Source organism: Cherax quadricarinatus, chromosome 53, assembly GCF_038502225.1.
Source record: "Cherax quadricarinatus isolate ZL_2023a chromosome 53, ASM3850222v1, whole genome shotgun sequence".
Taxonomy (NCBI): domain Eukaryota; kingdom Metazoa; phylum Arthropoda; class Malacostraca; order Decapoda; family Parastacidae; genus Cherax; species Cherax quadricarinatus.
The window spans coordinates 24,812,379-24,917,709 of NC_091344.1; the positions used below are offsets into that span (position 1 = coordinate 24,812,379).

Below are 105,331 nucleotides of genomic sequence, written 5' to 3' on the forward strand. Positions count from 1 at the left end.
CTTTATTGTTAATGTTGTCTTTATTGTTATTGTTGTCTTTATTGTTATTGTTGTCTTTATTGTTAATGTTGTCTTTATTGTTATTGTTGTCTTTATTGTTATTGTTGTCTTTATTGTTAATGTTGTCTTTATTGTTATTGTTAATGTTGTCTTAATTGTTATTGTTGTCTTTATTGTTAATGTTGTCTTTATTGTTATTGTTGTCTTTATTGTTAATGTTGTCTTTATTGTTATTGTTAATGTTGTCTTAATTGTTATTGTTGTCTTTATTGTTAATGTTGTCTTAATTGTTATTGTTGTCTTTATTGTTAATGTTGTCTTAATTGTTATTGTTGTCTTTATTGTTAATGTTGTCTTTATTGTTATTGTTGTCTTTATTGTTATTGTTGTCTTTATTGTTAATGTTGTCTTTATTGTTATTGTTGTCTTTATTGTTATTGTTGTCTTTATTGTTATTGTTGTCTTTATTGCTAATGTTGTCTTTATTGTTAATGTTGTCTTTATTGTTAATGTTGTCTTTATTGTTATTGTTGTCTTTATTGTTATTGTTGTCTTTATTGTTAATGTTGTCTTTATTGTTATTGTTGTCTTTATTGTTAATGTTGTCTTAATTGTTATTGTTATTGTTGTCTTTATTGTTAATGTTGTCTTTATTGTTAATGTTGTCTTTATTGTTATTGTTGTCTTTATTGTTATTGTTGTCTTTATTGTTAATGTTGTCTTTATTGTTATTGTTAATGTTGTCTTAATTGTTATTGTTGTCTTTATTGTTAATGTTGTCTTTATTGTTATTGTTGTCTTTATTGTTATTGTTGTCTTTATTGTTAATGTTGTCTTTATTGTTATTGTTAATGTTGTCTTAATTGTTATTGTTGTCTTTATTGTTATTGTTGTCTTTATTGTTAATGTTGTCTTTATTGTTATTGTTAATGTTGTCTTAATTGTTATTGTTGTCTTTATTGTTAATGTTGTCTTTATTGTTATTGTTAATGTTGTCTTAATTGTTATTGTTGTCTTTATTGTTAATGTTGTCTTTATTGTTAATGTTGTCTTTATTGTTATTGTTGTCTTTATTGTTATTGTTGTCTTTATTGTTAATGTTGTCTTTATTGTTATTGTTAATGTTGTCTTAATTGTTATTGTTGTCTTTATTGTTAATGTTGTCTTAATTGTTAATGTTGTCTTTATTGTTAATGTTGTCTTTATTGTTAATGTTGTCTTTATTGTTATTGTTGTCTTTATTGTTAATGTTGTCTTTATTGTTATTGTTAATGTTGTCTTAATTGTTATTGTTGTCTTTATTGTTAATGTTGTCTTTATTGTTAATGTTGTCTTTACTGTTAATGTTGTCTTTATTGTTAATGTTGTCTTTATTGTTAATGTTGTCTTTATTGTTATTGTTAATATTGTCTTTATTGTTAATGTTAATGTTCTCTTTATTGTTAATGTTGTCTTTATTGTTAATGTTGTGTTTATTGTTAATGTTGTCTTTATTGTTATTGTTAATATCGTCTTTATTGTTATTGTTAATGTTGTCTTTATTGTTAATGTTGTCTTTATTGTTAATGTTGTGTTTATTGTTAATGTTGTCTTTATTGTTAATGTTGTCTTTATTGTTAATGTTGTGTTTATTGTTAATGTTGTCTTTATTGTTAATGTTGTCTTTATTGTTAATGTTGTCTTTATTGTTAATGTTGTGTTTATTGTTAATGTTGTCTTTATTGTTAATGTTGTCTTTATTGTTAATGTTGTCTTTATTGTTAATGTTGTGTTTATTGTTAATGTTGTGTTTATTGTTAATGTTGTCTTTATTGTTAATGTTGTCTTAATTGTTAATGTTGTCTTTATTGTTAATGTTGTCTTTATTGTTAATGTTGTGTTTATTGTTAATGTTGTCTTTATTGTTAATGTTGTCTTTATTGTTAATGTTGTCTTTATTGTTAATGTTGTCTTTATTGTTAATGTTGTCTTTATTGTTAATGTTGTGTTTATTGTTAATGTTGTCTTTATTGTTAATGTTGTCTTTATTGTTAATGTTGTCTTTATTGTTAATGTTGTCTTTATTGTTAATGTTGTCTTTATTGTTAATGTTGTCTTTATTGTTAATGTTGTCTTTATTGTTATTGTTAATGTTGTCTTTATTGTTAATGTTGTCTTTATTGTTATTGTTAATGTTGTCTTTATTGTTAATGTTGTCTTTATTGTTAATGTTGTCTTTATTGTTAATGTTGTCTTTATTGTTAATGTTGTCTTTATTGTTAATGTTGTCTTTATTGTTATTGTTAATGTTGTCTTTATTGTTATTGTTAATGTTGTCTTTATTGTTATTGTTAATGTTGTCTTTATTGTTATTGTTAATGTTGTCTTTATTGTTATTGTTAATGTTGTCTTTATTGTTATTGTTAATGTTGTCTTTATTGTTATTGTTAATGTTGTCTTTATTGTTAATGTTGTCTTTATTGTTAATGTTGTCTTTATTGTTAATGTTGTCTTTATTGTTAATGTTGTCTTTATTGTTAATGTTGTCTTTATTGTTATTGTTAATGTTGTCTTTATTGTTATTGTTAATGTGGTCTTTATTGTTAATGTTGTCTTTATTGTTATTGTTAATGTTGTCTTTATTGTTATTGTTAATGTTGTCTTTATTGTTATTGTTAATGTTGTCTTTATTGTTAATGTTGTCTTTATTGTTAATGTTGTCTTTATTGTTAATGTTGTCTTTATTGTTATTGTTAATGTTGTCTTTATTGTTAATGTTGTCTTTATTGTTAATGTTGTCTTTATTGTTAATGTTGTCTTTATTGTTAATGTTGTCTTTATTGTTAATGTTGTCTTTATTGTTAATGTTGTCTTTATTGTTATTGTTAATGTTGTCTTTATTGTTATTGTTAATGTTGTGTTTATTGTTGATGTTTTATTGTTGATGTTTTATTGTTGATGTTTTATTGTTGATGTTTTATTGTTGATGTTTTATTGTTGATGTTTTATTGTAGATGTTTTATTGTTGATGTTTTATTGTTGATGTTTTATTGTTGATGTTTTATTGTTCATGTTTTATTGTTGATGTTTTATTGTTGATGTTTTATTGTTGATGTTTTATTGTTGATGTTTTATTGTAGATGTTTTATTGTTGATGTTTTATTGTTGATGTTTTATTGTAGATGTTTTATTGTTCATGTTTTATTGTTGATGTTTTATTGTTGATGTTTTATTGTTGATGTTTTATTGTTGATGTTTTATTGTAGATGTTTTATTGTTGATGTTTTATTGTTGATGTTTTATTGTAGATGTTTTATTGTTCATGTTTTATTGTTGATGTTTTATTGTTGATGTTTTATTGTTGATGTTTTATTGTTGATGTTTTATTGTAGATGTTTTATTGTTGATGTTTTACTGTTGATGTTTTATTGTTGATGTTTTATTGTAGATGTTTTATTGTTGATGTTTTATTGTTGATGTTTTATTGTTGATGTTTTATTGTAGATATTTTATTGTTCATGTTTTATTGTTGATGTTTTATTGTTGATGTTTTATTGTTGATGTTTTATTGTTGATGTTTTATTGTAGATGTTTTATTGTTGATGTTTTATTGTTGATGTTTTATTGTTGATGTTTTATTGTAGATGTTTTATTGTTGATGTTTTATTGTTGATGTTTTATTGTTGATGTTTTATTGTTGATGTTTTATTGTTGATGTTTTATTGTAGATGTTTTATTGTTGATGTTTTATTGTTGATGTTTTATTGTAGATGTTTTATTGTTGATGTTTTATTGTTGATGTTTTATTGTTGATGTTTTATTGTTGATGTTTTATTGTAGATGTTTTATTGTTGATGTTTTATTGTTGATGTTTTATTGTTGATGTTTTATTGTAGATGTTTTATTGTTGATGTTTTATTGTTGATGTTTTATTGTTGATGTTTTATTGTTGATGTTTTATTGTAGATATTTTATTGTTGATGTTTTATTGTTGATGTTTTATTGTTGATGTTTTATTGTTGATGTTTTATTGTTGATGTTTTATTGTAGATGTTTTATTGTTGATGTTTTATTGTTGATGTTTTATTGTAGATGTTTTATTGTTGATGTTTTATTGATGTTTTATTGTTGATGTTTTATTGTAGATGTTTTATTGTTGATGTTTTATTGTTGATGTTTTATTGTTGATGTTTTATTGTTGATGTTTTATTGTTGATGTTTTATTGTAGATGTTTTATTGTTGATGTTTTATTGTTGATGTTTTATTGTTGATGTTTTATTGTTGATGTTTTATTGTAGATGTTTTATTGTTGATGTTTTATTGTTGATGTTTTATTGTTGATGTTTTATAGTTGATGTTTTATTGTTGATGTTTTATTGTTGATGTTTTATTGTTGATGTTTTATTGTTGATGTTTTATTGTTGATGTTTTATTGTAGATGTTTTATTGTTGATGTTTTATTGTTGATGTTTTATTGTTGATGTTTTATTGTAGATGTTTTATTGTTGATGTTTTCTTTATTGTTAAGTGTGTTAATGTGGTCTTTATTGTTAAGTGTGTTAATGTGGTCTCTATTGTTAATGTGGTCTTTATTGTTAATGTGGTCTTTATTGTTAAGTGTGTTAATGTGGTCTCTATTGTTAATGTGGTCTTTATTGTTGATGTGGTCTTTATTGTTAAGTGTGTTAATGTGGTCTTTATTGTTAATGTGGTCTTTATTGTTAATGTGGTCTTTATTGTTAAGTGTGTTAATGTGGTCTTTATTGTTAATGTGGTCTTTATTGTTAATGTGGTCTTTATTGTTAATGTGGTCTTTATTGTTAATGTGGTCTTTATTGTTAAGTGTGTTAATGTGGTCTTTATTGTTAAGTGTGTTAATGTGGTCTTTATTGTTAATGTGGTCTTTATTGTTAAGTGTGTTAATGTGGTCTTTATTGTTAATGTGGTCTTTATTATTAATGTGGTCTTTATTGTTAAGTGTGTTAATGTGATCTTTATTGTTAATGTGGTCTTTATTGTTAATGTGGTCTTTATTGTTAAGTGTGTTAATGTGATCTTTATTGTTAATGTGGTCTTTATTGTTAAGTGTGTTAATGTGGTCTTTATTGTTAAGTGTATTAATATGGTCTTTATTGTTAAGTGTGTTAATGTGGTCTTTATTGTTAAGTGTATTAATGTGGTCTTTATTTTTAAGTGTATTAATGTGGTCTTTATTGTTAAGTGTATTAATGTGGTCTTTATTGTTAAGTGTGTTAATGTGGTCTTTATTGCTAAGTGTATTAATGTGGTCTTTATTGTTAAGTGTATTAATGTGGTCTTTATTGTTAATGTGGTCTTTATTGTTAAGTGTATTAATGTGGTCTTTATTGTTAAGTGTATTAATGTGGTCTTTATTGTTAATGTGGTCTTTATTGTTAAGTGTATTAATGTGGTCTTTATTGTTAAGTGTATTAATGTGGTCTTTATTGTTAAGTTTGTTAATGTGGTCTTTATTGATAAGTGTGCTAATGTGGTCTTTATTGTTAAGTGTGTTAATGTGGTCTTTATTGTTAAGTGTATTAATGTGGTCTTTATTGTTAAGTGTATTAATGTGGTCTTTATTGTTAAGTTTGTTAATGTGGTCTTTATTGATAAGTGTGCTAATGTGGTCTTTATTGTTAAGTGTGTTAATGTGGTCTTTATTGTTAAGTGTATTAATGTGGTCTTTATTGTTAATGTGGTCTTTATTGTTAAGTGTATTAATGTGGTCTTTATTGTTAATGTGGTCTTTATTGTTAAGTGTATTAATGTGGTCTTTATTGTTAAGTGTATTAATGTGGTCTTTATTGTTAAGTGTGTTAATGTGGTCTTTATTGTTAATGTGGTCTTTATTGTTAAGTGTGTTAATGTGGTCTTTATTGTTAAGTGTGTTAATGTGGTCTTTATTGTTAAGTGTATTAATGTGGTCTTTATTGTTAATGTGGTCTTTATTGTTAAGTGTATTAATGTGGTCTTTATTGTTAATGTGGTCTTTATTGTTAAGTGTGTTTATGTGGTCTTTATTGTTAATGTGGTCTTTATTGTTAAGTGTGTTTATGTGGTCTTTATTGTTAATGTGGTCTTTATTGTTAAGTGTGTTAATGTGGTCTTCACTGTTGTGTTGAAGTGGTCTTTAGCAACAAGGCAGAGTAGGGCGTGTTGCAGGATGTTTCATGCAACACTGAGCAACATTAATGATGTAATTCTCAACTGCAACCTTCCAGGGAGGAGGAACCTCCGCGCTGGTGAGAAGCTCTTGATTCAAGGAATTGGAGCTGACCTCTCCTCCATTCACTCACATTAGAGAACGTAGTATTCCCCAGCCTTTGTTGCTTGAATAATAATAATAATAATAATAATAATAATAATAATAATAATAATAATAATAATAATAATAATAATAATAATAATAATAATAATAATAATAATAATAATAATAACAATAATAATAATAGCAAGAAGGAAGAAAAGAAAATTAAATTTCGCCAGTCTCATTAAGAATTTTAAATGTTCAGAAGAGAACCAGAGAATATGTGAGACAGAGAACCAGAGAATATGTGAGACAGAGAGAACCAGAGAATATGTGAGACAGAGAGAACCACAGAATATGTGAGACAGAGAGAACCAGAGAATATGTGAGACAGAGAGAACCACAGAATATGTGAGACAGAGAGAACCAGAGAATATGTGAGACAGAGAGAACCACAGAATATGTGAGACAGAGAGAACCAGAGAATATGTGAGACAGAGAGAACCAGAGAATATGTGAGACAGAGAGAACCAGAGAATATGTGAGACAGAGAGAACCACAGAATATGTGAGACAGAGAGAACCACAGAATATGTGAGACAGAGAGAACCAGAGAATATGTGAGACAGAGAACCAGAGAATATGTGAGACAGAGAGAACCACAGAATATGTGAGACAGAGAGAACCAGAGAATATGTGAGACAGAGAGAACCACAGAATATGTGAGACAGAGAGAACCAGAGAATATGTGAGACAGAGAGAACCAGAGAATATGTGAGACAGAGAGAACCACAGAATATGTGAGACAGAGAGAACCAGAGAATATGTGAGACAGAGAAAACCAGAGAATATGTGAGACAGAGAACCAGAGAATATGTGAGACAGAGAGAACCAGAGAATATGTGAGACAGAGAGAACCAGAGAATATGTGAGACAGAGAGAACCAGAGAATATGTGAGACAGAGAGAACCAGAGAATATGTGAGACAGAGAGAGCCAGAGAATATGTGAGACAGAGAGAACCAGAGAATATGTGAGACAGAGAGAACCAGAGAATATGTGAGGCAGATAGAACCACAGAATATGTGAGACAGAGAGAACCAGAGAATATGTGAGACAGAGAGAACCAGAGAATATGTGAGACAGAGAGAACCAGAGAATATGTGAGACAGAGAGAACCAGAGAATATGTGAGACAGAGAGAACCAGAGAATATGTGAGACAGAGAGAACCACAGAATATGTGAGGCAGATAGAACCACAGAATATATGAGACAGAGAGAACCAGAGAATATGTGAGACAGAGAGAACCAGAGAATATGTGAGGCAGATAGAACCACAGAATATATGAGACAGAGAGAACCAGACAATATGTGAGGCAGATAGAACCACAGAATATGTGAGACAGAGAGAACCAGAAGGCAGGGAAAAAATGGGTTATAAAAGCTGATAAATGAAGGGAGGAAGAGCGATAAAAACTGTGAAGGAGGAGGAGAAGAAGGTCATAAAGAAGAGTGTAAGTAAGAGAAGAATTATGTCAGGTGTGAATGAGGAATAATGGGAGAGAGAAAAGCTAGATAAAAGGAAAAGCACATAAAGGAGGAGTGCACACTGAACTACGACACAACAATGAACCATACCTTCCTAACACAGCCTCAATAACAACAAAAATAAAACATGGGGAATATCATGATAATAAAGAAATATATGATAACAGTATCTGCAGTATCTTTGACATATAATGTGGTGTGCTTAATGAAGAAGTACACACATAGGAGCTGTGAATCGACCCCTGCAACCACAAATAGGTGATTACACTTCTAATTTCATTCACTATGTTACCAGAGTCACGACTCGTCATAAAAATATTAAAGAAAGCAAGCATAGAATTCCCTGTGGCGGATGAGACAGCGTATACGTTGGCGAGACTGGGAAGTCTTCACACAACCGACAAGTTGCAAGCACTACGACATCTCCCTGGAAATATCTCACTCCTGGGACTTTGGTCACCCCAGATGTACCTTTGTTTGTGGGTAACGTCAGGTTACGTTGTGCGAAAGTGCCCTGAGTGATAATGAGGTTTAGAGTCAGTGGTGAGTCACCTGACAGCTGTTATGTGGTGGTGAGTGATGCGATACTTGATCGTGTGAGCTGCCATTAAGGCTGTGTTGTAGCTTTCTGCTTTTTGAATGACTGCACGTGTTCACGTATTTGTGTTCCTGTGAACCATGCACGTGTTGTTCACGTGCTTCCTTTTGCACACACATTTGTGTTCACTGATCCTAGTGAACAAATTTCTACCTGCTTTTCCTGGGTTCTTTTCGCAGTGGCTACACACGATAGTAGAGACCATGGCGATAGTAACTGATAACTAGCGGGACGAGTCCTAGTGAGTTCCTTGACGAACGTGGCAGCCTCAGCAGCCACCTGTGTGTTGCACCTAGCTAGTTCACGTGTCGTACTAGTGCTGCACCTAGCTAATGCAAGTACTAGCTACACTGCCACCTAGGAGGGCGCACCTAGCTATCAGTGGTTTATTCCCTGGGTGTCAAGTGTAAAGAAGGTAGGAAAAGGAAGTCCCAGAATCGCCTGGAAAATGTTGCGGCGTTCCCAGTGGAAAACAGGACTGAGGAATGCGGAAACCTCTCGCAAAGAAATCTATAACAACTTACAACAATTCTCTTTGTCTGAGTGTCGAGGCAAGAGAATAAATATATTATATCTTCCTTGCTGCTGAGTTTTCTGTACATTTTGATAAAGAGTCGAACTCCTGGAGCCTGCAGAGAAGGGACGTGTTAGCAGGGAAGTTGTCCATCGAGATAGAGAGAGAGAGCTCTCAAGCTCTCTTTCGAGCTCTCTCTCGAGCTCTAGGGTAATTTAATAGTACAAGGTTGTGTTAAGTACCTCTGTAATCTTCTGACTACCGCCCACGGGATGGGTCTGGGGTACATAATGAAGATATTATTAAACTAAACTGTTTAGAGTCCTCTAGTGTAGCACCATATACGTCTGCCACGTACGACCGCCACGTACGTCTGCCACGTACGTCTGCCACGTACGTCTGACACGTACCTTAACCATATCCCGGTACAACGAATTATGGACCGGAAATAAGAAGCCAGCTACTACTCCAGTAAGCCAACTGCCCGCTCCTCAGGCAGGCCAACTACCCGCTCCTCAGGCAGGCCAACTACCCGCTCCTCAGGCAGGCCAACTACCCGCTCCTCTGGTAAGCCAACTACCCGCTCCTCAGGCAAGCCAACTTCCCGCTCCTCTGGTAAGCCAACTACCCGCTCCTCAGGCAAGCCAACTACCCGCTCCTCAGGCAAGCCAACTACCCGCTCCTCAGGCAAGCCAACTACCCGCTCCTCAGGTAAGACAACTACCAGCTCCTCAGGCAAGCTAACTACCCGCTCCTCTGGTAAGCCAACTACCCGCTCCTCAGGTAAGCCAACTACCCGCTCCTCAGGCAAGCCAGCTACCTGCTCCTCAGGCAAGCCAACTACCCGCTCCTCTGGTAAGCCAACTACCCGCTCCTCAGGCAAGCCAACTACCCGCTCCTCTGGTAAGCCAACTACCCGCTCCTCAGGCAAGCCAACTACCTGCTCCTCAGGCAAGCCAACTACCCGCTTCTCTGGTAAGCCAACTACCCGCTCCTCAGGTAAGCCAACTACCCGCTCCTAAGGCAAGCCAACTACTCGCTCCTCAGGCAAGCCAACTACCTGCTCCTCAGGCAAGCCAACTACCCGCTCCTCAGGCAAGCCAACTACCCGCTCTTCTGGTAAGCCAACTACCCGCTCCTCTGGTAAGCCAACTACCCGCTCCTCAGGCAAGCCAACTACCCGCTCCTCAGGTAAGCCAACTACCCGCTCCTCAGGTAAGCCAACTACCTGCTCCTCAGACAAGCCAACTACCCGCTCCTCAGGCAAGCCAACTACCCGCTCCTCAGGCAAGCCAACTACCCGCTCCTCTTGTAAGCCAACTACCCGCTCCTCAGGCAAGCCAACTACCCGCTCCTCAGGTAAGCCAACTACCCGCTCCTCAGGCAAGCCAACTACCCGCTCCTCTGGTAAGCCAACTACCCGCTCCTCAGGTAAGCCAACTACCCGCTCCTCAGGCAAGCCAGCTACCTGCTCATCAGGCAAGCCAACTACCCGCTCCTCTGGTAAGCCAACTACCCACTCCTCTGGTAAGCCAACTACCCGCTCCTCAGGTAAGCCAGCTACCTGCTCCTCAGGCAAGCCAACTACCCGCTCCTCTGGTAAGCCAACTACCCGCTCCTCTGGTAAGCCAACTACCCGCTCCTCAGGCAAGCCAGCTACCCGCTCCTCTGGTAAGCCAACTACCCGCTCCTCTGGTAAGCCAACTTCCCGCTCCTCTGGTAAGCCAACTACCCGCTCCTCAGGCAAGCCAACTACCCGCTCCTCTGGTAAGCCAACTACCCGCTCCTCTGGTAAGCCAACTACCCGCTCCTCAGGCAAGCCAGCTACCTGCTCCTCAGGCAAGCCAACTACCCGCTCCTCTGGTAAGCCAACTACCCGCTCCTCTGGTAAGCCAACTACCCGCTCCTCTTGTAAGCCAACTACCCGCTCCTCAGGCAAGCCAACTACCCGCTCCTCTGGTAAGCCAACTACCCGCTCCACTGGTAAGCCAACTACCCGCTCCTCAGGCAAGCCAACTACCCGCTCCTCTGGTAAGCCAACTACCCTCTCCTCAGGTAAGCCAACTACCCGCTCCTCAGGCAAGCCAACTACCCGCTCCTCAGGTAAGCCAACTACCCGCTCCTCAGGTAAGCCAACTACCCGCTCCTCAGGTAAGCCAACTACCCGCTCCTCAAGTAAGCCAAGTACCCGCTCCTCAGGTAAGCCAACTACCCGCTCCTCTGGTAAGCCAACTACCCGCTCCTCTTGTAAGCCAACTACCCGCTCCTCAGGCAAGCCAACTACCCGCTCCTCTGGTAAGCCAACTACCCGCTCCACTGGTAAGCCAACTACCCGCTCCTCAGGCAAGCCAACTACCCGCTCCTCAGGTAAGCCAACTACCCGCTCCTCATGTAAGCCAACTACCCGCTCCTCAGGTAAGCCAACTACCCGCTCCTCATGTAAGCCAACTACCCGCTCCTCAGGTAAGCCAACTACCCGCTCCTCATGTAAGCCAACTACCCGCTCCTCTTGTAAGCCAACTACCCGCTCCTCAGGCAAGCCAACTACCCGCTCCTCTGGTACCCGCTCCTCTTGTAAGCCAACTACCCGCTCCTCAGGCAAGCCAACTACCCGCTCCTCTGGTAAGCCAACTACCCGCTCCAACTACCCGCTCCTCAGGCAAGCCAACTACCCGCTCCACTGGTAAGCCAACTACCCGCTCCTCAGGAAAGCCAACTACCCGCTCCTCAGGTAAGCCAACTACCCGCTCCTCATGTAAGCCAACTACCCGCTCCTCATGTAAGCCAACTACCCGCTCCTCAGGTAAGCCAACTACCCGCTCCTCATGTAAGCCAACTACCCTTCATGTAAGCCAACTACCCGCTCCTCAGGTAAGCCAGCTTCTCAAAATCCACAAACTCACAAGTTTTACCAGCGGGCAACCTCCACAAGTCACGTGCTTGATGCGGTCCAGGATAAAACTACACCAAAACAAACAGCTCAGAAGTTCAGTATAACTTGCTTCCAGCCGCCACAGGGATATTATTCTCACTGTGGCTTAAAAGTCCTCGATAAACACCAGAGTTTGGGTGGCTAACACGAGGTCCTGGCTAGTCTTAGTGTCTCTCTCTTGTGAGTTAGGTTGAGCCTGGAGGCTGTTCTTGCTTCAAGATTGTTGGGTCGTGTTCTTGGGCGCTGATGTGTTAAGATCAGTACTGTGCTTCTGTCAAGTAGATTTCCAGTGTTGTGTCAAGACCACTACCATTGTTGTGTCAAGATCACAGCCTTCATCGTGTCATGAACTAGACCAAGTTAGTGTAAGAGGTGAGGTGCCATGAGAAAGGTTGATGCATCTACATTCTCTGTTGACCATCTAGTAAAGATCCACGGTGCAGCGTTGTGGTTGACACTAATAACTTCTTTCCATTGATCACTAAAAACATCGTGATTGGCAATATTTCTCCTTGTTATGATTCCTCTGCTGGCCAGCTACGTAGATCTGATGGTAGTGTAGAGCCTCCGCTGGCCAGCTACGTAGATCTGATGGTAGTGTAGAGCCTCTGCTGGCCAGCTACGTAGATCTGATGGTAGTGTAGAGCCTCTGCTGGCCAGCTACGTAGATCTGATGGTAGTGTAGAGCCTCCGCTGGCCAGCTACGTAGATCTGATGATAGCGTAGAGCCTCTGCTGGCCAGCTACGTAGATCTGATGGTAGTGTAGAGCCTCCGCTGGCCAGCTACGTAGATCTGATGGTAGTGTAGAGCCTCTGCTGGCCAGCTACGTAGATAGTGTAGAGCCTCCGCTGGCCAGCTACGTAGATCTGATGGTAGTGTAGAGCCTCTGGTCAGCTACGTAGATCTGATGGTACAGAACTCTGCTGGCCAGCTACGTAGATCTGATGGTAGTGTAGAGCCTCTGCTGGCCAGCTACGTAGATCTGATGGTAGTGTAGAGCCTCCGCTGGCCAGCTACGTAGATCTGATGGTAGTGTAGAGCCTCCGCTGGCCAGCTACGTAGATCTGATGGTAGTGTAGAGCCTCTGCTGGCCAGCTACGTAGATCTGATGGTAGTGTAGAGCCTCTGCTGGCCAGCTACGTAGATCTGATGGTAGTGTAGAGCCTCTGCTGGCCAGCTACGTAGATCTGATGGTAGTGTAGAGCCTCTGCTGGCCAGCTACGTAGATCTGATGGTAGTGTAGAGCCTCTGCTGGCCAGCTACGTAGATCTGATGGTAGTGTAGAGCCTCTGCTGGCCAGCTACGTAGATCTGATGGTAGTGTAGAGCCTCTGCTGGCCAGCTACGTAGATCTGATGGTAGTGTAGAGCCTCTGCTGACCAGCTACGTAGATCTGATGGAAGTGTAGAGCCTCTGCTGGCCAGCTACGTAGATCTGATGGTAGTGTAGAGCCTCTGCTGGCCAGCTACGTAGATCTGATGGTAGTGTAGAGCCTCTGCTGGCCAGCTACGTAGATCTGATGGTAGTGTAGAGCCTCTGCTGGCCAGCTACGTAGATCTGATGGTAGTATAGAGCCTCTGCTGGCCAGCTACGTAGATCTGATGGTAGTATAGAGCCTCTGCTGGCCAGCTGCGTAGATCTGATGGTAGTATAGAGCCTGGATGCTGCATACAACATACTTCGGCCAACTGCAGAGCGGTCAGTGGTCAATGTTTCGACCAGGACGTTTCAGTCATGGAGAAACACTACCGAAGGAGGGGGGGGCGAAATGTAGCCCATGTTTGTTAGCAGATAACTGCTGGACGATAACAAGAGAGTCCATAAGTGAAATACTGGAGACAAGCAGAGAAGCGACGACTTAAATTAGTATAAGCAAATTTATTAGGCAAGTATGTTACTAATGTACTGTATACATATACTGTATACATGTACTGTATACATGCACTGTATACATGTACTGTATACATGTATTGTATACATGTATTGTATACATGTATACATGTACTGTATACATGTACTGTATACATGTACTGTATACATGTATTGTATACATGTATTGTATACATGTATACATGTACTGTATACATGTACTGTATACATGTATTGTATACATGTATTGTATACATGTATACATGTACTGTATACATGTACTGTATACATGTACTGTATGCATGTATTGTATACATGTATACATGCACTGTATACATGTACTGTATGAATGTACTGTATGCATGTACTGTATGCATGTACTGTATGCATGTACTGTATGCATGTATTGTATACATGTATACATGTACTGTATACATGTACTGTATGCATGTATTGTATACATGTATACATGTACTGTATGAATGTACTGTATGCATGTACTGTATGCATGTACTGTATGCATGTATTGTATACATGTATACATGTACTGTATACATGTACTGTATGCATGTACTGTATGCATGTACTGTATGCATGTATTGTATACATGTATACATGTACTGTATACATGTACTGTATGCATGTATTGTATACATGTATACATGTACTGTATACATGTACTGTATACATGCACTGTATACAAGTACTGCATACATGTACTGTATACATGTACTGTATACATGTACTGTATACATGTACTGTATACATGTACTGTATACATGTATACATGTACTGTATACATGTACTGTATACATGTACTGTATACATGTACTGTATACATGTACTGTATACATGTACTGTATACATGTACTGTATACATGTACTGTATACATGTACTGTATACATGTATACATGTACTGTATACATGTACTGTATACATGTACTGTATACATGTACTGTATACATGTACTGTATACATGTACTGTATACATGTACTGTATACATGTACTGTATACATGTACTGTATACATGTACTGTATACATGTACTGTATACATGTACTGTATACATGTACTGTATATATGTACTGTATACATGTACTGTATACATGTACTGTATACATGTACTGTATACATGTACTGTATACATGTACTGTATACATGTACTGTATACATGTATACATGTACTGTATACATGTACTGTATACATGTACTGTATACATGTACTGTATACATGTACTGTATACATGTACTGTATACATGTACTGTATACATGTACTGTATACATGTACTGTATACATGTACTGTATACATGTACTGTATACATGTACTGTATACATGTACTGTATACATGTACTGTATACATGTACTGTATATATGTACATGTATACATGTACTGTATACATGTACTGTATATATGTACTGTATACATGTACTGTATACATGTACTGTATACATGTACTGTATACATGTACTGTATATATGTACATGTACACATGTACTGTATACATGTACTGTATACATGTACTGTGTACATGTACTGTATACATGTACTGAATACATGTACTGTATACATGTACTGTATACATGTACTGTATACATGTACTGTATATATGTACATGTATACATGTACTGTATACATGTACTGTATACATGCACTGTATACATGTACTGTATACATGTACTGTATATATGTACTGTATACATGTACTGTATACATGTACTGTATACATGTATACATGTACTGTATACATGTATACATGTACTGTATACATGTACTGTATACATGCACTGTATACATGTACTGTATACATGTACTGTATATATGTACTGTATACATGTACTGTATACATGTACTGTATACATGTACTGTATACATGCACTGTATACATGTACTGTATACATGTACTGTATACATGTACTGTATACATGTACTGTATACATGTACTGTATACATGTACTGTATACATGTACTGTATACATGTACTGTATACATGTACTGTATACATGTACTGTATACATGTACTGTATACATGTACTGTATACATGTACTGTATACATGCACTGTATACATGTACTGTATACATGTACTGTATACATGTACTATATACATGTACTATATACATGTACTGTATACATGTACTATATACATGTACTATATACATGTACTGTATACATGTACTGTATACATGTACTATATACATGTACTATATACATGTACTATATACATGTACTATATACATGTACTATATACATGTACTGTATACATGTACTGTATACATGTACTGTATACATGTACTGTATACATGTACTATATACATGTACTATATACATGTACTATATACATGTACTGTATACATGTACTGTATACATGTACTGTATACATGTACTGTATACATGTACTGTATACATGTACTGTATACATGCACTGTATACATGTACTGTATACATGTACTGTATACATGTACTGTATACATGTACTGTATACATGTACTATATACATGTACTATATACATGTACTATATACATGTATGTATACATGTACTGTATGTATACTGTATACATGTACTATATACATGTATATATACATGTACTATATACATGTACTATATACATGTATGTATACATGTACTGTATACATGTACTGTATACATGTACTGTATACATGTACTATATACTGTATACATGTACTATATGTACTACATGTACTATATACATGTACTGTATACATGTACTATATACATGTACTATATACATGTACTATATACATGTACTACATGTACTATACATGTACTGTATACATGTACTGTATACATGTACTGTATACATGTACTGTATGTATACATGTACTATATACATGTACTACATGTACTGTACTATATACATGTACTGTATACATGTACTACATGTACTGTATACATGTACTGTATACATGTACTATATGTACATGTACTATATACATGTGCTATATACATGTACCGCATGTGCTATATACATGTACTATATACATGTACTATATACATGTACTGTATACATGTACTATATACATGTACTATATACATGTACTATATACATGTACTATATACATGTACTGTATACATGTACTATATACATGTACTATATACATGTACTATATACATGTACTGTATACATGTACTGTACTACATGTACTGTATACATGTACTATATACATGTATATACATGTACTATATACATGTACTATATACATGTACTGTACTATATACATGTACTATATACATGTACTATATACATGTACTATATACATGTACTGTATACATGTACTATATACATGTACTGTATACATGTACTGTATACATGTACTGTATACATGTACTACTATATACATGTACATGTACTGTATACATGTACTGTATGTACATGTACTGTACTATATACATGTACTATATACATGTACTATATGTACATGTACTATATACATGTACTGTATACATGTACTGTATACATGTACTATACATGTACTATACATGTACTATATACATGTACTATATACATGTACTATATACATGTACTATATACATGTACTATATACATGTACTATATACATGTATGTACTATACATGTACATGTACTGTATGTACTATATACATGTACTATATACATGTACTACTATGTACTATATACATGTATGTACTATATACATGTACTGTATACATGTACTGTACTGTATACATGTACTGTATGTACTGTACTGTATACATGTACTATATACATGTACTATATACATGTACTATATACATGTACTGTATACATGTACTGTATACATGTACTATATACATGTACTATATACATGTACTATATACATGTACTATATACATGTACTATATACATGTACTGTATACATGTACTATATACATGTACTATATACATGTACTATATACATGTACTATATACATGTACTATATACATGTACTATATACATGTACTATATACATGTACTATATACATGTACTATATACATGTACTATATACATGTACTGTATACATGTACTGTATACATGTACTGTATACATGTACTGTATACAGTTCATGACTATTATTATTAAAATATTCGTTTCAACCACCAAAAGTAACAAAATAATTTAATATCTCTTATTTTTACGAAGTATTTCTTTTGTAAATTATAGAGCCGTGTAATGACATAATTATGACATATATAATAACAAGAAAATAATTACATGAAAGTGTTTTTTTTATGCCTGACTTAACGTAATATTGGACGATATCGGTTTGAAAATAATTAAAAAAGTTACGTTTTAAATTACAGATCTAAGATGGTGATAAACGGGATTTTAACTTTTTTTATTTTACACAGGATCTACGAGGTTATTAAGGGGCACGTACGTCCCCCAGTCTTCTGATAATATGTTCAGTTTTAGCCTATAATCTACCTTGTCCATAGTTATTATCACATTTGTTTTGTCTGTTTCGGAAGGTGAAGTCCAGGATCTTTACTTAATTCATGGTATAACTTAACAAATCTTTGATGACAATTATGTTGTAGAAGTGTGAGCACAGCTCAGACCTCTACAACAACAGGAGTCAATTGATAATCCCCTTTATGTATGCTGAGAGGCAGTTGAACAGTCTTGGGCCCCTGACACTTAATGTGTTGTCTCTAAGAGTACTCATAGATAAGTTTTCCCAGACGTCGTTCACGGTGACCTACATGATCTCCTGCACTCAGGGCCAAGCTGAATCTCTCCATCTTATTGTAAGGGACATAGAGGTGAGCACAAATGGGAAGCTCGTCTGTCTGGTGCTCAGCAGACGGAGGATCGAACCTCCACCACGTCTTGCGCTGAATAAATTAAATTAGTTTAGCACTTACCATGAATTATATAAACAAACAATCCATCTAATTTCTGGAGAATCTGTATTCTGTATCTCAGTTTTTCTAGTGAAGAGAGAGAGAGAGAGAGAGAGAGAGAGAGAGAGAGACCTACCCACCACAACAAACCTAAATTAGCACAGGATGAGCACAGGATGCACAGCAAACTAACCGCTCAGGCGCCACTACTAAACTAAGTAACTTACGTGATGAGTTGATAAATCTAAGATAATGCAATAAAGACAAACACTATGGCATATTTCCGTCAGATTTTTGTGGGATTCAAACGCCCTTAATTAAACCCGTTCCAGACCTTTTCCACTTGCTATTTAACATGTTTCTCTCTTCACTCGTGTAATGCATTCATTGCAAACAAATTTGTTTGCAACATGCAAAATAGGTTGTGGTTCCGAATTTACGATGATTGGAGTAGTTATAAGTAGGTATAAGTTATTTTATTATTGCCCGAAATGCTCTACACAACCAGGGGCTTTTTATGAACTATGTCAGTAATATCACATTTATTTAACCAGATGTAAACTATTGTTTATTAAAGCTTGATGAGGTGGTGAGGCCGTGACAGCGTCTCCATGACGGCCACAATGTACCGTGAACTTTCAACCTTAACTTGGTGGAGTTGTCAACATCTAACTCTGTTCTGCCCTCACAACTGATGAGTAATTTTTACCAACTTTCTTACAGTGACGTTTGTTCTTATTACAAACACAGGTGTAGTGTTGTGGCCTGCACACCTGGTTAGTGTTGTGGCCTGCACACCTGGTTAGTGTTGTGGCCTGCACACCTGGTTAGTGTTGTGGCCTGCACACCTGGTTAGTGTTGTGGCCTGCACACCTGGTTAGTGTTGTGGCCTGCACACCTGGTTAGTGTTGTGGCCTGCACACCTGGTTAGTGTTGTGGCCTGCACACCTGGTTAGCGTTGTGGCCTGCACACCTGGTTAGTGTTGTGGCCTGTACACTTGGTTAGTGTTGTGGCCTGCACACCTGGTTAGTGTTGTGGCCTGTACACCTGGTTAGTGTTGTGGCCTGCACACCTGGTTAGTGTTGTGGCCTGCACACCTGGTTAGTGTTGTGGCCTGCACACCTGGTTAGTGTTGTGGCCTGCACACCTGGTTAGTGTTGTAGCCTGCACACCTGGTTAGTGTTGTGGCCTGCACACCTGGTTATTGTTGTGGCCTGCACACCTGGTTAGTGTTGTAGCCTGCACACCTGGTTAGTGTTGTGGCCTGCACACCTGGTTGTAACATCATAGCCAAGGTAGAAACCAGGAACCAGCAAGAGGCAGTAAACAGTAAATACTCGCATATTTCCTTCACTAAACAACAAGCGATAATATGTACAATATTTACAGAGGATACCTGGAGAGTTGTTTCGTGGCTCACCGCCCCCGCAGCCCGGTCCATGACCAGGCTTTGCGGTGGATCAGGGCCTGATCAACCAGGCTGTTACCGCTGGCCGCACATAAACCGACGTAGGAACCATAACTCAACTGATCAGGTATTGACTTTAGGTGCCTGTCCAGCGACCCCTTGAAGAGAGCCAGGGGTCTTGAAGAGAGCCAGGGGTCTTGAAGAGAGCCAGGGGTCTTGTAGAGAGCCAGGGGTCTTGAAGAGAGCCAGAGGTCTTGAAGAGAGCCAGGGGTTTTGAAGAGAGCCAGGGGTCTTGAAGAGAGCCAGGGGTCTTGAAGAGAGCCAGGGGCTTTAAAGAGAGCCAGGGGTCTTGAAGAGAGCCAGAGGTCTTGAAGAGAGCCAGGGGTTTTGAAGAGAGCCAGGGGTCTTGAAGAGAGCCAGGGGTCTTGAAGAGAGCCAGGGGCTTTAAAGAGAGCCAGGGGTCTTGAAGAGAGCCAGGGGTCTTGAAGAGAGCCAGGGGTCTTGAAGAGAGCCAGGGGTCTTGAAGAGAGCCAGGGGTCTTGTAGAGAGCCAGGGGTCTTGAAGAGAGCCAGAGGTCTTGAAGAGAGCCAGGGGTTTTGAAGAGAGCCAGGGGTCTTGAAGAGAGCCAGGGGTCTTGAAGAGAGCCAGGGGCTTTAAAGAGAGCCAGGGGTCTTGAAGAGAGCCAGGGGTCTTGAAGAGAGCCAGGGGTCTTGTAGAGAGCCAGGGGTCTTGAAGAGAGCCAGAGGTCTTGAAGAGAGCCAGGGGTTTTGAAGAGAGCCAGGGGTCTTGAAGAGAGCCAGGGGTCTTGAAGAGAGCCAGGGGTCTTGAAGAGAGCCAGGGGTCTTGTAGAGAGCCAGGGGTCTTGTAGAGAGCCAGGGGTCTTGAAGAGAGCCAGGGGTCTTGAAAAGAGCCAGGGGTTTTGAAGAGAGCCAGGGGTCTTGGAGAGAGCCAGGGGCTTTAAAGAGAGCCTGGGGTCTTGAAGAGAGCCAGGGATCTTGAAGAGAGCCAGGGGTCTTGGAGAGAGCCAGGGGTTTTGAAGAGAGCCAGGGGTCTTGAAGAGAGCAAGGGGCTTTAAAGAGAGCCTGGGGTCTTGAAGACAGCCAGGGATCTTGAAGAGAGCCAGGGGTCTTGTAGACAGTCAGGGGTCTTGAAGAGAGCCAGGGGTCTTGAAGAGAGCCAGGGGTTTTGAAGAGAGCCAGGGGTCTTGAAGAGAACCAGGGGTCTTGAAGAGAGCCAGGGGTCTTGTAGAGAGCCAGGGGTCTTGAAGAGAGCCAGGGGTCTTGTAGAGAGCCATGGGTCTTGTAGAGAGCCAGGGGTCTTGAAGAGAGCCAGGGGTCTTGAAGAGAGCCAGGGGTTTTAAAGACAGCCAGGGATCTTGAAGAGAGCCAGGGGTCTTGTAGAGAGCCAGGGGTCTTGAAGAGAGCCAGGGGTTTTGAAGAGAGCCAGGGGTCTTGAAGAGAGCCTGGGGCTTTAAAGAGAGCCTGGGGTCTTGAATAGAGCCAGGGATCTTGAAGAGAGTCAGGGGTCTTGTAGACAGTCAGGGGTCTTGAAGAGAGCCAGGGGTCTTGAAGAGAACCAGGGGTTTTGAAGAGACCCAGGGGTCTTGAAGAGAGCCAGGGGTCTTGAAGAGAGCCAGGGGTCTTGTAGAGAGCCAGGGGTCTTGAAGAGTGCCAGGGGTCTTGTAGAGAGCCAGGGGTCTTGTAGAGAGCCAGGGGTCTTGAAGATAGCCAGGGGTCTTGAAGAGAGCCAGGAGTTTTAAAGAGAGCCAGGGATCTTGAAGAGAGCCAGGGGCCTTAAAGAGAGCCAGGGGTCTTGAAGAGAGCCAGGGGTCTTGAAGAGAGCCAGGAGTTTTAAAGAGAGCCAGGGATCTTGAAGAGAGCCAGGGGCCTTAAAGAGAGCCAGGGGTCTTAAAGAGAGCCAGGGGTCTTGAAGAGAACCAGCGGTCTTGAAGAGAGCCAGGGGCTTTAAAGAGAGCCAGGGGTCTTGAAGAGAGCCAGGGATCTTGAAGAGAGCCAGGGGTCTTGTAGAGAGCCAGGGGTCTTGAAGAGAGCCAGGGGTCTTGAATAGAGCCAGGGGTTTTGAAGAGAGCCAGGGGTCTTGAAGAGAGCTATGAGTCTTGAAGAGAGCCAGGGGTTTTAAAGAGAGCCAGGGGTCTTGAAGAGAGCCAGGGGTCTTAAAGAGAGCTAAGGGTCTTGAAGAGAGCCAGGGGCCTTGAAGAGAGCCAAGGGTCTTGAAGAGAGCCAGGGGTCTTGAAGAGAGCCAGGGGTCTTGTAGAGAGCCAGGGGTCTTGAAGAGAGCCAGGGGTCTTGTAGAGAGCCAGGGGTCTTGTAGAGAGCCATGGGTCTTGAAGAGAGCCAGGGGTCTTGAAGAGAGCCAGGGGTCTTGAAGAGAGCCAGGGGTCTTGAAGAGAGCCAGGGGTCTTGAAGAGAGCCAGGGGTCTTGCAGAGAGCCTGGGGTCTTGTAGAGAGCCAGGGGTCTTGAAGAGAGCCAGGGGTCTTGAAGAGAGCCAGGGGTTTTAAAGACAGCCAGGGATCTTGAAGAGAGCCAGGGGTCTTGTAGAGAGCCAGGGGTCTTGAAGAGAGCCAGGGGTCTTGAAGAGAGCCAGGGGTTTTGAAAAGAGCCAGGGGTCTTGAAGAGAGCCAGGGGTCTTCAAGAGAGCCAGGGGTCTCGTAGAGAGCCAGGGGTCTGGAAGAGAGTCAGGGGTCTTGAAAAGAGCCAGGGGTTCTGAAGAGAGCCAGGGTTCTTGAAGAGAGCCAGGGGCTTTAAAGAGAGCCTGGGGTCTTGAAGAGAGCCAGGGATCTTGAAGAGAGCTAGGAGTCTAGTAGACAGTCAGGGGTCTTGAAGAGAGCCAGGGGTCTTGAAGAGAGCCAGGGGTTTTGAAGAGAGCCAGGGGTCTTGAAGAGAGCCAGGGGTCTTGAAGAGAGCCAGGGGTCTTGTAGAGAGCCAGGGGTCTTCAAGAGAGCCAGGGGTCTTGTAGAGAGCCATGGGTCTTGTAGAGAGCCAGGGGTCTTGAAGAGAGCCAGGGGTCTTGAAGAGAGCCAGAGGTTTTAAAGACAGCCAGGGATCTTGAAGAGAGCCAGGGGTCTTGTAGAGAGCCAGGGGTCTTGAAGAGAGCCAGGGGTTTTGAAGAGAGCCACGGGTCTTGAAGAGAGCCTGGGGCTTTAAAGAGAGCCTGGGGTCTTGAAGAGAGCCAGGGATCTTGAAGAGAGCCAGGGGTCTTGTAGACAGTCAGGGGTCTTGAAGAGAGCCAGGGGTCTTGAAGAGAGCCAGGGGTTTTGAAGAGAGCCAGGGGTCTTGAAGAGAGCCAGGGATCTTGAAGAGAGCCAGGGGTATTGTAGAGAGCCAGGGGTCTTGAAGAGTGCCAGGGGTCTTGTAGAGAGCCAGGGGTCTTGCAGAGAGCCAGGGGTCTTGAAGATAGCCAGGGGTCTTGAAGAGAGCCAGGAGTTTTAAAGAGAGCCAGGGATCTTGAAGAGAGCCAGGGGCCTTAAAGAGAGCCAGGGGTCTTGAAGAGAGCCAGGGGTCTTGAAGAGAGCCAGGAGTTTTGAAGAGAGCCAGGGATCTTGAAGAGAGCCAGGGGCCTTAAAGAGAGCCAGGGGTCTTAAAGAGAGCCAGGGGTCTTGAAGAGAACCAGCGGTCTTGAAGAGAGCCAGGGGCTTTAAAGAGAGCCAGGGGTCTTGAAGAGAGCCAGGGATCTTGAAGAGAGCCAGGGGGGTTGTAGAGAGCCAGGGGTCTTGAAGAGAGCCAGGGGTCTTGAAGAGAGCCAGGGGTTTTGAAGAGAGCCAGGGGTCTTGAAGAGAGCCAGGGGTCTTGAAGAGAGCCAGGGGTCTTGAAGAGAGCCAGGGGCCTTGAAGAGAACCATGGGTTTTGAAGAGACCCAGGGGTCTTGAAGAGAGCCAGGGGTCTTGAAGAGAACCAGGGGTTTTGAAGAGACCCAGGGGTCTTGAAGAGAGCCAGGGGTTTTAAAGAGAGCCAGGGGTCTTGAAGAGAGCCAGGGGTCTTGAAGAGAGCCAAGGGTCTTGAAGAGAGCCAGGGGCCTTGAAGAGAGCCAGGGGTCTTGAAGAGAGCCAGGGGTCTTGAAGAGAGCCAGGGGTCTTGTAGAGAGCCAGGGGTATTGAAGAGAGCCAGGGGTCTTGTAGAGAGCCAGGGGTCTTGTAGAGAGCCAGGGGTCTTGAAGAGAGCCAGGGGTCTTGAAGAGAGCCAGGGATCTTGAAGAGAGCCAGGGGTCTTGAAGAGAGCCAGAAGTCTTGCAGAGAGCCTGGGGTCTTGTAGAGAGCCAGGGGTCTTGAAGAGAGTCGGGGGACTTGAAGAGAGCCAGGGGTTTTAAAGACAGCCAGGGATCTTGAAGAGAGCCAGGGGTCTTGTAGAGAGCCAGGGGTCTTGAAGAGAGCCAGGGGTTTTGAAGAGATCCAGGGGTCTTGTAGAGAGCCAGGGGTCTTGAAGAGAGCCAGGGGTCTTGTAGAGAGCCATGGGTCTTGTAGAGAGCCAGGGGTCTTGAAGAGAGCCAGGGGTCTTGAAGAGAGCCAGGGGTTTTAAAGACAGCCAGGGATCTTGAAGAGAGCCAGGGGTCTTGTAGAGAGCCAGGGGTCTTGAAGAGAGCCAGGGGTTTTGAAGAGAGCCAGGGGTCTTGAAGAGAGCCTGGGGCTTTAAAGAGAGCCTGGGGTCTTGAAGAGAGCCAGGGATCTTGAAGAGAGCCAGGGGACTTGTAGACAGTCAGGGGTCTTGAAGAAAGCCAGGGGTCTTGAAGAGAGCCAGGGGTTTTGAAGAGAGCCAGGGGTCTTGAAGAGAGCCAGGGGTCTTGAAGAGAGCCAGGGGTCTTGTAGAGAGCCAGGGGTCTTGAAGAGTGCCAGGAGTCTTGTAGAGAGCCAGGGGTCTTGTAGAGAGCCAGGGGTCTTGAAGATAGCCAGGGGTCTTGAAGAGAGCCAGGAGTTTTAAAGAGAGCCAGGGATCTTGAAGAGAGCCAGGGGCCTTAAAGAGAGCCAGGGGTCTTGAAGAGAGCCAGGGGTCTTGAAGAGAGCCAGGAGTTTTAAAGAGAGCCAGGGATCTTAAATAGAGCCAGGGGCCTTAAAGAGAGCCATGGGTCTTAAAGAGAGCCAGGGGTCTTGAAGAGAACCAGCGGTCTTGAAGAGAGCCAGGGGCTTTAAAGAGAGCCAGGGGTCTTGAAGAGAGCCAGGGATCTTGAAGAGAGCCAGGGGTCTTGTAGAGAGCCAGGGGTCTTGAAGAGAGCCAGGGGTCTTGAAGAGAGCCAGGGGTTTTGAAGAGAGCCAGGGGTCTTGAAGAGAGCCAGGGGTCTTGAAGAGAGCCAAGGGTCTTGAAGAGAGCCAGGGGCCTTGAAGAGAGCCAGGGGTCTTGAAGAGAGCCAGGGGTCTTGAAGAGAGTCAGGGGTCTTGTAGAGAGCCAGGGGTCTTGAAGAGAGCCAGGGGTCTTGTAGAGAGCCAGGGGTCTTGTAGAGAGCCAGGGGTCTTGAAGAGAGCCAGGGGTCTTGAAGAGAGCCAGCTGTCTTGAAGAGACCCAGGGGTCTTGAAGAGAGCCAGGGGTCTTGCAGAGAGCCTGGGGTCTTGTAGAGAGCCAGGGGTCTTGAAGAAAGCCAGGGGTCTTGAAGAGAGCCAGGGGCTTTAAAGAGAGCCAGGGGTCTTGAAGAGAGCCAGGGGTCTTGAAGAGAGCCAGGGGTTTTAAAGAGAGCCAGGGGTCTTGAAGAGAGCCAGGGGTCTTGAAGAGAGCCAAGGGTCTTGAAGAGAGCCAGGGGCCTTGAAGAGAGCCAGGGGTCTTGAAGAGAGCCAGGGGTCTTGAAGAGAGCCAGGGGACTTGTAGAGAGCCAGGGGTCTTGAAGAGAGCCAGGGGTCTTGTAGAGAGCCAGGGGTCTTGTAGAGAGCCAGGGGTCTTGAAGAGAGCCAGGGGTCTTGAAGAGAGCCAGGGGTCTTGAAGAGAGCCAGGGGTCTTGAAGAGAGCCAGGGGTCTTGCAGAGAGCCTGGGGTCTTGTAGAGAGCCAGGGGTCTTGAAGAGAGCCAGGGGTCTTGAAGAGAGCCAGGGGTTTTAAAGACAGCCAGGGATCTTGAAGAGAGCCAGGGGTCTTGTAGAGAGCCAGGGGTCTTGAAGAGAGCCAGGGGTTTTGAAGAGAGCCAGGGGTCTTGTAGAGAGCCAGGGGTCTTGAAGGGAGCCAGGGGTCTTGTAGAGAGCCATGGGTCTTGTAGAGAGCCAGGGGTCTTGAAAAGAGCCAGGGGTCTTGAAGAGAGCCAGGAGTTTTAAAGAGAGCCAGGGATCTTGAAGAGAGCCAGGGGTCTTGTAGAGAGCCAGGAGTCTTGAAGAGAGCCAGGGGTTTTGAAGAGAGCCAGGGGTCTTGAAGAGAGCCTGGGGCTTTAAAGAGAGCCTGGGGTCTTGAAGAGAGCCAGGGATCTTGAAGAGAGCCAGGGGACATGTAGACAGCCAGGGGTCTTGAAGAGAGCCAGGGGTCTTGAAGAGAGCCAGGGGTCTTGTAGAGAGCCAGGGGTCTTGAAGAGTGCCAGGGGTCTTGTAGAGAGCCAGGGGTCTTGTAGAGAGCCTGGGGTCTTGAAGATAGCCAGGGGTCTTGAAGAGAGCCATGAGTTTTAAAGAGAGCCAGGGATCTTGAAGAGAGCCAGGGGCCTTAAAGAGAGCCAGGGGTCTTGAAGAGAGCCAGGGGTCTTGAAGAGAGCCAGGAGTTTTAAAGAGAGCCAGGGATCTTAAAGAGAGCCAGGGGCCTTAAAGAGAGCCAGGGGTCTTAAAGAGAGCCAGGGGTCTTGAAGAGAACCAGCGGTCTTGAAGAGAGCCAGGGGCTTTAAAGAGAGCCAGGGGTCTTGAAGAGAGCCAGGGATCTTGAAGAGAGCCAGGGGTCTTGTAGAGAGCCAGGGGTCTTGAAGAGAGCCAGGGGTCTTGAAGAGAGCCAGGGGTTTTGAAGAGAGCCAGGGGTCTTGAAGAGAGCCAGGGGTCTTGAAGAGAGCCAGGGGTTCTAAAGAGAGCCAGGGGTCTTGAAGAGAGCCAGAGGTCTTGAAGAGAGCCAAGGGTCTTGAAGAGAGCCAGGGGCCTTGAAGAGAGCCAGGGGTCTTTAAGAGAGCCAGGGGTCTTGAAGAGAGCCAGGGGTCTTGTAGAGAGCCAGGGGTCTTGAAGAGAGCCAGGGGTCTTGTGGAGAGCCAGGGGTCTTGTAGAGAGCCATGGGTCTTGAAGAGAGCCAGGGGTCTTGAAGAGAGCCAGGGGTCTTGAAGAGAGCCAGGGGTCTTGAAGAGAGCCAGGGGTCTTGAAGAGAGCCAGGGGTCTTGCAGAGAGCCTGGGGTCTTCTAGAGAGCCAGGGGTCTTGAAGAGAGCCAAGGGTCTTGAAGAGAGCCAGAGGTCTTGAAGAGAGCCAGGGATCTTGAAGAGAGCCAGGGGTCTTGAAGAGAGCCAGGGGTCTTGAAGAGAGCCAGGGGTCTTGAAGAGAGCCAGGGGACTTGAAGAGAGCCAGGGGTCTTGAAGAGAGCCAGGGGTCTTGAAGAGAGCCAGGGGTCTTGATGAGAGACGGGGGTCTTGAAGAGAGCCAGGGTCTTGAAGAGAGCCAGGGGTCTTGAATAGAGCCAGGGGTCTTGAAGAGAGCCTGGGGTCTTGAAGATAGCCAGGGGTCTTGAAGAGAGCCAGGGGTCTTGAAGAGAGCCAGGGGTCTTGAAGAGAGCCAGGGGTCTTGAAGAGAGCCAGGGGTCTTGAAGAGAGCCAGGGGTCTTGAAGAGAGCCAGGGGTCTTGAAGAGAGCCAGGGTCTTGAAGAGAGCCAGGGGTCTTGAAGAGAGCCAGGGGTCTTGAAGAGAGCCAGGGGTCTTGAAGAGAGCCAGGGGTCTTGTAGAGAGCCAGGGTCTTGAAGAGAGCCAGGGTCTTGAAGAGAGCCAGGGGTCTTGAAGAGAGCCAGGGGTCTTGAAGAGAGCCAGGGGTCTTGAAGATAGCCAGGGGTCTTGAAGAGAGCCAGGGGTCTTGAAGATAGCCAGGGGTCTTCAAGATAGCCAGGGGTCTTGAAGAGAGCCAGGGTTCTATTGGTAATCCACCTCATGTACGCTGGGAGACAGGTCTACCTGCATCAGTTAAGGAACTTTTTGTTCCCAGTTGCTGTTGCTGATTGTAATGTCTCTTATCTTCCCAACTTTACTTGTACCGCATGAGCTAGTAGTTTACTGTACACCCACAGCTACATGTACCGCCAATGCTAGTAGTTTACTGTACACCCACAGCTACATGTACCGCCAATGCTAGTAGTTTACTGTACACCCACAGCTACATGTACCGCCAATGCTAGTAGTTTACTGTACACCCACAGCTACATGTACCGCCTGAGCTAGTAGTTTACTGTACACCCACAGTTACATGTACAGCCTGAGCTAGTAGTTTACTGTACACCCACAGTTACATGTACAGCCTGAGCTAGTAGTTTACTGTACACCCACAGTTACATGTACAGCCTGAGCTAGTAGTTTACTGTACACCCACAGTTACATGTACAGCCTGAGCTAGTAGTTTACTGTACACCCACAGTTACATGTACAGCCTGAGCTAGTAGTTTACTGTACACCCACAGCTACATGTGCAGCCTGAGCTAGTAGTTTACTGTACACCAACAGTTACATGTACAGCCTGAGCTAGTAGTTTACTGTACACCCACAGTTACATGTACAGCCTGAGCTAGTAGTTTACTGTACACCCACAGTTACATGTACAGCCTGAGCTAGTAGTTTACTGTACACCCACAGTTACATGTACAGCCTGAGCTAGTAGTTTACTGTACACCCACAGTTACATGTACAGCCTGAGCTAGTAGTTTACTGTACACCCACAGTTACATGTACAGCCTGAGCTAGTAGTTTACTGTACACCCACAGTTACATGTACAGCCTGAGCTAGTAGTTTACTGTACACCCACAGTTACATGTACAGCCTGAGCTAGTAGTTTACTGTACACCCACAGTTACATGTACAGCCTGAGCTAGTAGTTTACTGTACACCCACAGTTACATGTACAGCCTGAGCTAGTAGTTTACTGTACACCCACAGTTACATGTACAGCCTGAGCTAGTAGTTTACTGTACACCCACAGTTACATGTACAGCCTGAGCTAGTAGTTTACTGAACACCCACAGTTACATGTACAGCCTGAGCTAGTAGTTTACTGTACACCCACAGTTACATGTACAGCCTGAGCTAGTAGTTTACTGTACACCCACAGTTACATGTACAGCCTGAGCTAGTAGTTTACTGTACACCCACAGTTACATGTACAGCCTGAGCTAGTAGTTTACTGTACACCCACAGTTACATGTACAGCCTGAGCTAGTAGTTTACTGTACACCCACAGTTACATGTACAGCCTGAGCTAGTAGTTTACTGTACACCCACAGCTACATGTACAGCCTGAGCTAGTAGTTTACTGTACACCCACAGTTACATGTACAGCCTGAGCTAGTAGTTTACTGTACACCCACAGTTACATGTACAGCCTGAGCTAGTAGTTTACTGTACACCCACAGCTACATGTACCGCCTGAGCTAGTAGTTTACTGTACACCCACAGCTACATGTACCGCCTGAGCTAGTAGTTTACTGTACACCCACAGCTACATGTACCGCCAATGCTAGTAGTTTACTGTACACCCACAGCTACATGTACCGCCAATGCTAGTAGTTTACTGTACACCCACAGCTACATGTACCGCCTGAGCTAGTAGTTTACTGTACACCCACAGCTACATGTACCGCCAATGCTAGTAGTTTACTGTACACCCACAGCTACATGTACCGCCAATGCTAGTAGTTTACTGTACACCCACAGCTACATGTACCGCCAATGCTAGTAGTTTACTGTACACCCACAGCTACATGTACCGCCTGTGCTAGTAGTTTACTGTACACCCACAGGTACATGTACCGCCTGTGCTAGTAGTTTACTGTACACCCACAGGTACATGTACCGCCTGTGCTAGTAGTTTACTGTACACCCACAGGTACATGTACCGCCTGTGCTAGTAGTTTACTGTACACCCACAGGTACATGTACCGCCAATGCTAGTAGTTTACTGTACACCCACAGCTACATGTACCGCCAATGCTAGTAGTTTACTGTACACCCACAGCTACATGTACCGCCTGTGCTAGTAGTTTACTGTACACCCACAGGTACATGTACCGCCTGTGCTAGTAGTTTACTGTACACCCACAGGTACATGTACCGCCTGTGCTAGTAGTTTACTGTACACCCACAGCTACATGTACCGCCAATGCTAGTAGTTTACTGTACACCCACAGCTACATGTACCACCTGAGCTAGTAGTTTACTGTACACCCACAGGTACATGTACCGCCTGTGCTAGTAGTTTACTGTACACCCACAGCTACATGTACCGCCTGTGCTAGTAGTTTACTGTACACCCACAGGTACATGTACCACCTGTGCTAGTAGTTTACTGTACACCCACAGCTACATGTACCGCCAATGCTAGTAGTTTACTGTACACCTGCAGCTACATGTACCACCTGAGCTAGTAATTTACTGTACACCCACAGCTACATGTACCGCCTGTGCTAGTAGTTTACTGTACACTCACAGGTACATGTACCGCCTGTGCTAGTAGTTTACTGTACACCCACAGCTACATGTACCGCCTGTGCTAGTAGTTTACTGTACACCCGCAGCTACATGTACCGCCAATGCTAGTAGTTTACTGTACACCCACAGCTACATGTACCACCAATGCTAGTAGTTTACTGTACACCCACAGCTACATGTACCGCCTGAGCTAGTAGTTTACTGTACACCCACAGCTACATGTACCGCCTGAGCTAGTAGTTTACTGTACACCCACAGCTACATGTACCGCCTGAGCTAGTAGTTTACTGTACACCTGCAGCTACATGTACCACCTGAGCTAGTAATTTACTGTACACCCACAGGTACATGTACCGCCTGAGCTAGTAGTTTACTGTACACCCACAGCTACATGTACTGCCTGTGCTAGTGGTTTACTGTACACCCACAGCTACATGTACAGCCTGAGCTAGTAGTTTACTGTACACCCGCAGCTACATGTACCGCCAATGCTAGTAGTTTACTGTACACCCACAGCTACATGTACCACCAATGCTAGTAGTTTACTGTACACCCACAGCTACATGTACCGCCAATGCTAGTAGTTTACTGTACACCCGCATCTACATGTACCGCCAATGCTAGTAGTTTACTGTACACCTGCAGCTACATGTACCGCCAATGCTAGTAGTTTACTGTACACCCACAGCTACATGTACCACCTGAGCTAGTAGTTTACTGTACACCCACAGCTACATGTACCGCCAATGCTAGTAGTTTACTGTACACCCACAGCTACATGTACCGCCAATGCTAGTAGTTTACTGTACACCCACAGCTACATGTACCGCCAATGCTAGTAGTTTACTGTACACCCACAGCTACATGTACCACCTGAGCTAGTAGTTTACTGTACACCCACAGCTACATGTACCACCTGAGCTAGTAGTTTACTGTACACCCACAGCTACATGTACTGCCAATGCTAGTAGTTTACTGTACACCCACAGCTACATGTACTGCCAATGCTAGTAGTTTACTGTACACCCACAGCTACATGTACTGCCAATGCTAGTAGTTTACTGTACACCCACAGCTACATGTACTGCCAATGCTAGTAGTTTACTGTACACCCACAGTTACATGTACCGCCTGAGCTAGTAGTTTACTGTACACCCGCAGCTACATGTACCGCCTGAGCTAGTAGTTTACTGTCCACCTGCAGCTACATGTACCGCCTGAGCTAGTAGTTTACTGTACACCCACAGCTACATGTACCGCCTGAGCCGGTAGTTTACTGTACACCCACAGCTACATGTACTGCCAGTTCTAGTAGTTTACTGTACACCCGCAGCTACCTGTACCGCCAATGCTAGTGGTTTACTGTACACCCACATCTACATGTACCACCTGAGCTAGTAGTTTACTGTACACCCGCAGCTACATGTACCGCCTGTGCTAGTAGTTTACTGTACACTCACAGCTACATGTACCGCCTGAGCTAGTAGTTTACTGTACACCCACAGCTACATGTACCGCCAGTGCTAGTAGTTTACTGTACACCCGCATCTACATGTACCGCCAGTGCTAGTAGTTTACTGTACACCCACAGCTACATGTACCGCCTGAGCTAGTAGTTTACTGTACACCAACAGCTACATGTACCGCCTGAGCTAGTAGTTTACTGTACACCCACAGCTACATGTACCACCTGAGCTAGTAGTTTACTGTACACCCACAGCTACATGTACCGCCTGAGCTAGTAGTTTACTGTACACCAGCAGCTACATGTACCACCTGAGCTAGTAGTTTACTGTACACCAGCAGCTACATGTACCGCCTGAGCTAGTAGTTTACTGTACACCAGCAGCTACATGTACCGCCTGAGCTAGTAGTTTACTGTACACCAGCAGCTACATGTACCGCCTGAGCTAGTAGTTTACTGTACACCAGCAGCTACATGTACCGCCTGAGCTAGTAGTTTACTGTACACCAGCAGCTACATGTACCGCCTGAGCTAGTAGTTTACTGTACACCAGCAGCTACATGTACCGCCTGAGCTAGTAGTTTACTGTACACCAGCAGCTACATGTACCGCCTGAGCTAGTAGTTTACTGTACACCAGCAGCTACATGTACCGCCTGAGCTAGTAGTTTACTGTACACCCACAGCTACATGTACCGCCTGAGCTAGTAGTTTACTGTACACCAGCAGCTACATGTACCGCCTGAGCTAGTAGTTTACTGTACACCAGCAGCTACATGTACCACCTGAGCTAGTAGTTTACTGTACACCAGCAGCTACATGTACCGCCTGAGCTAGTAGTTTACTGTACACCAGCAGCTACATGTACCGCCTGAGCTAGTAGTTTACTGTACACCAGCAGCTACATGTACCGCCTGAGCTAGTAGTTTACTGTACACCAGCAGCTACATGTACCGCCTGAGCTAATAGTTTACTGTACACCAGCAGCTACATGTACCGCCTGAGCTAGTAGTTTACTGTACACCAGCAGCTACATGTACCGCCTGAGCTAGTAGTTTACTGTACACCAGCAGCTACATGTACCGCCTGAGCTAGTAGTTTACTGTACACCAGCAGCTACATGTACCGCCTGAGCTAGTAGTTTACTGTACACCAGCAGCTACATGTACCACCAATGCTAGTAGTTTACTGTACATTGTGGACATATAATAAACAGAGTTATTAATCAACTTCCTTCCATTATAGTCGAAGTGGCCTGGTGGCTAAAGTTCCCGCTTCACACACTTCTGTGTGTGAAGCGGGAATCGAACCCGACCCTCCGGCCCGGGTCCGTTTCCCGGCGGGTGGAAACATTTCAACGCGCTTCCTTACACCTGTTGTCCTGTTCACCTAGCAGCAAATAGGTACCTGGGTGTTAGTCGACTGGTGTGGGTGGCATCCTGGGGGACAAAATTGAGGACCACAATGGAAATAAGTTAGACAGGCCTCGATGACGCACTGACTTTCTTGGGTTATCCTGGGTGGCTAACCCTCCTGGGTTAAAAATCCCAACGAAATCTTATCTTATCCTAGGTTTCTTCTCCGGACACTGGAAGGCGGGGTTCGATACGGCGCCAGCTGTCAGTGGCCCTATAAACCCAACGACAACAACAACAACAACAATTTTCACTCAGCAGAGACTTATAACTACGTTTGTGTCACTCCTGGACTATTGTCAGCAACAATAATTGTGAAAATATGGATGATAAGCTCGTTGAGAAGAAAATTATATACCAGGGGAAGGGCAATGCTGACTACACTGATGGAACGAAGGTAAAAATAGTTCACGGAAATAAGTCACTTTGACTTTTTTGGTTTTATTCTGGGTAATTTACACTGTGTGATAATTGTATTTATGGACACCTGTAACAAAACAAACCCACATACTTATTTATGACTTAAAAAATGTAAATTAAAAATTTGATAAAAAAATTAAATTCAAATTAACTTTTATTTTCATGGCTGACGAGCCTTGTGAAGTTTACAGTAAATATAAATAATTGGATACAAAACTAGGCATAAAAATATTATGCAATGTATTTCGGTCAAAGTAATGACATGACTAATCATACTTCTTAAAACTAGACGTATTAATACAACTTATGTAATTCACTACAGTCACAGTATCACTGTTGTCAATGACACTTGGTAAATTAAAAAGGAATTATATAATATTGATGTTCATCAAGGACCCCAGTCGAAATAAATCACTTTGACTTTTTTTGTGTTATCCTGGTGGGTAATTTATCCAAAGCAACTACGGAGGGTAAGTGAATTACAGCTCTAGGCCTTTCGTGTTGCAGTCATCATATCATCAGGAGCTTGCAGTGTTGCAGAAAAGAGGAGGAAGTCCCAGCAAATATGGTCAGAGGGAGCATTTTTGCTCTGACCTTGTTTGTTGAGACTTTATCCTCTTTTCTGCAACATTGCAAACACTTGATGATGTGTTGATTGCAATACAAAAGACCTAGAGCTATCATTCAACTTCCCAATGATTATTTTGCATCTTGTATCACTTGTTCACAATTTCTGCATGGTATGTTACTATAATGTTACCATATGATACGTCAACCACATTGTAAACTTGCAAGGAAATAAAGGAATCTTGAATCTTGAATGATCTATAACTTCCTGACAAATAGAACACAAAGAGTAATGGTAAACAGAGTAAAGTCTGAGGCGGCTACGGTGAAAAGCTCTGTTCCACAAGGCACAGTACTTTGCTCCCATTATATTCCTCATCCTCATATCAGACATAAACAGAGATTTAAGCCATAGCTCCATGTCTTCCTTTGTGAATGAAACCTGAATCGCCATGACAGTGACCTCCATCGAAAACACCACAAGACTCCAAGCGGACATCAACCAAATCTTGAAATAGGCCACTCAAAACAATATGAAGTTCAATGAAGAGAAATTTCAACTACTCAGATATGGAAAACTTGAAGAAACTAAAACTGTGTCAAGGTATACAACAAATTCTAACCATACAACAGAGCAAAAAAGTAATGTGAAGGACCTGGGAGTGATAATATCGAGGATCTCGCCTTCGAAGACCACAACAATGTATCTACCACATCTAGGAAAATGATAGGATTCATAATGAGAACCTTCAAAACTAGGGATTTTCGTGTGCAAGTTCGGTACTAGTCCCTCTAGGATTTTCCAGGTGTATATAATCATGTATCTCTCCTGCCTGCATTTAGGGTAGTACAGGTTCAGGAACTTCAAGCGCTCCCAGTAATTGAGGTGTTTTATCTCCGTTATGCGCGCTGTGAAGGTTCTCTGTACATTTTCTAGGTCAGCAATTTCACCTGCCTTGAAAGGTGCTGTTAGTGTGCAGCAATATTCCAGCCTAGATAGAACAAGTGACCTGAAGAGTGTCATCATGGGTTTGGCACCCCTAGTTTTGAAGGTTCTCATTATCCATCCTGTCAGTTTTCTAGCAGATGCGATTGATACAATGTTATGGTCCTTGAAGGTGAGATCCTCCGACATGATCACTCCCATGTCTTTGACATTGGTTTTTCGCTCTATTTTGTGGAAGGAATTTGTTTTGTACCCTGATAAAGTTTTAATTTCCTCATGTTTACCATAACGGAGTAATTGAAAATTTCTCATCGTTGAACTTCATATTGTTTTCTGCAGCCCACTGAAAGATTTGATTGATGTCTGCCTGGAGCCTTGCAGTGTCTGCAATGGAAGACACTGTCATGCAGATTCGGGTGTCATCTGCAAAGGAAGACACGGTGCTGTGGCTGACATCCTTGTCTATGTCAGATATGAGGATGAGAAACAAGATGGGAGTGAGTACTGTGCCTTGTGGAACAGAGTTTTTCACAAGACTTTTGATCAAATGGATTTAAATTATCTTTAGAGTAAAATTCAGATTCTTTATTTCTAATCACTGTAGTACAAATTACTATACAGTAATCAGAAAGCCTACAAGATCCACAGCATTTCAGGTAAAACTTGAACAAAATCTGATTACCTCTCATTCGTCTAGTGCTGTATGATCCATACAGGTTTGTTGCTTCCAAATGAATGTACAGTAATCATTAGGTTATAAACAGTAACTTGCTTTCAAATTTAATAAAAACTTTTGTAGTTTTGCTTTATTAATACTTATTTTTTGTCACCAATATTTTTTGTCACCAAAGCATAGTCAATAGACAATAATCTCCACATTTTCTCTGGTGTACATTACAAAGATATTGTCCTTTACTCAATGGATTGCCTGTCTATCTTAACTCTTCAGCACCATGACTTTATCAGATTAAGGAATCCTGCTAATGTTGGCCTAATAGTCATATGTTGAGAGACTTCACATAACCATAAATTAGATAGCTCACAAAACTTAGTTGAAAATTACGTAAAGACATCTCTGTGGCATGCATAGAGGTTGATCTGGAACGCAATATGTTTCACTAAATCCATACTGAAGACTTGAACAAAGTACTCGTAAGGTAACAAAATGTGAGCATGTTCTTTGTTTGGTGATAAATTATGTCTTTGCCTTGTGTCCTGCATACCACTGTCATTCCCTCAGCATCAACTCTTCTCCCTACCTCCAACCATCTCTCTCACCTCAGAATGGCTCTTACATGTTTTGCATTTCTATAATAATAAAAATAATATTTTATTTACTATTATTTAATTTTACAAATACGTATAGACCATGAACATTTGTTAATTAGAAAAATCTTCTGTATGCCCATATGTGTATTGTTCCTTTTACATGTATATGAACTGTTAAAACAAAGTTCTGGATAGGAAATTGTATTCATAGTGTGAATGACTAATATTGCATTTTTCTAACCCAGGTTATATTCCACATCAGAACGGAAACCTGTGAAGAAGAGCCACATGTTATTGATGACAGTCATAAATGGACCAAACCCGTGGAACTTCTCTTTGGAAAGAAATTCAAGTTAGAAGTGTTGGAAGCATGCATTCGCACAATGTTACCAGGAGAAGTGTCTTCATTTATAATTGATAAATCAGTGAGTTTCATATTTTTTGCTAACTATTTATGTAGTGTAGGCGTGCCTCTGGCAAGACAGTGGAGCGAATGATGATGAAAGTGTTTCTTCTTTTTCGGGTCACCTTGCCTTGGTGAGAAATGGCTGATGTGTTAGTAAAAAAAAAAAAGTGTTTCCCAATCATTCACACTTGCTCATAAGTAGGAATAATGACTGTCTGGGCTCACTTTCAAAAATTCATAAAAAAACTGTCAAAGATGCAACAAAAGTCACAAGAGTAAAATGATCCTAGAACAGGTCATTCCATAACATAGTAGAAGTACATTCATATCCTTTCAATATCCTGATGACCGAACACTAAAAGGAAAAAGACTAAGAGTGTCTTGCTACAGTTACATTATTGTTTTAAGGTCAGACTCAGGTGTTTTCCCTACCAAAAGCAGTTTTTCTACTCAGAGGTTTTTTCAAGGGTTCTTAAGGAATGCAAAATGGAACTCTGTGAACCATTAACTAATATTTTTAATTTATCTCTTCAAACAGGTGTAGTGTCTGATATGTGGAAGATGGCTAATGTAATTCCTATTTTTAAAACAGGGGACAAGTCGTTACCGTCAAATTACCGCCCAATAAGCCTGACCTCAATTGTAGGCAAATTACTAGAGTCAATTATAGCTGAGATTATAAGAAGCCATCTCGATAAGCATAGCTTGATTAATGATACTCAGCATGGATTCACAAGAGGCCGGTCTTGTCTAACTAATTTATTAACTTTCTTCAGTAAAGCTTTTGAGGCTGTTGACCACAATAAAGAATTTGATATTATTTACTTAGATTTTAGTAAGGCTTTTGATAGAGTTCCGCACCATAGACTGTTAAAGAAAGTGGCAGCTCATGGCATTGGGGGAAAAGTGCTCTCGTGGATCAAGTCATGGCTCACTGACAGGAAGCAGAGAGTGTCCATAAATGGGGTTAAGTCCGAGTGGGGATCTGTGACAAGTGGCGTTCCACAGGGATCAGTCTTGGGCCCGTTGTTGTTTATAATATATATCAATGATCTTGATGAGGGAATTACTAGTGATATGAGCAAATTCGCCAATGACACAAAGATAGGTAGGATAATTGATTCAAACGTAGATGTTATGGAACTTCAGGAGGATTTAAACAAACTCTATTCTTGGTCAGAAAAGTGGCAGATGCAGTTCAATGTAGATAAATGCAAGGTTCTGAAGCTTGCGAGTGCCCATAACCCTAGTACTTATAAGTTAAATGATGTAGAACTTAGCCATACAGATTGCGAAAAGGACTTGGGGGTTATGGTGAGCAGCAACCTTAAACCAAGACAGCAATGCCTAAGCGTACGTAATAAGGCAAATAGATTACTGGGATTTATATCAAGAAGTGTAAGCAACAGAAGTCCAGAGGTCATACTGCAGCTTTATACATCATTAGTAAGGCCTCACCTAGATTATGCAGCTCAGTTCTGGTCTCCGTATTACAAAATGGACATAAATTCGTTAGAAAACATTCAGCGTAGGATGACTAAATTAATGCATAGCATTAGAAATCTTCCTTATGAAGAAAGATTGAAGACTCTTAAGTTACATTCACTTGTTAGACGAAGAATGAGGGGAGACCTGATCGAAGTGTATAAGTGGAAGCTAGGTATTAATAAAGGGGATATTAATAAGGTCTTGAGGATGTCTCTCCAAGAGAGAACCCGCAGTAATGGATTTAAATTAGATAAGTTTAGATTTAGAAAGGACATAGGAAAGTATTGGTTTGGAAATAGGGTAGTTGATGAGTGGAACAGTCTACCTAGTTGGGTTATTGAGGCTGGGACTTTGGGTAGTTTCAAATCTAGGTTGGATAAGTACATGAGTGGGAGGGGTTGGATTTGAGTGGGACTTTCACATCAGAGCTTATTTCTTGGGTGGCATTGAAAATTGGGTTGGGCAAATGTTTTGTTAGTGGGATGAATTGTAAAGGACCTGCCTAGTATGGGCCAGCAGGCCTCCTGCAGCGTTCCTCCTTTCTTATGTTCTTATGTTCTTATGTGGAGGACCTACAACAGACTGTTAATAAAGCTGTTTGTGAGTCTCAGCTTACTATTAGTACATTGTAGGAACTGAAAGATGGAAGCTACATCTCCCTCATTATTCAGCATTTGTACTGGAATATAGTTCAGTATTTCCATAAGTCTTATGCTTAACCATTTACCATTTATAATTATGATTATATTGTGTGTTGTTCCAGTCATGGTATTATGCCTTTTTATTATTTACAGCCTTGAGCATTTGAATTAAAAATAAATTGTGACTCATAAAAACTACTTGGAAATCAAATGTAATTATTTGAAATAATTCGTATTAAAATTATTTTGTAAATTTTAGTTACTGGCACCATATCCATTAGTATCCAAGACCTTACGGGAAGCATATGGGAAGACCAAAGTTGATAAAGAAAAGAAGCCTCATCACTGTTGTGGGATGGGATTTAAAGAGGGACTTGGTTACCAAGATTTGGATGAACTAGTTAAGACACCTAAGGATTTGAAATTCACAATTGGTAAGTAAATCTTAATACAGTGCAATATAATACCATAGACATGCTTGTAAAATATGCGTATAGATGAATAAGTAGATCAATTTTATGTGCTAGTACTGTCACTCACAGTAATACAATATTTTATTTAAATGTGTATAGCATGCACAAATTTGTTGTGCTTTAAATTTTCCTCATCATACTTACTGGTATATAGATTTTTAAAAACTGTTTTTACTTATTTGTGGAAAGAGTAAACTAAATTATGTATGAGATGAACTGAGTATTGTATCAAATACCATAATTAACATTCAATACTCTTTAAGTAAACCTACAGAGCACAATGTTAGATAGTCAGTCATATGTACACTTCCTTAACATTATTATCATGAATTTTATAATGTACAGTACTTGGATATTATTTTGTTTATATTTTTCATTCTGGTTTCTTTTTCTGTCTCATAAACACGCTAAGATAACAGGGATATCTTGCTACTCCTACTTACACTTTGGTCACACTTCACAGACACGCACATGCATATATATATATACATACATCTAGGTTTTTCTCCTTTTTCTAAATAGCTCTTGTTCTTTTTTATTTCTTCTATTGTCCATGGGGAAGTGGAAAAGAATCTTTCCTCCGTAAGCCATGCGTGTCGTATGAGGCGACTAAAATGCCGGGAGCAATGGGCTAGTAACCCCTTCTCCTGTATACAATTACTAAAAAAGAGAAGAAGAAAAACTTTATAAAACTGGGTTGCTTAAATGTGCGTGGATGTAGTGCGGATGACAAGAAACAGATGATTGCTGATGTTATGAATGAAAAGAAGTTGGATGTCCTGGCCCTAAGCGAAACAAAGCTGAAGGGGGTAGGAGAGTTTCAGTGGGGGGAAATAAATGGGATTAAATCTGGAGTATCTGAGAGAGTTAGAGCAAAGGAAGGGGTAGCAGTAATGTTAAATGATCAGTTATGGAAGGAGAAAAGAGAATATGAATGTGTAAATTCAAGAATTATGTGGATTAAAGTAAAGGTTGGATGCGAGAAGTGGGTCATAATAAGCGTGTATGCACCTGGAGAAGAGAGGAATGCAGAGGAGAGAGAGAGATTTTGGGAGATGTTAAGTGAATGTATAGGAGCCTTTGAACCAAGTGAGAGAGTAATTGTGGTAGGGGACTTGAATGCTAAAGTAGGAGAAACTTTTAGAGAGGGTGTGGTAGGTAAGTTTGGGGTGCCAGGTGTAAATGATAATGGGAGCCCTTTGATTGAACTTTGTATAGAAAGGGGTTTAGTTATAGGTAATACATATTTTAAGAAAAAGAGGATAAATAAGTATACACGATATGATGTAGGGCGAAATGACAGTAGTTTGTTGGATTATGTATTGGTAGATAAAAGACTGTTGAGTAGACTTCAGGATGTACATGTTTATAGAGGGGCCACAGATATATCAGATCACTTTCTAGTTGTAGCTACACTGAGAGTAAAAGGTAGATGGGATACAAGGAGAATAGAAGCATCAGGGAAGAGAGAGGTGAAGGTTTATAAACTAAAAGAGGAGGCAGTTAGGGTAAGATATAAACAGCTATTGGAGGATAGATGGGCTAATGAGAGCATAGGCAATGGGGTCGAAGAGGTATGGGGTAGGTTTAAAAATGTAGTGTTAGAGTGTTCAGCAGAAGTTTGTGGTTACAGGAAAGTGAGTGCAGGAGGGAAGAGGAGCGATTGGTGGAATGATGATGTAAAGAGAGTAGTAAGGGAGAAAAAGTTAGCATATGAGAAGTTTTTACAAAGTAGAAGTGATGCAAGGAGGGAAGAGTATATGGAGAAAAAGAGAGAAGTTAAGAGAGTGGTGAAGCAATGTAAAAAGAGAGCAAATGAGAGAGTGGGTGAGATGTTATCAACAAATTTTGTTGAAAATAAGAAAAAGTTTTGGAGTGAGATTAACAAGTTAAGAAAGCCTAGAGAACAAATGGATTTGTCAGTTAAAAATAGGAGAGGAGAGTTATTAAATGGAGAGTTAGAGGTATTGGGAAGATGGAAGGAATATTTTGAGGAATTGTTAAATGTTGATGAAGATAGGGAAGCTGTGATTTCGTGTATAGGGCAAGGAGGAATAACATCTTGTAGGAGTGAGGAAGAGCCAGTTGTGAGCGTGGGGGAAGTTCGTGAGGCAGTAGGTAAAATGAAAGGGGGTAAGGCAGCCGGGATTGATGGGATAAAGATAGAAATGTTAAAAGCAGGTGGGGATATAGTTTTGGAGTGGTTGGTGCAATTATTTAATAAATGTATGGAAGAGGGTAAGGTACCTAGGGATTGGCAGAGAGCATGCATAGTTCCTTTGTATAAAGGCAAAGGGGATAAAAGAGAGTGCAAAAATTATAGGGGGATAAGTCTGTTGAGTGTACCTGGTAAAGTGTATGGTAGAGTTATAATTGAAAGAATTAAGAGTAAGACGGAGAATAGGATAGCAGATGAACAAGGAGGCTTTAGGAAAGGTAGGGGGTGTGTGGACCAGGTGTTTACAGTGAAACATATAAGTGAACAGTATTTAGATAAGGCTAAAGAGGTCTTTGTGGCATTTATGGATTTGGAAAAGGCGTATGACAGAGTGGATAGGGGGGCAATGTGGCAGATGTTGCAAGTGTATGGTGTAGGAGGTAGGTTACTGAAAGCAGTGAAGAGTTTTTACGAGGATAGTGAGGCTCAAGTTAGAGTATGTAGGAAAGAGGGAAATTTTTTCCCAGTAAAAGTAGGCCTTAGACAAGGATGTGTGATGTCACCGTGGTTGTTTAATATATTTATAGATGGGGTTGTAAGAGAAGTAAATGCGAGGGTCTTGGCAAGAGGCGTGGAGTTAAAAGATAAAGAATCACACACAAAGTGGGAGTTGTCACAGCTGCTCTTTGCTGATGACACTGTGCTCTTGGGAGATTCTGAAGAGAAGTTGCAGAGATTGGTGGATGAATTTGGTAGGGTGTGCAAAAGAAGAAAATTAAAGGTGAATACAGGAAAGAGTAAGGTTATGAGGATAACAAAAAGATTAGGTGATGAAAGATTGAATATCAGATTGGAGGGAGAGAGTATGGAGGAGGTGAACGTATTCAGATATTTGGGAGTGGACGTGTCAGCGGATGGGTCTATGAAAGATGAGGTGAATCATAGAATTGATGAGGGAAAAAGAGTGAGTGGTGCACTTAGGAGTCTGTGGAGACAAAGAACTTTGTCCTTGGAGGCAAAGAGGGGAATGTATGAGAGTATAGTTTTACCAACGCTCTTATATGGGTGTGAAGCGTGGGTGATGAATGTTGCAGCGAGGAGAAGGCTGGAGGCAGTGGAGATGTCATGTCTGAGGGCAATGTGTGGTGTGAATATAATGCAGAGAATTCGTAGTTTGGAAGTTAGGAGGAGGTGCGGGATTACCAAAACTGTTGTCCAGAGGGCTGAGGAAGGGTTGTTGAGGTGGTTCGGACATGTAGAGAGAATGGAGCGAAACAGAATGACTTCAAGAGTGTATCAGTCTGTAGTGGAAGGAAGGCGGGGTAGGGGTCGGCCTAGGAAGGGTTGGAGGGAGGGGGTAAAGGAGGTTTTGTGTGCGAAGGGCTTGGACTTCCAGCAGGCATGCGTGAGCGTGTTTAATAGGAGTGAATGGAGACAAATGGTTTTTAATACTTGACGTGCTGTTGGAGTGTGAGCAAAGTAACATTTATGAAGGGATTCAGGGAAACCGGCAGGCCGGACTTGAGTCCTGGAGATGGGAAGTACAGTGCCTGCACTCTGAAGGAGGGGTGTTAATGTTGCAGTTTAAAAACTGTAGTGTAAAGCACCCTTCTGGCAAGACAGTGATGGAGTGAATGATGGTGAAAGTTTTTCTTTTTCGGGCCACCCTGCCTTGGTGGGAATCGGCCGGTGTGATAATAAAAAAAAAAAAAAAAAAAAAAAAAAAAAAAAATAAAAATAAATTTTCATTCTTTTATACAGTATTTTATTTTGCTATTTTATTGCATTTATCACTTGTCTCTTCAGAATTAATAAAGGTGGCAGGAGCAGGATCATATGAAAAGGAGTTTTGGGCGATGACTGAGAGTGAGCGGCTGGAGAGCATCCCAGTTCTCAAGGAGCAAGGCAATGTTTTCTATAAGGAGGGGAACCATGAAGTTGCCGGTAAAGCATATTCCGAGGCTCTTGGCAGACTTGAACAACTCATGTTAAGGTATGGTAGTTGTCATGGCAACAAAGAACATAAGTGTGACTGCACTGATTATGAATACTGAATTTAACACAAAATCATCTTATCGATAACTTAAAATGCTTCGTTTTGTTTGTCAGTGCCTGTTTATTTGTCTGTTACTATAAATTTACTTTGATCTTTGAGTTACTTTGGCTTCACTGGACTATAGTAGACCTGACGGTGATGTACATAGGTGGCTATACTTGTCTGTGAATGAAATCAGAGAAAGTTGCTAAAGCATTTTCTTCATTAATAGTTAAAAAATGGCCACTGTTCTTGATAGCTTTAGCAATCATTTGGTGTCATGTGCTGGACAAAATAAAATAGGTTTTGGTGTTAAAATATGTATGTGTAAATAGTAAGGTACCACAAAAACACAGTAAATATATACATTCCAGGAATGTAAAATTGTGTGGAGAAGCTTGTTCATGAAACCACATTCTGCAGAGACATCAGTGTTTAGATAGTTTATATAAATACACCAATTGCTTTTTTTTTATTATTATTATCACACCGGCCGATTCCCACCAAGGCAGGGTGGCCCGAAAAAGAAAAACTTTCACCATCATTCACTCCATCACTGTCTTGCCAGAAGTGTGCTTTACACTACAGTTTTTAAACTGCAACATTAACACCCCTCCTTCAGAGTGCAGGCACTGTACTTCCCATCTCCAGGACTCAAGTCCGGCCTGCCGGTTTCCCTGAATCCCTTCATAAATGTTACTTTGCTCACACTCCAACAGCACGTCAAGTATTAAAAACCATTTGTCTCCATTCACTCCTATCAAACACGCTCACGCATGCCTGCTGGAAGTCCAAGCCCCTCGCACACAAAACCTCCTTTACCCCCTCCCTCCAACCCTTCCTAGGCCGACCCCTACCCCGCCTTCCTTCCACTACAGACTGATACACTCTTGAAGTCATTCTGTTTCGCTCCATTCTCTCTACATGTCCGAACCACCTCAACAACCCTTCCTCAGCCCTCTGGACAACAGTTTTGGTAATCCCGCACCTCCTCCTAACTTCCAAACTACGAATTCTCTGCATTATATTCACACCACACATTGCCCTCAGACATGACATCTCCACTGCCTCCAGCCTTCTCCTCGCTGCAACATTCATCACCCACGCTTCACACCCATATAAGAGCGTTGGTAAAACTATACTCTCATACATTCCCCTCTTTGCCTCCAAGGACAAAGTTCTTTGTCTCCACAGACTCCTAAGTGCACCACTCACTCTTTTTCCCTCATCAATTCTATGATTCACCTCATCTTTCATAGACCCATCCGCTGACACGTCCACTCCCAAATATCTGAATACGTTCACCTCCTCCATACTCTCTCCCTCCAATCTGATATTCAATCTTTCATCACCTAATCTTTTTGTTATCCTCATAACCTTACTCTTTCCTGTATTCACCTTTAATTTTCTTCTTTTGCACACCCTACCAAATTCATCCACCAATCTCTGCAACTTCTCTTCAGAATCTCCCAAGAGCACAGTGTCATCAGCAAAGAGCAGCTGTGACAACTCCCACTTTGTGTGTGATTCTTTATCTTTTAACTCCACGCCTCTTGCCAAGACCCTCGCATTTACTTCTCTTACAACCCCATCTATAAATATATTAAACAACCACGGTGACATCACACATCCTTGTCTAAGGCCTACTTTTACTGGGAAAAAATTTCCCTCTTTCCTACATACTCTAACTTGAGCCTCACTATCCTCGTAAAAACTCTTCACTGCTTTCAGTAACCTACCTCCTACACCATACACTTGCAACATCTGCCACATTGCCCCCCTATCCACCCTGTCATACGCCTTTTCCAAATCCATAAATGCCACAAAGACCTCTTTAGCCTTATCTAAATACTGTTCACTTATATGTTTCACTGTAAACACCTGGTCCACACACCCCCTACCTTTCCTAAAGCCTCCTTGTTCATCTGCTATCCTATTCTCCGTCTTACTCTTAATTCTTTCAATTATAACTCTACCATACACTTTACCAGGTACACTCAACAGACTTATCCCCCTATAATTTTTGCACTCTCTTTTATCCCCTTTGCCTTTATACAAAGGAACTATGCATGCTCTCTGCCAATCCCTAGGTACCTTACCCTCTTCCATACATTTATTAAATAATTGCACCAACCACTCCAAAACTATATCCCCACCTGCTTTTAACATTTCTATCTTTATCCCATCAATCCCGGCTGCCTTACCCCCTTTCATTTTACCTACTGCCTCACGAACTTCCCCCACACTCACAACTGGCTCTTCCTCACTCCTACAAGATGTTATTCCTCCTTGCCCTATACACGAAATCACAGCTTCCCTATCTTCATCAACATTTAACAATTCCTCAAAATATTCCTTCCATCTTCCCAATACCACTAACTCTCCATTTAATAACTCTCCTCTCCTATTTTTAACTGACAAATCCATTTGTTCTCTAGGCTTTCTTAACTTGTTAATCTCACTCCAAAACTTTTTCTTATTTTCAACAAAATTTGTTGATAACATCTCACCCACTCTCTCATTTGCTCTCTTTTTACATTGCTTCACCACTCTCTTAACTTCTCTCTTTTTCTCCATATACTCTTCCCTCCTTGCATCACTTCTACTTTGTAAAAACTTCTCATATGCTAACTTTTTCTCCCTTACTACTCTCTTTACATCATCATTCCACCAATCGCTCCTCTTCCCTCCTGCACCCACTTTCCTGTAACCACAAACTTCTGCTGAACACTCTAACACTACATTTTTAAACCTACCCCATACCTCTTCGACCCCATTGCCTATGCTCTCATTAGCCCATCTATCCTCCAATAGCTGTTTATATCTTACCCTAACTGCCTCCTCTTTTAGTTTATAAACCTTCACCTCTCTCTTCCCTGATGCTTCTATTCTCCTTGTATCCCATCTACCTTTTACTCTCAGTGTAGCTACAACTAGAAAGTGATCTGATATATCTGTGGCCCCTCTATAAACATGTACATCCTGAAGTCTACTCAACAGTCTTTTATCTACCAATACATAATCCAACAAACTACTGTCATTTCGCCCTACATCATATCGTGTATACTTATTTATCCTCTTTTTCTTAAAATATGTATTACCTATAACTAAACCCCTTTCTATACAAAGTTCAATCAAAGGGCTCCCATTATCATTTACACCTGGCACCCCAAACTTACCTACCACACTCTCTCTAAAAGTTTCTCCTACTTTAGCATTCAAGTCCCCTACCACAATTACTCTCTCACTTGGTTCAAAGGCTCCTATACATTCACTTAACATCTCCCAAAATCTCTCTCTCTCCTCTGCATTCCTCTCTTCTCCAGGTGCATACACGCTTATTATGACCCACTTCTCGCATCCAACCTTTACTTTAATCCACATAATTCTTGAATTTACACATTCATATTCTCTTTTCTCCTTCCATAACTGATCATTTAACATTACTGCTACCCCTTCCTTTGCTCTAACTCTCTCAGATACTCCAGATTTAATCCCATTTATTTCCCCCCACTGAAACTCTCCTACCCCCTTCAGCTTTGTTTCGCTTAGGGCCAGGACATCCAACTTCTTTTCATTCATAACATCAGCAATCATCTGTTTCTTGTCATCCGCACTACATCCACGCACATTTAAGCAACCCAGTTTTATAAAGTTTTTCTTCTTCTCTTTTTTAGTAATTGTATACAGGAGAAGGGGTTACTAGCCCATTGCTCCCGGCATTTTAGTCGCCTCATACGACACGCATGGCTTACGGAGGAAAGATTCTTTTCCACTTCCCCATGGACAATAGAAGAAATAAAAAAGAACAAGAGCTATTTAGAAAAAGGAGAAAAACCTAGATGTATGTATATATATATATGCATGTGCGTGTCTGTGAAGTGTGACCAAAGTGTAAGTAGGAGTAGCAAGATATCCCTGTTATCTTAGCGTGTTTATGAGACAGAAAAAGAAACCAGCAATCCTACCATCATGCAAAACAGTTACAGGTTTTTGTTTCACAGTCATCTGGCAGGACGGTAGTACTTCCCTGGGTGGTTGCTGTCTACCAACCTACTACCTACCTGGTATCGGCATTACATGTGTTAAAATAAATGCTGCCTTACACATGAGTCATTTTTACTGATAGATTAAGAATATCTACAGAGAGAAACCTGGTGATGAAGAATGGCTGAAGCTTAATGAGATGAAGATGCCTCTACTTCTGAACTACTCACAGTGTCAGCTCCTACAAGGAGAATACTACTCAGTTATAGAACACTGTACCACTGTCTTAGAAAAAGATCCAGGTAAGTATTGATGAATATTTCTCGAGTTTTATGGTAATCATTTATGACTGAAAAGAGCATAGCTTATCTTCAGTGGAAATTAACTTAGTGTCTCTGGACATGAAATTTTGATCTGCTTATGTAAGTATTTGTCCAAAATAAAGGAATGGGTCCAATTAACACCCAGTCACACCCACTAATATACTTGTGTAACCTATACAGCATTTTAAGCTTCCCAAATTCTCACTTCAGTAATGCTATCTGGTAGTTGCTTCCTCCTATACAAAATTCTGTTGCCAAAAAGAATTGTAGATGAGAAAGTATTGCCTAAATCTAAATTTGTCCAACTTCAATCCTTTGTTGCAAGTCCTTTCTTGGTTAGATAGTTCCAGTGTGTTATTTACGTCCCTTTTATTTATTTCTATTTTATATTTGCACATTTCAGCCATATCTTCTCTGATTGCACATCTTTCTAGAGAATGCATATTCAGTCCCTTTGGCCTATCTTAGTAGGAAAGGTTTTGTAATACATGGGATCAACTTCTTCATCCTTCTCTGTAAATTTTCCAGAGCATTTATGTTCATTCTGTAATATGAAGACCAGAACTGAGCAGCATAATATTAATGAGGCATTTCCAAAGAAAAACTGTGATCACTTATACACTGTTGTTTTGGCTATAAATTTCTGCTAGCCAGAGCTCCTAATTCTATTTTTTTTTCTTTTGCATTCATTTTAACTAAGATCCACATTGTTTACCTTAGAGGTACCATACTTATTTTCTTTTCCTAGGATTAGAGCCTTACACATTTCCTCACTGAAATGCATCTGCCACTTCTCTGACAGCAACACACTCTCCTGATCAGCTGGGCTGTGGCTCATACGTTGGTTTACGTGCAGCCAGCAGTAACAGCTTGGTTGATCAGGCCCTGATCCACCACAAGGCCTGGTCTCAGACCAGGCTACTGGGGCATTGACCCCTGAAACCTTCTCCAGGTATCCACATCAACCTTTAGCTTACTAATGTCCTCATCATAAATTATTTGATGGACATTTTTACTGTTGCAAACTTATGTCGCTCTTATTTTCCCCTCATCTGTATCATTAATGTAGATTGTGAATAACAACGGTCCAATTACTGATTCCCATGGCATGTCACTTGTAGCAGATTCCCATTCTCATTTCTTCCACCCTATGGAAACTCTCTGTTGCCTATTTGTCATTCATGCCTCAACCCAAGAAATAATTTCCCCTGTATAACGTATAACGAGAATATGAATGTGTAAATTCAAGAATTATGTGGATTAAAGTAAAGGTTGGATGCGAGAAGTGGGTCATAATAAGCGTGTATGCACCTGGAGAAGAGAGGAATGCAGAGGAGAGAGAGAGATTTTGGGAGATGTTAAGTGAATGTATAGGAGCCTTTGAACCAAGTGAGAGAGTAATTGTGGTAGGGGACTTGAATGCTAAAGTAGGAGAAACTTTTAGAGAGGGTGTGGTAGGTAAGTTTGGGGTGCCAGGTGTAAATGATAATGGGAGCCCTTTGATTGAACTTTGTATAGAAAGGGGTTTAGTTATAGGTAATACATATTTTAAGAAAAAGAGGATAAATAAGTATACACGATATGATGTAGGGCGAAATGACAGTAGTTTGTTGGATTATGTATTGGTAGATAAAAGACTGTTGAGTAGACTTCAGGATGTACATGTTTATAGAGGGGCCACAGATATATCAGATCACTTTCTAGTTGTAGCTACACTGAGAGTAAAAGGTAGATGGGATACAAGGAGAATAGAAGCATCAGGGAAGAGAGAGGTAAAGGTTTATAAACTAAAAGAGGAGGCAGTTAGGGTAAGATATAAACAGCTATTGGAGGATAGATGGGCTAATGAGAGCATAGGCAATGGGGTCGAAGAGGTATGGGGTAGGTTTAAAAATGTAGTGTTAGAGTGTTCAGCAGAAGTTTGTGGTTACAGGAAAGTGGGTGCAGGAGGGAAGAGGAGCGATTGGTGGAATGATGATGTAAAGAGAGTAGTAAGGGAGAAAAAGTTAGCATATGAGAAGTTTTTACAAAGTAGAAGTGATGCAAGGAGGGAAGAGTATATGGAGAAAAAGAGAGAAGTTAAGAGAGTGGTGAAGCAATGTAAAAAGAGAGCAAATGAGAGAGTGGGTGAGATGTTATCAACAAATTTTGTTGAAAATAAGAAAAAGTTTTGGAGTGAGATTAACAAGTTAAGAAAGCCTAGAGAACAAATGGATTTGTCAGTTAAAAATAGGAGAGGAGAGTTATTAAATGGAGAGTTAGAGGTATTGGGAAGATGGAAGGAATATTTTGAGGAATTGTTAAATGTTGATGAAGATAGGGAAGCTGTGATTTCGTGTATAGGGCAAGGAGGAATAACATCTTGTAGGAGTGAGGAAGAGTCAGTTGTGAGTGTGGGGGAAGTTCGTGAGGCAGTAGGTAAAATGAAAGGGGGTAAGGCAGCCGGGATTGATGGGATAAAGATAGAAATGTTAAAAGCAGGTGGGGATATAGTTTTGGAGTGGTTGGTGCAATTATTTAATAAATGTATGGAAGAGGGTAAGGTACCTAGGGATTGGCAGAGAGCATGCATAGTTCCTTTGTATAAAGGCAAAGGGGATAAAAGAGAGTGCAAAAATTATAGGGGGATAAGTCTGTTGAGTGTACCTGGTAAAGTGTATGGTAGAGTTATAATTGAAAGAATTAAGAGTAAGACGGAGAATAGGATAGCAGATGAACAAGGAGGCTTTAGGAAAGGTAGGGGGTGTGTGGACCAGGTGTTTACAGTGAAACATATAAGTGAACAGTATTTAGATAAGGCTAAAGAGGTCTTTGTGGCATTTATGGATTTGGAAAAGGCGTATGACAGGGTGGATAGGGGGGCAATGTGGCAGATGTTGCAAGTGTATGGTGTAGGAGGTAGGTTACTGAAAGCAGTGAAGAGTTTTTACGAGGATAGTGAGGCTCAAGTTAGAGTATGTAGGAAAGAGGGGAATTTTTTCCCAGTAAAAGTAGGCCTTAGACAAGGATGTGTGATGTCACCGTGGTTGTTTAATATATTTATAGATGGGGTTGTAAGAGAAGTAAATGCGAGGGTCTTGGCAAGAGGCGTGGAGTTAAAAGATAAAGAATCACACACAAAGTGGGAGTTGTCACAGCTGCTCTTTGCTGATGACACTGTGCTCTTGGGAGATTCTGAAGAGAAGTTGCAGAGATTGGTGGATGAATTTGGTAGGGTGTGCAAAAGAAGAAAATTAAAGGTGAATACAGGAAAGAGTAAGGTTATGAGGATAAACAAAAAGATTAGGTGATGAAAGATTGAATATCAGATTGGAGGGAGAGAGTATGGAGGAGGTGAACGTATTCAGATATTTGGGAGTGGACGTGTCAGCGGATGGGTCTATGAAAGATGAGGTGAATCATAGAATTGATGAGGGAAAAAGAGTGAGTGGTGCACTTAGGAGTCTGTGGAGACAAAGAACTTTGTCCTTGGAGGCAAAGAGGGGAATGTATGAGAGTATAGTTTTACCAACGCTCTTATATGGGTGTGAAGCGTGGGTGATGAATGTTGCAGCGAGGAGAAGGCTGGAGGCAGTGGAGATGTCATGTCTGAGGGCAATGTGTGGTGTGAATATAATGCAGAGAATTCGTAGTTTGGAAGTTAGGAGGAGGTGCGGGATTACCAAAACTGTTGTCCAGAGGGCTGAGGAAGGGTTGTTGAGGTGGTTCGGACATGTAGAGAGAATGGAGCGAAACAGAATGACTTCAAGAGTGTATCAGTCTGTAGTGGAAGGAAGGCGGGGTAGGGGTCGGCCTAGGAAGGGTTGGAGGGAGGGGGTAAAGGAGGTTTTGTGTGCGAGGGGCTTGGACTTCCAGCAGGCATGCGTGAGCGTGTTTGATAGGAGTGAATGGAGACAAATGGTTTTTAATACTTGACGTGCTGTTGGAGTGTGAGCAAAGTAACATTTATGAAGGGATTCAGGGAAACCGGCAGGCCGGACTTGAGTCCTGGAGATGGGAAGTACAGTGCCTGCACTCTGAAGGAGGGGTGTTAATGTTGCAGTTTAAAAACTGTAGTGTAAAGCACCCTTCTGGCAAGACAGTGATGGAGTGAATGATGGTGAAAGTTTTTCTTTTTCGGGCCACCCTGCCTTGGTGGGAATCGGCCGGTGTGATAATAAAAAAAATAATAATACTATCCTTATCAGTTTCCACTATTGAACTTTGTTCAGGGTGATGAATTTGACACACACGCAACATCTGGGTATCTTTATTTGTAGACATTTTGATATCCAGTGGCTTTATCAATACAATTCAAGGACATGATGTGAAGACTGTTGGTGTTGTTGAACTCCATGTACACTATATTGTATTCTGTATTGTACTCTAACCTCTCGAATACCTTAGTGATAAACGTTAGTAAATTCATGAGGCAAAAACATGTGTAAATTCCAGATTCTTGAAAAAAATTTTTTTTTTTTTTTTTTTGCTCATAGGATTGTAGAGATTTGAAATACTGTAGCCCTGTACTTTTAGGGCATTTGAAAGTTTCAAAAGTTTAGTAAGCCTTTAAATATCATATTTTCATACAGTGCTCTTTTGTTTCTCCAAGGTTTTCATTTATAACCTGAGAATGCCTCTTCTGATCACCTTCAAACTTTCAATACTGGTGAGCCATAACTAGGGCATGGCTCATGGAACTACTGGGATGGTCAGGTGCTCTGTTGTCAGTTTTATGAAGCCATTCCTCAACAGCTTTACTCTTTAATGGCTAATGTATACAGAAAGGATGATTCCTTTTAGGTTTAGTCTGTTTTAGGTGCAATTTTGCTACTTTATTAACATAGCTAATAAATTGTATTATGATTTTGTCATAGTTAATAAACTTGGAATTATTAGATTTTGTTTAATAGTTAGCTTCAAACTTTTAGCACTGATGTATTTCCTTAATTAAAGGAATCTTCACATTGATTATGGATTGTGTAAGTTTAGGTGATTATGGATTGTGTAAGTTTAGGTTTGCTTTTTTTATTAAACAAGTTTTTTTATGCGTAATAACTGAAGAATGCGTCTTCTGATCGGCTTCAAACCTTGAATGCTGGTGTATCTTAGAGAAAGGTTTGGATTGGTTGAGGACTCTATGGTACCAGTTTGGAAAAGTTGAAATATTAGTTTTTTTTTTTTTTTTTTTTTTTTTTTTTCAACAAGTCGGTCGTCTCCCACCGAGGCAGGGTGACCCACAAAAAAGAAAGAAAATCCCCAAAAAGAAAATACTTTCATCATCATTCAACACTTTCACCACACTCACACATTATCACTGCTTTTGCAGAGGTGCTCAGAATATAACAGTTTAGAAGTATATACGTATAGAGATACACAACATATCCCTCCAAACTGCCAATATCCCAAACCCCTCCTTTAAAGTGCAGGCATTGTACTTCCCATTTCCAGGACTCAAGTCCGACTATATGAAAATAACCGGTTTCCCTGAATCCCTTCACTAAATATTACCCTGCTCACACTCCAACAGATCGTCAGGTCCCAAGTATCATTCGTCTCCATTCACTCCTATCTAACACGCTCATGCACGGTAGTAGGTTGGTAGACAGCAACCACCCAGGGAGGTACTACCGTCCTGCCAAGTGAGTGTAAAACGAAAGCCTGTAATTGTTTTACATGATGGTAGGATTGCTGGTGTCTTTTGTCTGTCTCATAAATATGCAAGATTACAGGTACGTCTTGCTACTTCTACTTACACTTAGGTCACACTACACATACATGTACACGTTTATTTATACACACTCATCTGAGTTTTCTTTGATTTTATCTTAATAGTTCTTGGTCTTATTACTTTTCCTTTTATATCCATGGGGAAGTGGAATAAGAATCTTTCCTCCGTAAGCCATGCGTGTTGTAAAAGTCAACTAAAATGCCGGGAACAATGGGCTAGTAACCCCTTTTCCTGTAAAGATTACTAAAAAGAATAAGAAGAAGAAAATATTAGTTATAGTGCCATGTTTTGTGAATGCATCATTTGACCAGCTTCAAATCTTCAGCATCAGTAACTGCAGAATGAAACTTGTGAGTAACTTTATACTTAAAATGCTGGTGTATTTTGAAATATTGGGCTTCCTGCAATAAGTAGAGAAAACTTTTTTTGATTGCTTTAAACTTTTAAAGCTGACGCATCTGGTGGTGGGCAGTGTAGGTGCCAATTTGCTGTTTAGGAGAAATTGGGATTTTAGTTTCCTTGGGCTGTCTTTTGAATGCCTCTTCCAATTGGCTTCAGATTTTCAGTGATTTGTAACTATATTAGAAACTTATACCACCCTCTGTACTTCTCCTTTTACATACATTGAGGTAGAGGGAGCTGGGCTTATGGAACACAGGGGTACTTTTTAGGGTTGCTCAGTGACCACAACTCCTCTAGTTTCTTTTTAGATTTGGTGTACATATGTATCTATATCCATCAGGAGGCACTAAACCCATAAGGATTAAATAGCACTTTGGGAATGAAAGGTGAGGGATGACCAGGTTTGATCTGAGAAAGGGGAGGATAGCTCCTGTTTCTTATATCAAGTATCCATCACCATCATTATTGTGCCCTCTCCCTCTTACCTCTAGAAGAATGATGTAACACAGTATGCTTTGTTTCCAATTCATTGTAAGGTGAGAGTTAAAGCTTTCAGTTGATATCTTAATGACAGATTTACAAATATTATCAAGCACAGTATAGTACTTTCAAACTGGAGCACATTGACATTATGAACCTACAGGAGACTCTGAATAATATTTTTCTTTTATGTAATATACTAAAATTATCTTAAGAGACATACAATGGTAAATTATCATTATCTAATTTTTGGGGTTATGATCAAGAGCATAACCTAAAAAATTAGTAGATTCAAAGAAAGAATAACAGACTAGAACTCAGTATTAAAATAAAATTTGTAATATACTGTAGTTCTTGATTTATTCTTGCTGCTCAGATAATGTGAAAGCGCTGTATCGGCGTGGGCGAGCTTATGTCGAGGTCTTCAGTCCAGCCGAAGCTCAGAAAGACTTGGAGAAGGCTGCCAAGCTGGATGCCAGTGTAACACCTGGTTGTCGGAAGTTACTTTCTCGATTAGCAAAAATGGAATCAGAGAAAACTTTGCATGACAAAAATGTTTATAGTAAACTGTTCAGTTCCTCATAATTTTAATTTATAGAATAGATAGGGGAGAAATGGTGCAAATGTGTGGAATAGGTGGTATGTTTTTGAAAGCAGCAGAGAATTTCTAGGAGGATAGCAAGGCTCAGGTTAATGTATGTAGAAAAGAAGGGATCCATTTTCTAGTGAAAGCTGGCCTTAGGCAGGGATGAATGATGTCACCTTGACTGTTAATCATATTTATAGATGGCATTGTAAAAGAAGTGAATGCTAGGGTGTTGGAAGTTGTGTGGGACTAAAAGATAATGAGTCTGATACAAAGTGAGAGTTATCACAGTTGCTCCTTGCTGATGACAGTTATCTTGAGAGTCTGAAGAGAAATTGTGAAGGTTGATGAATGAGTCTGGGAGGGTACATAAAAGAAGGAAATTAAAAGTGAACTTGGGAAAGATCAAAATGACAAGAATAAAATATGTTTGGGTAATGAAAAACCGAATACTATTAGATTGCAAGGAGGGAGTATGGAGTGTATTTACCATTGAGTCCTGGAGGTGGTAAGTACAATGCCTACACTTTAAAGGAGGGGTTTGGGGTATTGGCTGTTTGGAGGGACATCTAAACTGTTGTATCTGAGTACCTCTACAAAGACAGTGATTGTGTGTGAATGATGGTGAAAGTGTGTCTCTTTTGCGTCACCTGCCTCGGTGGAGATAGCCGATGTGTTGAAAAAAAAATTTGTGAGTGAAAACCGAAGTGAACCATTAAATAAATGAAGAAAAACAAGATATATTGAGTATTGAGACATATATGGAGAGAAAGAAGTTTAGGGAGATAAAAAAAAATAAAGAAAAGGAATGTACTGGAGCATAGTAATATCAGTTCATTTATATGGGTGTGAGGCATGGGTTTTGAGCACTTTGGTGAGAAGTAGGTTGGAAGCAGCAGAGATATCATCTCTGAGAGTAATATGTGGTGCAAATATTTTGTAGAGAATTTAGAGCTTAGAAATCAGAAGACAGTGTGGGGTTATAACATTTACAGTGGGATTCAAGGAAACTAGTCAGCCTTACTTGTGGCATGGAGGTGGGACATACAGTGCCTGTACTCTGGCGAAGGGGTGAGGATGTTCCAGTTCGAAGGATCATTTGAATTGTGATATCTGTGCAATCTGGCAAGACTACTATTGAATGAATGGTGGTGAATGTTACCTTTTTATAGGTCATTCTACCCTGGAGACAGCCATTGTGTAAAAAAAAAAAAGAAATATGTAAATCTACATGGAAGATATGCTGAGCTACATATCACACTTGCAAACAAACAAGAACAGATTAAGTCTAAATTGGTTCTCATTTATATTGTTAAGCCTCACAGCCTTTATCTGTAAAATTGTACATCATTTCCAGTATTCTTAGCATCTCTTTTAGTATTCTTAGCATCTCTTCCAGTATTCTTAGCATCTCTTCCAGTATTCTTTGCACTGTTGCTTGAGAATGTGACTGAAAGATCACAAAAGCTCTTAGAATTTATTTCCCTTTCAAAGTAGTTTAATTGCAGTCAATATTTTTGTTACTTTTTTTAATGTACAGGTTCTTCGTATCTAGCTCACATTGTAGAGATTTTTATAAACATATACTAACATATTCATACATATTTTCATCATTTTCATAGTACAATCAGTAAATATCCCAAAACACTTTATGTAATGATGTGTCTTACAAGTGAGCTTGAAGCTCTTATAAAAAAAAAACTTTAAATTATTTTTGATGCCTTGAAATTTAAAAATTGAACTTCAGTATGGCACAACTATTAAAAAGAGATATTATAATGCAGTGTCCCTTCTTTCTTATGTTCTTATAATAGTTTCAATACTTTTCGGTGCAGCAGTGAATGACCTCGTATGGGTTTAGCATTTTATTGTGATGATAATTCCAAGTCAGTGTAAAAAGAAGATAAACTTTATATTTTTCTTCTTTTTTGGGGTCACCTGCCTCGGTAGGAGACAGCCAGTGTGTTAAAAATTATAGGGCAAAGTATGTGGAGAGAAATAGAAAAAAGAGAGAGGTTGAGTAGGTGGCAAGGGAATGCAAAAGTAGAGTTGATTAGAGGATGGTTAAGTCTATAAGTTTTCCTAAAACACTTTTGGAGAGAGAGAGAGATTAATGAGTTGAGAAAGCCTGGGAAAGCAAATGGACTAATCACCTGGAGTTACCATACTTAAAAGATGGACAGAATATTTTGAGGAGTGTTGAAATGTTGATACTGTAAGGGAAGCAGTGTTTTCATGCATTGGGCAAGAGTAAGGAAGAGCCAGAGGTGAATGTAAGGAAAGTGCATGGGGATATAGGTAGAATGAACATGAGTAGAGCAGCTGGGACAGATGGGATTAACCCTTTCAGGGTTTCTGACGTACTAGTACGTCTTACGCACCAGGGTTGACGTACTAGTACGCGTAAATTCTAGCACCTTCAAATCTAGTGAGAGAAAGCTGGTAGGCCTACATATGAAAGAATGGGTCTATGTGGTCAGTGTGTACAGTATAAAAAAAAATCCTGCAGCACACAGTGCATAATGAGAAAAAAAAACTTTCACTATGTTTTTGGTTTAAAACAGCGACTTTGCACTGTATTTTTGTATGGTATTTATGGTTATATTCTAGTTTTCCTGGTCTCATTTTATAGAATGGAAGACATATTACAAAAATTGAGATGATTTGGTTTCACAATGAAAAGTACCTTGAAATTGAGCTCAAAGTAGCAGAAATGTTCGATTTTTGCCAAAATTCAAAAGTAAACAAATCATGCCACGTGTCCAATACACGTCAACTGGTGAATCTAATATTCTTTCACAAGTGTGCTGATATTATTTATACCATCTCTATGCTAATGCAGTAGTCTGCATAACAGTAAATCTTCTATTTTTTGTGAGAATAAAAATTCAAAGTGGAAAGCAAAAGAAATGTAAGAGGGGCCTGGGGACGTGACTAATGAACAGAGGAAATGTTATTTTAGTGCCAGGAATGTCTGCCTTGTTTATTCTGGACCCTATTTGGAAATTGGCATCTTTTGAAATTTGTGTGAAATTGGCAAAATTGCCAATTTCTGACCACTTTATGTATTGGATAGTTGAAATTGGTAAATGGGTGGTTTCTTGTACTCATTTGATAGAAAAATGGAGCTCTAGCAAAATAGTTATGATTTTTGTTGACTAGTACACTAGAATTGGCTGAAAATAGGGCTCAAAGTGGGCGAAATTGCCGATGCGTAAACATTGTCGAGACCCCTAACTTCGCGAGAGCATAATTCCGCAAGTTTCTATCAAATTTCATACTTTTGGTGTCATTATGATCGGGAAAAGATTCTCTATCATTTCATAAGGAAAAATAATTTTTTTTTCTAAAAAAAATTTCGACCCTGAGAACAAGTTTAGGAGAGGGCCTTTTGACCCTGAAAGGATTAAAAGACTGAGATGGTAAAAGCAGGTGGGAATATAGTTTTGGAGTGATTTGTGTATTTGTTCAATACATGCATGAAATGGTAGGAGATACCTAAGGATTGGCATAGAGCATTCATAGTTCCTTTGTATAAGGAGAAAGAGAGCAAGAGAATGTATAAAAATTATAGGGGGAATAAGTTTTTTGAGTATACTGGGTAAAGTGGAGTGTAATTATTATCAAAAAGATGAAAAAGGAGGATTTAGAAAGGGAAGGGTATGCCTAGATCAAGTGTTTTCATTTAGGCATATAAATAAATAATCCTTAAATGTAAAGAAGTTTTTTTTTTTTTTTTTTTTTTATTATCACACCGGCCGATTCCCACCAAGGCAGGGTGGCCCGAAAAAGAAAAACTTTCACCATCATTCACTCCATCACTGTCTTGCCAGAAGGGTGCTTTACACTACAGTTTTTAAACTGCAACATTAACACCCCTCCTTCAGAGTGCAGGCACTGTACTTCCCATCTCCAGGACTCAAGTCCGGCCTGCCGGTTTCCCTGAACCCCTTCATAAATGTTACTTTGCTCACACTCCAACAGCACGTCAAGTATTAAAAACCATTTGTCTCCATTCACTCCTATCAAACACGCTCACGCATGCCTGCTGGAAGTCCAAGCCCCTCGCACACAAAACCTCCTTTACCCCCTCCCTCCAACCCTTCCTAGGCCGACCCCTACCCCGCCTTCCTTCCACTACAGACTGATACACTCTTGAAGTCATTCTGTTTCGCTCCATTCTCTCTACATGTCCGAACCACCTCAACAACCCTTCCTCAGCCCTCTGGACAACAGTTTTGGTAATCCCGCACCTCCTCCTAACTTCCAAACTACGAATTCTCTGCATTATATTCACACCACACATTGCCCTCAGACATGACATCTCCACTGCCTCCAGCCTTCTCCTCGCTGCAACATTCATCACCCACGCTTCACACCCATATAAGAGCGTTGGTAAAACTATACTCTCATACATTCCCCTCTTTGCCTCCAAGGACAAAGTTCTTTGTCTCCACAGACTCCTAAGTGCACCACTCACTCTTTTTCCCTCATCAATTCTATGATTCACCTCATCTTTCATAGACCCATCTGCTGACACGTCCACTCCCAAATATCTGAATACGTTCACCTCCTCCATACTCTCTCCCTCCAATCTGATATTCAATCTTTCATCACCTAATCTTTTTGTTATCCTCATAACCTTACTCTTTCCTGTATTCACCTTTAATTTTCTTCTTTTGCACACCCTACCAAATTCATCCACCAATCTCTGCAACTTCTCTTCAGAATCTCCCAAGAGCACAGTGTCATCAGCAAAGAGCAGCTGTGACAACTCCCACTTTGTGTGTGATTCTTTATCTTTTAACTCCACGCCTCTTGCCAAGACCCTCGCATTTACTTCTCTTACAACCCCATCTATAAATATATTAAACAACCACGGTGACATCACACATCCTTGTCTAAGGCCTACTTTTACTGGGAAAAAATTTCCCTCTTTCCTACATACTCTAACTTGAGCCTCACTATCCTCGTAAAAACTCTTCACTGCTTTCAGTAACCTACCTCCTACACCATACACCTGCAACATCTGCCACATTGCCCCCCTATCCACCCTGTCATACGCCTTTTCCAAATCCATAAATGCCACAAAGACCTCTTTAGCCTTATCTAAATACTGTTCACTTATATGTTTCACTGTAAACACCTGGTCCACACACCCCCTACCTTTCCTAAAGCCTCCTTGTTCATCTGCTATCCTATTCTCCGTCTTACTCTTAATTCTTTCAATTATAACTCTACCATACACTTTACCAGGTACACTCAACAGACTTATCCCCCTATAATTTTTGCACTCTCTTTTATCCCCTTTGCCTTTATACAAAGGAAGTATTTGCTGTATTTATAGATTTAGAAAATGCCATAAACAATTCTGCATACTAAGAATCTTTGTTATGCTATGTGACCAGCTCCAGTTGCATATGGTGAATGTATATCACATGTTTGAAATTACCAATTGACATAATAATTCACATAAAGCAAAACCATATAAAATTATTTAATTGGGGGATGGGCAAAGTTGGCAGATGGATCCATAAAAAATTAAGTGAACTATAGACTAGATGAGGGGGTGAAAAGGTAGGTGAAGTACCCACCTCTATATGGCTGCAGGGGGTTGATTCTTAGCTCCTGGCCCCACTTCTAGAAACAAATGTGGGATTGCACCAGAGTATAGTGCAGCAATAATAATGATGATAATAATGAGGAGGCTCAAGAAAGACTGTGTGGGGTTAAGAAAGGTACAATTCACTGGGTGGAAAAGAAGTTAAGGCAAATTAGGCTTTTAGAGACAATGGAAGAGACTAAAATTACCAAGGTGTAATCCAGGGTTGAAAGGAAGAGGGGTAGGGGTGACCCCAGAAGGGTTGGATGGAGGATGTTAAGGTTTTCAGTGATAGGGCCTTAAATATCCAATAGGTGTGTATGTCAGCATGTTATATAGGAGTGAGTGGAGACAAGTAGTTTTTAGAATTGATATGCTGTTGGTGTGTGAGCAGGTGACACTTATGAAGAGATTCAAGGAAACCAATTAGCCTGCACTCTGAAGGAGGGGTGATGTAGAATTGCAGAGGTCATTTGAATTGTGATGTTTGTGCCACTTGTGGCAACACAGCTGCTGAATGAATGATGGTGAATATTTCATTTATGGGTCACCCTACCTTGATGGCAGGTGGCTAGAGTGGGAAAAAATTACAAGTATTGGCTTGATGCATATTTTGTGACAACAATGTAATAATACAGAAATAATAGCATTTTTTTCATTATTATTTCTTATTTTGAGCAAGGATGCAAGTAGCAAAACCGAGAAGTGTGAGAATTCTCAGTGTAAGGAGACATAGAGGTGAAGGAAATCTTATGAACAAGAAATAAAAGTAACTTGACTGGTAATAATAATAATAATAATAATAATAATAATAATAATAATAATAATAATAATAATAATAGTAATAATAATAATAATATATAAAAACAAATGCTGCCATCATATTGTTTTGTGAGAAGTGGCCAGTTTGGTTGAGTCATTGTAACTGTGATGCTAAGTGGCCTTGATGCTGTACTGGGCATGCTAGTTATTGTCAATTTTACCTATTACCATAATTAAAAATATATGATTTTAATAATATTCTTAAATATGTTAGCAGAAGGCTTTCTTTCATTTTTAAAATAAAATACAGTTTTTCTAGGTAAAAATTTTGCCAATTATTAAAGATCCATCCTCAGAGGCCCATTATTCTTACCTGAGACTCAGCTACCTTGCTTCATGGTCTACCATTGTGTACCTCATAGTCTACACAAGTTTCACAGTTGTAATACAAATATAAATTCTGGCTATTTGTTAGTCAACAGTAACTGTCATTAATTGCTAACACGTCATTATATTTACAAATGAGAGTAATGCAATATCGTTTACTATAGGCAAGAATAAACAATATATGATCATTAGTTTTTAAGAAACTCGGTAGGTTATAAAGAATCCACACCCTATATTTATTTCTTATACGAGTTAGTACTTCACCCTCATGCATATTAGTGTAGTTTGTGTCAGATTTGTGTTGTTTATTCTTCTAAACAAATATCATTGTGTAGCACATGTACATATACTTTAGATTAAGGTTATTGCATGAATTGATGCATAAAGATGAATTTAAACCAAAACATAACACAGCATACAAAACTGTAGCACTGAGCAGTATAAGTGAGTGAAAAATAAATTGCAGTGATAAAACATTTTAGATAAATCCTGCAAGCATGATCTATTAGTTACCATGTTAGGTCTTCTGTTGTCATTTTCTAGTCAGACACTGGACAGCATAAAATAGTGGTACCTCAGGATACGAACAGCTCTAAACTCGAATATTTATGTAAGTGCTTTTGTAAGTGTATTTTTGGCGGTCTGAAATGGATTAATCTGATTTACATTATTCCTTATGGGAACAAATTCATTCGGTGTCGGCACTCGAACAGCCTTCTGAAACAAAAAAAATTTGTGTCCCAAAGTACCACTGTATATTGTATTGTACTCTTATGAAGTATGGATTGTGACAGTGTTAAAGAATGCAAGAGTTGTAATTTAAAGCTTGTGTAGGTAAAGAAGACAGGAGTAGCGTGGAAGTGTTGTTAACAGATGACATTTCGCTTGGGCCCCAAACTTTATAAAATCTTAATAAAGCTTGGACAGCAAGCTTTATGAAATCTTGCCCAAGCTTGGACACCAAGCAAAATATCTTCTTGTTGATGAAGTTTCCACACATCTTGTCTCTCTTCTTTATATTGTGTGGGGATTTATACCACCTGTACCAGTTTACATTTTTAATTATAGTAAATGTTATTGAAAGACAGTATTGAGTACTAAAATAATAAATGTGGATACTGGGTATTAGCTTTTACAATTCCACAACTAATCATAGAAGTAGAGAATAAGGTCAGTGCTTGACAGCCACTACACTTATGAATGGGTTTAGTGGAAATCACCTGATCAATCAGGCTATTGTTGCTCTTGTATTAATATAATGTTCATAAAACTGAGTGTGGGACACATGTCATATCCTTAATATTGAAAGTATCTCATCGACAAACTAAGTTGAGTGTTAGCTGAAATAAAATAAATTATAACAACAGTATTATAATAATTTATTAGAATGGGCATTTAAATGTTCTTGTCATTTATTTTTCAGTTTATAAGATTAATATATTTATTGTGCTGTTTGTACAGTTTAGATATTTATGTTATCTAAATATTCTTTGAATATATGTTCATGTCTGTTAAGTAATGTCTACACATTCACAGTAGTATATTAGATTTAGAAAGTTTAAATTAAAATAATCAAGAAATTATTTTAAGTATGTATATTTTCATGTATCTCTTCTTCTGCTCCAGAATGTGTATATATATTCAGCACCTTGAGGAGTTCCCAGTAATTTAAATGCACTATTGGCTCTCTTCATGTGGTAAATGATTTCTGTAGCTTTTCTATCTGATATTTCTCCTTCCTTGAACAGTCATCAACACTGAACAGTACTCTGAGCAAGAGCACAAATTATTTGAATAGTTTCACCATTGGCATTATTTCCCATTTTTGAAGTTTTCATTATTTGTCCCATGATTTTTCAGGCTTTTGCAACATTTGCCTTATTGCATTCTCTTAAGAGGTAGGTCAGCAAACATTACACAATCATTATTATAATCATAACTAAGTGCTAAACCCATAAGGGTAATACAGCGCTGAAACAATACACAAGTCTTTCACATGTTCCTTACATTATATTAAGTGGTCCTGCTGTGTTTTGTGTAGAAGTGAGCCTTTTTATCTTTCCATTCTTTCTATATCTTAGCAGTTTGAATTTGTTACCATTGAATATGTTATTTTGTACTGCCCACTGAAAGACTGCTAATATCCTCATGCAATTTTTCTATATCATCTGCCAGGGTGACTTTCATGCTTATTTTTGTATCATCTGCCAATGATGGTACAATGCTGTGGCTGGTCTTTGTATCTGTCTGCTATGAAGATGAAAAACAGTGAAGGCACCAGGACAATACCCTGAGGTACTGAGCATTCTTACTGTACTAAGGCTAGTTCTACTATTCTTTGTGTTTTATTCATTACAGTTGAATATCCATTTGCCTACTTTTTCCGTTACATCTGTTGACCTCATTTTACATGCTATCACTCCATGATTGCATTTGTCAAATGCCTTTGCAAAATCCATGTAGACCATATCTGCATTTCCATAATTTCATTGTAGTGGTCTAGTAGTTGCAACAAACATGACCTTGCTACAAATCCATGTTGGTTATGCAGATCATGTCTTTCCCCATTAAGTTTGTAATTTGGCATACCTTCACAATAAGTGTCACAGGCCCAAGACTGTTCATCTGCTTCCCAGCATACATAAAGGGGATTACCAGTAGACCCCTGGCTGTCTTCAAGAAGGCACTGGACAGGCACCCAAAGTCAATACCTGACCAGCCGGGCTGTGGCTCGCACATCAGTTTATGTGTGGCCAACAGTAACAGCCTGGTTGATCAGGCCCTGAGCCACTATGAAGTCAAAACAACCCTTCAGGTATACTCTTTGTATAATGTTAGTACTACTGGTTTGTAATTTTTTACCAGTGTTCTACTGTCTACTTTCCAGCCCAGGACTCTAGTCCAACTAACCAGTTTTCCTGAATCCTTACACAAAATATTACTCCAATGACTCCTTGTTGCTTTAGCACTTAGTTATGATTATAATTGTAATTTTTATACTCCAAGTTCCAAAAACCATTTGTCTCCACTCCTAACATGCTCCCACATGCCTACTGTATGTCCAAACCCCTTGCACACAAAACCACCTGTACCCCCTCCCTCCATCCTTTCCTAGGATGACCCCCACCCCACCTTTCTTTTTGGGTCACCCTGCCTTGGTGGGAAACGGCCGATGTATTAAAAAAAAAATATTTTGCTGTATTAGATTTTTTTCTCCACCATGTACTGTCTCTTTTGTGGTCATTGAGGTGGAGTTCTGGGCTCATGGAATAGCGATACTTTTTTTTGGATTGCACATTGACCACATCACATCTAGACTTTTTCTGTGGCAATGTTTTCCGAGTCTTCCTATCTGCCCCTATATTTTTTTTAACGTGTTTACCAATTTGTCTCTTGCTGTAGACATGTTTCTTATGTTTATTATGCATCACTATTTCTGTCCCATCAGTGTTCTGTACCTGTGTTTTTAACCTTTCAATATGTAATCTCTCTTCATTGCCTCTTCCCACTTTTTATAAATATAAACTTGCTATAATGAATAAGTTAGGCCTGAAACTCCCTCCATATCATTTACATGGAAAAGGAGTAAAACTGAGATGTATATATTGTCAACATTGCTGGAAAACAATTTGATGAATAGGAGACATGCAACACAGGTGTCTCATTGCCAAAATGTTTCACCTCCTCAACAGGCTTCTTCATTCAAACATATATAACAACAGTGGAAACAGCAGTAGTTTTAAGGTGATCAGTTCCTCAGCCTTGATAAGTGATGGTTATTCTCTCAAGCAGAGGCATGCAGCCATATGATTCTGCCTTCACTGAGGGACTGATTGTCTCAAAACTAGTGTGACTGCTGTGTCTAGTGTTATATTCTTCTGCATTCAGTTGAAGAAACCTTCAGTTCAAACTTTATTGCTTGTTTCTGCAATAAAGCTACCCTATTGTTGTACACATCTTATATTCATCACCTGTCAGTATTGTATGCCATCAATAATATATTTCCAGGGACTTGTAAGCAAAATACACACATAATTGTTTTGTCAATGCAGGTTAATTATATTCAAGTTTTTGCAGTATATATATATTTATAAAAGTAATGATAGACTAAGGCTACTACTACTATGCTGCAAACAATCATTGAGATCATTTTGACTTGCTCTTATCTGCCTTCTTGTGTGCTTTCTTGTCTGTCTTCTTGTGTTGCTCTTGGTGTCTCAGTAACTTCTTGTGTTTGGCTGCTATTATCTCAGTGTATTTACGTTTCTGGTAACTGGAAAAAACAAAGTTATATTATTAACAATATGAAGGACTAAACAAAGAAAGAGAAATAGGACGCCAAGTGATAAGTGAAGGAAGTGGGTATAGGGAAAAGGAAGGAGTGCAGAAAAGAAATATGAGCTGAAAAGGTAAGGTGGGAGAAGGTGATAGGGGAAAGATGGAGGAGAATGAAGGCAGGAGAGAAAAGGGAAGAGGAACAAAACAAGGGTAAAAGAGAAGAGTTAGAGAAAGAATGGGAACTAAAGGAGTGAGGAGGAGGAAAGGAAGTTGATGTGGAGAGGTGGAACAGGACAGTGAGAAAAATAAAAGGTAGGGTGCAAGAAAGGGAGGAAAAGATAAGGGTGCAGGAAGGCAAGACAAGATGGCAGTTGACAGGAGAGGATGGGAATATGAGTGAATAGGAAATGTGAACTGCTTCCCTCTTATGCAATTCCTTCCATTATTGTAATGGTATGTAAAACTGGCAAAAAAATGAGTAATACATATGCAACACTTGAGAATCTTTACTGTGGAGAAGTTTCAATAACTAGTGGCTTTATCAATCCAATACAGAGAAGAAATGAAGATATAATTTAAGGTGACTGTCTAACCCTGATAAGTTTTCATCCCTCAGCCTTGATAAATCTAAAGCAGTAGCACAAGGATGCAAACATATACTAGAGACTGGCAAGGTGAAGTAGTTGAAGATGGCACTACAGGTGGGCAGAGTGCACTAGCAGAAGTAGGTCATGCCAATAGGTTAGGGCATTACAGAAAAGTTGTAGATGAATTCAGTGTACCAAGAAGACAAGGTATTGACATGATCTACTTCCACTAGTAGGCTTTGATGCCATCCTTAAGTGTTGCACTACATCTGTTTAAGATTTATCAATGTTGAGGGACTGATCACCAAATTACTACTTCAGATCTTCCACTGTTTATTCTCTGCACAGTAATGGACTGATAAAACCACTGGATGGTGAAACATCTCCACAATTAAGATACCAAAGTATTGCACCCCACATTTCCTTCTGCCTGAATTCATTCTTTACCCTTCACATTGTCCTGCTGGTCCGGTTACAATTTTTTTTCTTGCAGCCCATTCCTTTCCTTTCATTCTTCCCTTCAGCACCCTACACTCGCTTTTCTACCTGCATCTCTATATATAGTTCATTTTTCTCTGCTCTTCCTAACTGATGTTTTTGATCCAATACTTAAAACCCATCACTTTACTCTGCTTCTTCCAAACTTATTTACCATATGATAAGACAAACAAAATGCTCCAGTATCGAGGATGTCCCCCAGCAATTCTGATTATTTTTTTATTTATTTAATTTATTTTTATTTTTTTTTTTTTTTTTTTTTTTTAAATTTAGCCAAATGGTACCTCAGCCTCCAAGACGCTGGGCAAATTTTCAAAACTCGTTTTGAAGAAAAAATAGCATCTTCGACACCCTAAAATACAGTAATTTTAATTTTGAAGAAAACTGTTAAATCTACTATTTTTCTTTTCGTATTTGAAATGTTTTGACTTAGGCTTAATATAACCTCATTTCCAAATTCTTATACTTAACTACTATTTACTTACCGTAGAGCTTCCTCATCATGAATAATTTCTTCAGCAAGGGTTCGTTTCCGCTCTTTCTTCGGAATTCGGGAGGAATAAAATTCAATGGGATTATCTACCACACGACCCAGGTGGAAATACTTAGGCAGCACCTATGGAGAGAACTTTTGTTATATCGCTGTTTGTACACATGTATTATAGAATTACATAACATTTATTTTTAACAAATTAAAACAGATAACTTGAAAAATATGTACTAACTGTAAAACTGTACACATTAATTATTTATAGCTTCAGAAACTGTTCTATAAAATTCCCTATCACTTTTGATCAATACTGTATTTAGAAACCTTATTTACCATAAGCAAAAATTTCCATCCAGTGGATAAACAAGAGCTTGACTTCAAGTGTCTTGAATTATTATGAAAGATCATTGAATTTATATATTAAGATTATTTAAACCATCAGCATGAAACAATCCCTTAATAGGAAGGAGGTTACCTTGAAGCAGGTGAAGGGCCCTTGATCCAAGGAATTGGAGTTACACAATCTTCCCCTTCCTTTGGTTAAACCTGATTACCACCCATTACCCAGTTGTACAAGGTGCTATCAGAAGGTTCCCTGATTCAAATTTTTGTATACTTTCTGGGTGAAATATGGCAGAGGTGTAGAGCACTCTGTGCAGTACATCCCTTTGTGAAGTAGCATGGTGAGCTTCAGTGTGATTGGTCATTCCATTGTTAGAAGAGTATTTTTTTCACATCAGTGCACTGCTGCTATTTGTTTGTGTAACAATGGAATCTTTAAAAAAAAAAAAAAAAAAAAAAATAACAGTGCCTGTGTGAATCTGTTTCAAGTTCAGTGAAACTCGCAAAATGTTTCAGGAATCATTTGACGAGAAAGCAATGGGTCAGATACAGTGTTTTCAAAGGTTTCTCAATTCAAAACAGGACATCAGATGAGGAAGAAAATGCTCTGATTGTCCATCAATGTCAAAAACAAACACCAACAATGAAAAAGCAAGGAAGGTTATCCATGAAGCTCATAATTAATTTATCCAGGACATTTAAAGTGCTGTGAGAATTTCTTATGGGTCATGTTAAAACGTTTTGACTGAAAATTTGAACATGAGGTGAGTGGCTACAACATCTGTGCCTTGCATGCTGACTCAAGGCATCATTTTCTGGCAAAAAAAAAAAGTCATCCCCCACCCTCCCTATTCCTCAGATCTAGCCCCCTGAGATCACTGTCTCTTCTCATAAATTTAAAATGGCACTGAAGGGACAGCACGTTAACGACATAGAGAGTCAAGCAGAATCGCAGACTGCTCTAGACGCCATTAGGGAAGAAGAGTTCCAGAAAGGTTTTGAGAAGTGGCAGAGGCACTGGGATCAGTGTGCAGGAAGAAAACTTCAATTAGGTGATTAAATAAGCCTATATATTTTTTTCATTGCAGTCTAGGAACTTTTTGGATAGCACCTCATATGATGCCTATGGGTGTCCTATGAATATAACAAACCTTCATATCAGTGCTCTTGAAGTGCCTCTTGGGATCAAGAACAGAGCGCATCTGTAACACCTCCAGATCTCTCTTTACTTCCTCTGTCAACTCAGGAGCTTTCATATTAAACCATCCTGGGCCCTTCGTCTTCTCACGTTCCCGCTGCAATTAAAATATATTATTAAAATTTTTAAAGCTATATAAAAACAGCAGAAACTATCTCAAAAGCTTATTTCCCACTTATAATTAGCTATAGGAAAGTGGAAAAGAATTCTTCCTCCATAAGTCTTGTGTCTCATAAGAGGTGACTAAAATGCCTGGAACAAGGAGCTACTAACCCCTTCTCCTATATAAATTACTAAATTTAAAAAGAAAAACTCTCTCTTCCTTTTAGGTCACCCAGCCTCTGTGGGATACAGCCAGTGTGTTAAAAAAAAAAAATAAGCCATTGTAATACCACCCTCAATTCATTCTTTCAAAACATTCATCTATCATTTATATTCATTTACAAGTCAGAAATTTAGGAGGAACCATTTCAACACAGGGACTGCAAACAAATGGCAGCAGTGGTGTAGCTATGGGGGAGAGCAGGAGAAGCAGTCAATCCTGAGCACATTCACTGCTTCTTTTTTTCTCTCTCTCTTTCAGCTGTGCTCATTGTTAAACTATACTTCTGTCTTTTTATTTCAAATACAAAATAATGTATGTAATTATTGTAAAATCATAGCTTAAAATAGTCTAGGAAGTATAATGAATATACAATTATGTTATCAATATACAAAGTGGCTCCTTTTTTTATATGCTGACTTCCCTCATGTTAAAACTGAAGAAGGGATTGGGTGGGAAGTATAGTGCCTGCACTCTGGAGGGGTGGAGGTGGGAGGTACAGTGCCTGAACTCTCACAAAAGGGTGGAGGTGGGAGGTACAGTGCCTGCACTCTCAAGGAGGGGGCAGAGGTGGGAGGTACAGTGTCTGCACTCTCACAGAGGGGTGGAGGTGGGGGATACAGTGTCTGCACTTTCACAGAGAGGTGAAGGTGGGAGGCACAGTGCCTGTACTCTCACAAAAGGGTGGAGGTGGGAGGTACAGTGCCTGCACTCTCACAGAGGGGTGGAGGTGGGAGGCACAGTGCCTGTACTCTCACAAAGGGGTGGAGGTGGGAGGTACAGTGCCTGCACTCTCAAGGAGGGAGAGAGATATTAATGCTCAGAGTATTATTCAATGAAAGACCTTAAGTCTTCCAGTTTAGCCAGACTTCCCTGTATTGATATTTGAAAGCAAGTTTTGAACTTTAGATGAATAATTCAGTTTCCAAAAGATTATCACAGTGTTAAACACGAGATGTGCAGGTACATATTGTCCCATTAACCTAATGTAATAATTATCACCACCACTTTGTACCTCATTTCACAAGATGAGTGTGAGGGTATTTTGTTTGTCAGAAGAAAGGGAAAAATAACATGGGTGTTAAATCATATTGACTTACCAGTCAATTATAATGTAAATTATTGGCTCCACATCAGTAATTTCATATAAGTTGTACATAAGAAAAATTTTTGTGCAATAAACTTGTGTTGATGTTTCACAATGAGCAATTATACTAGCTCATAAAAATATACATTACAATAAATAGTAAACTTACTCTGCATTGTTCCTTAGCCTTTTTTTTACCAATGAAGTATGGAGATACATGAGTTTCTTGCATAAACTCTGGTTTCAACACAGCACATGACTTCAGTATCTTTGTTATATGATTCTCTCTTTCTGTTTGTACACTGTCCTCTACTTCTAATTTTAACTCATCAGTTGCTTGGTGCCTGAAAGGAAGGAAAAAAATGACATATTTATGCAATATTTCAATTTTTTCCAATCTTTATACATACTAATACAGTATTGTAAAGGAGGAAAATTTTTAAATATTAACCCTTTCAGGGTCCGTCCCGTAGATCTACGGCTTTTCGGTGAGTGTCCAAACTGTAGATCTACGCCAAAATTCTAGCGCCGTCAAATTTAGCGCGAAAGCGCTCATAGGCCTACATGTGAGAGAATGGGTCTGCGCCGTGGGTGTGCGCCATAAACAAAAAATCTAGGCGCCTGCATAGCATTGTGGGAACGCCGGCTCATTCACCCTTGTTCACCATGCCTCGTCGCAAGTCAGCTCTCACTCCCCGGAAAATTGGGACTCTCCTCTTCCTGTCTGATAGTTCTGACACTGATGGAAGTGGAAATGAAGACGAATTCTACGGCTTTGATAAGTTAGTGACCGAAAATAATGACCAGGATATTGATAATAGTGCAGAAAACCCCGACGATCCTCAACCTTCTACCTCTGGTGTGGGCACTCGTGACTCACGGTCGGGTGTTCCTAAACGTAAGAGAAAACTAATATTTTCCCGTGGCCAGGCCTCTGACTTCAGTAATGACGATGATTCTGACGTGGATTGTGATTTTATTGCACTCGACGATCATTTGAGTAGTGATAGTGAGGAAACATATTCACCAGTGAAGCGTCGGTATGTTCGCCGCCGCATGCGCTCGGGTAGTGTACCCTATGCTGTGCCCAGGGGATGGAGTACATCCCGGAGTACATCCTGTGGCCCTACACCCGTTTTAGGTAGTGATAGTGAGGATGATGTGGCTACACTTGGCATGGATGGGCCACAGGCATCAGTGGATGGTGTTAGTGGTGCTGGTGGTGGTAGTGGCACCGCCATGCGTGACTCACTGTGCCACGCGGGGACCCACGCTGCTGACTCGTCAGTTCAAGGACAAAGCGGAGCGTCAGCCACCAGCCCGCCACAACCACAACCACCCGTACAACCAGCCTATGATGTCCAGTATCCACCAGCAAACCGTATCTGGGATTGGCAGCAAAATCCCAATTTTGTTCCCAGCCCTCACCACTTTGATGACTCTCAAAGTGGAATTCTACCTACCTGTCCCCTTGGAACCACAGCCAATGAACTGGAATTCTTTGAATTATTCTTTGACCAGCCATTGATGGAAATTATTGCCAGGGAAAGTAATAAGTATTTTCAGTACACCATGGCAAATACGATCTTATCACCACAGTCAAGACTACACAGGTGGAAAGAGACGACTGTTGCAGAAATGTATTTGCTTTTTGCAACAATAATGCTTATACCTCACGTCTATAAGCATAATATAAAAGCATACTGGTCCACAGATCGGCTAATTTGTACCCCATCCTTCAGTGAAATAATACCAGTGAACAGGTTTATCTTACTGTTACGTATGTTGCACTTCTCTGACAAAACCAGGCCTGACAGAAGTGACAGGTTATACAAGATTAGAAATGTTTTCATGTATCTCAAACAAAAGTTCAGGATATACTTTTATCCATTCAAGAATCTTGTAATTGACAAGTCTTTGATTTTGTTCAAAGGTAGACTGTCATTCAAGCAGTATATACCGCGCAAGAGGAACCGCTTTGGTATAAAATTGTTTGTACTCTGTGATTGTGACAGTGGCCTGGTGTTGGATATTGTTGTATACACGGGTAGTAAAACATTGAAAGATACCAAGATGTTATTGGGTATCTCAGGTGACGTAGTGAGAAACATGATGGCACCTTATCTTGCTAAGGGCCATACATTATATACCGATAACTGGTACACAAGCCCATTACTCAGTGATTTCATGCGAGTGAACAAGACAGATGTGTGTGGCACAGTGCGTTCTAATTGTAAACATATGCCCAGGCTCAACGCAGGTGTTCGTGGTGATGACGTGCAGGTGTTTACTGCCAATGACATCATGGCATTACGGTGGCATGACAAACGAGATGTCACATTGTTGACAACCATTCACCGTAATGAAATGCAAGACAGTGGCAAAGTTGATCGAGTGACTAATGAACGTATTCGAAAACCAGTGTCAGTGATTGATTATACACAAAAAAAGCGCTTGGTTGACAAGTGTGACATGCAGATTGGTTTTGTTGACTGTGTTCGTAAGAGTTACAAGTGGTACATGAAACTTTTCTTCCATCTCATGGACATTTCAATGCTGAATGCATATAATATGTACCAAATAAAGACTGGTAACAGACCACCGTATGGTGAATTTTGTTTGTCTGTTGTCAGACAACTCATAATGAAGTACCAGGTAACAACACCTGCAATACAACATGGTCCTCGAATTCATCACAATATACCCAAGCGTTTGAGGAGAGAAGGTGATCATTTCATAATACAGCTTCCTTCAACTCAAAAGAAATTTGCTCAGAAGAGATGCATTGTCTGTGCACAAACAAAACGATGGCAACAAAGACGCAAAGACACTCGGTTTATGTGTGAGGAATGTAAGGTGCCTCTGTGCATGGTGCCTTGTTTCAAGGAGTTCCACAAGCTCCAGCAGTTCTAAAACCATGTCCAGTGATTGTAAATATGTAAATATATGATAGAACATTAGTATTATACAATATTTGTGCATGTTTATTGTAATAAACAACAGTGGTAAACAATAATATGATAATAACTTTAGTGCGGTTATTGTGTTCAATACAGTGAGTATATATATATCAATTATATACAGTATTGGTCTCTCAGGCCCCAAATGTTAGTAGGAATAGAAAAAAATTGGAAAAGAAAAGAAAAAACAACTAAAACAACAAAATAATATAATACGCGTATGTGGAATTCGTCGATGTTGCCGCCACCACATCATTTTCTATAAACTTCTTGGCACTGTATCTCGGTAAGTACTGATCAGATTCTAATTTTTTTTGTTTTATTACCTTCACAAAAATATGCTCTTTAATTCTGTAAGAAAAAATATTTTTTTTGTTTTTTTCAAAATTTCTTGGACACTGGTGCGTGACTTCAGATTTTGGCCTTGGACCCTGAAAGGGTTAAAAAACCAACCATGACCTTAACCTGTGGTAAAGAAGTCATTGAGTAAATTAATCATGGAAGCACTAATTCCATGTGCTAAATAGGATCAAACAGAGAACTCAAATAATTAAGTTAGACAAATCATTAGTAGTAGGTTGGTAGACAGCAACCACCCAGGGAAGTACTACCGTCCTGCCAGATGACTGTGAAACAGAAACCTGAAACTGTTTTGCATGATGGTAGGATTGCTGGTTTCTTTCTTTTTCTGTCTCATAAACACGCTAGATAACAGGGATATCTTGCTACTCCTACTTACGCTTTGGTCACACTTCACAGACACGCACATGCATATATATATATACATACATCTAGGTAGTGAAGGGATTCAGGGAAACCGGTTATTTTCATATAGTCGGACTTGAGTCCTGGAAATGGGAAGTACAATGCCTGCACTTTAAAGGAGGGGTTTGGGATATTGGCAGTTTGGAGGGATATGTTGTGTATCTTTATACGTATATGCTTCTAAACTGTTGTATTTTGAGCACCTCTGCAAAAGCAGTGATAATGTGTGAGTGTGGTGAAAGTGTTGAATGATGATGAAAGCATTTTCTTTTTTCGGGATTTTCTTTCTTTTTTGGGTCACCCTGCCTCGGTGGGAGACGGCGGACTTGTTGAAAAAAAAAAAAATCTAGGTTTTTCCTCCATGGGGAAGTGGAACAGAATTCTTCCTCCGTAAGCCATGCGTGTTGTAAGAGGCGACTAAAATGCCGGGAGCAAGGGGCTAGTAACCTCTTTTCCTGTATATATTACTAAATGTAAAAGGAGAAACTTTTGTTTTTCCTTTTGGGCCACCCCGCCTCGGTGGGATACGGCCGGTGTGTTGAAAGAAGAAAAGGAGAAACTTTCATTTTTCCTTTTGGGCCACCCCGCCTCGGTGGGATACGGCCGGTGTGTTGAAAGAAGAAAGAAGTTTGTTGAGTATACCTGGTAAAGTGTATGGTAGAGTTATTATTGAAAGAATTAAGAATAAGATGGAGAATAGGATAGCAGATGAACAAGGAGGCTTTAGGAAAGGTAGGGGGTGTGTGGACCAGGTGTTTACAGTGAAACATATAAGTAAATAGTATTTAGATAAGGCTAAAGAGGTTTTTGTGGCATTTATGGATTTGGAAAAGGCGTATGACAGGGTGGATAGGGGGGCAATGTGGCAGATGTTGCAGGTGTATGGTGTAGGAGGTAGGTTACTGAAAGCAGTGAAGAGTTTTTACGAGGATAGTGAGGCTCAAGTTAGAGTATGTAGGAAAGAGGGAAATTATTTCCCAGTAAAAGTAGGCCTTAGACAAGGATGTGTGATGTCACCGTGGTTGTTTAATATATTTATAGTTGGGGTTGTAAGAGAAGTAAATGCGATGGTCTTGACAAGAGGCGTGGAGTTAAAAGATAAAGAATCACACATAAAGTGGGAGTTGTCACAGTTCCTCTTTGCTGATGACACTGTGCTCTTGGGAGATTCTGAAGAGAAGTTGCAGAGATTGGTGGATGAATTTGGTAGGGTATGCAAAAGAAGAAAATTAAAAGTGAATACAGGAAAGAGTAAGGTTATGAGGATAACAAAAAGATTAGGTGATGAAAGATTGGATATCAGATTGGAGGGAGAGAGTATGGAGGTGGTGAATGTATTCAGATATTTGGGAGTGGACGTGTCAGCGGATGGGTCTATGAAAGATGAGGTGAATCATAGAATTGATGAGGGGAAAAGGGTGAGTGGTGCACTTAGGAGTCTGTGGAGACAAAGAACTTTGTCCTTGGAGGCAAAGAGGGGAATGTATGAGAGTATAGTTTTACCAACGCTCTTATATGGGTGTGAAGCATGGGTGATGAATGTTGCAGCGAGGAGAAGGCTGGAGGCAGTGGAGATGTCATGTCTGAGGGCAATGTGTGGTGTGAATATAATGCAGAGAATTCGTAGTTTGGAAGTTAGGAGGAGGTGCGGGATTACCAAAACTGTTGTCCAGAGGGCTGAGGAAGGGTTGTTGAGGTGGTTCGGACATGTAGAGAGAATGGAGCGAAACAGAATGACTTCAAGAGTGTATCAGTCTGTAGTGGAAGGAAGGCAGGGTAGGGGTCAGCCTAGGAAAGGTTGGAGGGAGGGGGTAAAGGAGGTTTTGTGTGCGAGGGGCTTGGACTTCCAACAGGCATGCATGAGCGTGTTTGATAGGAGTGAATGGAGACAAATGGTTTTTAATACTTGACGTACTGTTGGAGTGTGAGCAAAGTAACATTTATGAAGGGGTTCAGGGAAACCGGCAGGCCGGACTTGAGTCCTGGAGATGGGGAAGTATAGTGCCTGCACTCTGAAGGAGGGGTGTTAATGTTGCAGTTTAAAAACTGTAGTGTAAAGCACCCTTCTGGCAAGACAGTGATGAAGTGAATGATGGTGAAAGTTTTTCTTTTTCGGGCCACCCTGCCTTGGTGGGAATCGGCCAGTGTGATAATAAATAAATAAAAAATCATTACTTGGTAAGGTCTAAGGCAGTTGAAGAGGCAGTGCAGATAAATTTTTATGGTAATTGTTCTGAATCATAAACAAGACTTCAACCACTGTGTATTTTCAATTTTTTTTTTTCAACAAACCGGCCATATCCCATAAACAGAGTTTGTTATTAATTGTTTCTTTAATATGTGACATCTTGCTCCTATCAAAATTACCATTATCATCACTGTGCTAAACCCATAAGGATCATACAGTGCTGCAGTTCCTATCAAAAACTTCTACAATAATAAGAGAACTCACCTATTCTTAAATCGTGGGACAATCATCTTGGATTCCATTGAAATACTGCTTTCTGGAGCCAAATGTTTGACTTCCACTTTCTGAACAGATAACACTACTTTATGACCAATTAAAGATTGTAATACTTGCTCCCATTCACTACCATCCTCCTTTGCAGCATTAGCATTACCTGTAACAGAAATAATGAATCAACCAGTTTCAGCAGTCTTCAGTGGAAAACAAACCATTACTAATTTCAAAAGCTGTTAAACCTACCAGAAAAAGATATGCTACTGTTTCAATATATTTGCTAACTAAAAATGCTGAAGATTAATTTCAGCCATGAAGCCTCAAGTTAAGCTCTGACTTCCATAATTTCTGGACATGTCTTCAGTGAAATGTGCCATAACTGTATCTAAAAATATTACATGTTCATGCCATCCTACCAGGCCAATACCTTCATTCCAAGTTGGGTTATCATGGTGGAAAGCAAGCAATTATTGAATGTACCACAAATTCAAAAATGGGACAACAACAAATTACCCAATTTTATTATCGGAGTTTATCAAATTACTGATTGACAATATAATCAATCGATGTAATACCTTGTCCATACAAATGCAAATTCCTGAATAAGTAATGGTTTACTATGCTACTTACTAACTCTTCAAAATTTTTTTATATACTAAACTGCAAAATTTCATCTTTTTCACACAACAGTCATCTGCCACCAGGGGCTTTCCATAAACTATGTCCAACTATAAACTATTCTTTGTAGAAATAAAGTTTGTTATTTTTATCACTTATTTAACAGTTGTTTTGCCAGCAGCACAAAGACATCACAATTCAAATAACCCTCTAAAAACTCCCTTCACCCCCTCCTTAAAGAGTACAGGCACTGTACTTCCCACCTCCAGGTCTCAAGTCAGGCTAACCAATTTTCCCGAATCCCTTCATAAATGTTACCTTGCTCACGCTCCAACAGCATACCAAACCATAATTTTTTTTTTCAACACAGTGGCCATCTCCCACCTAGGCAGGGTGATCTAAAAAAGAAAGAACCAAATATATCGTCCTGCAGTATTTCTTGTCATTCGTGTATATTTATGTCTTTTTTTATACCTTCATTCAGCTGTTTCTCCATTGTGTTAATACTTGAGAAGAATTTCTTGCGTGCCTGATCAGCAGAATGTAAGAGTATCAGCTCTTCTTTGAATAAAGTAACAAGTGCTGGTTTACACAGATGTCCATCTTCTTCCATATCTTCATAACTCACTTTCTCAATCAGAATGCTCTGCCCCTGATCATCCGAAAATGCTGCCGTTCCCTGAGGATAATTTCAAAGCCTATAATCCAAAACACTTGCTTTATTTTATGTATTAAAGTTTCACATGCTTAATAAAGATGCTAAGTGACATTTAATATTTTTTCATTTAATAATCTTTTTTAATGCTTTAAATATTTTTTAAGTCCAGATTAAAGAATGTAGGGGATGCCAAGTTTTTTTTTTTTTTTAACAAGTCGGCCATCTCCCACCAAAGCAGAGTGACCCAAAAAGAAAGAAAATCCCCAAAAAGAAAATACTTTCATCATTATTCAACACTTTCACCTCACTCACACATAATCACTGTTTTTGCAGAGGTGCTCAGAATACAACAGTTTAGAAGCATATACGTATAAAGACACACAACATATCCCTCCAAACTGCCAATATCCCAAACCCCTCAAGTCCAGCTATATAAAAATAACCGGTTTTCCTGAATCCCTTCACTAAATATTACCCTGCTCACACTCCAACAGCTCGTCAGGTCCCAAATACCACTAAAGTCTGGATTTTTACAAACTTGTGTAGGTGATACAAAGAATGTGATTCTACACAAACAATACCTAAATAAATGGCAGATACTGTATGTAATATTGTACTCTCAATTTACAACAGTATATTCAGAAGATGCAAGTGATTCTACACACTAGTCTTTGCTTCCAAAATGTATGAATATTAGTTTAGTGATGTAAGATATTATAAACATTATATATATCACCTCTTCAAGTAGCTCCCTAATACTGATATTGAATTCCCGGAATAAATGGGCTTCCTTGGCTTCTAACTCTTTCTCTGCTCTTGTGAAAAGTCCTCCTGCCTTCAAGGGATCACCATGGTGCTTCTCAAACTGTATATATGCCAACCATACTCCTGTGTTTTCAAGAAAATACACATTCAGAATGAGTATCATATTTAAAATAAATCACATAACAGGAATATATAATTCAAGTTTAATAGTGGCTGATATTCTGTGAAGTTGGCTATATATGACAAGCAAAAGATAAATCATAATATATATATATATATATATATGATAACCTATTTGTGAGTCTATTTGTAGCTGCTTCAGCGGAGCTATACGCAGGATGTCTCTGTCTTCAGTATTTATTTTTATTTTTATTATCACACTGGCCGATTCCCACCAAGGCAGGGTGGCCCGAAAAAGAAAAACTTTCACCATCATTCACTCCATCACTGTCTTGCCAGAAGGGTGCTTTACACTAAAGTTTTTAAACTGCAACATTAACACCCCCTCCTTCAGAGTGCAGGCACTGTACTTCCCATCTCCAGGACTCAAGTCCGGCCTGCCGGATTCCCTGAACCCCTTCATAAATGTTACTTTGCTCACACTCCAACAGCATGTCAAGTATTAAAAACCATTTGTCTCCATTCACTCATATCAAACACGCTCACGCATGCCTGCTGGAAGTCCAAGCCCCTCGCACACAAAACCTCCTTTACCCCCTCCCTCCAACCTTTCCTAGGCCGACCCCTACCCCGCCTTCCTTCCACTACAGACTGATACACTCTTGAAGTCATTCTGTTTCGCTCCATTCTCTCTACATGTCCGAACCACCTCAACAACCCTTCCTCAGCCCTCTGGACAACAGTTTTGGTAATCCCGCACCTCCTCCTAACTTCCAAACTACGAATTCTCTGCATTATATTCACACCACACATTGCCCTCAGACATGACATCTCCACTGCCTCCAGCCTTCTCCTCGCTGCAACATTCATCACCCATGCTTCACACCCATATAAGAGCGTTGGTAAAACTATACTCTCATACATTCCCCTCTTTGCCTCCAAGAACAAAGTTCTTTGTCTCCACAGACTCCTAAGTGCACCACTCACCCTTTTCCCTTCATCTTTCATAGACCCATCCGCTGACACGTCCACTCCCAAATATCTGAATACATTCACCTCCTCCATACCCTCTCCCTCCAATCTGATATCCAATCTTTCATCACCTAATCTTTTTGCTATCCTCATAACCTTACTCTTTCCTGTATTCACTTTTAATTTTCTTCTTTTGCATACCCTACCAAATTCATCCACCAATCTCTTCAACTTCTCTTCAGAATCTCCCAAGAGCACAGTGTCATCAGCAAAGAGCAACTGTGACAACTCCCACTTTATGTGTGATTCTTTATCTTTTAACTCCACGCCTCTTGCCAAGACCTTCGCATTTACTTCTCTTACAACCCCATCTATAAATATATTAAACAACCACGGTGACATCAAACATCCTTGTCTAAGGCCTACTTTTACTGGGAAATAATTTCTCTCTTTCCTACATACTCTAACTTGAGCCTCACTATCCTCGTAAAAACTCTTCACTGCTTTCAGTAACCTACCTCCTACACCATACACCTGCAACATCTGCCACATTGCCCCCCTATCCACCCTGTCATACGCCTTTTCCAAATCCATAAATGCCACAAAGACCTCTTTAGCCTTATCTAAATACTGTTCACTTATGTGTTTCACTGTAAACACCTGGTCCACACACCCCCTACCTTTCCTAAAGCCTCCTTGTTCATCTGCTATCCTATTCTCCGTCTTAATCTACATTTTTTTTTTTTTTTAAATTTCATTGGTTGTTACATTACCTTTTGTTTTATTCCATTCCAGCTTGTTATCATTGTGTTCAACATTCTTCTTTTTTCAACAAACCTGCCGTATCCCACCGAGGCAGGGTGGCCCAAAAAGAAAAACGAAAGTTTCTCTTTTTAAATTTAGTAATTTATACAGGAGAAGGGGTTACTAGCCCCTTGCTCCTGACATTTTAGTTGCCTCTTACAACACGCATAGCTTACGGAGGAAGAATTCTATTCCACTTCCCCATGGAGGTAAGAGGAAATAAACAAGAACAAGAACTAGTAAGAAAATAGAAGAAAACCCAGAGGGGTGTGTATATATATGCTTGTAGTAGTACCAACACTCTTATATGGGTGTGAAGCTTGGGTGGTAAATGCAGCAGCGAGGAGACGGTTGGAGGCAGCGGAGATGTCCTGTTTAAGGGCAATGTGTGGTGTAAATATTATGCAGAAAATTCGGAGTGTGGAAATTAGGAGAAGGTGTGGAGTTAATAAAAGTATTAGTCAGAGGGCAGAAGAGGGGTTGTTGAGGTGGTTTGGTCATTTAGAGAGAATGGATCACAGTAGAATGACATGGAAAGCATATAAATCTATAGGGGAAGGAAGGCGGGGTAGGGGTCGTCCTCGAAAGGGTTGGAGAGAGGGGGTAAAGGAGGTTTTGTGGGTAAGGGGCTTGGACTTCCAGCAAGCGTGCGTGAGCGTGTTAGATAGGAGTGAATGGAGACGAATGGTACTTGGGACCTGACGATCTGTTGGAGTGTGAGCAGGGTAATATTTAGTGAAGGGATTCAGGGAAACCGGTTATTTTCATATAGTCGGACTTGAGTCCTGGAAATGGGAAGTACAATGCCTGCACTTAAAAGGAGGGGTTTGGGATATTGGCAGTTTGGAGGGATATGTTGTGTATCTTTATATGTTTATGCTTCTAGACTGTTGTATTCTGAGCACCTCTGCAAAAACAGTGATAATGTGCGAGTGTGGTGAAAGTGTTGAATGATGATGAAAGTATTTTCTTTTTGGGGATTTTCTTTCTTTTTTTGGGTCACCCTGCCTCGGTGGGAGACGGCCGACTTGTTGAAAAAAAAAAAAAAAAAAAAAAAAAAAAAAAAAAAAAAAACATGTATGTGTAGTGTGACCTAAGTGTAAGTAGAAGTAGCAAGATGTACCTGAAACCTTGCATGTTTATGAGACAGAAAAATTGACACCAGCAATCCTACCATCATGTAAAACAATTCCAGGCTTTCGCTTTACACTCACCTGGCAGGACGGTAGTACCTCCCTGGGTGGTTGTTGTCTACCAACCTACTACCTGGGTGTGTTCAACATATCAGCAGCAATCAATATATTTAAATGGAAACAGTTGGTTAAAAGGGAATCAACAATGCACATGTGACAATTCGCAAAAGCAAAATGAGACTATTATTTCCCTTCTCGTGATACTGCAAGGACTATGGCAGGCAAGTTTCATTCTTATACCATCACAAAGTGGTGCCTGCATTATTTAAATTCCCCCTAATAGTAAACACATGCATGCATCCCACTCCAGCATGTTACCACCTCAACTGCTATATTTTTTTTTGCTAGCATACCAAGAATGAAGTGCTGGAGTTTACCTGTTAGTTACCACTTTTCTACCAATTAAAAATGCAAAGGAAAATTTTTCTTCTCTATGTCAGCTTGCCTGGATAGGAAACAGCAGTAATGTTGTAGAAAAGAATGGATACAAAATTTTCCATAATCAATTAGTATTAAAACTGTGATGCTAATGGAAACTAAATTTACTTTGCAAGTTTTTATTATTAATGAAGTACTGTATATGAAAAAGCAAAGTGGCTTTAAACAGTTTTACTTACAAGATTAGCCAACTCAAAAACTATTGTTCTTCAGTTATTCTTCACTATAAAATCATCAAAATGATTATTGCTTTGCCAAATTATATTGAAAATTTGTTCTAAAAACAAGTTACATTACATTAATATTCAAACTTTACCTGGGTGTTTTGTTCCATGTTGCTGAAGAGCATTATTAAATATATTTCTGATGTTCTCCACATTGATTTTAATTTGTGCCAGCTCAAGCTCTACCATCAGGGCATGAAGTTTTGCAGTAAATGGTGGTCTCCAACATAACTTCTGGTATAACTTGCGAGTGCTCTCAATACCTAGAAACAAAACAATTACAGTAATAATTTTGTACTTCATTATATAAATTATAACAGAACTACTTAAAACCAATATGCAGGAAAACTTTACGTTTGATTTAAATTATTTACTGTATTTTTCAAAGTGCAGGCATTGTACCTCCCACTTCAGGATTCAAGTCCGGCTAACCAGTTTCCCTGAATCCCTTCAGAAAACATTTCCCTGCTCACACTCCAACAGCTCATCAGGTCCTAAAAACCATTCGTCTCCATTCACTCCTATCTAACACGCTCACCCACACTTGCTGGAAATCCAAGCCCCTCGCCCACAAAACCTCCTATACCCCCTCCCTCTAACCTTTTTGAGGACTACCCCAACCCCGCCTTCCTTTCCCTACAGATTTATATGTTCTCCAAGCCATTCTGCTTTGTTCCATTCTCTCTAAATGACCAAACCACCTCAACAACCCCTCTGCAGCCCTCTGACTAATACTTTTAGTAACTCCACACCTCCTAATTTCCACACTACGAATTCTCTGCATAATATTTACACCACACATTGCCCTTATACAGGACATCTCCACTGCCTCCAGCCACCTCCTCACTGCAGCATTTACATTTACCGTATATGTATACAAAAAACAAATGGAGTTCGTGTAATTTTCCGTCATACCCGGAGGAGGTTTCAGGAGTCAACGCCCCCGCAGCCCAGTCATGAGTACAATAACACAATGAAAAACATCCATCATACTTTATGAGCTGCTTGATAACCATGAAAAACCAAGAGTTTGATCCTGCCTTAATGTATTTCCATGTTTTTGCATTAAGGAGTTTCTACTTGTAATATACTTCACAGACCATTGCACAATAAAGAACACACATAATTTTACTATAAATTGGTGCCTTTTTTGAAGGGTAAGAAAGAGGTAATATACTGTTTGAAGCCTAAATATCCTTTGTACAAAATTTAACATCTATTACCTTAACTTCAAAACCTGGTCTTATCTTAAGCAATTCTTTATCTGGTGTACAGACACCACTGTAGAGCCAACGATAATGTAAACAACTGCCAATTTCAACTTAGTGAGTGTACCCATGCTGACAGAAGGTATACATAACACTCATTGCTCCCAACGATAACACTACACATAGGCAACTTACCCATTTAAATTTCTGAAAAGTGGTCAAGTAAAAAGTTTCAAGTTATCATGTGTTTAGAGAAAGCACTTACCTCTTTGAAGACCAGTTTCTTTCAGATACTGAACTCTCATTCCCTGAGACACTGTAGTATCCTCATGATCAAGAGCCTGGAGAAATATCTTGGTCCTCAAACTGTCATTTGTCATATGCTTGGTCATCACCAACCATGCCTGGAGGCCACAATCACCCTTGATCGAAGCAGCCACTTTGTTAAATTCTGCCAATAATAAAGCTAGAGTAAATGATTTCTTGCTGAAAATTCTGCTTAAGCTGTGTGCAGAGTCATATGAAATAAATTGGTACAAGGAAGAAGAAGCAACAATGGGGAATCATGGTGTCTGTATAACAGTACCCCTGAAAAGGAAAAAATTATATGCATAAATTGTGCAAAAAAGATAGCACCTTTAGATATCTGAATCACTTCAGATATCTAAATTAAGAATCTTTTATTCATAAAGAATTATTTGAATGTTGCATGAATAATCAAAGATTACAGCTAATGGAATATTGCAATAAATTTATGAAGCCTCTTATACATACAGTATTTTGATAAGGCATTTGTGCCCCCCCCCCCCCCCCACACACACACAGAGGCTATGTCCCTGTATTGCTTGTATTAGTTTGACAGAGCTCCTGGAGAACAAAATGTGGCCACACTGAATGTCTCATTAGTTGCACAAGTGTTCTTTTACCTATATTACTTTAGAGAATTCTACCAATATTTTTATAACAAAAATGTAGAAAAAATAATTCTTTTAACCTTGTGAACCAAACCCATAAAAGAATGTCTATATTTTATTAAATATCACTGTATTCACACATGTATATTGATCTTCATAAGAAGGATAAACTTGGAAAAAAGGCTTGAGTTGTGAAAACTTGATGCCATTTTCAGAAATATACTATAGCTGTTTTGATTTTTGAGTTTGTTTTGGAGGCCTCACTATTACTGGCATTCATAAGAAAACTAAAAGGAAGAGAGATATAGATTTGAGAAATACTGAACACATTTTTACTAAATTTTCAACTTGAGGGACATAAGAACATATGAAAGAAGGAACACTGCAACAGGCTTACTGACCCAAGCGGAGCAGGTCCATGTCCCCCCCCCCCCCCCCCGGATTAGACCAATGACCCACCCCCCCGGATTATCCCAATGGCCCACCCAGCCTGGTCATCTCCACTCAAGGATGGAGCACTGCACCAGACCCAGCAGCACAAGCTAGTCAGGTCAACTCACACCCACCCACACCCACTATAAAAGAAAAAATCCATTGTTTTTAACCAATTTGAACAAAAAAAATAAATAATAAAAGTGCACTAAATAAGCTGCATACAAAAAAAAAGAAAAATATTGATCAAAAACAACTAATAACTAATATAACTCAAAATCTAATCAATACTATAGTTTTCAATGTACAGTGGACCCCCGCAAAACGATCACCTCCGAATGCGACCAATTATGTAAGTGTATTTATGTAAGTGCGTTTGTACGTGTATGTTTGGGGGGTCTGAAATGGACTAATCTACTTCACAATATTCCTTATGGGAACAAATTCGGTCAGTACTGGCACCTGAACATACTTCTGGATTGAAAAAATATCGTTAACCGGGGGTCCACTGTACAATTAAAGCAGAGCAAAATCTGAAAAAATACACAGAAGATAAGGAATATGGCTACAGTATATACAGAGGCCTTACTGTAGTTGTAACTGCAAAACTATTACATATAGTTTAAAGAAAGGAAAATTCAGCTATTGGTAAGCTATTATACATTTTAGGATCTACACTGTACACGAAACGAGTTTCTACATCAAGTTGTTTGCCCTCAAGGACATTAGAGAGATACAATATAACATCTATTTCTTGTGTTGTGTCTATGGGATCTATTACGTCCTTCAAGAAATAGTCTTTGTTACACAGATAACCCACACATAAGAGAATGAAACTTATGGCAACATTTCAGTCCGACTTGGACCATTAACTAGTCACACAGAAACACAAAGCATCATAAATTTCATTCTCCTATATGCGGGCTATTTGTGCATTGGTTAGGATTTTATAAATATTGAATGCACAAATGTGTTTATGAAGCACTTACACAACATGACAGTTTGGAAGATTGAAATAATTTTATAAAATAACATCCACTGAAGTAAAGAAACTGAGGATAATATGTACATAAAGTAGTGTAAATTACGAATAACAACATAACCTGGCAAAAATCATGTAATGTGTGTGGAAGGAAAAAATTACATTTGAGAGAAATAACATGCATTATACAGAATATTACACTTCAAATGAATATTACTGAATCATGTTTTGGGAGCATTTTAAGGGATAGACTACAAGAATAGTGTTCCAGACATCATACATATTAAGCGCAGTGAATGGTAACGATGAAGTCAGATAATGTAGAAGCAGCTGGACACTTACTGTACACAAACAAGTGATATAAGGAGCTGTTCTCTAACTAAACAACCCATCTCTATGGCAAGGGAAGTTTAGAAGATAGAGAATCAAGAATTAGCAACAAACCACTGAATATATGGATTGGGTATTTAGACACCTCATGCAGCTAAATAACTCAAGAGTACATTAAATACCTTCCATCATCTGCTTATTGCTTAATTTTCTAATGATAAGCTGTACAAACTTCAAGCGCAGATGTGCTACTTCTGGGTGACATTTGATCGCCTCTTCCAAAACTGACTGTATATCATTGATGGGCAGTGACATCTCACACATCACCTGACACTGAGGAATGACAGTTGTTATACAGGATTCACACACAAAACATTATTTCAATCAGTGTTTTCATAAAAAACAAAGCAAATGCTAAATAAAAATTATTTTCAAATCCCAAACATAAGCCTTCTAGCATCTGACTTTAAAAGAAATACAGTACTGTACATATTTACATGTCTTTCTAGAGCATTAACTTATGATTTAGGAAGAAAATTATATGAAACATAAAAACTTATACCCAAAAAATACTAATTAGAACAATTCTGGGAGCAAAACTATGCAAAAAGATTTTGCAAACCTGAATTATAGTTGATGTGTAAATTAATCCTTAGAAATACATGTACACTGTACTGTACTAGAAGTATTTGCATTTTCTGAACTTAAAAAGAAATGATTAGTTACAGTAATTAATTAACTCATGGTTGCCAATCTATAATCACCAAGTTATACTGTTATATAAATAATGTCTATTTATCCATACTGACAGCAGAGCGGAAACATGAATTATTCAAATTATCTAATTTACACAGTATTTTAAGCTTCACTATAATATATAAATATATTTGAAAAACTAAACAACCATATTTACAACAGCTTTGATACTGACACATTTTATATAAAAAAACTTACCAAAACAAAGAAACTAAGGGGAGATAATACATGTGTGTGTGTCTCAGAAAAACTAATCAGCTTCTTGAATATGAGGTCAGTCATGTCTGCTGCACCCCAGCACTGGTACAGTAGTGGCAAAAGTTCTTCAATATAGGTATTTAAAAAGCTTCCTCCAATTACTCTTGTGGCTTCATCAAATGCCAATATAATACATTCCAGCTGTTGAAGATATTGTCAGGAGTAAATTTCATTACAAATTTTATGCTGATAGATCATTTGCTTTGTCTCAATTCAAGACTATTAACTACAAAACTTTATATTCACCTTAATCATTTTGCAGTTTGAGTACTAAAAATAGAGATGAGGTTCACATACTATAATGTACAATCTAAGAAATATAAAGTGCTGAGAGAAACAGTGCTAGTTTCTGAAAGACATCAAAATTTAGAGGTAAATATTGTTTAACTTTGCACAATAAAAAGGCAAAATGAAATAGAATATAGATTTTGAATATGTTATGAATCACAATAAGAAGTCAACCAATGTATATACAATTATACGTACATATTTAGGTTAAATGTTGTGTAATATGAGGCAAAAAATAAGGTAGTGCATGGTAAAAAAGTGACTAGAACCTTAAGAAGGCTTACATGAGGTAGTGATGTGGTCAGTACAGTACAGTACAAAGATGACTGAATGAAATCATACTTTTGCTAACCTTGACCTATGAGTGAGGTAAGAGCATGGAATGAGGCATAAATTTGCAAAATTGAGGTTGTTAAAATTATCTTAGAAATGAATGTGACCAATGTAGGCAGAGACAAATAAGCAATAAAGTGATGTGTTACCTAAATGGGGAGGTCACAGATGAGGTGTCTGGAGCAGCAGAGTAAGTTGAGACATACTATATTATGATTCAAATATATGGAGAGAATGATGGTATGCACATAAGAAAGATATGCAAAAATGAACTTCATAGACAAAAAGTGGAGGATTACTGAAAAGACAGACTATGAAGCCATCAGTAATATAGCCTTCATGCTAGTGCCACCTATTTAAAGGCAGAGTTTCTGTAAAAACAAGGAGTCAAAGATCAGGGGCAGTGCCAGAACTTCTATACTGGTGTGTTGGGGGTGGAGAGGGGTGGCATAGGTGGGGCTATCTGGTTGGAAGGGGGCTAGGAGACCTATTCTGAAGCAGTATTATTATTACCATTTTTATTTGGGAGGGCAGAGAGGATTTTTGGGGGCTGAAGCCCCCTCCTTGTCACTGCTGCTGTCAAAGATTGAGATACAGAAATAAAGAAAAATAGGAGAAAGTAACATTCGTTAAAAAAGAATTGTGGAAGTGAACATGAAATAGAACTAAATGTCCATGCAATGTCAATACAGCCAAAGAAAAAAAATCATTGGGAAAGGGGTAAACAATATATTTGCACTGTACTCTAATTCTTCCAAGGGTGTATAAGGCCAGCCAGTCCACTCTCTAGAGTCTAGACTGATCTCTGCAAAATGGCACACCATCTATGAGAAAATTTAAGAAAAATTTAAGTGACATGAAAAATTATTACTAACCATTCCCATTGGACTCATGTTTCTAGGCAAATTAGGGATATCAACTTTGTTATCTATGGCATTTTCTGTTTTCATATCAGAAACTACTTTCTCAATAGTTTGATCTGTATGTAGAATATCATTCACATTACTAGCTTTTTTGTTGCTTTCTGTCTTATCCATATCATCTTCACTATCTGAGCCATCATCACCTACAGAAGCTTCTGAATCATTTTCATCACTCTCTCTAAGGTCTTCACTCTTTGTTTTGTATTCTTTACTACACTTTTCAGTTTCTACTGCCTCCTCTTCATTATCAGTATCAACTGCAATGTCTTCTTCCTCTTTCTCATAACTGTCCATATTTTCTTTATTCACTTTTCTGTCAGCTACTTCTTTATTTCTGCCAGTAGTTACATCATTTTCATGTCCTTCACATTCGACTAGCGTCAAGCCAAAAGCCATTCTCTGAGCCTTGAGCTTCCACACACCAGCAGTGTTAGGGAACTTAACACAAACATCTCTGAAACAAAGAATATGGCAAGATTTTATGAGAATGAGTGAGGGTAAAGAGATACAGCTTATGTATAGGAAGAGACTAATAAGCCTGATGCAATATTAATCTGAATGTAGAACAACAGGACAGTGAGAGTTTTAATACTGTAATGGAGAAATGCTAGTAGGTACAAAGCAAGACATCTCTGGCTATTTCCTGAAATTTCCCAAGATACAATACAGAGAAATATAAATAAATAATTTAAGAACAATTCTTGAAATAAAGAAAACTAGAGTTGGTAGTGAAATTTTGACAATGAGTGGAATAAGGAGTTCTAAGGGGCAAGCAAATAAAAATGACTACACAATTATTACATCTTGTAGCATTACATACATGTGGCTTTCCTGGCAAGACATTTTTAATAAAATAATAAAGACAAAGATGGAAATTCATTTAAGATAAAATTGAAAGTTAGCATTCAGATGTAAAATCAAGCTCACCTGTAAATTTCATCTCGTAGTGTGTGAGCAAACTTATGTTTATCAGCTACTTGGTAGAGTTGCAGGTACAACTCTGGATCAGGGAGTGAAGTGACAGCATTTTGGTATACTGCCTTGGCAACTGCACAGTTCAGCACCTATTTCCAAAATATATGCTCTTAGAGATGCAGTATTTAAAATCTTAATCTAGGCAAAATATACTGTGGCATGTTCCTGAAAATGAAGCTGAGATATGAATATGAAATGAATGGAAATAAGACAGTAAAGAGGCACAGAGGATGAATGCAAATGAAAAACTAAGATGTAATGCTAGTCTTATTTAATGAAGTACCAAAGCAATGGAAAAAACATTTCAAATACCCAGTTACATTAAATGGTAAGAGATAAACAATTATGTAATATATGGTAATGTTTAAACAACTCCTAGGTAGTAGGTTGGTAGACAGCAACTGCCCAGGGAGGTACAACCATCCTGCCAAGTGAGTGTAAAATGGAAGCCTGTAATTGTTTTACATGATGGTAGGATTGCTGGTGTCTTTTTTCTGTCTCATAAACATGCAAAATTTCAGGTACGTCTTTCTACTTCTACTTATACTACACATGAATGTACAAGCATATACATACACACCCCTCTGGTTTTTTTTTTTCTATTTTCTTACTAGTTCTTGTTTATTTCCTCTTATCTCCTGGAGTTTACCTGGAGAGAGTTCCGGGGGTCAACGCCCCCGCGGCCCGGTCTGTGACCAGGCCTCCTGGTGGATCAGAGCCTGATCAACCAGGCTGTTGCTGCTGGCTGCACGCAAACCAACGTACGAGCCACAGCCCGGCTGATCCGGAACTGACTTTAGGTGCTTGTCCAGTGCCAGCTTGAAGACTGCCAGGGGTCTGTTGGTAATCCCCCTTATGTGTACTGGGAGGTAGTTGAACAGTCTTGGGCCCCTGACACTTATTGTATGGTCTCTTAACGTGCTAGTGACACCCCTGCTTTTCATTGGGGGGATGGTGCATCGTCTGCCAAGTCTTTTGCTTTCGTAGTGCGTGATTTTCATGTGCAAGTTCGGTACTAGTCCCTCTAGGATTTTCCAGGTGTATATAATCATGTATCTCTCCCTCCTGCGTTCCAGGGAATACAGGTTTAGGAACCTCAAGCGCTCCCAATAACTGAGGTGTTTTATCTCCTTTATGCGCGCCGTGAAAGTTCTCTGTACATTTTCTAGGTCGGCAATTTCACCTGCCTTGAAAGGTGCTGTTAGTGTGCAGCAATATTCCAGCCTAGATAGAACAAGTGACCTGAAGAGTGTCATCATGGGCTTGGCCTCCCTAGTTTTGAAGGTTCTCATTATCCATCCTGTCATTTTTCTAGCAGATGCGATTGATACAATGTTATGGTCCTTGAAGGTGAGATCCTCCGACATGATCACTCCCAGGTCTTTGATGTTGGTGTTTCGCTCTATTTTGTGGCCAGAATTTGTTTTGTACTTCCATGGGGAAGTGGAACAGAATTCTTCCTCTGTAAGCCATGTATGTCAATCAAGGTGACTAACATGCTGGGAGCAAGGGGCTAGTAACCCCTTCTCCCGTATACATTACTAAAGTTGAAATGAGAATCTTTTGTTTTTCTCTTTGGGCCCCCCTGCTTTGGTGGGATATGGCCAGTTTGTTAAAAGAAGAAAAAAGTTTAAACAACTAACAAGCCAATGCCAAAACTGTTTAAAGAGAATTCAGTAACAAAAAAAAAAATGCAAAACAGATAAACAAGAGGGCTGATATCTGAAGACTCAAAAACAGAACAGAAAAAAAGAAATATTACTACACTCAATGTGATGCTATATATTCAATTACTGTACTTTTGTTTGAAATATGACAAAATCCCTACCTTATCACGATTCTTTGCAATGATTTCCTCCAAGCCAGTATTGTTGCCATTCTTCATCTTATTCATCAGCGATTCAACATACAGCAGCTCAAGACGAAATAGCTGGAAAATTATTATCTGCATTTAATCTTAGAGAAAGCCTGGCTGGAGAATTTCCATCTCTTAGTGAAGAGAGCACTGAGCCTCCTCCTCTCCTTGTACCAAAGAACCCACACAAATTTAGTGCATCACATAAATATAACAGTACTATAATTAGCCTTCCTCTCTAGTTAAAAAGTTCACATATGCAGCTCAAAATCTGCATGCACTGTACTACATACCAAAACATTTGCATTATTCTCAATTTAAACATTTGTTTATTTTATTTACCAAGAGAATTGGCTACCTGTAGAGGAAATATATACAGTGGACCCCCGCTTAACGATCACCTCCTAATGCGACCAATTATGTAAGTGTATTTACGTAAGTGCATTTGTGCGTGTATGTTTGGGGGCCTGAAATGGACTAATCTACTTCATAATATTCCTTATGGGAACAAATTCAGTCAGTACTGGCACCTGAACATACTTCTGGAGTGAAAAAATATCGTTAACCGGGGGTCCACTGTTTTTTATTTATTTTTTTTTATTATCACACCGGCCGATTCCCACCAAGGCAGGGTGGCCCGAAAAAGAAAAACTTTCACCATCATTCACTCCATCACTGTCTTGCCAGAAGGGTGCTTTACACTACAGTTTTTAAACTGCAACATTAACACCCCTCCTTCAGAGTGCAGGCACTGTACTTCCCATCTCCAGGACTCAAGTCCGGCCTGCCGGTTTCCCTGAATCCCTTCATAAATGTTACTTTGCTCACACTCCAACAGCACGTCAAGTATTAAAAACCATTTGTCTCCATTCACTCCTATCAAACACGCTCAAGCATGCCTGCTGGAAGTCCAAGCCCCTCGCACACAAAACCTCCTTTACCCCCTCCCTCCAACCCTTCCTAGGCCGACCCCTACCCCGCCTTCCTTCCACTACAGACTGATACACTCTTGAAGTCATTCTGTTTCGCTCCATTCTCTCTACATGTCCGAACCACCTCAACAACCCTTCCTCAGCCCTCTGGACAACAGTTTTGGTAATCCCGCACCTCCTCCTAACTTCCAAACTACGAATTCTCTGCATTATATTCACACCACACATTGCCCTCAGACATGACATCTCCACTGCCTCCAGCCTTCTCCTCGCTGCAACATTCATCACCCACGCTTCACACCCATATAAGAGCGTTGGTAAAACTATACTCTCATACATTCCCCTCTTTGCCTCCAAGGACAAAGTTCTTTGTCTCCACAGACTCCTAAGTGCACCACTCACTCTTTTTCCCTCATCAATTCTATGATTCACCTCATCTTTCATAGACCCATCCGCTGACACGTCCACTCCCAAATATCTGAATACGTTCACCTCCTCCATACTCTCTCCCTCCAATCTGATATTCAATCTTTCATCACCTAATCTTTTTGTTATCCTCATAACCTTACTCTTTCCTGTATTCACCTTTAATTTTCTTCTTTTGCACACCCTACCAAATTCATCCACCAATCTCTGCAACTTCTCTTCAGAATCTCCCAAGAGCACAGTGTCATCAGCAAAGAGCAGCTGTGACAACTCCCACTTTGTGTGTGATTCTTTATCTTTTAACTCCACGCCTCTTGCCAAGACCCTCGCATTTACTTCTCTTACAACCCCATCTATAAATATATTAAACAACCACGGTGACATCACACATCCTTGTCTAAGGCCTACTTTTACTGGGAAAAAATTTCCCTCTTTCCTACATACTCTAACTTGAGCCTCACTATCCTCGTAAAAACTCTTCACTGCTTTCAGTAACCTACCTCCTACACCATACACTTGCAACATCTGCCACATTGCCCCCCTATCCACCCTGTCATACGCCTTTTCCAAATCCATAAATGCCACAAAGACCTCTTTAGCCTTATCTAAATACTGTTCACTTATATGTTTCACTGTAAACACCTGGTCCACACACCCCCTACCTTTCCTAAAGCCTCCTTGTTCATCTGCTATCCTATTCTCCGTCTTACTCTTAATTCTTTCAATTATAACTCTACCATACACTTTACCAGGTACACTCAACAGACTTATCCCCCTATAATTTTTGCACTCTCTTTTATCCCCTTTGCCTTTATACAAAGGAACTATGCATGCTCTCTGCCAATCCCTAGGTACCTTACCCTCTTCCATACATTTATTAAACAATTGCACCAACCACTCCAAAACTATATCCCCACCTGCTTTTAACATTTCTATCTTTATCCCATCAATCCCGGCTGCCTTACCCCCTTTCATTTTACCTACTGCCTCACGAACTTCCCCCACACTCACAACTGGCTCTTCCTCACTCCTACAAGATGTTATTCCTCCTTGCCCTATACACGAAATCACAGCTTCCCTATCTTCATCAACATTTAACAATTCCTCAAAATATTCCTTCCATCTTCCCAATACCTCTAACTCTCCATTTAATAACTCTCCTCTCCTATTTTTAACTGACAAATCCATTTGTTCTCTAGGCTTTCTTAACTTGTTAATCTCACTCCAAAACTTTTTCTTATTTTCAACAAAATTTGTTGATAACATCTCACCCACTCTCTCATTTGCTCTCTTTTTACATTGCTTCACCACTCTCTTAACCTCTCTCTTTTTCTCCATATACTCTTCCCTCCTTGCATCACTTCTACTTTGTAAAAACTTCTCATATGCTAACTTTTTCTCCCTTACTACTCTCTTTACATCATCATTCCACCAATCGCTCCTCTTCCCTCCTGCACCCACTTTCCTGTAACCACAAACTTCTGCTGAACACTCTAACACTACATTTTTAAACCTACCCCATACCTCTTCGACCCCATTGCCTATGCTCTCATTAGCCCATCTATCCTCCAATAGCTGTTTATATCTTACCCTAACTGCCTCCTCTTTTAGTTTATAAACCTTCACCTCTCTCTTCCCTGATGCTTCTATTCTCCTTGTATCCCATCTACCTTTTACTCTCAGTGTAGCTACAACTAGAAAGTGATCTGATATATCTGTGGCCCCTCTATAAACATGTACATCCTGAAGTCTACTCAACAGTCTTTTATCTACCAATACATAATCCAACAAACTACTGTCATTTCGCCCTACATCATATCTTGTATACTTATTTATCCTCTTTTTCTTAAAATATGTATTACCTATAACTAAACCCCTTTCTATACAAAGTTCAATCAAAGGGCTCCCGTTATCATTTACACCTGGCACCCCAAACTTACCTACCACACCCTCTCTAAAAGTTTCTCCTACTTTAGCATTCAAGTCCCCTACCACAATTACTCTCTCACTTGGTTCAAAGGCTCCTATACATTCACTTAACATCTCCCAAAATCTCTCTCTCTCCTCTGCATTCCTCTCTTCTCCAGGTGCATACACGCTTATTATGACCCACTTCTCGCATCCAACCTTTACTTTAATCCACATAATTCTTGAATTTACACATTCATATTCTCTTTTCTCCTTCCATAACTGATCATTTAACATTACTGCTACCCCTTCCTTTGCTCTAACTCTCTCAGATACTCCAGATTTAATCCCATTTATTTCCCCCCACTGAAACTCTCCTACCCCCTTCAGCTTTGTTTCGCTTAGGGCCAGGACATCCAACTTCTTTTCATTCATAACATCAGCAATCATCTGTTTCTTGTCATCCGCACTACATCCACGCACATTTAAGCAACCCAGTTTTATAAAGTTTTTCTTCTTCTCTTTTTTAGTAATTGTATACAGGAGAAGGGGTTACTAGCCCATTGCTCCCGGCATTTTAGTCGCCTCATACGACACGCATGGCTTACGGAGGAAAGATTCTTTTCCACTTCCCCATGGACAATAGAAGAAATAAAAAAGAACAAGAGCTATTTAGAAAAAGGAGAAAAACCTAGATGTATGTATATATATATATGCATGTGCGTGTCTGTGAAGTGTGACCAAAGTGTTAGTAGGAGTAGCAAGATATCCCTGTTATCTTAGCGTGTTTATGAGACAGAAAAAGAAACCAGCAATCCTACCATCATGCAAAACAATTACAGGTTTTTGTTTCACAGTCATCTGGCAGGACGGTAGTACTTCCCTGGGTGGTTGCTGTCTACCAACCTACCACTGTATATATCACAATTGAAAATCATACACTCCACACCAATTTCCACTGGCCATTTCTCTAAGTCTCATATCACTGATGCTATAACAAGAATGAATAGATCCTTGTATAGCATATTTATTGTCTTACCTCTCTTTTAATAAAATGTGACTTAGGGTGGTATAGTTGAGCTGTAGAAAGGAGGATTTTTCTAGCTTTATCAAAATTTTCCCTCTCTTCTATTTCCCATTTTGCCCAAGCCACCCATACATTTTCTCGGTTGCCATGATAACGAATCTGTTCTGCAAAGGCAAAACCTATCTGAAAAAATATAATAAATAATTAGTTTACTGAAATCAGGTTTTAAATAATATTGAAACACACATCAATATACCTTTATACTGCATTTTACATAATAAGCATGCTGTTTCATGTGAATAATATTTTAGCATTCATGTCCCTATCTATATTATTCAACAACACTCATGACACAACAAAAAATACTAGCAAGTGTTTAAAGCAAGAAGCAAATACCAAAACAATCTTGTGTGATATACTATCAGAAAAAAGTTCCAAAGAGCAAAACAGAAACAAGGTAATCTTGATTACAGAACTTAATTAAGGTTATACCTCATCTTTCCAACCGATATGCTGGGCAAAACTAGTCCTAAGTTTCCAAGTATCAAGGTGGGATGGCCAAACACGTGTCAAGTAACGTAGCATTTTCATAACTCTTTTGCATATTGCAGTTTCAATTTGTTTGCTCTTCTCTCGTATTCCAATTTGCTAAAAATAGAAAACCGAGAGAAATTAACGTTATTTACTCAACTACTGAAATTTGTATTACCAGAGAGATCCACACTGATATCACATAATTTAAAAAGACCAAATTCATGAAAATTACAATAACTATAACTTTAAACATCCAAATCATTACCTTTCGCCTAATTTTCACCAGGTCAATAACTTTTCTCTCATAATTAACATAATTAATATAATCAGCCTTATTTTTTGATTTTCGGACAAGGCGATAGTGGAAATCCCTCCTCGTCTGAATAAGTTTTCTGCAAAAAAAAAATGTAAAAAATATATTAATACTTGACAGCATATGTGATACTGAAGCTATGATAATTTACCGGCAGAAAATAAATGTAAATTTAAGTACAGAGCTTCAACTAAACACTTCCAGTTCTTATTTATTAATTATATATAGTAAATAAAACAGTGAAATTTGCATTTAGCAAGTAAGTTTACTTAGTAAGGTACAAATAAGTACAATTATCATACATAGTGTAAGTTACCTGGAGGTTATTCCGGGGATCAACGCCCCCGCGGCCCGGTCCATGACCAGGCCTCCTGATGGATCAGGGCCTGATCAACTAGGCTGTTACCACCAGTTTAACTCGCAAGTCACACAAAGTGACTTATTTTCACACTTCAGCTGTATCACAGCATCCTCCCTTCTTAGGTTTATATAACCTTTATAATTACCTGATTATTATTACACTGATGAGGGAGCACTAAACCCATACGGGTTATACAGAGACCAGAAGGATGGAAGGTAATGAAGCTCAGTTCAAGAAGTGAAGCACAGGTGTAAATCTTAATATCAAGAGCCCCTTCAGCATCAAGAAACCTCCCTTGAGAAGATATAATTACCAGAAAATGTTAACCAAGATAAAAATTACCTTGAAATAAGATTACCTTGAAATATAATACTGAACGTCTAATTGGCATTTGAAAAACCATCAGTGAAATTAACCCAAGAACACTTACTTTACTTCTTTCGATGATAAAAGACCAATCCTCTCCATCTCCTCAACTTCAGGAATGGTTTCTTCTATGTTCTTCTCCACAAACTCTGCCATATTGTAATATTTTCTTCTATCTGACTACTCTCTTATTGGTCTGAAACAATTTACAGCGCTACCAGTGTTCTTCTTCTCTTGGGAAGTTACAAGTGTCGCTCACTACACACTCCAGACAAAATGTTGCCAAAATCTGTGCAAAAAAAAGAAATAGAAAAGAAAATAAAGTTGCCTTCAGCAATGTCTCCAACACGTTGTGGTGATGGTGGGGTTAATAAGGGCCACCAACACTGATGTTTACTGAGCCTTAACAAGCGGGTTATTTGTGTATCGTTCCAGTCACGGTATTGTGCCTTTTTGTTATTTATTCACACTCACGAACCAAGTAATAATAAACCATACCCCGGCCGGGATTGAACCCGCGGTCAGAGAGTCTCAAAACTGCAGACCGTCGCGTTAGCCACTAGACCAGCTAGCCACAATAAGATTCATCCAACTAGGTATATTTCTACACCAAAGTTAGGTTAGCACAGGCACCACTGTGACCACAAATGCAAGTTTTTACAGACGAATCTCCAGCTAGCGTGGCCGTGACGAACTCTAGCTCAAGTCCCCTCACTGCCGTCAACATGACTCACGAAATCGTAATGACACGATTGACCGCGGGTTCAATCCCGGCCGGGGTATGGGTTGTTTGCAATCGTGTCATTACGATTTCGTGAGTCACCAAGTAATAATATTTTATTTCAGCATGATACAGTGGTTGTACAATGGAGAATAATATAAACTGTACATGCCGAAAGCTCCTATATATGCAGAGCATTTTGAGCAAACTTAAGACTAACTTCAGGTACAGGTACACATACATACAGTTGCATGTGGCAGATGGTTTAATATGGATAAATGCAAAATTCTAAACATTGGACAGGAAAATAACCATGCCACATATTTATTTATTTATTTATTTAAAAATTTGAGCACACATACATATAAACTAAATAATGTAGAGCTTAATACTACTGATTGCGAAAAGGATTTGGGAGCTCTGTTTAGCATTAATCTAAAACCAAGACAACAGTGCATTAGTGTTTGCAATAAAGCTAACAGAATCCTTGGCTTCATATCTAGAAGTATAAATAATACTTCAACTCTATATATCCTTGGTTAGGCTTCATTTAGACTATGCTGCTCAGTTCTGGTCACCGTATTACAGAATGGATATAAATGCTCTGGAAAACGTACAGAGGAGGATGACAAAGTTGATCCCATGTATCAGAAATCTTTCCTATTAGGATAGACTGAAGCTGCACTCTCTAAGAAGGCGTAGAATTAGGGAAGATATGATTGAGGTGTATAAATGGAAGACAGGAATAGATAAAGGGGATGTAAATAGCGTGCTAAAAATATCTAGCCTAGACAGGACTCTCAGCAATGGTTTTAAGTTGGAAAAATTCAGATTCAAGAAAGATATAGGAAAGCACTGGTTTGGTAATAGAGTTGTGGATGAGTGGCACAAACTCCCGAGTACAGTTACAGAGGCTAAAACGTTGTGTAGTTTTAAAGATAGGTTAGATAAATACATGAGTGGGTGCAGGTGGGTGTGAGTTGGACCTGGCTAGCTTGTGCTACTAGGTCAGATGCCGTGCTCCATCTTCAAGTGAATGTGACCTGACCTGGCTAGATTGGGGTATTGGCTTAAGCCGGTGGGAGACTTGGACCTGCCTCGCATGGGGCAGTAGACCTGCTGCAGTGTTCCTTCTTTCTTATGTTCTTATGTGTACATTACCTAGGATAACCCAAAAAAGTCAGTGACTTATTTACATTGCAATCCTTAAATTTCCACTGGGGTTTTACCCAAATCTCTATAGGAATGATAAAGTTTATTTAGGTGCAGGTCCATATAAGTAATTATCATATATAGCGACATGTGTAAAGGAAATTCAATATTTACATTAACATTACCCAGAGTATCAATGGGTTTCCCGTAACTCGATCACTAGTATACTCAGCTCACACACTGAGGTTCGGGGTTCGAATCTCGACTTACATCAGCTCTAACCTAACTCATTACGAGTGTGACCAGATTTAAACATGTAACTTGTTCATTACCACTGTAATTAACCTAGCTATCAAAACTTTGGGCCCAAGTTCCTGGACTCATTATGCCTCTGTAATATTTTGACGACATAATAAGCAAGTAAGTAAGTTTATTTAGGTACAGGTACGCATAAGTACAATTATCATACATAGTGTAAATTACCTAGGACAACCCCCCAAAAAAGTCAGTGACTTGTACATGTACAAGTCACTCTGACATGTACTTTTACAAATAAATACTATGATTATTATTATTATTATTACTATTATTATTATTATTATTATTATTATTATTATTATTATTATTATTATTATTATTATTATTATTATTATTATTATTATTATAACTGTCTTATTTACTTACGGGGATGGTAGGTGTAAGGTGACTAACACCCAGGTACCTACTTACTGCTAGGTGAACAGAAATAACAGGTGTAAGGACACTTGCCCAGTGTTTCACCTGTGACGGGAATCGAACCCGGACCCCAGTGTGCTTGAGCCGAGAGCGCTACCAGGCAAGCCTGAAGTATACCTGAAAAGGGTTTTCGGGAGTCAACGCCCCCACGGCCCGGTCTGTGACCAGGCCTCATGGTGGATCAGGGCCTGATTAACCAGGCTGTCACTGTTGGTCGCACGTAAGAACCACAGCCCGGCTGATCAGGTACTGACTTTAGGTAAGCAAGTTTATTCAGGTATACACAAATACAGTTAAATAGACTACCATACATAGCAGCATATGTGTAGAGAACCTAGAATTACTCAAAAAAGTCAGTGACTTATTTCCATCTTGCAGCCAGCCAGGGGACTACGACTACCCGAAACACTCCTTTCTAACAATACAATATTTTATCCCCAGACCCCGGGTGGTTAAGTTTAATATTTCTATTGTCCACTCCATACCCAGTCTGTGGGAGATAAACAAAAGATTACAGAGGTATATAATGGGTAAGTTTATTTAGTGGCTTTCTTCGTGCTTAACAATACTGTATAAAATCACACATTGTATGCTATGCAAAGAAATGAAAAACTTAAGTTTAAATTAAATACAATTATCATATATAGTTACTTAGCTGTTTTATTTTTTATGTGTAAATAATATGTTAAGATAAGATAAGATTTCGTTAGGATTTTTAACTCCGGATGGTTATCGAGGAATGTCTAACTTATTTCCATTGGGGTCCTGAATCTTGTCCCCCAGAATGTGACCCACACCAGTCGACTAACACCCAGGTACCTATTTGCTGCTAGGTGAACAGGACAACAGGTGTAAGGAAACGTGTCGAAATGTTTCCACCCGCCGGTCAGTGGTCAGTCGTCACGTGAGGTCACAGACCCTGAGCTGCTTTGGGGATTAGCGTGGACGGTTACAAAGCATGGCTTGCTTCTGCAGTGTTTTAAAAACTGAGGTTGGAGAGTTGAAGGAGGAGGTCTTGCTTCTCCAGGAGGAGATTAGGAGGCTGAAGGTCCACCTCAATGGGTCTGGGAGAGAGTGTGAGGTGGCTGGAGTTGTGGGGAATGAGACTTCTAGCAGTGAGGTGCAGTCTGTCTCTCGCTGTGAGGAGGCTGTAGTTGGGCAGGTAGCAACGGCTACCAGCAGTGAGGTGCAGCCCAGCACCTGCTACAAGTGGCGAGTTGTTCACAGTAATGGGAGGCGCATCAGAGTAAGGAAAATTAAGAGTGAAGATCTGAAGGTAGGAAATCGCTTCTCTGTTCTCCAGGATGAATGTACTTCAGTGGCCAGTGAAGGTAAGGGTACTACTGCCCCTGCTAATGAAGGTAAGCGCATTCTTGTGGTTGGTGACTCTCAGGTAAGATATATTGACCGTGCTTTTTGTAATAGGAATAAGATGAGAGATAGAGTGTGCTTCCCTGGAGCTGGTGTTGGGGACATTGTCAACAGGCTGGATAATATCATGTCAGGTAATGGGAACAAACCCATTATCTGTCTCAGTGCTGGTGGAAATGATATTGGGAAGGGTAGGAGAGAAGAGCTGCTAGATAAGTACAGGTCAGCTATAGATTTCATTAAGTCTAAGGGAGGGATCCCAATCATATGTAGCATCTTGCCTAGAAGGGGAGTAGGAAATGAATGGTTGTCTAGGGCAATTGGTGTAAATTGCTGGCTAGACAGATACTGCAAGGAACTTGCAATCCCATTCATTGACAACTGGAACAACTTTTATGGCAAACATAATATGTATGCAAGGGATGGGGTACATCTCTCTGGGGCAGGGGTGGTAGCACTTGCAGACTCGATTGAGAAGGCCATTGGTGAAATGCCTATGATTTTAAACTGATGGAAGATAGAGGTATGGGTGTGTGTGGGAAACAAGCAGGTTGCAACACTAGGGTTGGAAACAGTAAATGTATAAAAGGCATTCAGCATGAAGTTATAAATAAAGACAATAGAACAGGTCAGCAAACAAAGGGGGACAGCAGAGGGCAGCAAGGGACTAGCTCCCTTAAGGTTTACTATACTAATAGCAGGAGTGTTAGAAATAAGATAGATGAGCTAAGATTAATTGCAAGTGCAGGAAACATAGATATTATTGCTATAACAGAGACCTGGCTCAATCTGAAAGATAGAGAGATGCCCTCTGAATGTCACATACAAGGCTATAAATTATTCCACACTGACAGGGTCAACAGGAAAGGTGGTGGAGTAGCGATGTATGTCAGAGACAATTTAAATTGTACCTGGAGTTTACCTGGAGAGAGTTTCGGGGGTCAACGCCCCCGCGGCCCGGTCTGTGACCAGGCCTCCTGGTGGATCAGCGCCTGATCAACCAGGCTGTTGCTGCTGGCTGCACGCAAACCAACGTACGAGCCACAGCCCGGCTGATCAGGAACTGACTTTAGGTGCTTGTCCAGTGCCAGCTTGAAGACTGCCAGGGGTCTGTTGGTAATCCCCCTTATGTGTGCTGGGAGGCAGTTGAACAGTCTCGGGCCCCTGACACTTATTGTATGGTCTCTTAACGTGCTAGTGACACCCCTGCTTTTCATTGGGGGGATGGTGCATCGTCTGCCAAGTCTTTTGCTTTCGTAGTGAGTGATTTTCGTGTGCAAGTTCGGTACTAGTCCCTCTAGGATTTTCCAGGTGTATATAATCATGTATCTCTCCCTCCTGCGTTCCAGGGAATACAGGTTTAGAAACCTCAAGCGCTCCCAGTAATTGAGGTGTTTTATCTCCGTTATGCGCGCCGTGAAAGTTCTCTGTACATTTTCTAGGTCGGCAATTTCACCTGCCTTGAAAGGTGCTGTTAGAGTGCAGCAATATTCCAGCCTAGATAGAACAAGTGACCTGAAGAGTGTCATCATGGGCTTGGCCTCCCTAGTTTTGAAGGTTCTCATTATCCATCCTGTCATTTTTCTAGCAGATGCGATTGATACAATGTTATGGTCCTTGAAGGTGAGATCCTCCGACATAATCACTCCCAGGTCTTTGACGTTGGTGTTTCGCTCTATTTTGTGGCCAGAATTTGTTTTGTACTCTGATGAAGATTTAATTTCCTCATGTTTACCATATCTGAGTAATTGAAATTTCTCATCGTTGAACTTCATATTGTTTTCTGCAGCCCACTGAAAGATTTGGTTGATGTCCGCCTGGAGCCTTGCAGTGTCTGCAATGGAAGACACTGTCATGCAGATTCGGGTGTCATCTGCAAAGGAAGACACGGTGCTGTGGCTGACATCCTTGTCTATGTCGGATATGAGGATGAGGAACAAGATGGGAGCTAGTACTGTGCCTTGTGGAACAGAGCTTTTCACCGTAGCTGCCTCGGACTTTACTCTGTTGACGACTACTCTCTGTGTTCTGTTAGTGAGGAAATTATAGATCCATCGACCGACTTTTCCCGTTATTCCTTTAGCGCGCATTTTGTGCGCTATTACGCCATGGTCACACTTGTCGAAGGCTTTTGCAAGGTCTGTATATATTACATCTGGATTCTTTTTGTCTTCTAGTGCATTTAGGACCTTGTCGTAGTGATCCAGTAGTTGAGACAGACAGGAGCGACCTGTTCTAAACCCATGTTGCCCTGGGTTGTGTAACTGATGGGTTTCTAGATGGGTGGTGATCTTGCTTCTTAGGACCCTTTCAAAGATTTTTATGATATGGGATGTTAGTGCTATTGGTCTGTAGTTCTTTGCTGTTGCTTTACTGCCCCCTTTGTGGAGTGGGGCTATGTCTGTTGTTTTTAGTAACTGAGGGACGACCCCCGTGTCCATGCTCCCTCTCCATAGGATGGAAAAGGCTCGTGATAGGGGCTTCTTGCAGTTCTTGATGAACACAGAGTTCCATGAGTCTGGCCCTGGGGCAGAGTGCATGGGCATGTCATTTATCGCCTGTTCGAAGTCATTTGGCGTCAGGATAACATCGGATAGGCTTGTGTTAATCAAATTTTGTGGCTCTCTCATAAAAAATTCATTTTGATCTTCGACTCTCAGTCTGGTTAGCGGCTTGCTAAAAACTGAGTCATATTGGGACTTGAGTAGCTCACTCATTTCCTTGTTGTCATCTGTGTAGGACCCATCTTGTTTAAGTAGGGGCCCAATACTGGACGTTGTTCTCGATTTTGATTTGGCATGTTGTGTTAGACAAGATATTAAATTAGAAGCGTCAGCCACTGAATCTGTTTGGTTACAGCTTCTCGAGGGCCGAGAAAAACTAATTTTGGGTGTGATTTACAGGGCCCCAAATCTTGATAGGGAGTGCAGTAAACTTCTATGGGACGAAATTCGTAAGGCATCTACATACGAAAATGTTGTGCTAATGGGAGATTTCAACTATAGACAGATTGACTGGAGCAATTTGACAGGAAATTTAGAGTCGGGTGACTTTCTTGATACGATCCAGGATTGTTTTTTAAAACATTTTGTGACAGAGACAACTAGGGGAAATAACCTCCTTGACTTGGTTCTTGCCAGTAGGGAAACACTAATTAATAATCTTGAGGTTAATGATGAACTTGGGGAGAGTGATCACAAATCACTCAGTTTTAATATATCATGGAATTCCCCTAATAATGGCAATCAAGTCTCCGTCCCTGACTTTCGCTTGGCTGATTTCATAGGAATGAAAAATTACTTAGGTGGGCTGAACTGGAATGACCTGACTAAGGGTCAGGTAGGTGGTGATGGTTGCCGATATGATGCTTTCCAGGGCATAGTTCTAGCTGCTCAGTCAAATT

At 40.0% G+C, this 105,331-nt stretch overlaps 2 protein-coding genes across 4 annotated transcripts; one reads left to right on the forward strand and one right to left on the reverse strand.

Annotated features, from left to right (window-relative positions):
- The first annotated feature begins 33,635 nt into the window (after positions 1-33,635).
- On the forward strand, positions 33,636-55,442 carry LOC128692297 (AH receptor-interacting protein). Its single transcript, XM_053781368.2, has 6 exons — positions 33,636-33,803; positions 36,854-37,033; positions 39,403-39,577; positions 43,581-43,767; positions 47,956-48,098; positions 55,088-55,442. Exons 1-6 carry the CDS (start codon positions 33,729-33,731, stop codon positions 55,294-55,296), a joined length of 969 nt encoding a protein of 322 aa, XP_053637343.2. The 5' UTR covers positions 33,636-33,728; the 3' UTR covers positions 55,297-55,442.
- Positions 55,443-66,066: 10,624 nt separating this feature from the next.
- LOC128692194 (U3 small nucleolar RNA-associated protein 6 homolog) lies at positions 66,067-98,296 on the reverse strand. Of its 3 annotated transcripts, none has more exons than XM_070096480.1 (18): positions 98,014-98,296; positions 97,175-97,301; positions 96,868-97,023; positions 96,388-96,558; positions 92,056-92,157; positions 90,180-90,316; positions 89,205-89,706; positions 87,649-87,849; positions 86,877-87,027; positions 84,302-84,487; positions 82,921-83,091; positions 79,049-79,200; positions 78,129-78,333; positions 77,028-77,196; positions 71,020-71,194; positions 69,395-69,538; positions 67,897-68,027; positions 66,067-66,321 (listed from the first exon to the last, which is right to left on the reverse strand). In XM_070096480.1, exons 1-18 carry the CDS (start codon positions 98,103-98,105, stop codon positions 66,195-66,197), a joined length of 3,099 nt encoding a protein of 1,032 aa, XP_069952581.1. In that variant the 5' UTR covers positions 98,106-98,296; the 3' UTR covers positions 66,067-66,194. The 3 variants fall into 3 exon arrangements, with proteins under 3 accessions (XP_069952581.1, XP_069952579.1, XP_069952582.1); XM_070096478.1 differs by having other exon boundaries at positions 66,107-66,321; positions 92,056-92,172; positions 98,014-98,251; XM_070096481.1 differs by lacking the exon at positions 92,056-92,157 and having other exon boundaries at positions 66,108-66,321; positions 98,014-98,251.
- Positions 98,297-105,331: the final 7,035 nt, after the last annotated feature.

Bases quoted from the DNA above. Each gene is read 5' to 3' on its own strand.
- LOC128692297 (XM_053781368.2), top strand. From the start codon at position 33,729: ATGGATGATAAGCTCGTTGAGAAGAAAATTATATACCAGGGGAAGGGC. The intron at 39,578-43,580 runs GTAAGTAAATCT...TTGTCTCTTCAG, and splicing joins GGATTTGAAATTCACAATTG to AATTAATAAAGGTGGCAGGA. The intron at 43,768-47,955 runs GTATGGTAGTTG...GAATATCTACAG, and splicing joins CTTGAACAACTCATGTTAAG to AGAGAAACCTGGTGATGAAG.
- LOC128692194 (XM_070096478.1), bottom strand. From the start codon at position 98,105: ATGGCAGAGTTTGTGGAGAAGAACATAGAAGAAACCATTCCTGAAGTT. The intron at 89,707-90,179 runs GTGAGCTTGATT...TCTTTGTTTCAG, and splicing joins CTACGAGATGAAATTTACAG to AGATGTTTGTGTTAAGTTCC. The intron at 66,322-67,896 runs GTAAGTAAATAG...TGTTTTTTCCAG, and splicing joins CATGATGAGGAAGCTCTACG to TTACCAGAAACGTAAATACA.